This window comes from Misgurnus anguillicaudatus, chromosome 17, assembly GCF_027580225.2.
Source record: "Misgurnus anguillicaudatus chromosome 17, ASM2758022v2, whole genome shotgun sequence".
NCBI lineage: Eukaryota > Metazoa > Chordata > Actinopteri > Cypriniformes > Cobitidae > Misgurnus > Misgurnus anguillicaudatus.
This window is the reverse complement of record NC_073353.2, coordinates 25,705,634-25,811,341: the sequence shown is the minus strand read 5'-3', so window position 1 is coordinate 25,811,341 and position 105,708 is coordinate 25,705,634. Positions and strand designations below refer to the sequence as shown.

General features: G+C 38.4%; 2 protein-coding genes and 1 long non-coding RNA gene across 7 annotated transcripts; 1 reads left to right on the top strand and 2 right to left on the bottom strand.

Annotated features, from left to right (window-relative positions):
• Positions 1-40,134: 40,134 nt before the first annotated feature.
• Positions 40,135-96,122, bottom strand: LOC129451837 (uncharacterized). 5 transcript variants are annotated; one of them, XR_012358358.1, is made up of 5 exons: positions 95,921-96,122; positions 58,723-58,854; positions 46,066-49,088; positions 45,785-45,834; positions 40,135-45,706 (listed from the first exon to the last, which is right to left on the bottom strand). It is a non-coding gene; the product is annotated as an uncharacterized lncRNA (long non-coding RNA). The 5 variants fall into 5 exon arrangements; XR_012358359.1 differs by lacking the exon at positions 45,785-45,834; XR_008646900.2 differs by having other exon boundaries at positions 40,136-42,324; positions 42,416-49,088.
• zic5 (zic family member 5 (odd-paired homolog, Drosophila)) lies at positions 75,546-103,052 on the top strand. Its single transcript, XM_073855234.1, has 4 exons — positions 75,546-75,807; positions 86,931-87,040; positions 96,312-99,951; positions 101,582-103,052. The coding sequence occupies exons 3-4, from the start codon at positions 98,907-98,909 to the stop codon at positions 102,022-102,024; spliced, it is 1,488 nt and encodes a 495-aa protein (XP_073711335.1). The 5' UTR covers positions 75,546-75,807; positions 86,931-87,040; positions 96,312-98,906; the 3' UTR covers positions 102,025-103,052.
• On the bottom strand, positions 90,486-95,927 carry zic2a (zic family member 2 (odd-paired homolog, Drosophila), a). Its single transcript, XM_055215298.2, has 3 exons — positions 93,342-95,927; positions 91,779-91,942; positions 90,486-91,460 (listed from the first exon to the last, which is right to left on the bottom strand). Exons 1-3 carry the CDS (start codon positions 94,318-94,320, stop codon positions 91,266-91,268), a joined length of 1,338 nt encoding a protein of 445 aa, XP_055071273.1. The 5' UTR covers positions 94,321-95,927; the 3' UTR covers positions 90,486-91,265.
• Positions 103,053-105,708: the final 2,656 nt, after the last annotated feature.

The window sequence follows — 105,708 nt, the reverse complement described above, 5'->3', positions numbered from 1 at the left end:
AGCCATTTGTTTGCATCCATTTTACAAGCTTCTGGGAGGTTCCACTTGGTATCAGGTTCCGTCAAATTTATAATAACTTAATGTGACCTAAAGTAGGTCATGGGCAAATTTGGAGTTAACACAAAGATAGAAAGCAAACTAGAAAGAAACATGAAACAAAAGGAAATAAAAATATTCCATTCACTTCAGAACTGCAAGGACTTTGATCACTGATTCAATTTGCACAATTGACTGCAAGTTTTTTGAAGTCGACAGGAATTACTCATGACAAGACAAACTGTAAAAATGTCTAAACTACAACATTCATTCAAGCTTAATCAGTCAAGATAATGCAAATATGGTTTCATCAAACATACTGTTAGAAAAAATGGTTAAAGTATGTACCCTGGTTATCACTGGGGAGGTACAGAATCTTTTATAGAAGGGTCTTAATTTGTACCATTAGGTACAGATCCATTACCACCTTTAAGGTACCATTAAGTACCACTGAGGTACTAATATGAACTCTTAGGTCCAAAGCTGTACTTTTTAAAAGGGTACAACCCCAGTGACAGCTGGGGTACATATTTTGACTATTTTTTTCTGACAGTGGATGATGCATCTCTCATAACAATGCCTCCAAATAATGCTCAGTTAAGACGTCTTTTTTGTCCAAATTTCAAAAGAGAGCCTTACTGTGCAGGACAAATATGGGTAATTGTTCTAAATTTGCCATCACCCAAAAACCTGGTCACTAACTCTCCACCAACATTCTTGACCTCAAAACTCCTTATTCCATATTACTACTTTCATTGCATTTCATATTGAAAAACTTTGTTTTCTATACATCCAAGGGTTTTACCAAAATTTAGCTGCATACTGGCCTACAATAAAGACTGTGTGTTTTGCTTGATCCACCTCCTGTGCTCTGCCTAGAAGAAAAAGACACACAGTAGCATCCTCCCCTTCCTCGGACCGGCTTATCCCAGACACAATGTTGGCATCCTGACAACAGCCATTTGATCAAGACCAATCTGTCATCCAGCTGAGAAGTATGTTTGCACCATTAAGGAGCCTATGTTGTACCATTTAATATAAACCCTTTCCTACATAGCAAAAACACCAGATTTTTTTTCCTGAGAGTTAATAGACAGAATTTCACACAACTGCATTGCCAGACACAGATTCTCTGTCTAGAACACAATGCCTTGGCTTCACTCCTCTATTTATGTTGGTTTCATTTCTTTGTTTAGCTACTACAGGCTCTGAATGATTTTTGAGACCAATTGCTTACTGTAAATAGCCTAAATTTCTTCCCAGATTGGCTATGTTGGCACTTGCCCAGGCTATTGTGTGGGGCAGATTGTGACACCAGCCGCTAAGCGCCCCATCCACAGTCTGCTTACTGTGCAATCAGCTAGATGAGACTTTAAGACAGGCAGCCATAAGGGCAGCCCCTGAAACACACACCACTGCTCCATCTCCCCAATGTGGTCCATGCGGTGCCTTTGTAAAAATACTATCTTTGGCAGTCAGCCAGGGGATTCGGGCAAAGGCAACCTCTCCAGCGATCAGGGGTCATTCTCGTTTGAGGTGTGATGTTTAAACAGCGCTTTGCCACGGGTGTAGGTGATTCAGCTAACGCCCGTACGGGATGCTGGGAATTCAAAGGCTGGAACAGGCAAGTTATTTGAGTACTCAGTGCGAGTACTTTGATTGGCCTTATGTGTGTGGCATCCTGATTGACAACCCTAGGACACTCATTTGAAATAAAATATAACCATTAAAGGGACACTCCACTTTTTTGAAAATATGCTCATTTTCCAGCACCCTTGAGTTAAACGTTTGATTCTTATCGTTATGGAATCCATTCAGCTGATCTCCGGGTCTGGCGCTACCACTTTTAGCTAATCCATTGAATCTGATTAGCCCATTAGTATTGCGCTAAAAAAATAACCAAAGAGTTTCAATATTTTTCCTATTTAAAACTTGACTCTTCTGTAGTTACATTGTACTAAGACCGATGGAAAATTAAAAGTTGCGATATTCTAGGCAGATATGATTAGGAACTATACTCTCATTCCGGCGTAATAATCAAGGACTTTGCTGTCGTAACATGGCTGCAGCAGGCGCAACGACACCACGCAGTGCTCGAAAACAGTCCCCCGCTATTGGAAATAACCAAGGGGACTATTTTCGGCTGCTGCGTAATATCATTGCCATATCTGCCTAGAAAATCATCAATTAAAATTTTCTGTTTGTCTTAGTACAAGATGTAACTACAGAAGTTTTAAATAGGAAAAATATTGAAACTCTTTGGTTATTTTTTAGCGCGATGCTAATTGGCTAATCGCTAAGCTATGCTAAAAGTGGTAATGCCAGACCTGGAAATTGACTGAATGGATTCCAAAATGGTAGGAATCAAATGTTTAACTCTAGGTGAGCTGGAAAATTAGCATATTTTCAAAAAAAGTGGAGTGTCCCTTTAGAAGAGGTCCTTTGTAGGGGATAAAGGGGTTCTAGATTATAACAAAGAAAGAAAATCAACTTTTCGCTGACATGAAAAGTGGAACCAAAATGGTTCTTCTATGGGATCACTGAAAATATTTTTTTTAACTCCCTTTGCTATTATAGATATACCATTTTGAATAGAAAAACCCTAGATACATTTTTCTTAAATGTGTAAATGGCCAGTAAAAATTTTAAAGACTTTGAATGGGCTTTCTTTAATTTGCACATTCCTCTGACAAATCGCCTGCAGAAAATAAATAATGTCACCAATATTAGAAACATAATCCATAAAAACCTACATTTCTAACCAGCTAATCTGTCGTAGTCTGACCCGGTCACATTAAGTGCATAATTTTTTACATTTATGAGCCTTTAGAGGGAAAAACTAAAGGACACATATTGACTTAAAACATTGTTAATAGTCAAAGTGTCATTAAGAGATCCCTCTTTATAACTTTCACAGCAGGGAGTTCAGAAATGATCTAGAGTGATGCACTGCGCTTTGTGGTCACAGCAGTGATTTTCTGCATACAAATCCATAGCGAAGGACACAGAGAAGAGCATGAGAGAGGGAAGAAGAGACAGAAAAAAAGAGATGGGAGTAAAGAGAGAGAGAAAAAGATAAAAAACTTCAGAAAGTTGGACCATTCGTGTGAACGGAGTTCTGAGAATTTGCAGGCAGACTGGAAAGGATATTTTATGCAGGCACATAGCTATATTCAGTGGGGGTAGGCTGAACTGACTACATGGAGACTACAAAGCACGGTTCCCATGGCTCATGAATAAGTTGAGGAAACGATCAGAAAAAAGAGGAGAAAAAAATGAGAGATGTTTAGACAGATGGGCACTTAAAGCAACTAGGAATGAGCAAAAAACCTCTAATGCAACTTCAAATTCACCTAATAATTGATCTTTATTTTCCCTTTTTATCCATCAAGAAAGGTTAGATCAAATCTGATGTGTTATGAGATCTTGTCAAAAAACATCAAAGGATTAAGCTGTTTGGAGCGCCGCAGATTAAATTAAATTGCTATCAAGAGAATGGATGAGAGAGAGGGAGACATAAAATCAAATGAACGACCCAAAAAATACTGGCACGCAAAAAGAAATTAAAGAGCAAGGGGGATTTTTGCGTCTCTTTTGGACCAAAAAGGAAAAAATGTACTGTAGATATTTGAGTGAAGCGTGTTTCACTGCATTTTTAGAAATTTAATGAGAATCTGGCAACAACTTTTTCCCTTTAGGGTTTTAATGTTATATCAAATGTTGCCTTGCCAGGGACAAGATGATATTATGAATTTAGAGAACATGAAATATTAATACCAAGCTCTGTATCAAGAAGTGCATGAGTAATTATTAGCAAGAAACAGGATATTGAAAGGTTAAATCCAATAAGTGATTTTACTTTCCTTTAATAAGCATTTCATGTAACTGACTATTTTTAAATGTTGTGGTGAACATGAAAAAAGATCACTGGCTGCTCTACCAAACCTTATTTATCACATACACAGCATCACAGTTTCTCTATAGTGATCATAATCCATTTCCACAGCTAGCGTACCCTACGGCCAGTCTTCTCTCCACAGGACCAACAAAAAGAGGTTAGAGAAAACCTACCTTCTGCTTAACTATTTTTCACACTGCAAACCAATGATTTGGTTCACATCGTTTGCCATGTACCAGTCTTACGCTTATATTTTGCCTTAAAGGAAAACACTACCGTTTTTCAATATTTTACTATGTTCTTACCTCATCTTAGACAAATTAATACATACCTATCTTTATTCAATACATGCACTTAATCTTTGTACAGCGTGTCATGAATCTGTTAGCATTTAGCCTCCTTAGGATCCAAACAGGGATGAATGTAGAAGCCACCAAACCTTTCCATGTTTTCCTTATTTAAAGACGGTTACATGAGTGGCACTAGGGGTGTCCTCAACTAAGGATTTACATATTCAAATCAGAATTGTCGAATCTTTCTATAGTCAACCAATAGTCGAATCATCTATGTGTGTGTGGATGGGTTGGGAGGGGGCGAGACCAGGTACAAATCGGTAACTTTAATTTTCTTTCACAAGTAGCACACATCAACAACTTTCTGATAATGTGACCAAAACTGTCTTTCAAGTGATGAACGAATACAAAACTGACGATGCATTTATATCTTTTTTTTAAGGGAAAATGTAAGGCAACATAAACATTTGTTTAATCATTCCTCATAACATTTTAAAGCCACAATCTACAAAACATCACACAAAGATATAACAAAAAAACATTTTAATAACTAAAACTAAAAAAATAACAAATGTGATCCTGCCTTTGAAACCCCGGCTACAGTTCAGCGATTTTATTTAATTTGGAGATTTAGCATGTCAAAGCAGTCTTGACCAAAAAAACTGAAAAAAACAACAAATAACATATAATTTGTGATTGTTACTGTAAATGATAAAAACTAAGCTTTATATACAATTCATTAAACGTTAATTTATAACAAGAAAAACACTTGATTTTATAGACACTACGCGTTATTATTTAGCACAGAAATACCTGCTTGCTTACTTTGACTTTGATCATCTCTATTCACTATAGGTACAAAAACACCTTATAATTCTTATATTATTTATTTCAGTAATCTCTTGTCTATCATTTGAAAGTAAACACCGACCATAATATTAAATCACAAGAAAGACAGTCGTGTCAGGCATAAATATAGGTTCGGTGCAGATATTTTACGTGTCATCACCAAAATTTAAAGAAACTGCTTACCTGTTTTGTAGTTTAACTTTTGACAAGGTAACCACCCTGTTTTAAATACATCTTAAAACTTATACCCGTCGAAAAATATCATTTTTTTAATGTTTAGTTTAATGAACTCCTAAATATGAGATGCAGAGCACCTAGCCCGTTCAGCTAAATTGCATTCGCAAGCATGACCAGCACGCAACAGCGCAAAATTGATACAACGAAAAGCAATCCAAAATTTACAGACTTAAATCAGAATTTATGTTTATAATAACATTTTTTTTTTTTTATAAAATAAGGTCAGAAGTAACAAGGTGCAGAACAAATATGTCCAAAATTCCTGAAGTCCACAGAAACAAAACACAAGCCAAATATATAAATCAGATGACCCAGAGTGATTTATAAATAAAATAAAATAATTATTAAAAGAAAGAAAGTATAGCCAGAATCGCCAGCTTTGTCTTTTAAATGTAGAAACAAAGAGGCAATGGTTTATTAACATAGAAACCTCTTATGGACGTGTAGCCCGGTGGTTGTTGGATTTATTAACGCATTTTAAAAATATTTATTGAAAGCTGCTACTTCACATATTATTTGCATCATTATAATAATATGTTGTATATTAATATATTGAGAGAAAGCTGTTATATGTGAAATCAGATAGTGTGCACGCATATACGGCCAAAACTGAATGATCCTTATTTCATAACACATCTACGACGATTCGACTATGAGATTGGTAGTCGAATCAGGCTTCTCCTATCAATGCATCGAATCTTCGACTATTCGGGGTCACCCATAGGTGGCACAAAATAAAACGTGGCAATTTTTTAAGTGGATAAAAACTATATTGTATGGTGGAAGAGCACTTAGTTTGCAGCACTTCAACCTCGGCGTGCAGTAACATCATTACTCCTAAATACTCCCCCTCTCACTTCCGTCAATACTTCTGCGCCCGAGGTCGAAGTGCTGCAAACTGCTCTTCTGCCACACAATATAGTTCTATTTTGTGACACCATACTTTCTCATGTAAAAGGCTTTAAATAGGGAAAACATGGAAGTGTTTCGTGGCTTCTAAATTCATCCCTGTTTGGATCCTAAGGAATGAATGGGGCTAGGCTAAATGCTAACACATTCACGACACGCTGTACAAAGATGAAGTGCACGAAAAAGGATAGGTGTGTATTAATTCCTCTAAGTTGAGGTAAGAACATAGTAAAATATTGAAAAGCTGTGGTGTTTTCCTTTAAAGAACAAGGCAAAATCATTGACAAATAATATCCACCCAAAAGTGAAACTTAACTTTAAACAGTTTGATGGACATTTGCGCTTCTCCATCATTACCCCTTTCACATCCATTCAAAGCCCCTCGGCAGTCCAACTCTACAGCGCAGCGTCCTTGTCAGCCATTCTGTTCTGCAAGTTGAGAGAGAAATGGAGGCAAAGCTCTTGAGAAAATAGCTTTGTTGTGAATCAAATTACTCAGATCTTGTGTTCCTCACCGCAGAGAAATGAAAACAAAATTTGGTAGACAGACCTCAGGTTCTAATCAAATTCGTCAGCAGATGTAGCGGCCCACCACAGAAAAACCTGACGTGAGAGAGGGTGGAAATTCTGAAGCTTCACATAAAATAACCCTAAGATGACTAAAATACTTTAATAAACAAACAACAATTGTTATGCTGTATCACAGCAAGTACATTTTTTTAAGTGGTGTAATTTATTTGTGATTGATTTGACCATCACTTTCTGATGTACTGCATTTAGAGTAGTCATATGTAGCCCTTTCAATACTATTCTAAATCTATTATAATCATTTGTGTACATCTGTCATCTTGTCAACTGAAATTTACAGGATACAAAACACCAAATACAAAAACTCTACACGTGTCTAAAAACAAGTCGAAAAAGAGTTTGTGTTATGTCATTTCCTCAAAACCTTTTGTTGATGTGACCTCCAAACACCATTTTATATGGAATATAAGGAACTAGGGGGAACTGCCTTTAAATCAGACCACAACACAAAGAACCTCACTTTAAGGTAAACATGGCCTTGTCTGACCTTTAGGGATCATGCGATTGTGCAGGCGTTGCGATTAACGTAAACACCCGTGTGGGCAGACAGCATCAACAGCACTGGCTTTATGGATCAACATTGATTTCCACTTAAGCCCCATACAGCTACTGTGCACCTCTACCCCGGTACTAGCAATATTTATACAGAAGCCAATAGGGGACATCCTATTGTGGTGTAGACAGAGCGACAAAAGCAGCCACAATGGATAAAAATCACCCCACCTGTTGACACCAAGCTCCTTTCTTAGATTTATCATCCAGGCTCCTCAGGGGAGCTCTGTCAGGTTTTTTGTAATTTCTTGGCCTAGCCATCTCTTTTTCAAGATTTGTCTCTTAAGAACTTCAGTAGCCTATTTCTTCAATTCCCTGATAGATCGACAGACAAATGAAAAGACAGATGGAAACAGAGACGTATAGTCAGATGAACAGACAGATAGATGAATATACAGGACGATAGACAAAAAGACAGACAGACAGATAAATAGATAGACAAGACAGACAGATATACAGACATATAGAGGCAGATAGACAGACAGACAAAGTATCAGTGCCCAGGCGATGTTTCTCCAATGTGATGGATATATCTGGATCTAGAGGAGAACCGAATCTCTCCAGGTGGGCAATGGGAGCCTGGTGAACTTAGCAGAGGAATTTCTCGAGCAAAGGTCAACCGGCAGGAGCAAGGTAGCATGACATGTGTCTCTAGATTAATGCATGCCTTTTCTGTCCCAGAATGAATTTAGCAGGCCAGGCACCACAGGGTACTCCATACCACAGGAGGGCACTCTGAAATTTAATCAATAACAAAACAAAGATGCCAGAATTGCAGAAATTTGCAGTGAGAGTCCTAACAATTTTTTCACTCATCCTGAATCCTAAATAAGTAAATTTTACAGCCAACCATGTCGACCGCTGAGGCATCTCTGGGCCCAGCAAATGAAAGTTTGCTCATCTCGGTTGCATCACCATCTGATAAAATGGACACTTAAAGGGAGAGGCAACCTAATAGCTTAAAATCTTGAATCACCATGCAGTGCTGATCAATTTATTCAGCCAGAGGGCAAAAATTAAACAACTGTAGAAAACAGCTAAAACTAAAACCAGGCCTATGAGAAAAGAAAAAATATTTTTCTAGCTAAAGGCAGAAGGCAAGTATACTGTGCCAGCTAAAGAAAAGTAAAGCTTATTTATTTAGACACTTGAAATTGTGAAACATGAACAAACCCAACTGTCAAACATAAACAAACCCAAACATTGATTTAAATTTACCTACAAAATTAACCAGTGGTTTCCTATGTCAATATCTGACCCAACCATAAGTTGTAACTAGGCGTGCCACATGTCCTAAAAAGTGAAGCCAAAATAGGTGGCTGGGTGCACTATAGGTGATAAACCTTACCCTCTCCATGTAAACGAATGGGACATGAGCCAAACGTAAAAATCTAATAATTTTTCCCAAAGGTGGTTTCTGTTATTTTAGTTATTTCTTATCACGCTGATGTACTTGGTTTGAGTTAGTTATAAGATGCTATTAAAAATGGGTGAGACAACATGATTTGTGTCTGTGATTGAGTAAAAAATAAATATTGGTGGTACATTGGTTCCAAATGATGTCATCTGTGCAAGATGTAAGCAGACTTTTTTTATTTTGGACTATGGACATACATTGCCTAAAGTTTTTACAATCTATTATTGAAACAATCCAGCATTTTGTTTTAAAAGAGTGTAAAACCCCCTATATTCCAGTGTTTAGGCTTAAGATAAATAATATTAAGTTAAAATGACTTTAAAATTTTGGGCAGCAATTTTTTTACAGTGGGAAAAAGAAGAAAATATGTGAAATACAGCAGTGAACAGTAGGTGGATTACACTAAAGACTGGACTATAGTCATTTTTTTACGTTTATGCCATAGACTGTAAAAAAAGATGAACATTGTGTTCGTGACGTCACCCATAGGTTTCTGAAGATTTGAAGCCAATAGAAGGCGGTGCCTGCCGTCGCCATCTTGGACGCGCGTCACAGCGCATCACTCACGGATATCCGAAAATGGGTAAGGAGGCAAGACGTGGGTGAAGCTATGGTGGCTGGTTGCTAAAACCATGCCCGCCTATCTCGACTCCAGTGACAGCAGTGGCTCCCTTTATTAGGCATAACTTTAAGGCTAAATATAAATTAAACGGATGAGTTACAAACAATTCACCCCCCTCACAGTTGTCATGAAGGGCAAAATTAGACATACAGACCAAAAACTTTTTTTTGTACAAGGCTGTAAACATATTTTTTCTGCTCTAAAGACGGGCATTTTAACAAGGGGGTCTATGAGATTTGACCCCCTTTTGGAGTCAGCGTGCAGCGCCGTGCCATTCTAAAAAAATCTAACACATTGAACACATTGTTCGAACACATTGTGCCGCCCAGCTGTGACTCAGGAAGTTGCTCAAATCCCTATCGCGCCACACAGCGCCACTCACATAGTTTAACATTAAATAACATCACATTTGTCCCAAATCATTAAGGATTAACATTGGCTGCTTACGTATATTTTGCATTTTGAAGTAGACGCTATCTGACGAAGCTCACGCTATTTAATGTGCACTTCCGGTTTACAATACCTTCGAGTTGTCCTAGACGCGACTCAGTGCGACTCTGAGCTGCGGGGCCGGTGTGCGACCCCCTTAAGGGCCCGTCCCATTTCTACCCCCTTAAAACTTCCACTTAGTTTTGAGTGCCCTTGACAGTAAAGTCCCCTCAACGAGGGAAGTGGGGGTTAAAGTCTTTACCTATGAAATGGGACACCACTATATGGAAAGTAGCATGGCAAACGTGCTCACCTACGTCACGCACAGCGTCGACGCGTCTACCGGTAATAGCCTTCTACTATTTTCATTCAGTAAAATGCTGGGCTCGCAAGGTATCCTGGGTAATTTCATCTCCCACTTCGATTGAAGCCTACATCGGGGATTCTAAGGGGAAAATAGCACTCCGTCTTGCTCCCTAGAGAAATGGGATGCCCTACCCCTACACGTGCACGCGCAAAAGCGAGGATTAGGGCAAAAATGTAGAGGAAGGGGAGGTATTGGGATGGGCCGCTAATCACTTCCGTATTGGCATCGTCAGAGAGATCGGAAGGTTGCACCCTTGGTTTACGCAAACAGACGTTTATAATCAAACGCACAGCCTTGCAAAGTATAGTTCTATTGTGTAGACAGACGTTCAACACATGCACATTGCGACAAAATGCAATGCATCTCTTGGGCTACATACTACATTCTCCTGTACGCACATGCGCAACCTACACATACACTGGCGGTGCATGTAACAGTTTCCTGTACGCTTCTGTTGACAAAAATTACATGGACCCCCACGTACATGTAAAAAGTGGACTATAGTTTGGCCTTAATGTAGCCAAGAGACTTTATGTACAGTAAGGATCCCTTACTTGTTTAGACCATTCAAAAATATATTCTCCCTGTAACACCACCACTAATTAATATGGTAATATGTTGACAAAGAGATGAAACGAATATACTCAAAACAATTGAGAAAGGTAATGGGTTATTATTACTTGAACCTTTTGTCAGCAGGACTTGAGTTATATTAAGTCCTATATATAGATGTCTTAGGGTTTATCAGATTGTCCATATTTCTATAGTGGTATGTTGCAAGGATTTGGATGATTGCTTCGCTCAACCAATAACAGTCATGAATACAATGGCATCTGTGAGCTGTTACGACATAGCCATTCATAGACCTCCTGGTAGGCACTTCAAAGATGTGCCACTTAAATCTATTAACATACAGAACAAACAAAATCAGACACCACATAAAACCCCCACCACCCACCCTGACACATGCACACCCAAACACACGGTTGCTCCACACCACCCCCAACACAACTGCATCTGAGCCCATCAAAGACAACATGCCATGAAAAACATACAGAACATGCACTAAATAAAATACCACAGGATCAAATAGTCCCAGCTTTAAATCATGCACTGCGCAAACAATATTATTCCGTCCCACAGCACCTCCTGAACATCATTACAAATGTCAGACGAAAGGAAAGATGAATTTTGAAACAATAAAGGCAAGAAACATATTAGTGAACGGTATACCTGATCCCCTCTAGAGAAAGTGAATCAGAGAAAGATGGAGATGAGAAGAACACATGATCAAATTATCGCAAAGTTGTTATCATCTCATTGTTATCAAAAAAGTGGAATTAAGCCAGTCATATAGAGTCAAGGGGAATGCATTTGTCAGGAAAACCTGGAGAACGGGCGCATCAGTCGTAAGCTGATGACGGTGGAGGGCGGCATAATGAGTGAAATGAATAGACTTTTGCCAGTGGGGTGCGGCAGCTGGCGAAAAACCCGCAACCGAAGGATAACAATAATACTGATGAACTGTGCACACGAGCTTTCAAAGGTATTGTTGAGAAAACCCACGAACACTGGTTTAACAATGCATACTAATTCACAAGGCTCTCCAATAACCAAAAGAGCGCCTGCTTGATCCAATACGCCACACAAACATTCATCTTTATCAGCAAAAAGGGTGAAATGAAGACAGACGGAAATCTTTGTTCGTTTCCATTGTGACGCAAAACGTGGGCCCTTGAAGCAGTATCATGCTCGGTTTTGTCTCACATAGATAGTCTTTGACTAAACATCCCACAATGCAGCTTATTATGGCAGGCAAGACAAAGACTTTAAAGTGTGTGTTTTGTCTTTACATGTGGGTTTATCCTAAATTATACTATAATAATATATGACCCCGTCTGTGAAATCCAGGCTAATGTCTCATAATCGAATTATGAGATCAGGAGCACAAAAGTTTGATTTTACTCATTGATTTAAATGTAATTTCAATCTTTGACATGACCTTACTCAGTCAATATAAAAGATATCAAGGTTATATGGTAACAGAATGTTCTTTACATTATGTAGGATGGTTTATGTTAAAAAACGCAAATCATAGAAAAATTACATATATTAAGATTATAAAAATATATCAAAATAATTTAAAATGAAAAAAATGCATATGATTTTACAACACTGGAATTTCTGTGTAACAAAAGCGTAACGTCCAAAGCATTTAATCTCCTCATGAACATCCAGTTTACTTGCTAAGTGCCTTTAAAAAGAATTGAAGGCAATAACGGGCAAAATTATTTTATACCAAATGATAATTTCATCCTCAAGTGTTCATTGTTTTATCCCAGTATATTATCAACAATGTGAACCTGCACTCCCTGAAATTGCATAAATTTAGTCCAAACAAATTAGAGCCTACTAGATCAAGAAAGTGATTTTCAGTTTTATGTAAAATATGCATCAGACGATTGGTGAAATGGACTGGGGGCGGTCTGTGGGCAGGCCGTTTGAGGCTTGATTGGGTAGATCCGTTTGAAGATGATACCGGAATACAGAGCCTTAATGACACTTCCCTAAACATGACATCACAGGCAACCTCTTCTGTTTGATGCAACCAGCACACAAAGTATTAAGCGTGACTGTAGATGAAAAAAGAGGACAGGGAAAAAGAAGGGTACATGTCCCATCATCTATTTTTATGCTTCTTTTAATTTACATTTCCCTGCCTGGCTGATAAAAGCAGACAGGGAACACAAGGACGCTGACACTGGGATATCTGGCGGGCGGCAGAGGTCAGCTTTTAACCTGTCAAAAGCGCAGTACTTATTAGAATAAATCTCTAGACTCACCAAAGGGCAGCACTGGCCCCTGGTTCTGCCTGACCTGGGGCTGGTCAGAGAGGGGCAGAGGGCCTGCGCTCTGATGTGCAGTTATGAACTGAATGTCCATAATGAAAAGCCTGTTCTGTGAGATGAGAAGGGGAGGGGATGTTGAGGCAACAGTAACATGAAGTCAAGTTAACAGACTTTATATCATTTCATGTATTTCAGGAGCATTTCTATATCTTCAAATAAACTTTCAAATTCAAACATCTACTCAATTTACATTGTATTTAATTAAAACCAAACCCCTAAAGAAAGATTACAACTTGGTATTTAGGAAAATAGGATCAAGGTTAATCTCACATAGCCAGCACTTCAGATTGACGACAGGTTTGGACTCCAGAGCGTTCCAAGGACCGTCCAAAATATCATTTGATTGACATATAAACCAACCAATTAGAGGTAATTTTGTTATTTTTTGTAGAATTCCTTCAATCAGATGATTGTTCAAGCCCATGAGGCTGAGACTAGAGGAACACTGACATGTTTCAGGGCCAAATGCAAATAAAAGTGAAAAAATATCTTAGATATTCTTCATGTAGGTGCATAAATCCATTTTGATTATCCAAATATACTGAATTTAAAGGGACACTCTACTTTTTTTTGAAAATAGGCTCATTTTCCAGCTCCCCTAGAGTTAAACATTTGATTTTTACCGTTTTGGAATCCATTCAGCTGATCTCTGGGTCTGGCGCTACCACTTTTAGCATAGCTTAGCACAATCCATTGAATCTGTTGCAGCAGGCGTAATGATATTACGCAGCGTCCGAAAATAGTCCCCTGCTACTGAAAGTTACCAGGGGGACTATTTTCGGGCACTGCATAATATCATTGCGCCTCCTGCAGCCATTACAGCAGCAAAGTCCTTGATTATTACGCCATAATGACAGTGTAGTTCCTAGCCATATCAGCCTAGAAAATCGCAACTTTTAATAATTTTTCCATTTTAATACACAATGTAACTACAGAAGAGTCGAGTTTTATAGGAAAAATATCAAAACTCTTTGGTTATTTTTGAGCGTGATGCTAATGGTCTATTCAAAGTAAATGAATTATGCTAAGCTATGATAGAAGTGTTACCGCCAGACCCGGAGATCGGCTGAATGTATTTCAAAATTGTAAAAATCAAATGTTTAACTCTAGGGGAGCTGGAAAATAAGCCCATTTTCACAAAAGTGGTGTCCCTTTAAGATCTTTTTAAAATACATCCTCATAAAAAATTGGGGGGTATGTTTCATATTGTTGGAAAAACCCCAATGAACACTCATCTATAAGAGTTATTTGTGTGAAGAGCTAACACATCTACCATAATAGTAGAAACTGGTGTGGTGACTAAAAACAAGACTCTGATCTGGAGTGAGAAGAGGTGATGACCTCTGACCCCAACAAAGAGAATGAAAGCCAGAGATCAGCAAGAATGAAAGAGTGGAAAATCAACCAGCCTGCAAAGGCAAACACCACACAGGAAGAGCTGGAGGCAAATCGGCCGACGCTGTGTCAACACGACAGAGAAAGCGTGCCACCGCCACACCCGAGGATGCCACTCTGAAGTACTTGAAACGCAGAGGGAAACACCGCCTGTGCCAGCCTGCATGTCTGAGTCGACCCTAGAATAAACCCAGGGCTTTTATTGAGCTGGGTGTGTTGGGGGAATGAGGTCAGATCCAATGCATTTGAGCATAATAGTGGAAACTTAAACAAAATGGTAGCACAAGTTGAATACAGTCGTCATCGATCCCTCCTGGCCATTTCCTGCAGGAAGCAGACGTACACTGCTTCTCTACACACTGTTAGGGTTGTAGGATCTGGTCATTCAGGTGATCCCACATCAGACCCCTGCAATGACATCAGAGTGGCTGTGTGTATGTGCTGTAGCCTGTGATGCTGGCAGGCGTTGAGAGGAAACCTGGAGTGCAGCTCATCCTACTCAACAGCAAACCGTGGCGTATCAAAAAGTGAAAGAGAGCTTAGAATCATGATGCTTTGAAAACAACTACAAAACAGGAAATCGTGTCTCTGAAACCGGCATCTATAGATGCACTGATGCTGCAATTATAAAAATTAAGTTTAATTATAATTAAACTGTAGTAACCGTGTTTTTGGCGTATTGGTTACAATTTCATTCTGCTGGGTTGTTTTTAATCCAATGCTGAGTAAATATTGGACAGAACACATTTTGGGTTAATAAATAAACTTTTGTTTTGTTGTTTTAACACAAAGGTTAACAACAACCCAGCATAGGTTTATTTATAACCCAACACGTGTTCTGTCTAATATTTAGGGCGCGTGCACACCAAGACATTTAAACGCAGCTGAAAACACGAGGCGGATGGCGACTGTAGGCGCTTGCCAGCTTTTTTTCAGATTGGGCGCTTTGGTTGTTATGATACTTTTGGTTTGTTTTATCAGTCAGTGAACGATGTGCCGATTGGTTGTTGTGATGTTTGTCCCGCCCCTCCTCCACTGTGATTGAACAGCCGAGTGAGATTTGACATTGACGAGCTGAGCGTTTTACCCAAAGTTTAACATTTTTCAACTCTTGGCACTCAGCACCGAGCGCGTAAAAAGTAAAGAAAAATCCGCCAGCTGCTGGCTTTTTTGAAAAGTGCCGCACTTCCATTGAAAACAATTGAAAACATACACCGGCCGCCAGCGTAAATGCTTTGGTGTGCACGCTACCTTACCCAGCATTAGGTTAAAAACAACCCAGCAGAATTTAGAGTGTTGTATAACCAAGATTGAACAATGTTTACTTCAGGGAAACCATGGTTAAGTTGTGGTAACCATGGTTTAAAGCTCACATAACACACACTGTTTCTGCATTTCTGATGTTAATCTGGAGTACCTATATGGTAGTATTACATCCTTTATATCTCCGAAGAGACTTTAGTTTAATCAGATTTATAAAAGAAAGATTAGCTTTACCGATTCTTTCAGATAAGGTACGAAAAAATGAAGAAGGAGGAGTTACTACCGCGGGAGGAGCGAGTATGAGTCATGCAACACTATACAACACTGTTTAAGTTATGATTCACTACATGTTTGTGTCATTTATATAATATGCACGCGCCTATTTCCAACATAAGACAGAAGTCTTACTTACCGCATGCAACAATGAAATCCAGCGCATCAAACACATATGGAAAACTCTGCTGCTACCCCAGATAATAAACTATATCCATTGTTTTCATAATGCTGACTTTCTTCTCCTTACATCCAAAAACACACTCCTTCATTCGTGCCATTGTTGAGTTTTGAAATTAAACAAAGCTTGTCGCGTGAAGTGATGTTTGTAAGTTCTAGCGTTTCCCGCTGATTGACGGGTGGGTGGGGTTTTACGGCGGAAGTGACCATTTAAATAAGTGATACGTATAGAAACCCCTGAAACGTCAGCTGGACCCGTAAACGAAAAAAACTTTTCGAAACTTGTACGAACCCTGGCGAAGTGCATTCGGCACAGAAATACTCTGTAACATGCCCAGCTTTTTTGACACTTTGCCTACGTTTAGCATGAGGAAACATCTTTATAACTGTGTTAATAAGTCAGAATGCATGAAATACCATTGAACCACCCCTTCATTGAACCAATGAAAAGAGAAGTTTTACCAAATGTAATTACTTAAAGCAACACTAAAGAGTTTTTGCTCTTTGCTCCCCCTACAGGTTGGAAACGGAATTGTCCAATAACACTGTTGTAAATAATTAAGCCTACTGCAGCAAAGCTGGCTTTGATTGGATTGTAGGTCTGCCGTAAAGCAAGTTTTTGTAGTTTTCACTCAAACTACAGTACCGCGACCCGACGGTTGGAAACTTCTTTAGCGCGGTTTTGGCCGATAGAGGGCTTCAAAGCGAATGCGAAAGTGCCGTTCACCCTGTTTCAAGTGGATGAACGACTGAAACTGTTTTGGAAACGTTATTTTAAGGTAAAAAAAAACTTCTTTGGTGTTGCTTTAAATCTCAAAGCTGTATTACTAGAATAAGTAGTTGTTTACATAACACCGCTTTCGACTAAATATTGAATTTTTTATTAGTTTTGGCTGTTTATTCACACAACAATAAATAATTATATGTAAATGGGGATTGGTATAACAACATTGTCGTCTGTACTTTAAATCGCAAAGGATTTTTGTTGCTGATTTAACATGCTTATTAACACATGTAGCTTTGAAAGCTGACAGCACTGAAAAAGATCAGAAAAAGACAGCCTTCTTTGATCTCCTGACTTGTGCTTCCTCTTCAGAAGAAACAGAGTGACCCGGGCTCACCCCTGATCTGGACAGAGAGGAGATCTGGAATCTGGAGCTTTCAGTCAAGGCTGGTCATCATTAGTTCTTTAGTTAAATACAGACCTTAGCGACCAAAAGACTTTCTCTTCGTTGTAGCCTTTGCTTAGTTTCTGACACACCTATTCGTCTCAAGGCCACAGGTTCATACCAGCTAATTCAATTTCGTCCCCCTGCTCTGCCCACCAGGCTGTAGAGACGTGCATTTACAAGATACGGCCTTCCAGCCACCGCTGGATATCTGGGGAGGATTTCAGAAGCGCTCGGACGATCTGAGTGTAATAGACACGGTTAACAAGATTGAAGAGGGGCAGAGGAGGATAAGGCACAGGTACAGCATGCCATGTGCTTCCTACCCACCAGTGTGGTAAATGTACGAACACCGTTACTGAAACTCTGATTTGGCAAACTTTTATCGAGAGGCGGCCGAAGTGTGTGTGACTCTCTCTCAAGGAGATTTGGAAGAATTAGAGGGGAAAGAAGCAGGGGCAACATCTGTGTGGCGCACCATCGGCTTCGGTTCACTTATCCGAGTGCTCGTTCCCGGCACCAGATGTGACTTGGAGGTGGGCATGCGTCACGGAGAACGGTGGAGCAACAGCGGGCAGCCCCCTCTTCTCGGCTCAATACCTGACAGCTGCTGACCCGGAGGATCAGGGGAAAATTAAAGAAAAGGAAAGAAATGATGCTCTTTAAATGCATTGCAGTTGCTGGAGGACCACTGATAAGACAGGTCTCTTTGCGACTGATCTGAACATTACAGAGGGACTTGTGTTAATGGTTGCTTGCTCATTTACATGACACTGTAAGATCTGAAACCCCGGAGTCTTGCACGGTCATATTTACTTATTCCATAAGATGCATAAAATATATAAATAATGACAGTACATGTCTCCGATTAGCCAAAGACATAAGAATTTAATCCAACCAATCACAGATTAGTACAAAATAACTATTTTTAGCAGAATTCTGACTATTTTTACCCACCCTCCAGGACAACGTTCAAAAACTCTTTCCGGCAGTGACAAACAATCACACAATTAGACAAACAATCTGATGGGCTGATGAAGAGGCAAGATTGGAGAAGAATCAGAGAAGAAAGCATTGCTGTGCTGAAACACACCCCTTCTGATGCTGGTGTATAGACCCTCAGCAGGAAACACTGCTGACTCCTGGAGAGAAGTGTGGGTGAACAATGCCCAACACAGAGAGGGAGTGTGTCGCTGAAACCACAGGATTCAAAGAGACACTTATAGTTACCCCACGCGTCCACTATAACAAACACTTTCTGCCCTGTTTGTACTAACATGCTGTGAGCTTCCCATGTAAATGTAGCAGTCAGCATGAGTAAGGTACTGGACTTCACATACATGTCATCTGCACAATCCAAATGACTCAAAATACGCAATGATACATATACAACACAAGACTGAAATCTGGAAGTGGTGAAAGGTACATGGCAGCCCTTGAGTGACCTATTGCTTCAAATACAGCTTCAACACACACGCAAATGCACGCACAACTTTACTTTTGATTAGGGATGTAACGATTAAATCGCTTGTCCCATTAAAAATGCCTGTCTGCAATCGATTCTGAATCGTAAGGCTGCACTTGGTCAGTAGGAAGTACTTATCACTCGTTAAATAAAAAGCATTCAAAATATTCTTTATTATCATAAAAATACCTGAAACAATTTGAAGAACAGCGATATAAATATTCCTGTAGACATTTCCTGGAATAGCGTTTGTAATGCTACTTCTTCTGTGGCACAAAGGGAGTTTCTGCATTTGAGTGCCCCCTGGCGTTCGGATGTGCCGAGATTTCACCGTAATTCATTTAAATTCATTCATTGAGAAAACGCGCATTTGCACGATTAATCATTACAGCCCTACTTTTGAACGATGTGTTTTTATTACAAAATGACATTAAGTTACATGCAATGAAATTTAGATTGGCTAAGTGTCCAAAAACTTAATGAAGACACTTTATGATGGCATTTTTAACATTGTACACAGGTTTTATCATGGCTTTGTACGTGGCCCAGAATTCAATGATCTGATAATCTTGTTGGAAATATAATAGATACATCAAATACACATGTAGCTCTAGCAAGTGCACAATGCCTCCAGGTAAAATACAAAGTGATTCGCAGGAGCTCCTTATAAATATTTAAAGCCAAAAACCACAACTTAAGTGCATCAGATTTTCAGCTGAGCATCAGGGCAACATAACAAAACAATTTCAACAGATAAGATTAACTGACCCCAATCCTGTAAAACATACAATCCTGCTCAAGATCCGGCAGAGCCATCCATTATAAGAAAGAAATGGGATCACAATTGATCACTTTAAATCTAAACTTAAGACTTTTTTCTTTCACAAAGCATTCACATAATTTGTCTAGCAAATGTACTTATCTCGCAATAGTTAGCCTGTATGGAACAAAGCACTCACATAACTCGTCTGGATAATAATGTTAACGCCGCAATAGCTAGCCTCTCTAGAATCGAGCATATATTAAAACAACACTTTGTGACACTTGTATTACATGCGAACGGCCCCTACGTTAATAGGATGTTGTTGCTCTCTCCCTGTCTTGTCCTCGAACCCGAGGACATTGAGACAAACAGACCCAGTTCCGGAGGTCAACACACCACTGATCTACTGGCCATCCTTCAACGTGATGCCCAGCCAATGCCTGACCAACGACCACCGACGGAACCCGTTTATTCTTCTTACCCGTTTACATACCATTTACTACTATATATATATATATATATATATATATATATATATATATATATATATATATATATATATATATATCTCCCAAGGGTTTTTTCCCTCCTAGGACTTTTTTCTTCCTCCCAGGCTAAAATAAAGTCTCTCCTATTTCTCCTATGTGGGTTTTTCAAGCCGACATTGGTTTAACTTAGCACCCTCTTGTATACGATAGATTACTAATATGCTCACTTGTAAAGTTTATTAATAGCCGCGGTTTTCTGCTACTTATATTGTCTGTCGATTTTTCTGTGTTTTCCCCTGCTTCTATTAATGTAAAGCTGCTTTAAAACAATTACCAATTGTGAAAAGTGCTATATAAATAAAATTTAATTGAAATTGAATTGAATGGATGACAAAAGATTTCTTTTGGGTCAAAAATTATAACACTTATATTCTAATTGACGTATAACCTAAAAAAACTATAACTGTGCCACATACTTAATAAATACTGCACTGACAAAAAAAGTACACCTTTGCACCTAAAGTGTTCATATTGATACCACATATTGTTACCAAATAGTGCATATTAGTAGTCTACCTCAAAGCCACTTATTACTACCAAATACATACACATCTGTGCAAATATATAGAAATGGTACATATTAGGCCCTTTTTAAAGGGCACTGCCCTAGTGACAGCTTTGGACCATTTTTAACCATGTCTTCTCACAGTGTACAAGAATTTTGGTTAGATCAATTCTAACCATGACCAAAACATTCCCAGCTCCATTCACAGTGGTCTGAAGTCTTTCTCAGGTGCTTGTGACAGTCATTGCTTTATTACATCTATCAAAACTTCACCACACTAAGTTAACAAACCTCACGGGTCCTTGTTCACCTGCGACCACAAGCAAGTTACAACCGACACGTGTTGACAGCTATAAGAGATATTGCTGTGCGGTTAATGATCTATAGAACCTTCCATCTACTGTGTGTGAACATAAACACTGTTCTGAAGTCAGTTGAGGGACAGACATCATGAAAGCAGATAGGTTTGAGCCCGGAGCTCTGTCCTTACCTCCTTCTGTGAGCGGACGCCTGATGAAAGAATCTGGCGACTTCACTCAAGCAATTGATCACATAAACAGACCTCACATCAAATGAGGTATGAAGTTAGCCTAATGCACCCTGAACTAGATACTCGGTCATTACAAAGAAAAGATGGGACCACCCTGTAGAAAAAATACAAAAAGGAGGTCAGGTATATAGTGGGCACTGTATGCAACACTTGGAAGCCTGTTGGTGTAGAATGCGTCACGGATTACAAACAAATAAAATTTTTCATGGTTTACAGCTTCATAACTCAAAAGGTAAAGTAATGATTATGGTAACGCTATGTGTACCATTAACAAATAAAAAATTCATAGCACAGTTCAAACGTGCTATGAAGTCTGTTGCTTTGTATCCACACGCATACTGATTTATTATTGACAGGAAAATCTTATTCAACTACTATTGGCCAATGACAAGGTATTCTGCACTTTACACCGCACCATATAGCAAGGTTGAATATTTTTGTTTGACTTTGATGTTAAAGAACACTAATGAGCTTTAATTTCATACACAACAGCTATGACATAGAAGACATAGAGAGGACAACATTGCAATAGCAATACAGTGCCATTATTTCATGGCCCATGAAAAACAAAAGCACAGACGGTTCTCACTGATGTGCTGTAAGATTAGGACTCCTTGTTCCTATTTCATCTCTCATGTTAAGATGCTTTTGAAAGTGTAGCCTGTCCACAGACTGTCAGCGGCACCCTGCTATTACTCTAATATAGCATGTAAAAAAGCCATGAAAGGCAGATCAAACCTGTCTAGAATTTGCTGGACGCTTGCCAAAATGTCTACCATTGTACACCCCCTTTTTTAAAAAAAATAAATAAATAAAAAGCTTTGCTTAAGTAACAATGAAATTTGATGTACTAAAAAATGTCATCTTCAAAATGCTTCATAACTTGATAATTTTACATGTAGGAGGGCTAGAAATGTTTTTATTTTTTCTTGTCTTCCTTTCCAAAGGTTTTATCCCAACTAAAACAGAAATCAATAAAAAAATACATTTTAAAATGACCTCTGTCAAAGTTCAAAGGTCTCCATCTGTGTGTGAATAACAGTGACACAAAAGAGTGATGACCCTAGAACAGCTTCCCTGTGACTACCTGCTGCTTGAAAAACACTGGCCAGATATTAAACCAGAGTATACTGAAAGGATCAAAAGGGGCCAACAAATTCTCCTGATCTCAGAGAAAAATGGAAACGTGGGGAGATGATGTCCCCCCTTTCAGCACATTTCAGGCCAGATGCGGAATCGAAAAATAGAAATATGAGTATATCGTTTAATAGAGCAAATGGGCGAGAAGGGTTAACTGTAACAATGAAACAAATATCAGGGCATAACTGTCTAACATGTAGACTGGCAGTATAATAATATTTTATACTTGAAATGGAAAACTATTTTTTTTACAAATAAAGAAATTACGACAAATTCAAACAGATAATTAAGATTAATTTCAGCTCTATTTTAAGAAAAGAAAAAGCAGCCAGTGTATTTTTTATCATTATTAAAAATAAGTGACAAATAATTAATGCTAAATGATATTCAGTATAATGAGAATGGTTGAAAATAGATTACTTAAAGGGAATATTCACCCAAAAGTGAAAATTCCTTTCATTATTTACTCACCCTCATGTTGTTGTAAACCAGTAGTTTATTTTCTTAACCCGTTAACTGGCACTGTCCCGTGAGCGAAATACATGAGTTTACTTCAATATTTTTCATGTAAATTTTAATGTTAATCTAAATGTAAATGTTAATCTATCACGACACACTATATATTGATGGAAAGGTCTAAGAATGTAGTTTACATATTGCAAAACCTTTTAGCAGTAATAATAATACAGTGACTGTAATTTATTAATGTGTGACTAGAGTATGCAGCAAACCAACACAAACTTCATTTTTTAAATAATTTTATGTATAATATTTATTTATTACAATATATTTAAACTGCTATAAATATTTTTTCTTATTTAACATTTTCACCTCCAGACACTTCCGTAAAAAAATGTAAAGTGTCTTTTTAAAAGAAGATGAAAATTAAGCTTCTAGACCAAAGAAATGCCAGATATTAATGTGAAGGGGTAAATCACCTTTTCACCCCTTACTCAAAAAAAAAGGTGTGCCAAGTAAAGGGTTGAACACAGAAGAAGATATTTTGATCATAGATTTGAAGGGGCTGTGGCACAAGACTTTGATGTCAAATAAATCTTTGGTGTCCCCAGAGCACATGTGAAGTTTAAGCTCAAAATACCATATAAATAATTTATTATAGCATGTTAAAATTGCTACTTTGTAGGTGTGAACAAAAATGTGCCATTTTGGGTATGTCCTTTAAAATGCAAATGAGCTGATGAAATTTAAACACTGATCACAATGATGGTGGTTTGTTGCAATTAAAACTCAATTGTGCTTTTCTCTGCACTAAATGGCAGTGCTGTGATTGGATAGTGCAGATTAAGGGGTGGTATTATTATAATAAGAGCTTCTTATCATAAGGAGAGCCAAATTTCAACAACCTATTTTTTCATGTACTTGTAGAGAATGGTTTACAAAAACTAAGTTACTGGGTTGATCTTTTTTACATTTTCTAGGTTAATAGAAGCACTGGGGACCCAATCATAGCACTTAAACATGGAAAAAGTCAGATTTTCATGCCATGGCCCCTTTAAGCAAAGTTGACGGTACCCATTGACTTTCATAGTATTCGTTTTTCCTACTATGGAAGAACGGTGTGGTTACCTCATTTGTCAAAATATATTTTTTGTGTGTGTTCAAAAGAATAAAGAGACTCATAGAGGATTTAAACAGCATATCCCTTTCAGCATTACAGATGGTTCAGCAGCGGGCAAATAGCAAAATCATTGCCAATCTTATTCTATGAATGCATCCGGCCACATTTATACTTATACCGCTTTTGCTAACATGCTGAAGACACTCACAGCAAGAAGCCACTCTAGCAATCTTAAAAAGAGCTCAAAAATTGACTCTTGCTCATAGGCTTGCGTTGTGGATTTTTCTTTGTATAAAATACTACACAAAAAACACATGCACTGCTGCCACAAATGTATGCTAAACAAAGTCTAATAAACCTCTTTCCTTTTATTTATTAAAGGTCACGTTCCTACTTATCCCATTTTTAAACCCTAGTAAGTGTGTAATGTTGCAATAATAGCATAAATAATACCTGTAAAATGATAAAGCTCAAAGTTATCTGCCAGGCAATTTATATTCTTTAACAGAATTCCCCTCTTAAAGCCTACAGCGAACAGCCGGTTAGGACTACAGTCCTCTACTTCCTGCTTTAATGACGTCAGTAGAACAGTTTTTTGACTAAACTCCACCCACAGGAATATGTCAGTCGCCAGCTAAGCTAACGGCAAGCTAAGCTGCTGTCGAATCACAACCCACTAAACAAGCTACACAACCAGAACTCGTTACGTATTTCTGAATGGGAGACTTTATAGAACGAGGAATACATCAGCCCGTTTTTAGGACAGTGAAAACAGCGCTATAGAGATAAGTAAATTGTAATATACCACAAAAATACCACTTTTTTACACATGAAACATGAACACATGTTATATTGCACACTGTAAACACAATCGAAGCTTCAAAAATACAGAAAGAACGGGACCTTTAAATAAATATAATTGTGCTTCATGTGAAACAAACACTATTTTATGGCATATTAATAGTTCCTTACTGGAAACAAATGATGGTAAATGAAATTCTTCACCATCCAAACAACTTCATCAGCCAAGCATTCCTAATTTAGAAGCCTGTTACCCGTGTTCCTGTGAAAGTCTCATAGCTAGATGAGACACCTGGCTCGATGCTTTCTTCTCCCCCTGACACTGCAGCTATCTCACTGTAAGCATCATTAATGCAAGCTCGTGTCCCACCTGCTGGAGGTGTGAGATTGACCTCTCCCCTTGGCCGGCAATACTGCTGACACAGGCACCTGCCACGGCGCTCTGGCCCACACTCCATTTCCCAGCGCTGGGCCGAACTTACTCCAACCTGCCCTGGCCGGCACAGAGTCAGATCCCACAGTACTTCATTATCTTAGCAGTTAAAAAGGACGACGTCTCAGCTCATCAGTTCTGTTTGCTAAATGCTGTTAGAGAAGCGAGTCATTTCAGGTGACCTGAAACGGATGCTGATGATTAGGGTTGGACGCTGAACGCTGTCAGTGATTTTAAAAGCATGTGGGAAATGCGCCACAACATCATAATAATAATAATATTGGAAAAGAAGAGATGTGGAAAATGTCACCATTATCAAGAATTATAAAAGCACTTGTGAAACCCTATAATTTGAAAAGATGTGAATTTTCTTTGTAGCTTTTTTCAGATAAGCTAAGTGCTGCTAATTTCTACTGTCGTCTCATTTAAAAAAAGAAAAACATTTTATTTCTAAATTTCAATTTGTAGTTAATTGGTTAAATCATATTTAATTTGTTCATTTGAAACCTGTTCCAGCCGTTTTATCTTAATTTCACACAAAGAATTTGGACCACTAACCGACAGCGATATGATTATTTTGTGCCACGCATCTGAACATACTGTGCCAGGTATCTTTTCAATTTTACTCGAATCTCTGGCTGATGTGTGTCAGCCTCGAGTCAACAACTGTCTGAATCTGTAGCAGCATCGGTTGTGTCAATTATTCCTTTATTTTATTCTAAAAAGCATAATTTGATTAGAACAGGTTTCAATCATAAGACCATATGCTCAGAGCCCTCACCACATCTGACTGTCATTGCCTGTCTTTACTTATAAGAGCGCAATAAGTTACTTTAGCAGTGAAATTTTAAGCCTACCTTGACAGAGCAAATCTCTGGAGAATTTGTCATACACTTCATCCAAGCAGGGCATAAGTGGCTCATTCAGACATCTTGTTTATCATAAACATTGTATATTATATTAAGCCCAGTCCGTTGGCATCGGACAGATATTTTATGATCAGTAGATTGATGCCAACATGCAAGAACAGAGAATGTCCTTGAAAAAAATCCATAATGAACAATTGAATAATTATACTGTTTTATAAGAGACCCATGGAAGATACAATGGTGCCAAAGCTGTCTTTCTTTCTGTGTTATAGATTTGCTGTTTAGCATTATTACTGCAAGACACAAAAGTCATCTTGTGAAAAAAAATAATAGATCTGATTGACCAAAACGCATCTTACACTGATAATAAATGTGCAATGGATCCAGACCGGAGCTGCTGATTTTGGAGCAGACCCGGAACAGATCTGCCCCGGACCTTATTGCTATAAGGTGTAAACAGGGCCTGAGAGCCACCCAGGTGTAAGGGTTACACTGCAAATAACAATGACAAACAGTGAAAATCCACATTGTTTGATACTGCAGTCAAATGTGCCTAACCCATCAAAACAAATACAAAGCACCATATAGAAAAAAATATATAATATATTATAGCGCATGATAAACATTTCAAGCAGTTGTGTTTTCCGTAAGAGGATGGAGAAAGCAGAAAGGCACACAGCCATGCACAGAGGCAGGCTGCTGGAGAAAATGATGCCTTTGATTGTGTCTTTGATATTGTATTAAAGAAGCTAGACTTGGCACATCACAAACCACTAGTCTCACTAGCAGTACAGTGCATGGAGTCGCACCTCATACCCGCTGCCTCCTGTATGTTGCAACCAACGAGAAAGAAGTCAAGAAGGCACAGAGACAACAACAATTCAAATACTATACATTATTTGATATATATGCATTCAGAGGACACTTTTACCCAAAATTAGTGAATTCAAGTTTTGCTCTTAATTGATTTGTATCTATCTTGTCTGGAATTCAAACCCATAACCAGTGTTGGGGAAAGTTACTTTTAAAAGTAATGCATTACAATATTAAGTTACTCCCCAAAAAGTAACTAATTGCGTTACTTGGTTACTTTTCATGGAAAGTAATGCTTACGTTTAGCCTGGCTAACACCAGACCAGTCTCATAGAGAGTGAGATGTGATCTGGGAACCATATGCTCATTTTCTCGTATTTGAGGCGTGGTTTACGAATGCCCAGAGCCGTTTATTGGGCGCTACGAATGTCTATCAAATGCGTCTGTACGTAGCTCATAGCCAATCGTTATAAATTATACCAGATGACGTATGTAGAGCGACATCAATTCAAACTTAAAAAAAACTTTTATCGGTAACGCTACGTGTGCACACAGCTGCAAGCTATGCAACTGAACCGGTAGCTGTATATTGATATTGAAAAGCAACACAACTTAGTACCACTGTGACAACCACAGTACATGAATAATGACAATATGATATTTATAAATACCACTTACCATTTATAAGTTAATTGTACTTCGTCGACGATGATGCCTAGCAGGTTGGTCCTATAAAACTCTGTGGCTATCATGTCTTGCCATATCAAACATCCTTCTTGGATATGAATTTGTTTAGCTTTTTTTAAATAAACGTGCGTTCAAAACTACGTAGAACACTAGCTAAGGCTGCATTGAAAGTAACTTCGCGTCTGCTGTGTGGAATAAACAAAACTGCTTCGGTGTGTCGCATGGACGTCGTCATTATCTTGCTGCCCCCTCCCCGTTCTGTGATTGGTTCCCTATTTCAGGGGCAAAAAGTCCATAGTTTCCATGCTAGACTTGCAGAGTGAATAAATTTGCGCGCAAAACAGCGTGGAGAAACCCAGGCTAGCTTACGTTACTTTTAAGTTACTTTGCGTTACTTTTTCTTGCTTGGCTATGGCTTTATCTCTTTCAGGCCTTGCAGGTGTTTTTTTATGATCGCAAAAATGTCAAGCTCTAGCCTGCCATCTCCGTTTCTGACTCAAGCTGTTCCCGCTCAGGCGCACAGAGTGTGTAATTCTACATTAATATGTTCAGTTTAATTCAGTACATTATTTTATTTTTAAATTAAATTAATTGAACTGAAAAGTAACTTGCGTTACTTTTTTAAAAAAGTAACTTAAATATTAATGCGTACATTTATAAAGTAATGCATTACTTTACTCGTTACTTCAGAAAATTAATATTATTACTTAATGCGCGTTACCTGTAATGCGTTACCCCCAACACTGCCCATAACCTTTGCATTCATACCCCATGCTACAGAACTACATAACCTTATATGACAGGCTAGAAATGAAAAATCCCTCATAATATAACCTTTCTTAGACATTATTCGGTTGAGTAAAATCCCTGCAAATAATTTTAAGGAAATGCACAGTAGTGTTTGCTTAAAATCATGTTCAGAGACAAGGAAAACAGCGCACAAAGTCACAGTTGGGGACCGTCTTTTTTAAGGTTCCAGGAAGTGCATAAATAAGAAACTATAAATGAATCAAAATTTAAAAGCACTCTCACAACAATGTGTTTATGTTTTCCTCTTTCCTTAAATATGAATTAGCAAGCCATAAAAGGCTAAGAAAAAACACCACAGATACATTTCGCTTTCATCTTACACATTAAAGGACACGGGGGTGCAATAAAAACAAGCCTACTTCCTGTTGGGGGCACGAGGAGGGTTATGATAGTCTGTCCTCACAAAATCTCCAGCTTCATGATGTCTTGTACACCATGTCTAAATAAAGCCACAAAGCTTTCTGATCTACATATAAGCAGGATGAACACATGATCTTAGTTACTATCTGTACAGCTGTATACATGCATGTACGCACGCACGCACAAACACACACACATTGTTTTTTATGTTTTGTAAGGACATTTCATAGACGTAATGGTTTTTATACCGCACAAACTGTATATTTTATCCCCTTTCCCTAACCCCAACCTTTCCAGAAAAGTTTCTGCTATTTCAGATTTCACCTCCACACAAGAAATGATGTGACAGTTTACTAATATTTTTATTTATTTATTGAGGTACAAAAGTCATGTCACATAATGACATGGAAATAACACAGGCAAGTTATCATGTGTTGTTTTTAAATATAATTTGTATAAGGCAAATTAAAATTTGCTGTATGGATGAGAACTCGTTTACACTCCCTATAATTTATTTAATTACTTTATCATAATTACTTTTTTAATTAATTGCAGTCTTGCGTTAAAAACTACAATTATCATTATTATTTTGGTTAATTATTCTCTTAAAGTGATATTTAATGCAAGCAGTTGAGAAAATACTTTAAATGAAGTGTAGAAGACAGAAGATGTTTTTATAGAGGGACGGCTGGCTTTTCTCTCCTCTGTTTGGCTCCTTTAGAGCCATATGAAAGATGGCCAAACAGGCCTGTAGTGGAAGAGATGCAGGATGAAAGAGTATGAGTCTGCGCCTCCCGGCCTGGTCAGAAAAAGAGCCCTACTGCATGTAATTAAACATTCTTCGGCAGATTTCGTCACAGGGGCTGAGACGTACAAGAGACCCCCTTCTTAAGTCCCGCACATACACACAACACACGCTACAACCACCGTCCACCAGACAAGTGACAGCCCAATCTGATGAAATACCAGAGAGAGGGAAGAGCCAGCCTGGCCTCCATGACAAGCCAAAAGTGATCACCATAGAGATACATAATTACAGCTGTCAACGCGTCCACTGTCCTGCTGGCATCTCCCTGATTGCTCACAGCAATAATGATAGACAAAGCTTTGCATGCTCTCGTCTGCCTAGAAACACAATATAAGCTCTCCTATGCACACAGCTAACATGCAACGTTCACATGTGTGCACAACAGTGGCATTTTAATTAGTTTTTTTAACCCACCTACTTTCTCTCTCGCTCGCTTTTTATCTCTCGCACCCGTCTCTCTCACTTTCCGTCCGATACCAGACCCCCTCCCCTTCACGTGGACAGACCACAAGCGCAAGTGTTATTACACGAAGCTCCCGCTGTAGCATTAATTGAAGAAAGATATGGTGGGACAGAGGCGGTAGGGGGTAGAGCACGTCCATTATCACTTGCGCCTTCAACAGGTCTCACGTTTGAAAACTGCAAATTGCAAAAACTTGCAAGGGCAAAATGTTTGACATTACTTGATCCGCAACCATATGGTGAAAACCTCCAAGAAGAAGAGAAGGAACAAAATGAATAAATATGGGAGGGGGAGGAAAGGTGGGAGAAGATGAGGCAAACAAATCAAGGAAATAATTATTTAAATGATGTAATTAATGGGGGCTTTACTTTAGAGGGGGAACGTCAAGTGCTCTTACCTGCCTTTACTTTTGGCCTCTCCTTTGCGGATGTCCTTGCCTCCTATTCTATATGTGACAGTGACAATAAACATACTAAAGATGTTAAAACTACCTCCTGCGGGATGCTCAGGGGCTAGACAAGTTCACGCTGAGTATACACACTTCTTTTTTTCTTGCTGAAGGTTGATTTGAGTTTGTTTCTTTAATTAAGTTAGACTCACATACATATTGGGCGAATTAGTTCATCCATTTAATTATTTTCTAATGCAATTAAGAAAGGTCTGTCACCTTATGGTCGCTCTCTTTGGGAGTGAATGTGACCTCCGGTGACAAAATGCATCAAGACGCCTTTGCCCGTGCCCTTTAAAAACAAAACGGTCACATTTCTTCTTTTGTTTGTTTCTTAAAAGTTATGGTTTGGTTATCTTTAACATTAAAACTTATGACCATTGTTAAAGGTCACATTCTTACTGATCCCATTTTTCAAACTTTAGTTAGTGTGTAATGTTGCTGTTAGAGCATAAATAATACCTGCAAATGATAAAGCTCAAAGTTCAGTGGCAGGCGATATATTTTCAACCAGACGTTGCGTGCTTTTATAGCTGAAACAAGACATCCACAAATATGACATGAAAGAGGATTATTGAGAAAGTATATCAACTTTGGCAAAAGGGCAAGTGCTTTATAATGTCTCATGCAAGAATTACCACAACATTTATAAGTCACGTTTGATCCTGGTTTCTGTGATATTTCACGTCACTTTGAAATCGTTACTAAAGTAATCACGTGTGTGATCTCGTGCTCTGGTCAAATCATCCAGTGTGTGCGTTCTGAGGATTTTGTTGTTAAAAATCACTTCAAACTGTCCTTACTGTCGCCCATGCCTGTGCTCGCCCATGGATTTAAAATCGTTTAAGATGTAAAAATCGTCCAGTGTGTCCCAGGTATAAACTGATCTCTGAAACAAATACCTTTAAACCTAATGTTTAAGTTTGCATGCATCACAAGAAGTGTGGAGACAAGAATTCAAGGACCTGCAGCAAACATTGTATACATTAATTTTACACAGTAACCCTAGCTCATGGTCTGTTTACACAAGAATGCTCAAGGGTAAAAACGTACAAATATTTTATCGGACGTGCCTTTCGTTTACACGGCGACTGTGTTTTTGGGGCTTAAAAACGCAAAAACATGAAACCACCCTTCAGAGTGGAAACCTTAAAAATGATCTACCGTTGCGTTCCCGTCTAAATGGTAAAAACGCAAAAGTATGCTCATGGTGGCTCTTGTCGCGTACGCGTTTACGTCACAGGCATGCGCCAGTTCAGGACAATAACAACAAACATGTCGGATTATTTCCATACGTCGGACCTTCACGTTGCCATAGCAGCTCTGAAAAATATACAAGAGTCTTTCAAGCTGTTGTACGAAATATTCACAGCTAGTATTACTGATCGCAGAAAGCGCATTAATTACCTCCATCAAATTGTTGATGCACCAATTTGTCGGAGGCAAACCAGACGGCTTTGGACAAGACCTGGGAGAACAAGGAAGAAGGTTGTACGCAGGCGGGCAAACTTGGTGTTGTTGTGTGTCAGTGCTTCACATTGCCACATAGCCACCTGGAGTGCATACTACATTGAATATCACACACTTTTGCGTCACCATATGCACGCAGATTTCCCCCTCAAAACGCTCGTATAATTGTGGAATAAAAAGTGATAACGCAACGCCACTTTCGCGTTTTCTTTTCAGATCATTTGCGTGTAAACATAGCTTTAGTGTAACAGTTGATATGTGTTATGTGTATGATATAAGAACAAAGTTAATTTACTTGTCATTTATTTCCCTATCAGAAATAAACCACTGTAAAGGACTCCGAAAGTTGTGTTTAGTCCGTCGGTTTATGTTGTTGCTGCTGAAACAGTCTATAAATATCGACACATTTGTGAGCAAACCTATAACATTAACAAATCTTGTTAAAAAATAAGATGTTAAATAAAAAAGATATGTGTAAGGCCAAAGCGCTCAGATAAGGAAACACTTACAAGTGCCCACAGTCGGCATTCGCCTTGCATTTCCAGCTGCGTTTAGATGCTTGGTGGACACAGGGCCTAAGGGTGAAGGGACAGTGTATGGAAAATTTTTGAGCGGGATGTTGTTGCAGGTGCTGCTAAAACGTCTGGTATTAATTACATATTTACTTTAAACTGCTGGTCTTCCTTACTCAAGACAAGATTGTATAATAAGATATATAATAAGATGAAATAATAATAAGACACTGGCAACTTTAGTTAATATTATAACAAAACTGGACTTTGCCTTATGCATTTTTCTTTGTGTGAAAGAGTCTTTGCCTTTTCGTTTCGACAGTATATTATATCAGAGAAAGAAAATTGATAAATTAGAACAATGGATATCCTTAGGTGGTTAATCTTGACACTCAACTTTGTCAGGGTAAAATTAAATAGCATCCTCTGAACAGATTGAACTTTTGATATTTTATTTGACCTACCATTTTAATATTCTTCAGATGAGCTTGGGGCTCTATAGTCACACACAGGAAATACTGCACGTGCCATTGGATAATAACTATGTGTGTCTTTGCAACAAGGTGCTGATGCATTTAAAGAAGCCCGTGGGCCCTTTAAGCAGAACTCCTGACGCCCAGGGAACAAGGTCGGCACATTTGCACAGACCCGAGAGGAAGTAGAAAGCAGAGGAAGCATTAACTGTTAAATAAAACACAGGAACCAGGGTTACTGCCACTCCTTGTACCTAAAGCCATTGGCAGGGGCTATTTTTTGCCTAATTATCCTTGGTTAACAGGATTAATTACCACTACCTCTTTCCTCCCAGCCAGTGACTAATAAATCCACAACTAGCTCTCACAGACAGGGAAGGCCATCGTAATTAGCATAACAAGTCACAAAATCATTACAGCCCTAAATTGCTTACAGAGATGATCAACATCTAAGGCCTACAGGATGTAGTATAGATGTTGTTTTTGAGGGGTTAGGGAGGCAGGGAGGCTGTTGAATTCAATAAAATGTTGTGGTGGTCCTAAAACAGGGTAAACCACATAGGAGGGTGGGGCAAGGCAACTGATTGACACAGAGACTTCCGGAGTGTCCAGCCATTGGCTACACTCGTTTTTAGACAAGAGGCTCCATTAGCAACAGATGGAGAGTGTGTGTACGTGAGAGTTTGAATGCATGTGACCATTCATTTCTCTGCCAAAATTTGAAATCAACGGATGAGTGTGCTGTTTCAGAGAAAACATGACTGAACAAGACAGGAATGAGTATGATACAAAATGGTTTTTGTTCACAAACCCCTGTTTATCTTTATTTCGAACAAAAATCAATAAGTAACATTGACGTATAAATTCTTAAAAATTTAAATATACTGTTTGCATAAAATTATTCTATCATGATGAGTCTGAGCTTTGAGTATTTTGCTTTACTCTACCAGCTTCTGTTCAGGTGTGATTTTGATTCATGCATTCAGATTCAGCCTCAGACGTCATGCCCATGGACCACTTGATGAATATGGCACACAAAACTGGAAACATATCAGGGGTCAGTATAATTGATTGAATTCAGCTGGATTTCTGGATCATCTTAGTAATCTTAGGGGCTTTTTACACCTGGTCACTTCATGCGTTTTCGCTGATCGGATAGCTATCCGATTGTAAATGCCAGGTGTAAATGCTCAAACCACTTCAGGAGGTGGTCTGGGACACATTTCAGATGAAACTGGAAGTGTAAATACATCTGGTTGATGAAACCACATCTTTCAGCGCATAACTCCTCCCAAACGTAAGCACGTCAACCAGAAGTTAGCCGTCAAAGAGGCAAACAAACAAAGACACCACGCTCGTTGCTTTATGGAGCGACGGCAGCGGGTAAAAAAGCTTCCTAGAATCAATAAAAGATGTTAAATAATGAAAAATGATATTAAACAAAGAAATAAAACGTTAAGAGGGAGTTTTGTGAATGTTTTTCCCATCATGGACCTGCATTAAATCACCACGCTCTCCTGCTGCGCTGTACTGCGAGCTTCAGCTCATGCCGAGCAAGGAGACGCACGTCCCCTGCCCAACATACAGTAAAGCATACAGTAAGTGCTGCCTATTGTTGCATAAACGTCATCTTAAGTTTTTAAGGCGGAGTAATAAATAGTGTATTTGCATTTTGGGTGGGGGTAAAAGATCAGATTCATATCCGTTTTGCCAAGACGCATTTATGTGGCCAAATGTAAATAGAGCAGTTTTAACAAATCAGATAGCTATCCGATCAGAGAAACGCATGAAGTGACCAGGTGTAAAAAGCCCCTTAGTCTTAGATCTGTCATTCAGAAACATGGCTTTTCCTACCACTGCTATGCGAATGACACACAACTCCACTTGTCGTTCCACCCTGAAGATCCCACGGTTTCTTCCCGCACCTTAGCATGCCTGAGGGACATTTCCCTCTGGATGAAGGATCGCCATCTCCAGCTGAACCTCGCAAAGATGGAACTGCTTGTCATATCATCTGACCCTAAGATTCATCACAACCTTTCCATTCAGTTAGATTATTCGACCATTACGCCTTCCAGGAAAGCCAGAAACCTGGGAGTGGTCATTGATGACCAGCTTAGTTCTCGGGGCATGTTGCCAGCACCACCCACTCTTGTAGATTCATCCTCTACAATATTTGGAAAATTAGACTTTTCCTAAATGAGCATGCTACGCAAGTCCTTGTCTAGGCTCTTGTCCTGTCCCAGACTGGACTATTGCAATGGGTTACTGACCGGTCTTCCAGCCTGCACAACCAAACCTCTACAAATGATTCAGAATGCAGCGGCAAAAGTGGTCTTTAATGAGCCAAGGAGGGCGCACGTCACTCCTCTCTTTGTCAAGTTACACTGGCTTCCTATAGCAGCTCGCATCAAATTCAAAGCTCTGCTCCTAGCCTTTAAAACCACCACTGGGACAGCACCCCTTATACCTTCACTCGCTTTACAGACCTACATACTCTCTCGTTCCCTGCGCTCTCTCACCAAGCGACGGCTTGTGGTGCCGTCTCAAAAAGGGAAAAAATCACTATCGCGTACCTTCTCTGGATCTGTTCCACATTTGGAATGATCTGCCAGTCACGACACGATCAAGTGTCAAACTTCAAAGTGATCATTGGTCTCTTTGGGACTTTCATAAGTTGTCTTATTTTTACAATGTGTTTCTGTTTGTCCGACTTCCACTTAAAGCAACAATGCTCACTGGGGAAAAAAAGTGTTTGTTTGTCTTTCATAAATTTGTTTTGCATTGACTCTATCCAATCGAAATGTTAGTTATTAATTTCATACTGTCCTTCAAATTAACATATTAAAAAAGAGACAAAAAATATTTTGTATTTATTGTTTCATTTGACAGTCAGCAACAGTGTTGGGCTAGTTACTCAAAAAATACTCATTACTAGTTATTCCTTTCAAAAGTAATATTATTATTACTCCGAGCCAACAGTAATTGGTTACACTACTAGTTACATTACTTTTCCAAAAAAAAAAAAAAAAAAATATATATATATATATATATATATATATATATATATATATATATATATATATATATATATATATAATAACTACAAAACCTGCTAAATAAAATGCTAAAACAATTTTTGACGGCATTTGTTATTACAAAATTTTTAATCATTACAATCATATGTGTGTATATTGTACACAAAAAAAATGTTGGGTTAGGCAGCTGTTGGGTTAAATTTAGAAATTATTTATATTTGACCCAATAATGAATTAAAACAACCCAGTGTATGTTAAATTACAATTCAAGGAGTTTATCCCTTTTTGACCCAACGCTGGGTTTCAAATAACCCAGCATTATTTAGTAAATGCATCTAAGATAAAAAAGTGTCCTATATTAGTCCTATTTACTACATGCATGTGTGGTCTTCATGAAAGTACAAATTAAAGAATTACATCTCAAACGGATCACAAAAAAACATGGCAGCCAAACCAGCGCTGGTATTCCTTTGGTAACATTCTGGCGTGTCTGTGGCTGAGCTGAACGCAAGCAGCCCGTGCCAAATCCAACACTCTTGAGTCTGGGAGAGGAGACCTCGCAGCCAACAGCTGCCAACCAGTTTAGCACCAGCCTCCTCCATTTGCCTGCTTTCACTAACCTGTCCTGACAAGTAACCAGATTAGCGTAGTCTTCCATCAGTGAAGGAAAGCAGGAAGAACAGATGGATCTTCCTGTATCGTTCCCCCCTCGGCTCCAAGCTCAACACCACAGTGCTTAGCTCGCACAATGGCTGGGGCCCGGCCCCGCCGCAATCACCGTGCTACGAGTTAATTGTTGCTAACAGCTTTGCATAATGCTGTTCGGGGAATACTGATCTCCGTCTTCATATTCCCCTACCCTCCTCTCTTCTCCCCACAAAACCGCAAGCGCCTCGCAAACTGGGCAAATTGGCAAACGCATTTAGCCAAACGCCCACTTCCTTAAAGGAGATCGGAGAACGAAATGATTAGGAAAAGCTTGACAGTTTCAGAGCATTAAATTAAAGCTGTTTGTGTGTGTGTGTGTGTACGTATGACTCCTCATTACAGAAGTGTAACAACGATACACACATGGCAAATAAGGCACGGCAATGCTAAAGAAATAATTGAATGAATAATGTCAGGGGTGGAAGGAGAAAAGAAAAGAGAGCAGACGGAAAACAAACTGCAATTTATAACACGTGTCATCTGCCGGGAAAAACTGAGCTTGTCTTTTTACAGTTTCTCTGGTATGTATCACTAAGTTTGCTCAAGTGAGCAGATGGGCGCACTAATTAGCTCAGTTCATGCCGCAAGTTTGTTTATAAAGAGAGAATGGGAAGCAGACATTTTGACACATTTTATTAACATATCATACCTTAAAGCTTTGCCTCCTGATACCCAGAAGGCTTTTTAAGCGTTTCCGCTTTATGCATACATACACACATGTGCATGCAATATGCGCATGCTTATATGAATATGTGTCTTATAACTTTTAGGCCTAAAACATACTCAGCACTGGGGTACTTACAACCCAACCTGCTGGGTTGAACTTTAACCTATTCAGAATTTTTCCAACACAAATTGCTGGGTTGTCTTAACCAATTTTTGGCCAATTGTTAATTTTTAATCCTAGTGGTAGGGTTTGTCCCTTTTTTAACCAACCCTGGGTTCAAAATAACCCAGCATTTTTTAGAGTGTACGCTTACATGAAGGCAGACATTCCTCCTGTTATGCAAGCTCAATGGTTTCCACAATGCATTCCGAAATGTGTCAGATCTTTTATAGTCGCTTTCATTTCAAAGTCAACCTCTGTTATGGCTATCTTTGTGCCAATAAATCAATGGGCCCTATTTTACAAGCATTGGAATGTTGTGACTGGCCAATCAGAATCAAGAATTTTAGAGTGCCATGTAACAAACGTCAATGGGGCGGTTTCAGGGATAGTAGTTTCTCACTACTAAAATTAACACTACAGGTGTGCATCTTAAGACAAAACAACGTCACTGATTTATGTTAAAATCAGTCAAGGTGTTTTTCAATTATATCAGCTCAAACATGCACTGGGACTAGGATAAGCCCTGTCTGGAAAACCGCCCCTATAAAACAGATTGGTTATTTTTCCTCACTGCATGAATGCCAGATGAGGCTGAGAGTATAAAGCCTCCTCTCATTAGTAAACTGACCAATCAGGTTGAATATTCAAATGACGCAACGGATTTGCTTCCATCTGAAAAATGCACAAGGGAGGCGAAATAAAAATTTGCCTCCTCCTGCATAAATACCCAATCATTATCAAAGGTGACCTTTCAAGCCAATTAGCTTTAAGCATCACTTTATAGTTTGTCATTAAGCCTGCCTGTGGAGAGAGATATAGCTGCAGCTAAATGCAAGAAAGGAAAAAATAATCTAATACGTAGCCATAATATGAATGAAATCTCAAAACAAATGTAAGACAACAATATCAGGTGCATAAAATGATTCATTAAAGAATAACATAAGTTGATGGCAGATAAATGGCTTCCATTCATGTACACTGAAAAAAAAGTAAAAATTTACTTCATTTTTGTATAGCAAGATTTTGCACTTAGGTATTTCAAGTTAGTTTCACACTTGTAAAATTAGGTAAAATTTACTTAGAAAAGCTGATTAAAATTAACAAAAAAACAATAAGTAGAATTTACTTAAGTTTACTAAGTAAAGTTAAATTACACTGTAAAAACTATGTGATGTTTACTTAAAAATTTTATGTATAATATTGTTACCAAAACATTAAGGGCTCTATCTTACACCCGGCGCAATGCAGCGCAATGCAGTGCAATGCGCGATGCAAGTGTCATTTGCTAGTTTCCACCCTGCGCAATTATAATTTTCACGTTTAGCGCCGCGTTGTTTAAGTAGCAAATACATTTGCGCCCCCTTTTGCGCCCATGGGCGTTCTGGTCTGAAAACGATGTGTGTTCAGGCGCATTGTTGGCGCGTTGCTATTTTGAGGCAACTAAAATAGACTACGCCATTGACCAACTAAAACCTGGTCTAAAGTCTAAAGTCAATGGCTCAATATATTTTTTGGTTATTTAAATAGCGCATTAGTAATATGCGCCTAAACGGGACGACAACGGGGGTTTGCTTAACACATACATGAATGCGCAGCAGCACAAAAACACTTTTAAATATGAAAGATTAAAGGATTGAATGTAAAAGATTATTATTGAGTCTCTTGGACATAAATGAGGACTAATGATGAGACGTTAGAAGGCACAAAGAGCTGCTTCACCTGCAGCCTGGTAAGTAAATACATGCTTTGCTTTAAACAAATGCATCTGTTTTTAAATGTTTTTTTAAATGCTACCTCACGGATTTATTGTATATGATGACTCTGTACCCGTGGATATGGTGAGATGAGAAACATTTTTAAGTAATGCTTAAAAAATCTTGTGACGCTGTCCAAGTGCTGAAAGGAGAGCCGTTATTTTATAAAATTTTATAAAAAATATTTTATATTTTTAGAGTACAAACCTTTTCTTACTTGTAAATTATTTTTGATGATATTGGATAGCCATACATTTAAAGCAACTAAAAGCCTGCTTTTTTACTTACATGACTAAAAGAAAACGGGTTTTAAAGGTGTTAATCCAAAAAATAACAATTTCAATACAAGTGAAAACAACACAATTATTTAACATTAATCTTAAACTGGGGATCTTCTTCCTCCGCTTAGTTTTTCAGTTTACAAAGTCCGTCATCTAAATAGGGATTAGACATAGCGCCAGCGCAACGGGCTTTTAAAGGGGATGAGAGCTCAGACTCTCATTGGTTTATTGCACGTTACGCCCGAAATACTTCCATTTCTCATTAAGAAAATTGTACCAACCCTTTTCGACCATGCGCTCGGCGCACAAACCATTTTTCCCATCGTTAAATTAGTCCACTGCCTAGTTAGTTATATTTACTTAAATAATTAAACACCAAATTATTAAGTTAATTTCCTTCTTACAAATTTAAGTGGATTTTACATGATAAAATTAAGTTAAATTTACTCAATAATGTATTAATTTAGAATTACTTAAATTTTTTGTGTTATTTTTACTTTTTACAAAATATTTTATTTTTTTAATAGAATTTATTTCATAATTATTTTTTTTAAAAAGGCACATAATCATTTTTTACAGTGTAATTGCTTGCTTTGGTCATATTATATATATTTCAATTTATGTTTTAGCCTGAAATGCTAAGTAATGAAGGATCAATGACTGAAAGTATTTTTATATTTTGATATGTAATGAGCAGAGATAGATGCATAGTGTGTCTTTGCAAGGCTGGGGATTCCTACATTCTGTCTTATCCGTGTCACCCAGAATTCCTGCTGTGTCTCACTCACACACTCTTGCTCTCACCATCCTTCTCTGACTGAAAAGACCACATGGGTTGGTAGCATCTCAGTAGAGGTTTGCATGTTAATTATAGTTGAGCATGCACATACTGCATTTTTATATTCAGTACGATAATAACCAGGGGTGTGTCAATAGATATTTGTTTTTAAATATTTCATTTTAACTTAAATTTATTAACCTACAGTGGTACAAATTTAGGTTTGTGTTAATATAGTATTTGATTGAACAACGAATGGTACACGAGGACACAGATCATTTGCTAAATACTGTGTCTTTCTCACAGCCCATGAGAGACTTACTGTTGCTGACCAATCAAAGAGCAGTGTCATGTTAAATGCTCAGAAAGGTGAAGCCAGGGTCATAAATATATCAACCCATTTCATCATCTTATGTTTGGAATCATGGTCATCTTGTTTTTAAAAAGCAGCATTACAACGTTTGAAAGGTAGACTGGACTGAGGAAGTACATGTAACTTTAATAACTAAATATGTTAGCAAAAGCGAAAAAGGCAGAGAAAGAGAAGCAGAGGGCTGGGGAGAGGCCAGCCATAGCAACCCTGCCAGGATGGCGTTTTTCCAAATCTTACACTGCTTATGCATGAACCCTAGGGAGACGGCTAGGGTTGTGGAATCTGATGATTTCAGCCTTCCCTTTTTATGCCAACAAATATGATTACATATTCCCTTCTTCAACCACCATGGTTTACATTATATATAAAATGGTCACTTGAAACATATTGACACATACATGTTCAAGGCTCTTCAGCGCCCTCCTGCTGTGCCTCTCCCCTTCAAAGATACAGAGGATTCACATGAACCAAAAATGCTGATCCTTCTCAAAAGCAGAGGGCCGAAGAAAAGGTCATCCACAACAGGCCGGTTAAATGCATGCCATCCTGGCTTTGCCTCTAATACCTTAAAACCTCCCCACATTCCGGCGTAACCCATCTTTTCTCAGATTCTTCTGTGCGAGATTGCCGGCTCTCTGGACATCGGCCAATGGGAGCACAGGATGCGTGTTATCAGTGGCCTTCAGGCGATGCTACTTTAAGGAGCGCGTGACCAAGCGCTTGAGACTACGGGCTAAGCCGTTAACCACACCTTTGACCACTGCTGCTTATAGCGAGTCAACGGTTCAGGTGAGATGGCTGATAATATTTTCACAGGGAAAATCTAAACATAATAGACAACAAAAGACATGTAAGGAGAGTATTCAAACATGTCACAGCTCTTGGCCTATCACTGCCCTCACAGGTATCTGATGCAAGCAGCACACACATGCACACAAAATATTTTATTGCGTTAAGCCATGTTTAGGATTTTCAACCATTTTAAAGTTCTTAAAGCTAAAACAGTTTAAATATTATTTATTATTTAGCAAAATGTATTATGGAAAAAGTATACACTCAGAATAAAAGGTACAAAAGCTGTCACTGGGGCGGTACCCTTCAAAAATCAAATGTTGACAATTACATTGCTTCAAATATTTTTCTTTGAACATGGTTATTATATTTATCGGTTCCCTTCCCTCCTACAAATAGCTGGAAGAAATATAAAATGCAAGCCAAACCAACATCGTTACAATATGATTTTATTTATTTTAAAACAGTAAATTAATTACAAAAAAAAAATACTTTTAGTGAGTTTTCACAGGTAAGAGTAAAATACTTTACACAGAAAATTTGACATTCCAGTTCACCTTGTCCAGTTTATTCTGCCTAGCAGCTCAGATCCAACACAGAAAAAAGATTTTACAAATATGTGTTAATAATCTTTGCAGAAACAACATTTCACATCATGTGTGAAAGCCACATTGTCCCAGGCTGGGGCTTTGGAAAAATAAATCATTAAAAAAACTCAAGTAAAGGAGAAGAGTAGGGAAAGTGAGAAAGGGAAAGGTGTAGAAGAGTGGGAGAGAAAATGGACGGACCGCTGTTCGACAAATATTTGGAGATGTGGTTTTGTTTTCATTGCTGACATCAACATAAATTTGTACAAAGGGGCCCGAGATGCTCAGCAGGTGCCGTTTTCTGTAAAACAAGTTGGAAGAGAAGACATTGGAGGAAGACATGAAAGAAGATTTGAGGTGGGAAGAGAATAGAAGAGGTGGAAAGTAGCGACCTTTGGCCCTTTGAACTGTTCTTTCTCTCTCCCTCGGAGAAGTGTGGGTCATCTGCTCTCAACCCTCGGCCTCACACCACAGTGCCGGCCTTCGTCTCAGCTGCCGAACTCCACTTTAAACCACCATCCTACCCACGGCACATGAACACATACGTGAAGAAAGAAAAAGGAAAAACACACAACTCCACAGGAGCTTGAGGTTGTCTTTCTAAACGCTTCTAGCTACACATTCATACAATTTTTATTCAGGTGAACAGACATGGCACATAGATGTATAACAATAATTTAAATAGCCAATAGGCTAATAAAAAAATATAATAATACAGATTATGTTTAATTATGTATTATCAAATGAAGTCCTTAGCAACACTCATTACTAATGATAAATTAATATTTATATATTTACAATAGAAATTTTACAGCATCTTCATCTTTACTTAATATGCTAATGATTATTGGCATTAAAAAATAGATAATTTTGATATACAATACAATGTTGGCTATTGCTACAAATATACCAGTGCGATTTATGACTGCTTTGTGGTCCAGGGTCACACATAAATATTTACAATATAAATATTTACAACTATATTTATGGCCTACAGTTGTTATAAATATTAAATATAAATCGTCCTGTCAGTTAAGATCAGATAAAATAATATATATTTTTTACAGGAAGATTAGTAAATTAAGACCCAAATATTATAAAGTAAATATTAGACTTTTGTGAAAATTGCTTACCAATTTTTTTTGTCATGACCTTCTGATAATTTTTCATGCTAGTCATTTTTCACATGCAAGGTCCTTCCTGTATAGCTCAACTGTAGCTCAAGAGTATTTCACTGGCAACAGCATGATCATATGTTCAAATCCCACAAAATACATATATGCAAAATGTATACCTTGAATTCAAGTTACTTTGTATAAGCGTTTGCCAAATATATGAATACGAAAATCCACATAATGCATGTTGGTAACTTTTTTCTGAAGGGTCCGAATTCAAAATATATGTTCGGAGTGTCATATGTGTGGCTCGTCATGTTAAAATATGGGTTTGATGCGTCATGTGAACCTATGTGCATCATGCGTCATGTCAAAGTACCTGCCTGCTGCACATGCATCGAAGGGTTTATAATAAAAAAAGGTAACACTTTACTTGAAGGGGTGTGCATACTAACATGACAGCTTCATAACCATGACATGACACGTGTCATGAACATGAAGGAGATTTTATGCACGTTTATGAGAACTGTCATTAAGTGTCATTTGTTCGGTTATGCCAACAATGTCAAATAGTTTTATAACAGCATCATGAATATTTTTCTTGACCTCAACTACAGTGTTACAAATTGAACTTAACAAAATGCAACAGACAGGTCAAAAGATTAAACTTTATTATTATTATTATTATTATTATTATTATTATTATTGTTATTATTATTGGATGATTGATTTTATTTCTTTAACACTTGGAGAAAACTTCAAAAAAAAAAACATTATGAACTGGAGAATATTCCTGATGCTGTTATAAAACTATTTGACAGAGTATTACAACTTAATGACATTTTAATGACAAAATTTGTATCACTTTCACAAAAGTGGTAATTACGTTGTCTTAGGCCACATCCCATTTCAACCCCCTTAAAACTTCCACTTGGTGTTGGGTGCTCTCGACAGTAAAGTCCCCTTAACGAGGGAAGTGGGGGTTCAAATCTTTCCCTATGAAATGGGACAACACTATATGGAAAGTAGCGTAGCGAACGTGCTCACCTACGTCACGCGCACCGTGATTATTATTAATATGATTGAACTCTCGATAAGCCAAATCAGATGTACATATGATGGGCAGACTCTCTCGAAGCAGCCGGGAGACTTCGTCAGATAGCTTCGTGTAATATTTTTTTAACATTAGTGTTCAAAACTTCACAAACACAAAACTCGTGTTCAAAGTAACATATTCCAACAATTTCCAGAATTTTAATATTATGCTTATTTGCGAAAATGTAGTTCTTTTCCTGCGGTGTCCCCCATCTTGTTTGAAAAGTTCTCCCACTTCGTTTTAAGCCTGGATTGGTCCTGACTACATTTTCAGGGTTGATTCTAAGGGGAAAATAGCACTCTGTCTTGCTCCCTAAAATAATGGGATGCCCTACACGTGCACGTGCAAAAGTGAGGGTTAGGGCAAAAATGTAGGGGAAGGGGAGGTATTGGGACAGGCCCTTAATAATGTCAAGTTGTCATAATAAAGACATCTCAAACAATGTCATCTTTGCAATAAAAATAACATAATTGAACAAATGACACTTACTGACAGTTGTCATAAACATGCATAAAATCTTCTTTATGTTCATGACACGTGTCATGTCATGATTACGGAGGTGACATGTCAGTCTTATGAACACCCCTTCAAGTAAAGTGTTACCTAAGAGTTTCGCAAAGTACTTGCAAGACACTAACTTAAGATTAAACATGAGATTAAGCGAGTGTCTGGCAAACGTGAAAATCTCTTTAATCATATCACAGGTTCAGTGTGAATGCTCTAACCTGTTAACATCAGTGCCATCAAAATACATGCTGCAAACACGCAACTCACGTATGCATTGTTAAACCAGCAGCTACGTGTCTAGAACTGTCAAATGCGACATCTATACATATATATTTATGGTCTCAGCAGGTGCAATTCAGTAGAGGCGGGGACTAATTTGCATATTCATAGATCCGCGTATACTAAATGAGGCAAGAGTATAGAGTTACATTCAAGCAATTTTAAGACATAAATTGATTTCACAGAAAAAAAACTTAAATGTGCTCAAAGAAGAGTTTTAAGTGGTAAAATTATCGACTACAGGGTTGTTTTTACAAACCGAGCGATGAATCAGAATGATTGCCTGTGGTGACTGACAGCCTCAGATCCTACCCAGAATATGGAGCTTTACTAGTCTGGTTATGTTTGCAAAAACCCCAGTGTTACCTGGTATTCCAAGATATATTTAATAGTAAAACAGCATACTTCCAACCCAACATCTCCCACAAGAGTGGAGAATTAACCTGTTGCTTAAGTGTTTCTAACACTGCTTTCATGCTAATTATTTATTCAGCCATCTTGTCCAAGTCCCTGGACACTTCTTGGGTCAGGCCTTCCTGGGCAGCAGTGCTGAGTCAGCGACCAATCAGGCAGCCCCACTGGGGCTTGCCATGTCCAGAGTCATGCTTCCTGTTTTTGTCAGTGCTTGTCAGGAGCCACCTGGCCAGTGCCGACTAGAAAGGGTCAGTTTGCATGGAGGTCCGTCCCTAAAGGGAGTTCAGGGGGTCAGGAAGAGGGGAAAAATGACACACAGTGTGCCTATAATTTCACATATGAAGCGTAACCTGATTAGTTGCAAGCTTAATCCAGTTAGTGCCAACAATCCCAGGGTCACCTATACAAAAACAATTGACATTCAAAGCGGTTGGCTGGGTGCCTTTACTTGTAAACAAACTGAATTGTAATGCAAGTAAAATCTCAAAAGCAGGTCACATCTCCAATCGACAAGGCTGAAACAATCAGGCCTCTACTCACAGTTGCATCAGTCAATCACCCACAATGCCTTGATTTTACCACATAAAAGATATTTGTGCATAAACGCAGAGAGCAATGGTGCAGCAAATACCCCATTAATTAGCACAGGTTGTGGCAGTGGTTAATAACCATCCAGGCTCTGGGTCACGCCTGCTCCTCTGTGCAAGAACAGAATGGAGGTTTAGGTTCCTGCTGCCCACAGCGGTCTGGACCTTTCCACTTCACCTCCTCCTAATAGACGCTCCACAATGGCCTCCGGCTCTAATGAGTTGGCTTCTTGCGCGGACACCAGTACGGCGAACAGGTGCGTCTGGGACCGGAGGCATGGGGAGAATGGGAAGAGGTCTCTCTGTTTGTTCCTCCACTGTCTGCAAGATAAACAGATCGACCAGCAGTGGCAACCTTAAATTCTTTCAGAGAGAAGGTAAAAGACTCTGCAGCTGGACGGCTTGAATGGGCCCTGCCACACTTCACCAAACTCTCTAATGAGCAGAACCTTGGCACAGACTATTCGACGGACAAAACAAAAACCCACTGTTGGGCTAAAATAAGGAAAGAATGGTCATTATAGGAAGGTTCTGAAGGATGAAGTGAAGACATTAGGATGGGTAGATCAGGATGTATAGATGCCAATACTGCTGGTTGTAATTAAAAAGCTTTTCGGTAAGATTTTTTGGGGAAGAACATACTGTTCCTGCTCACTCAAGCACTGGGAAGCATCTCACTGAGTCTGAGCTGAAGTCAAGAGACAATGGACGTCAATGAATAGATGGGGTGCCTGTTTTCTAATGCACTTTAGATGAGTAGCAGACATGACAGGGTGGTCATTGTGTCTCTAGCAGAAGTGGGTGGCGGAAGCTTTAAAATAATGCAATTAAACACTGACAAGGACCTGTTGGATGCGGTTGCACAGCTATCTGTAGGCCTTGTCAATCAAAGGTTAAAATTTGTACATATATGTATATGTATGTGTGTGTTTCATCAATTATTGCATATTGGGGTAACATTTGTATAACACTTCCTCTGTTTGAGTATTTACAGGGCAAAACAATGCAACATTGATTTTCGTGATTTAGATTTTGTTAGTGTTTCACTCCAAGAGACTAATTACTTACTAATATTTACTGGAAGTAATAAAATAAATCAAATCGAATTTGTTGAATAAGCAAATAGCTTCACTCTCATATAAATGAAGGTACAAAAGTTGTTACTGGGTGGTACCTTTTCAAAAAGGTACCTAAAAGTACATATTGGTACTTGAACCTCATACTGGAACTGGATCTTTTTAAAAGGTACCATCCCAGTGATAAAAAGGTACAACTTTCTTCAGCCGTGACTTATTCACGATACACCACTAGCCTTGAGTACCTTATTTTTTATGAAATAGTTACCACACAATATAATGTGTAAATTCTAGAGGGAGTTGTGCAATTGTGTCTCATATTGTGTCCGATTAAAATACACTTGGCAAATAGAACAAAGAAAAATAAAATTTTCTCTTAATCTGGAGTAACTGTTTATGGGACGTCCCCTTCCCGAAGTGCACTTCAAAGGCAAAAAACACAGTTTGAAATAAGCACCGATTGTTTAACATACGTTTACGTTGCTAAAGATGCTGTGCTGTAATACACAGAAACGTATATCATTATTGTATATCAAACATAAGATCCAAGTCAAGGACTGGAACCGTTTTATAAATCTCATCAACAACAACCATGACATATCATGGCCGCGTACCCGACCCCATGGAATTACACATTCCATTAACAAAAAAAAACTCATAGTGCTAAAATGTAGGCTACTCATTTTACTCAACTTTTTACATCCCCACAATAAATGTATAGTAAATGTTCTTTTCTCTGTTGAAATTTGTATATTTTTTTGGTATTTTTATATTTTATTAATTTATTGTATTGAAGGCTACTTGTAAGCCTGTAGTACTTGGCAATAAAGGTGATACTTATTCTAAATTGAAAAGAAGACAATATCATAAAATTAATATAAAAATACAGTGAAATATAGCTCAACATGGTAGAAACATTTTATTTTATTGTACTGCAACATCATACCAGTATCCAAAAAGATTTCTTCATGTTCAGCCAAGTTAGGAAATTGTAGTTTTTAAAATAAGTTTTAATTTATTTAAATGTATGTTTTACTACAAATAATAAACGGTTACTATATTTAAACCATGATTAATTTTCAAAAGGGAATGCATAAAATAACTTTTTGTTGTTTTCTTCCAGTTCACCAGAAACAATGTATATTTTCATATACCATGGTACACTTTGTTTTAAGAATAAGCTAATTTTTCCACACACAAATAACGCAAAGTTGTGTTATAGTCACGAAAAATTTTATTAATTTATTTGTGTCCATGGCACGAAATTCAGTGCCTTGAGCACGAATGTCTTTTTTGAGTCACGAATTTCTATAACTTTTCGTGTCCATGGCAGGACTTTCTATTTCATGTCATTTTATTATTTCTCATTATATATCTATTTTTAAATCATTGTCGCATGGGGTTGGGGTTAGAGTTGGGGTTTGGGTTAGGATGTCTAACAGAAAGTTATTCTAACCCCAACCCTAAGTGACAATGGTAAGAAAATAGGAAAAAACAATGAGAAAACAATACATAAAATGACACGAAAAAGAAAGTCGTGCAACGGACACGAAAAACCATTTATAAAAAATTGTGCAAATGACAAGAAAAAGACATTCGTGCTCAAGGCACGAAAAAAAAACTGAATTTCGTGCCATGGACACGAACAAATTATGACTATAACACGACTTTCCGTGAGATCAGTCTGATTATGAGATGTCTGCAAGTTCAGACTGGAAATTCAGATTCACTCTTCATTTTGTTGTGGATGCTTTACTTCATCTAAAAGTGAAAGCAGGTGGAGGGGAGGGAAGCTTTCTCCTTACCTTACAAAGACCTCCAGAGTGGCTCAGAAGACCAAACAAATATCGCATTAGCATTATGCTAACATAGCCAAGGACTTAAGAAACATGAAAGGCCACAAAGCACCGTTGAGGTGGTCTTCAGCAGTTGACAGCTGGGGGAATTGTTGGGAGGCAACCAGGGCAAGTCTTCTGATTTACTATCCAGTCCTTAACAAAAAGATAGATCACTACACAGATAAATGAATCCTCTTTCTTCTTGCATCACTATGGTACAGTACTAAGACATTTGGGAAACAGACTGAAGTGCATAAAAGAATTCAAAGTCATTGAAAATACATCTAATGTAGCAACATGTGATGCATATTATTTGAATTGTAAATGAAAGTTTTATATGTTTTTATATAAAATGCAAATATTTGTTTTGGTTTCTATTCTTAGAAGCCTATGTGTAACGTTCAAAAAATGTTTTTATGACACTAGTCTGTTTATGAAAACTTTTAATAGCATGTAATTTGAAAAGTTATTTCTCTCTTGGCAAAAAAGTGTCACGTACATACATAAAACCTTCTAGCATGTCCACTGATATCTCAATCTGATCTCCATCATCCATTTTGTGTTTGTTCAGAGACTTTTCCATGCTGTGATTAAAGCTTTCTCCTGAATTCATGTTCTGTTGTAATGGTCAATGATGTAACACACAAACCTATTTAACAGTCCAATCATCATAACTATATATCATCAAAATTACAGCCAATCTTTTATTTGCCCTACACTCTTAAAAAAAGGTGCTTAAAAGGTTCTTCAAAGCGATGCCATAAAAAACCTTTTTTGGTTCCACAAAGAATTATTTAGTCAAAGGTTCTTAAAAGAGCCATTTCTTTTATATATTTATATAATCTGATTAACATTTTTTCACCTTAAAGGACCTTACGTGAAATAGAAAGATTCAAATAACTATTTAGACAGAAAAGGATCTTCAATGGCATCGCAAAGCATCTTTTTTTTTGTGTAATGCTGACATGCTCAGTTCTGACTGTGTCTGTTAACATGATTGATTTATTTTGTTTGGACGGGCTCTGCTGCAGGAAGTTGCATAGATGTTTAGTGCTGTAGGCGTGTCAGTGGGTGTTCTGCATTCATAAGCCATGCGTTTGTCTCAATAGCTGGACCATGCAGCTTTAGACTTGAGTGCTGTCAGAAAACCTAAGTGAACTGTTATTTACACTTACATTCATGCATTTGGCAGATGCTTTGATCCAAAGCAACTTACAGCACAAAACAAGCTATAATTATCTCTGTGTGTTCACTGGGATCAAACCCATAACTTTTTGCACTACTAATGCAATGCTCCATCAGTGAGCTACAGGGACATGCATATTTGCCAACATGATCTCACGAAAAGTCGTGTTATAGTCACAAAAAATGAGATTAATTTATTCGTGTCACAATTTCTATAAATAGTTCTTCATGTCTGTAGCACAAATTTCTTTTTTGTGTGATTTTATGTATTGTTTTTTCTTTTTTCCCCCTACTTTTTAAATCATTGTCGCTTGGGGTTAGATTTGGGTTTTGGGTTAGGATGTACTTTTATGCATTGGTTTCTACGTGTTTTCTTCCGCTTTTAAAACTATTCTCGCCTGGATTTGGGGTTAGAGTTGGGGTTTGGGTTAAGATGTCTAAAAATGTAACAGAAAGTGATTCTAACCCCAACCCCAAGTGACATTATTAAGAAAATAGGAAAAAACAATGAGAAAACAAGATATCATATAACACGAAAAAGAAAGTCGTGCCACGGACGCAAAAAACTATTTATAGAAATTCGTGCTCCAGGCACGAAAAATAGTTGAATTTCGTGGCATGGACACAAATAAAATAATAAAAATTGTTGTGACTATAACACAACTTTCCGTGAGACCAGTTCAGAGGCGTCATGCCCATACAAACTGAGGGGGCACGTGCCCCCTCGGTTTTTTGAGCCAAATGGATTTTGCGTGCAACCTCAAAATCAAAGAAGCATCCATTAATCTGTTACTAGTCTTTTAATCTGTTTAATATGCAAAATATTATTAATTCTGTGCTGCATCCTTGTCACTTTTCAGAGATTTTTGCCATTTTTAATAGTGTTTTGATCGTGGAATATTGCTTTATTCTGGCGGCAGGCGCTGCAGTCAGCGCAGTTGCAGACGTCATCAGCGTCTGAGCGCGCTCACGAGCTCTTAGCAAAATGCAGCAGCAACAGCAATCTGAGGAATTAAAACGTGTAAGAAACACTCACAAAGTCAACATTTCCAAAAACCGAGTACGGTAATATCCAGTTAACCTCCTCTGTGTAGAAAATGTATGGTTTAAAATGTGACCGTCTCGACATTATATTAGTAGAATTTCTAGATTCATCTTCTTGGTACGCCAAAGGTCGCCAGAGTTCACGGGGTGCGGAAACATATGCTTACATATGAGGTAAAATTATATGAAAAAATCCTTTTCTCTAATAATTTTATCTAAACATATTTTTTATTCATTATGAACATTAAACTCAATCACGTGGCTATAGCTTATGTCCTTTTCGTTGTTTATATACTTAATGGATTTAAAATTACATTCATTTTATAGAATAATGCAGTTGTTGTGCAAAATGCATTAATGACACAATTAAACAAGTCATTTATTAAAACTTTAATAAATAAAACATGCCGTTTCAGATGTAAATATGATGATAATATGTAATTATTCTGATTGAATACTATTTGATATAAAAGTTAGTCAACACTTTTATTTTGGAGGTTTTTGCATGAAGGTTGGGGTGCTCAAATTGTTAGAAAATGTAAGTGCCATGGAAAAGACTGAATGCTCTATAATTGTTGATGTCTGTGAGAAATTTCTGTGAGCTGTGCACACTGTGCCCCCTTAAAAGAATTGGTGCATGATGCCCCTGGATCAGTTTGATATTTGCAGTTCAGAGTTGGTTCACAGATAACAAGACACAAGGCAACTGATGTGTTTCATTACAAAGCCTTCAATGAGCATGCAAGAAATCTTGTGGGGTTTTTTTTTGGGGGGGGGGGGGTTCACTTAGGGGGTACAGTCTTTCTTTTAAAATCAGAGTTACTTCAGTTCAATGTAGTATGAAAGTGTAAAGGTATGCTTTAACAGAAAGATACACAATAAATATTAAGTAAATTTAATAAATAATAATTACATTTATGAAAAGTCATAATAAAGTCATAATAAATAATCCTTCCAAAGTAACTTTTTGTAGGTAAATTTTTGTTACCTTTAAAATGCAATCAAAATAGCTATCCAAGTCAGTTCGAATTTCTATTTTATTTCTTGGCTAGTTGCTGTAGTTGCTTATGCAAAAAATTAAGTTGCTTAGCTAAATTTTGATGAGTTAAAATAATGTTTAAAACATATGCTGTCACGACTTATTGATCACATCATTTTTTATAGTTTATTTGGAAATTACCATGAGTATTAGGGACAGACATGTATGATATTTTCATTTAATCTATTTGCAACCATGACAAGTTTAGGTTTAGGTTTAGGTTATGATCAGACTAAAGATAAAGAAAAAACAAATAAGTAAAAAGGTTATTAAGATGCTGAGATGATGAGCAGCCCTTTCCTTACAGGCATTCAGTTTCACTTGGTTCCACACAGATAAGACGGGAATTTTAACACACTCATCCGTGGTCTAATTAAAACCCCACACTCTGTGATGCCAGAACACAAATCAATATGCTTATTTAAAGGGATAGATCACACAAAAATGAAAATTATTTTCATTCACCCTCAAATTGTTTTAAATTTCTTTAGCCTGTTTAATACAAAAGAAGATATTTTAGTAAATGAAGGTAAGCACAGTTGATGGTACCCATGGACTTCCATAGTAGGCTATTTGTTTTTCCTACTATGGAAGTAACTGGATGTCAACTGTGTGCTTACCGTCATTTTTATCTAAATATTGTTTTTGTTTTACACAAAATAAAAAAACTCATACAGGTTTAAAACAATTGTGAATAAATCATTTTTTGGTGAACTACCCCTTTAATTAATCTATACATTACACAAGCACACACAAGAACAGCCCCAAACCAGCTTTAGAAGAAAAAACACAAATATATTTAGTCTTCCCATTTGTGCTTGACGATAAATGTTCAATGTTCAGAATAAATGTTTGAACGTTTGTTAATAATTCCTCCAGGGCTTACAAGACAATTACATACAGAAACGCACTGTATACTGTGCGCACTACTCACAAACATAGGCCCTTTTCTCTAATTGAATGGAGTTCAATGGCATTAACAAAAGAATCTCATTATCTAGACTTCTCCAAATGCTTTGCCCTCTGGAACTCTTTCACACTTCAGGCTGCTCAGAAAACTGGGCTCTGTAAAGCTGGTCCCAGGCCTATGAAAAGTGCTAATTTGTAAACGTGTCTGTGAAAGGCAACAGAAGGTTATTAATAATTCCCTTGACCTTGTATAAGTCAGATATCACAATGAAGGGTAATATTCAATTATTGATTTACTTTGACTCACTTGTTTCTTTAAAAATGTGTTAAAGAGGGCCTTAAATTGATTATTTTAAACACGATGACACTTCTGATTCGTTTATAAGTCTTTATTATATGATGCCAGAAAAGACTAGATTAAAAATCAAATGTGGGCATTACTTTTCTTCAGGGTTGGATTTTGGTTTTTAAAGCTGCGTTAATTGCATTAAAAACCTCTGCAGGGGACATGAGGGGGTGTTCTACATTTGTATCTTTATTAAAATGCAAAATGTTTCAAAATATAAAACCTTCGAAGCTGATGTATAAATAAACTTTACAAATTTAGACAAATTTGCTGAAATAATCCATGCTGTAAAAAAGAAGTTTTTTAAGTAAATAATGCTAATACATACTAAAACATATTTATTAAAAAATATATATGAAAAAATCAAGAACACTTTCGGAAGAAGTCGGGTAGGATTAATGGAGAGGACACTGAAGAAAACTATTTTAGAATTTAGTAACATATTCCCTCCCAGCGTGATTTGGGGACTGAATAATTATCAGTTTCTTTGTTTGCTTTTCTTTACACTATAGTTGTTCATTTGTCACTTTTAACAACTGATGCCAAAATGTATTTGTTTCATTGCTTAAAAATTGTGTTGGTTTGTAATGTTTTGGGTGAGATTTACGTGATGAGCTATAAAAAAACCTGTAATGCACACCATATTCGTGAGCCTGGCCCATAATGGTCATAAGGGTAAAATTTTCGTTGATAATTTTTGGCCAAGATACAACTGTTTGAAAATCTGGGATCTGAAGATGCAAAAAAATCAAAATATTGAAAAAAATCGCCTTTAAAGTATAGTCCAAAAGTAGTCCTTAGCAACTGCATCCACTCACAAAAATAAAAGTTTTGATATATTACCAAATTTACAAAATATCTTCATTGAACATGACCTTAAGATAATATCCTAATGATTTTTGAAATAAAAGAAATCAATTTTGACCCATAAAATGTATTGTTGGCTTTTGCCATAAAAAACAAACAAACAAAAAACAAACATGTATAACTTAAGACTGGTTTTGTGGTCCAGGGTCACATTTTACATGAAATTAAAACTATATTAATACAAGCAAGTAATTCTGAACATAAAGGGGCGGTTTCCCGGACAGGGATTAGACTAGTCCTAGACTAAAAAATTATTAAGAGCTGTCCAAACTGAAAACAACTTGCACTGACAAATCTTAAAATACATCAGGGCCCTTTGTTTTGCCTCAAAATGCACACAGGTAATGTTTTTAGTAATGCATGTTTGTTAAAACTAGTTATATTTCCTAATTAAACTAAGGCCTAGTTCTGGATTAAGCTAATCCCTGTCCGGGAAACCGCCCCAATGTTTTTATTATTACTTAAGCTAAATGGGTAACTGTAACAAAAACACAATGATTCACTCCTTGTACTTATTAATGAAAATAAAATCAACAACACTGACAAAGTGCTACGAACACCTCATGTTATACAGCGCAAAGTATTTCTATTTGTCCGCCTCTGTTTTCCCGTAGGCTCCTCCGTTTGTTTTTTTATCATCATGGAAAACAAGGATCTTGACCGTGACCGTGGCCTTTCTCTCTCCTGCTCAGCTGTGACTACACTTCAGTCCGCACTCACTCAGATCGCATCAATCTTTCCCTCTGTTATCTAACCCATGTTTCTTTTATTTCTCCTTTTGTTTTTGGCCACGAAATCCAATTAGGCTTCTTCTGAAATTCCAGCAGTGTGAAAACTTTATCCATTCATGAGCAGAGATAACTAAACTAATTAAGACTAGGTTGCTCTCTGAAGCTCGTTTGAATGTGCAAATTAAAAATGCAGACGCAGCTTAGATTGGATTAGATAGCCCATGTAAATAGGGGGAGGACTTTATCTTTAAATGCCACTAAATTGTTTTCTGCTCCCTCTCTCTCGGCACCCGATTTTTACACCTCCCGCTCGCAGACACTTTTAATGACGCCACGGACGAGAGAGGGAGGGAGCGAGGGCAGAAACAGTGTGAGATCTGGAAAGTGGGGCCATCTGGGCACACTGGCTGGGTGTTAGTGGTGCCAAACAGGAGTGAATGAAGGTTGGGGTGATTTTCAGCAACATGTGAAGAAACGCTGGCTGTTTGCTCTAATGGCCTCCTCTCCAGCAGAGTAAACACAAACACTAAGCCTGCTGAGTCCTGTTTACTCCAGTTAGCTGCCCTCTTTGGCCCACAGGACCACCCTGGGCTTTCCAGCTCACCCAAACGCTGCACCCAGGCCCAAATAAGCTGCTCGGCTTGGAGGTTACGGGAGCGGACTTTGTGCCCCTAAATGAATGACTGATCAATGAACAGGGTCTGGACAACACGTCCAAGCCATCGGACCATCATGTGCCAGTAACCTCCCCCCCACTCTTGTCCTAGAGTAAACACAGGGGGCAGTATGTTTACAAACACAAACAGATAAAATAGGGTGTGAAATTTCATCAATAGCAGCACTAAAAATGTTAATGTGAAGCTGTTATTTTATGCACAACAACAAACAAAACATTTTTCCTTGTAGCTCAAGCATTGGCAATGCAAGATCATTGGTTCAAGGGAACACAAATACTGATAAAAAAGTATAGAATAAATAAACTGTAAGTTGCTTCATACTGTATAAAAGTGTCTCACAAATACATGGATGCATATGCAAACCAATTTGGACTAGGGTTGCCATTCGTGCCAGTTCCGCCGGACACGTCCCGAACATGTTTTTGGGTTCGTTCTCCAGAAGTCGCGTTGGTCGACCGCATACGTCATCAAGGTTTAATATTTCGGGTTTAATTTCAGAAAAGCAACCGTTACATTTCAAGGTAAGAATGAAACTACAATGATTGTGTGTCTTAAAAGAAATAAATCTTAATTTGCTAATGTATTTTAACTGAAATGTGAAAACCTTGATGACGTATGCGGTCGAGCAAAGCGACTTCAGGAGAACGCACCAGAAAACATGTTCGGGACTTGTCCGGCGGAGCTGGCACGAATGGCCACCCAAATTTGGACCCAAACCAGTAGAGATCAATTTAAGTTGATTAAGTGAAATTGAAAGCATGCCAACTGACCACTTTTAATATAAGGTGGGATAAATGCTACCGTAAAAATCATTTAAGGCCCTCAGTCATGATCAGATGAACAAAAAGTAACATGAAGACTCTGTAGGCTGTCAAACTAATGAATCAAGCATTTCAGGATCGGATGATTGAGTTCAAGGATACTTGAATGATGACAAAGTGATTATAGCCATTATGTTGGCATGCTGAAACATTTCTAACAGGAGATTAAATTAGGCAAGCATCAGTATGAGCTAATTTAACCCACAAAAAAGAGATACAGAGCTTGAACACAACTGCAGTTTAATATCCATACAGAAACTTTATCAAGCAATAGCCTAAAATCCTAGATTGTTTATCTGTCTTGTCCTTAAGTTTCTTTATAAACCTCTGGCCTGTGTCATTTCAGCAACGGTTAAATAAAACCCTTCTCACTGCATACAGAGGGAAACATGAAGAGAATTAGTAGAAATTGAGGTTAGACGAACCAGAATCTTCAACAGATGTTGTTGTTTTTATCAACGGGGAGGCGGCCATGAAGGAATGTAACAGAGTTGGAGTGGGCGAGGTCACAGCTGTGGTTGAGGGCTACAGACACACACATACTACGTACAGAAGCGGACGGTGCTGTTTGATGTCTGACTGGGTAAGGGAAGAGGGGAAGTGGAAGTTGTAGCGTAAGACAAACAGTAGGGGGAGCAGCACTTCTATTGATAGGAGTCAGCGATACAGGAGGCTACAGCCCTGCTGTGGGGCGGCTGGGTGAGACCGGCCAACATACCCAGATATGGCTTCACTTCAACTGGCTCTGGAGGGGTCATCTTCCACACATCCTCCTGTTCTACCACTGCTGTTATGTGGAAATTATTGGCTTTGTTGTTTTTCAGAAACGGATGACAGAAGTGTTGTAAATAAACTTCACCTTATCTAACTGGCGTTTGATAATACAAAGCGAATAGGTTATCATTTTAGTCAAGAACATATACCAGGAATGAGAACAGCAGGTCAGGTCTAATTATCCAATATTTGGACAATTCAAAGGCTGTAATGACTAACGTGGATGCAAACGAAGGGGAAATTTACAATAAAAGCAGTGCATTGTGCTCTGACTGCATAACAGTCGGTGTGTCAGAGATTCCCGGAAAGCATATTCACAAAGACATTAACTGCCACCTGATATCAGTTAATTCTTACTCATACATTTCCGGAAATAATGTAAGACAAATGTATTCATTTATTTTGTAATAAAATCTAAATAATAGCCAAAATGAAATATGAACCTGACTGGAACGGGGAAACTGGCAGAAAAGGTAATTTCCTTTCATTAACTCATCTGCTCTGGTAAGCGCTTGTTAAATTTAGGGTTCACCAGATCACACTGAGGTGCATGTGTGTGTTGTAGCCAAAAACATCTGCTAATGAGAGATTCCTGATGGAAAATTGGCTTGCGGACAGAACTAGGCACAGCTAAAATCTCAAGATTTCTTAGTGGGAGAAGTTACATCTCTCGGGATGTTTGATTCGGCCGCTATGGATTTTGAATATGTTTGCGCGTGTGCGCCTGTGTCTTTTGAGGGGGTGTTTTTGTGTCTTGGCCTTTCTTTTGTTCCTATTCAAATTTAGTTATGCGAGGACATTCAAGTGAGGCCACTCAAGTCAGGAAGTGTTAAACTTGCCAAATGCAGACAATTAAGTACTCTGGGGACAAAATGGAGAAGTGAGAACTCATTGAAAGGGGTTTAACGCTCACGGCTTTCCTAAACACACACGCATACGACAGGGTTGTTCACCTCCTCGTCTATGTATTAGCCCCTAACCCCAATATTTTAACAACAGGAACGCGGGACTTAAATTAGGTGAAAACATTTTTCCACAGCCTCAAACCATCTTAAACCAAGGCCTCCGGAAGAGGCTTTGCTTTTGCAGCAGTATCATTAGGGCTTTAAATGTTTTCAAAACATCCCTCATTAGCAACAGCCCCTCCACCACACGCACAAATCGTGAGTACCTCAATTTTGTTTTATGGGAGGTAAGAATCTGTAAGAGGTTTAGTGTATCAAAAAAGCCTAATGTGTTATTCCCAAACCTAACAGCTGACTCACAACACCTCGTCTTTATAAACACACACATCGCTCCCGATGGTCCTGTGACAGTATGACTGACGTAAATCATTTTGGGTGGCTGAAGGAATATGTGTGTGTGTGTGTGTGTGTGTGTGAAACTCTGCTCACCTTGACCGGTCCATGTGTGCGGGGGCACGCCGCCGGCCTTGGCATCTTGACGATTAATTTGCCCCTGATCTTGTCTCCTATGGTTTGAGTAGCATGTGTGTCAGGTCCGATGAAGGTGACACCTTCTGCAGCCTGCAGAGATAATAAAGGCTTTACCTTTACAGCTCAAGCATATCAGGTAGAAGACAAGCATGTTCACTCTATTGTATATAAGACGGTCTGTGTGTGAGTAACGGTAGATGGCCACAAAAGAAAAAATGATATATAGTAAATTTCTAGGCAAAAAATCTGATATGGAGATATTTGTGGATATAATGGAGACCATGATATGAACTCAGGTAAGACCAAGGCAGCAAAGGATATGGTAAACTAAAGCCTGGCACCTACAGAAGACCTGGGACTGATAGTAAAGGCAGGACAGAACATGACGAAGGACGACAGAAATGCCATCTGTGCGATGAAGAAAACAACCGCGGGGAACGATGCTAACACAATGTCTGCTAATTTCTGTGTGGTTGATCCTGCACTCATTTCCGAAATCCGTGCCATACAAACTAGCTGTCCTGAGGAAAAAAATAATTCAAATTTCAAATGCCGGGACATTATTTGAATTTTTCGATTTTGTTAACCAGAAATTGTTTACCCAGGCTAATGATGCTTCAATTCTGGGTTGCACTTTCTTTGTGGAGCACAAAAATATGTAATCACTGAAAGGTAATGTTGACCAGTGCTGAAAGTCTAACATTTTGCCTTAAATATTCCATAGAGGAATGGGATTTAAACACCATGGTAAGTAAATAACAACAAAATGTTTATTTTTGGGGAAACAATCCTTTTAAGAGATTTTTAAAGGCTCCCAGATACAATTACTTTGAGTGAATTCAGGTAAATTGTGTCAAGTTTTGGCCAAATTCACCTGAATTCACCATGAAATTAAAGGGACTCTCCATTTTTTTTTAAAAAAAGGGCTCATTTTCCAGCTCCCCTGAAAACATTGGATTTTTACCTTTTTGGAATCCATTCAGCCAATCTACGGGTCTGGCAGTACCACTTTTAGCATAGCTTAGCATAATCCATTGAATTTGATTAGATCAATAGCATCGCGCTCAAAAATGTCCAAAGAGTTTCGAGATTTTTCCTATTCAAAACTTGACTCTTCTGTAGTTACATCGTGTACAAAGGCTGACGGAAAATTTAAAGTTGCAATTTTCTAGACCAGTATGGCTAGGAACTATACTCTACTTCCGGCATAATTATCAAGGATTTTGCTGCTGTAACATGGCTGCAGCAGGTGCAATAATATTATGCAGTACCTGAAAATAGTCCCCTTGGTAACTTTCAATAGCAGGGGACTATTTTCGGGCACTGTGTAATAACTACAGAAGAGTCAAGTTTTAAATAGAAAAAATATCGAAACCTTTTGGTCATTTTTGAGTGCGATGCTAATGGTCTAATCGGATTCAATGGATTATGCTAAGCTATGCTAAAATTGGTAGCGCCAGACCCGAAGATCGACTGAATGGATTCCAAAATTGTAAAAATCTAATGTTTGACTCAAGGGGAGCTGAACAATTTAATAATAACACTGACAATGTGTTAAAAATTGAAAGAGTCAACTAATAAAATAACCCTGTTTTGTAGAGAAGGGAGAAATCTTCTTCTTTCACGGCACATTTTTTTCCAACAGTGAGCTCTGTTGTGACATTTTACAAATTAAGCACAATTAAAAGTTCAAGCTCTCCCAAACGTCACTCACTTTCCTTTACAGGTCTCTATTTACCAAAAACAAACCACAGAGAGACCGTGGAGGGCTGACAGCGGCTTTTCTAACACTGAAAACAGGTGTTTCGCAGCCAATGGCCGTGAACGACTTGACTACAGCATGTGTGTGTATAAACTGTGTCTGATATCACTTTGCTATCGTGTCACTGAGGCACTGCGGGTGCCCCCTCCCAAACACACAACCTTTACTTTACCTCACTTTTCCCTCCATCACCATTTACTACAGTCTCTTAACATAATAAAGACAAGCAGGAGAACTAATCCTCAGAAATCTGCTTTCCTCTCTTGCCTGTTCCTTCAGGCAATACAGCACGAGAAAACACTTCATTTGAATTCCTAAACTGTACAAACTGTGAATGAGTTCCTTTTAGCTGCAAATGTCATTACATCTCCATTTCCAGGGGAGAGCAGTAGGGGAAAAGACCCTCTCTCACATTCATGACAAACCCTTTTAAATAGGGCACAATAGGGCAGGGGGGCTGATGACCCCCCTAAAGGCAAGGAACATAATAATAACTGCATACCTGACACTCGTGGTGCAAATGGAGGTGTGTGCTTTGTTTTATATATCAAACGCACTCGAACTTGCGGCCTCTCTATTGTGCTTCGTATACTAAAATATTGTGCGTGTTTGAATTTAAGCCTTAACAATCGTAGTCTCCCCTGCTGAAAAATCCAGCAAAGACCAGCATAAGCTGGTAGCTGGTTTTAGCTGGTTTAAGGTGGCAGTAGCTGGTCTAAGATGGTCCTCCCAGTCCGGCAAAGCTGGTCAAGCTGGTGGGTCAGCTGGTCTTCCAGCATGACCAGCTAAGTCCAGCTAGACCAGCTTAAAAATTGACCAAAACACAGCTAGACCAGCTTGCTACACCAGCAATACCAGCTAAAACCAAGCTGGGAGACCAGCTAAAACCAGCTCACCAGCGTATGCTGGTCTTAGCTGGATTTTTCAGTAGGGTCTGAAAGATGTCATGTGATTTCTTGTTTGGTTTACTGCTAAAAAGTCAGTTTTCTTACGAAACAGTTGGAAACTCCATTTATGCCTGGTGGATCCATACAAAACTTGTCAATATGACACGTGAGGTTTTCTTACACATTCACATTCACCATTGTGAAACATTAAACAAGAGATGAGAGAAATTCTGCAAAAATCTTAAAAGCCGCAAAATACAAGCACAACATCTTGCGGGAAACCAGCCAAGCCAAACATGGCATATGGCAGCCATTAAAGTGATCCGGCATCAGAGTCGAGTTCAGCCATTAAAAAGCCACACACAGTATTTCTGCTTGATCATGTCACTTTAGCAGATCTAATTGGCTGCGTTCTGTCCATGTTTCACAGCAACAGTAAACCGCACTACCCGGTCGGTCTCTTTCATCTCAGCAGAATTACATTAGCGCAGCTGTGTTCGACAGAGGCCGCAACACATCACGACAGCTAACAACACCCGGAATGATTAGAATAGCAATAAATCCCAGCTTTCACAAACTGCGCATTAGCACATATTTATGTTTAAAATCTGACCCCTCATTCCCCATCAGTGGTCAGACTATTTGAATCAAAGATTGGGATTTCCATGGGGGAATTGGTGGTTTCGATTTTGGATCGGAATCCTTGCCTGTGAGCTACGTTGGGAATTACAATTTGCGGTAGAGATGACCAGCGCTGCATTGATATTCCCTAAGAGTATGTCCATTCACGGATTCACTTTCCTCGCCGTGGTAGCATGAAGATCAAGGGAACTTTGCTCGAAGCCTATGTGATCAAACCCATACTTCACCGACTCATGCACACATTTGTATTCCCTCAGTGTGTGTGCATGTAACAGTTTTGCTCAAAGATTATATTAGTACTGTACTACGCTAACGGTAATAAAAATGGTCCTTGTCGGATTGCATTGTTCCACAAAGAACCTTCAACATCCACAGAACCCTTCTGTTGCACATAGTGGAGTAAGTGTCTTCAGACTATAAAAAAAGACCAGAATTTGTTATTTTAGGCACCTTTGAACAAAAAACACTTTTTATTATGACATAGCTGTGAAGAACCCATTTAGATCCTTTTATTTATGAGTGCATGCAGGAAAAATGCACCATAAGACACCATAATGTTACACTGACAAGCGAATTTTGATTGTATAGCTGATTTAAAATGTATTCAAATTCCAAGTAAATTACAACTATTACTCTACGTTTATGTTCTCACCCCCTGCATCATTCATATAGCTTTTCGTCCATCTACACCAACTTGTGTGGAAATGCTGGGGTGGGGGGCAAGTCCTCTGAATAGCACAAACACACATACGCACACACATGTTTCACTACCACTGAGCCTGGCACAAAAAAGGAGGAAAAAAATGGCAAAGATTAACTTATTGAGGTCTCCATTGCCATAGCAACGCAGAATAGTTTTGATGCGTCTCCCTTCACAGTCAATGAGGTTTGAACGTATCACGGAGCAGATAGCTTTTCCGTGGATTGTTACCATGGGGGCTATTTAATGCAGATACTGCTGTGCGTCTGAGCACAGATGGCTGAATACTCGAGCATGGCTACTTTGAAGAGAGCTCCCGTCCACGTTTTCAGGGGGCCGCTTTGCAACATTGATCTGAAAGGGGGAAACGGTTGTTAATAATGAATAAATCAACAATGGGGAGAATAGCCCCGGCAGAAGCAGTTAAAATAGAATAGCGTATGACTCTGGAGTGATGCAGCGGATTAAAACATGATGGTTGACAGCACGCGGGGTGAAATCGGGCCATGGTGATATGACACACCAGAATCGAGCGAATATGGTTTTGGGAGACATTCTAATCAAGTAGACATCATCTTTATTGAGATGTCAGTCGAACTGAATACTGTTGTTTGGTGTTTTGTCTTATTCTGTCTTGGCATGTTCAGTACTTCTTGTAGATGTGTACGTATATGGGACAGCTTACTTTAGTGACTCTGACATGGACAAACATGGGTCGTGGGTTGGGTTTATCCAAACACGTTGCCATGCATTAATATTTTATTCTCTATTTTTGGTTGTTTATTTTTTATTATTGTATGAGCAGCGTGAAGACAAAATATCCCTTCCATTTTTAGGTAAACAACACACTCATTAAGATGCTAATTTCCCAGCGGGACTAAGAAAAGTTGTACGAAATGCATTTCATTTCCTAAAACATTTCCGTTCAGACAAAAGAATTTAATTACGGCGTAGGACACGAACCATTCACTGCCAACCAGCGACACAGAGAGAAAACAGACAAACACCAAGCCTATATACAAAACATGCCCATACTGAAAATTTCCACACCAGTGAGTGTTTGTGCGTGAAAATCCATGTTTGACACGCTTGCCGCAGTTGTTCATACACGCTCCTGAAGATATTGTTGACCCTGTGGCAGTGCCGCCACCCCTTTCCCGTCGCTCGGGCCTATCCCCCCGATGTTGAAGGACATGGCAGACAGGTGAGTGTAAACAATTCATCACTACCGTGACACCTTCACATCTGCCAGGCACAACAGGGCCAGTAAGGCTGTCAGTCACCTCCACCAGCCTAACTCCCCACCAGCCTAACTCTGGGGATCGAACCCATGACCTGCAAAACGCAATGCTTTACCAATTGCCAAATCCACCCGAAATGCATATTATTATTTATAGTTTTTTTACTTAAGATTATTACAATTTTTATTAGTTGCATATAGGGGATGTTTACTTTTATTTTAGAATTATATGAACATACAAATCCGTTAAATGGTTAAAAAGAGCAGAAATTCAGGAAACACAAGTGAGCAAAATATGTACTTAACTGGGCTGTACCTATGTAATGGCATTCTAAAAATAATATAGATAATAACAAATGAAGTCCACATAATGTTTGTCTTTAACTTTAGCAGGTCAATGGGAGGCGTAGAATGCATTCATCTCTGAAAGACATCTATCTCGACCTGCTATGAAACAGAATGAAAAGCTCTCAATTACAAGTGTCACTTTGTGATAGCTGCCATTGTCTAAATAAACATACATGCCTGGAGAAAAAAGCACCTACAGTGCTGGAACTACAGCAGGGTGGAATTTTCATACGAATGAGGCTGACTAACAGGTGATGAGTGTCAGACCCACAAGTGGCCCATTGTTACCCAGAACAAGGACAATATGAAGCCCGGTTGTTCCATGCCCTCTCCAGCAGGAGCTGAGATCATGTGCGACCACAGCCATCCATCACACAAGCTTTAACAATAAGACAAGGCCACGTCTCCCTATGTAAAACATATACACACAACTATGCACACCACAAACCACTAACACTCTACATATGTGGGCAAACTAATATGTCTACAATCCATGTAGCAGATACATCTGCCAACATTATTTAATGTTCCCACAGTGGCAGCCTTTAAACATTAATGTAAATCAGAAATAAATCAACCAACTACAGACATGGAATTCGACAAGATTACTTAATGAAGCAATATAACTCAGATTAACAAATCCATCAAACATCAAGGTCCTACAGGTCATAAAACAGACTCAAGAGCAAATACTCCCAGGGGACCCAATAACAATACCAGGGTCCTGGTGGGCCACAAAGCCCATCGGGGTCTTTTGTTCCTCAAGAAGAACTTGCATGACAATCGCAGACTGACAGGCAGCGCAGGGGGTCAGAGGAACCTGGGACAAGGCTATATTGTTCCTCTCCATATGCACAAGGTGCACCTCCTTCATACCGACAGGAAACAGAGATCCGACTAAGAATAATCTGGGCAGGCCAGAGGGTTTTCAACTAAAAAAGGCCTTCGTTTAATAGTAGAGCTTACCTGTTGTGGTTCAGGGTGGAGAAAAGAGAAAATGAGGCATGGAATAAGAGAGAATAAGACAAAAAGATCAAGCCACTGTGTGAATTAACCCGCCATTTTTCTACTCTTTTCAAGGTAATAATTATGCAAGCAGCTGGAAACTTTTAGGACTGGAATTAAAAGCTAAAAGCACATTTCCCATTTGATTTCTGTTTGTTCTGCCATGAATGGCAATTGGCTGGGCCGCGGATGGGTTTGTTGCAGGGGGACAGCTCTTCTATTAGGGATTTTTTATTCTTTCAGTTTTTTTCTTATCTAACACATACAAATTGAAGCAAAAGGAAAGGGATGTAAATGTTGTGACACAGAGAAGACTGCGAGTAAACAGAGGAAGGTGAAAATTGGGCAGGGTGGGGTAAAATCCCCTTAGGTAACAGGGGCAAAAATACCCCAAACTCCCCCTTTTTTATATATTTTTATTTTTGAGGAATACAACAATTACGCATACAAAAAGACAGCCCACGCTAGATGGCGAGAGTCCGATTATTAACATAAAAACAAGGTAACAAGGTAACAGCCATGGCCAAAAAACACAATGGAGCCTCTATTACCTGGATGTTTACAGTTATTTACGCCTACAGAGAGTCTTTTCCTCCTGCTTTTCTCTGGACAATGGGTGAAAATGGCCTTTTTAACATGTCAAGAGCAGAAGTGAGGATTTCCAGTACTAAACCGCTGAGGGCTTGACCTGAGTCCAGGTTTCTTTTCAGACAGCTGGAAGGCTGGATGGCACACTTGATAAAGGTGTGGGAGTCCAGACCAAATTAACCTAGAAGTCAGGCCGTCGGCCAAAGACTGCAGCTGCAGACTTACATGTATTTTCACACATGGTGGGTGGTGTGTCTGTAGAATTGATTTAAATTATGCAGGATAGAATTAAACATGGTTACTGTGTTAAGCAAGAGTACTACACTCTCAACTGTATATCTAAGCATACAGATTCTGAAATAATATTTAATTAATCAACAACCAATGAACAGAATTTATAAAATCTTGGGAATTATGGACTTCTGTCGAGTGTGCTACCAGATTTAGGTTTGCAGGAATTCCAAACCAGGTTTGCTTATATTTAGCTCAGTGTTCATGTATAGCTCAGTGGTACAGAATTGTGTTAGCAGCACAAAAGGGCATGGGTTCGAACCCAGGGAACACAAATACTGATAAAAAGTGAGTCGCTTTGGATAAAAGCATCTGCCAAATGCATAAATATAATGTTTGTTAATGTTGCATTGGACTGGGTTCGATTCCCCAGTGTAAGTCACTTTGGATAAAGTTAAATTTATGATTTACAGCCTGCCAAAGACATAAATCAGAATCTGAAAACTAGACACACAGTTTTACAGACAGTATTTTTAAAAAGTATAAACACATACATAGCTCAATGCAAAAGACTCAATAATTGTGTGTAGGCATCTGGTGGCAGTCTTATAACTGATGCTAGACATTTGTGATAAATTTTTCATTAAATGAGCTATTGGTTTAAGCCAGTGACCTTCCATGCATAATATTTTCTTCCACATTCACATTTTCTCATATCTGTGTTTTAAGATGTGCCTCGTTTTGCATAGTGTTTGCCAGTAAGCTAATCTCAGACTAAAGAACAACCAAGTAAAATAAATAATAATGGGCTTAGAGGTTAGAGCATGATTATTGTAACATTTATGACATTTTACAATACAAAAATTATGATCCAAAGAAACTGCTGTTACTTTGATACTGCATTTTGATATAGAAAATGCCTTAAATAAATACAGTACTGTGCAAAAGTCTTAGGCCACCATGCCACAATTATATTTGACATATATAATTGTTTCTCAGTCTCTTTAATAGAATACATTCAGAAGTTACAGAAAATGTGTATATGGTATTAAAAACTGTATAAAAATGTAAACTGATGTGTCAAGTTTTTAGGGTAAACTTCCCTTATACTTGAGCTATAGCAGGAAACTGCAGGATCATTTAAACCTAAATAAAAGTAAATCCTAATGTCTACTTTTAAAGAAATTAGTCTTTTTACTTCATTCTGCTCAAAAACGCTGAAGATGTGTTTAGTGCCAACAGAGGTAACACTAAACACTGACAATTTAGTCATGAAAATTATTTATTTATTTATTTTTTGCACATATTTCCTGTATTTTCTGTTTGTACCTAATAGATTGATAAAATAAATATGAATCAATGGACATTAAAACTTCTAAAACAACAAGTGTGGTGATGGTGGCCTAAGACTTTTGCACAGAACTGTATCTCCAAAAGGGAACTACTGATTTAATACATTTTATTATTCAAACCAAATGATCTGTCTCACATATCCAAAATGTTCTGTTTTGTGAATATGTATAGGTTTTATTTTTATATTAAAGCCACATATAACAAATAACTGGCAATTTTTAAAACTTATGAGTAGGACTAAATGTAATGTAAGTGTATGCTGTGTGGGACGCACCAGGATCCACACAGGGTCATGTTTCTGAACGTAGTTTGAGTAACAAACCAATAACAAACCTTTTGACGACACAAATTGGTGTTCCTACAAGGTGTACATGTGATCTAAGCAATATTATCTGCTCATCTAAGGTCTTTGGCTTAAGGCTTTGTTGCTCCCAACCTGTTAACCACCGCTGATAAAATCACCAAACAATTGAACGCAAGCACCATTAACCTCCACTACAGCTCCTGTGGCAAACTCAAGTGACCTATTTGACTAGGGCCATTGCCATTGCAAATTTCACCTTCTTATGATAGTGGTCACTGCCAATTGACCTCATTTGCACAAGAATTGAGGAGTACTTTTCTTTCACTTGCGTGAGTTAAACTGTGCTGGGGGGATTACATGTAGTCAGTCTTAAAAGTTTTTCATCAGCAGTAATTAAAAAAATTATGTAACAACCCATATTTGAAAGTATTATACACTGTCAGAAGAAAACCTAAGAATACCACTTAGGCACAGATATGTACATTTGACATACCAATATGTAGCTTTGAGGTACCTTTAGGTACAAAGGTGCACTTGTTGAATGGATTCCTCACTAATGACAGATTGTGTACCAATCTTACTGAGAGTGTAAGATGTGGATAATTTGTGTGATTTTAAGTAAATCATACAAAAATGCACAATTCTAATAACATATAGCATATGACCCATCCCTAAACCCAACGTCACTGGGAAGAAAGCAGATCATATTGAAACATACAAATGGTATCAAACGAATAGCACCTTGTAAAATGTTTTAGACAAAGCTGCTGTTAAAAACAACACAAAAATAATATACATGGAAATTTGGTTCCAGCTCTATTCGTACTCCGCAGAGTGATGCCGGATCTGCAGGTCACCAGAAGAAAGAAGTACCGGTGAGCTCTGAGATAAAAGATAAAGATGACAGAGCTCTTTAGTGCCCTGTTAAAAAAGAAAATAGAAAGAGATGCCACTCATCCTCACCAGGCTAGCTTCATTTGCTTAATGGCACACAGCTTGAGTAGGGCCAGCTCCCCTAATAATGATCTAACAGTGCAACAAGGCAAGAACTGAGATATGGAAATATTGAAATTCATATAGGCAGGCTGAAAGCATCTCAGCATTGATCTAGCCACAGCATGGGTAAAAAGCAGCGCTCCTTTAATCAGGGCAGGCCAGGAGCCTTTGGCTACACAGAGGTCCCTCTCAAGATAAGCCTGTCCTACAGCACAGCTGGCTGAGATGTGGGGAAAGAGAGAGAAGCCTGGGGGCCTGAGCTGAGAGGAGAACCAGGGCTGAATCTCAAATCAACTCATTATTCCCTACCTGCTGCACCTTTAGAGCGCTTCTGAATTCCAGCACCATTGCATGACCAAGGTTACGTCTTTGTTTTTCTTTTTTTAGTATTTTTCTGCCGCGTTGTGGCGTTTCATTTGTTTATTTTGCCGGTCAGTTTGGACATGGCTAATTGTTCTTTCTTTGCTGTTTATGACCCTTCCTGTGGCTTTTCTCCCCCTGCACGTTTGCAAATGAAGTTTTCACCCTGGCAATCGCACCTTTAATTAAATTAAAACAAAAGGTGCTAAGGCTGTTGATTGTTGAGGCTGAGGAGAAAGGAGGGGAGAAGAAGCCAATGAATATCAATGTGTGATGAGTGAATGGGCTCCCCCAGCTGTCATCAAAATGAACGTGAATATTCAACTCTTTCCCCTCCATTTAGCTTACATTTAGCTCTGATGATATTTCATTAGCTTATCCCACGGTGCCGTGAAACGGTAAGTGATCCGCCGAAAGCAGTTTGGCGTTCATGTTTATTTTAGAACGACGCTCGCTACGCTTCACTGTGAATTTTTGAAGCACATCCTTGCAACCAGCACGGATTAATGTATTTGCGTCGTTCTGGCGAGTGTGCTTGAGTATCTGTCCCATTGATAAGCAGCATTGGCCTGCTACTTACCCAGCAAGCAATAGCGATCTAGTCCGACTATGAGTAAACCACTAATAGCCAAACTAAACGTAAATGTTGTTTTTGCCAAAATAACTTGTGAGATGTATATTTCATCATGTAAGCAAAGTCAACAGTGAATACAAAGTATTTGGTTTCATTTGTTTATTTATTTTATTTCAATTCTTTTTGGGCTACTGTTAGAAGTCTTCATATTTTGCATTGTTTTAGCCTGGATGTCTGATTGGACAGCTATTAGATGTCTTTTAAACGTACCCCTTGCTGGGTAGGAATAGGTTTTGGGATCCTTCACTGTTTTGGCATCCAATATCAGAGTTTTACTACACAAAAGAGGACTTTTAGCCAAGGTTTTTATTAAACCTGACTAGAATCCCAGAAGCCTTTGTAGTGTTAGGACACAAATATTGTTGCACCGATATACACATCCGTTGTGTGCCAATAAAGACATCTATCTTTTGGAGATGCAAACTATGCTTGAAAAAGTAGCATTCTCTCTCTCTCTCTCCACCTGCTCTTACTCTCATCCGCTTCACCACACAATGTCAACACATTTTCTTCATGTCAAGACAGATTGGTGCACTTGGCCAATGCAAAGCCCTGCATTTCAATCATTGCTTTTTTTCCCTGCGCCATGTATTGATTTTGATAAAAACAACTTGCTAATCCAAATAAACAACATGTCAGCGAGCCATCCAAGCTAACAGAAATATTAGCACAGCATGATCCCCTGGCTCTGCAAACCCAGGGTCTACTAGAACTCCTGACCTGGCAGGGGGCGGGGGATTGGTGTATGCATGAGGGGGGTGTTTTTGGGTGGTGGTGATTTTACATTAAAGTTTTGTGAACATGATTCCATCAAACAGAAGCGATAGATTCCACTTCAGTTACACACTGAGTATTAATAATGAATGTCAAATTTGTAAATACATTTCTTGACAGACGTTTTCAAGTTATGAATTGAATTTACAGGAAGTGGTTGTACAACAAAAAAAGCCCTGTAGCCTGGTTTCCAAAAACCAGACTGGTCCTCTTAAGGCATTAATTTAACTGTGATACAGTGACTCTACTATCAAACTTAATGTTAGATTTCCTTCAGGGGGCTTCAAGTGGTGTTAATTTTAAGTTAGGGCACAGGGCCCCATCCCGTTCCCTCCCATAGGACCTATCTGCCCCAGTGACCCCTGGGCCGGTTCCACTCGCTGCGGCAGGGAAGCATGTCAGCTTGGGGGCCATCTCGATCGCCCCAGCATGCCATGGGGCAGGCAAGGCTCTGCACAGCATGGGCAGGAGAGCGTCCGTGCCGGTTTTAAGGTCATGCTAATTGCCACAGTCCTTAGCCGTGCCGTCACTTAGCGGCAGAGGCTGCATTCAGAGCATGGTGCAGGTGTTGGGTGCCCTTTAAACCTTTAATTAAATATCACTGTTAAAGGTTAATGCAGAGAGCCAGGTATTACAGTATTACAGCTGCAATGAGAGCGCAACCATAAAACTTGATTTGAGTATGTACGCATTTTGAATGCAGTAGGTAAGAGTCAACGTGAGGTTTGCCGAGTGACAAATCAGAAGATCACCACAATAATGCGACAGTTTTGAAACACCACTAGCTTATAACACAGTGGCTTTGACAAAAAAGATAGCAAAGATGACGCAGTAAAACAGCATGTTTAAAAGAAAGTAAAGAGGCGTAGACCTGCTTAAACTCTATGGGGCAGTTTCCCGGACAGGGATTAGCTTAATCCAGGACTTGGCCTTAGTTTAATTAGGAAATATAACTAGTTTTAACAAACATGCCTTACTTAAAACATTACCTGTGTGCATTTTGAGGCAAAACAAAGGGCACTGATGTATTTTAAGATATGTAAGTGCAAGTTGTTTTTAGTTTGGACAGCTCTTAAAAATGTTTTAGACTAGGAATAGTCTAATCCCTGTCCGGGAAACCACCCCAATGTGGCGGTTTCCCGGACAGGGATTAGACTAGTCTTAGACTAAAATAAATGTAAGAGCTGTCCAAACTGAAAACAACGCGCTCTGACATATCTTAAAATACATCAGGGCCCTTTGTTTTGTCTCAAAATGCACACAAGTAATGTTTTTAGTAAGGCATGTTTGTTAAAACTAGTTATATTTCCTAATTAAACTAAGGCCTAGTCCTGGCTTAAGATAATCTCTGTTCGGGAAACCACCCCTAATCACACACCTGTCACACATGCATCTCCAGGCATCCGAGTTTGTAAGAAACTATTCTTTAACTGCTTTGAAATAATAGGTATTGTAAAATAATTGATATAAATTGAGGAATTATCTTCTATTTTCAGATATGAATTTTTGGCCCGTAATTTACGAAACTGGCAGCACATTTAGATGGAGCATCTGTATGATGCAGACAAAATATTATGGCAGTATTTATAGAGCAATTGTCACCTTTTGAATAACCTAATCAAGATGTTTGTGTGACCTTTGATAATGAGAACTATCTCCCATTGCATTATGATGATGCAAGCAAGACAAAAAAAGTATATGAATGCCTTTTACTTTAGACTAACGATTTTCTAGACAATTACATTGTAATGAAAAATAACATGAAAAATGCATAAGTACATCTAAAAAATTTGTGAACAACAATTCGTCCATTAAATTTTTACATTTTATTCCATTCTGGCAAGATACTTTAAACGTTGCACACTATAAAAGTATTACATGGCAACTGTTTATGTAAATGTTATACAAATATTTTTAAGAAAAAATGTACAGTGTCTGTTATTCAGCCTTTTAAGGAGAACACAGCTGTGAGGACAGAGTATGTATGATTGGTATGACATTAGGTTCCAACACACAATTAACATAAATGACCCTAATTATCAACTGTTTTCTGAGAAATGGAAATGCAGCCAAGATCGGCTTTACCTGAACCTAATGCCAAATCATCAATACACTGATTTCATAGGTATGCTACTTTTCCTATGAATATTCTGTATTATTTTTTCTACAATGACTGCTATATTTGAATAAATAAAAAATGGATGCATGGAAACTTTTTCTGTCTATTATAAATAGATATAATTTATTGTGGTGTATTCAGCAAGCATTAAGCATGTGAAAGCGTCAGCCATTTTCATACCATATTTTAGTAAGACAGAATAATCTCACTTAACATAAGAACCGTCCCTCTCTCTGGTGCACTGCATTGCCCCCTGCTGTGTTTTTGTTGTTTCTAGTTTTGTTAAATAATTAATTCTTCCGCACAAATTTTCTCATAATCTATAGCTCACCATACACAACACTAACAGTGGCTGAGCCTTATCCACCCTGCCATGACAATGAAAATATAGACGGTGTATTAACAAATTAAGTGTATAAACAAATGGATGAAATTACTTTAATTCAAAGAAAATATGAATTTCTATTGCATGAACTGGACAACGCATAGCAAAATACTACATTTGTCTCATTTTAAATCTTTAATTTAAGTTATCCTAATCTTTTACCCTTCTGGTTTTAGAGGTTCAATTGTGGCCCACCAGATCAGGGTATGAGGAGGCCAATAATTTAATTCTCTTACCATCTACCTCACCAGCCCAGCCTCCGGACCACCGCTCCTCTCAATCTCTTGTTTTCTTTTAAAGCCTGTATTTGCCTTCTCTTTCCCTTACTCTCTTTCTTTTCTCTATCTCACTCTGGGCTGAGGCTGGGCTGAGCTGCCTCCCCGTGGTGAGGGTTGAATCTAGGGGCCACCTGCAGCAGCCGCCGCAAGCGCAGCCAGACGCCGCCGGCCCCCTTTGATATCTGTGCGGCAGCCGCCCCAGCCACATTTACGCCCGCGTACCAGCCGTAAAACCCACCGGCTAATGTGGGATATCAAACAACAGTCGCCTTCTCTTCTTGCCCGCTTTTTTGTCTCTTTCTCCCTCTCTTCAGCCTTCATTCTCTCTTTTCCGGGGGTTTGAATTTGGAGTATGTTTAAGCCGCCGCGGCAGCCGGGCTCGGGCCCTTTCAGAAGCACAGCTTGGGCTCCCCGTCTGGACTATGGCCTCTGTGACCGCTTCTATATTACACTGGCTTTTGTTACGGCGGCCCAGCCAAACAGGAACAGCCACAGGCCGCCATTTTTACCGGCACCTGAACGGAGATGAGAAACAGGAGAAACGCACACTCGCATCCAATGAAATGCGACGCATTTTTTTTTCAAGTGAGCTCCTCTCGCCGAAGCGAACATGAAAAGAGAGTAGGCCTAAGGAGAGATACAAAATTTAATAAAACAGACCAAAAATACATGAAGAAGTCTAATAGATGTCCACTTGATCAACCGGCGGCATCGGTATACAAAATTATAAAGAAAAACAGCCCCGTGTATATTTTAAGCACAATGAATTGATTGATGTAGAAGACAGAAAATGCAGTTTGGTCAAGTCTGACAATGCTTATACATTCATGGATGGATTCTAGCGGACCCCCTAGAAAGACTGGGACAATTCAATGAATTGACTAGAAGGATGCAATGAATATCCCAGCACAGCATCAGGTTAGAGCCCTCAACAGTCCAAAATTTGGAGTTGCATATTAATTCATCTGAATTGGTAAAGCAGCAGAATTTCTTCTCTTCAGCACATTACCAGTAAAGCATAGCAACTGTTTCTCTGGTGATTTTTTATTTGAAATGTACATATGCACACTTATCCAAAGAGCAGCAGCAAAGTATCACGCAAATGTGATTCATCTTACAAACAGAAAAACCCTATCAGGGTTCTGACAATGAATGTGAAGGTATGTCCCTTGGCCATTTACACATAAACAAAAACATCCACATGTCAAAAAATAAACAATGAACAAGTGCTGTGTGTACAAACACCTACTTACAAAGACGCTAGCACGCAAGAGCAAATGCACAACACACGCATACACACCTGAGGAGCATGTGGTGCTAAACTTAAGCTAATTAAGTGACAGACAATTGCACTCAGGGGAGACATTCCTGGGAATCACTATCAACAACTGGATCAACATGGCAGGGCAAGGGGAGGTGTTTATTAGCCAGTTGTTCGTATTTTCCTTTGCACTAAAGTGTTAAAACAACTCATTACGTCTGCAATAAGTCCCTCCATTCAAAATCGCATACTGTGAAAGCACGCACCGAATGAAATTGAATGCCTATTCCTTGACTGTTAAAATAGCATGTTTTATATAGTATGCATGGGTGCAGCATATATACTTCATTGGATGTACTGCATCTGGCATGTTTTATTGTCATGTGACCCATGTTCATTCACCTATGATGTACTAAAAACAAACTGACTCATGTGTTGTTGAACAAGTACAATTTAACCTCAGGAAAAAAATCTGTGTTTCTATATCACTTACACTTGAAAAGATCTGGTCAGCTCAGTTTCTGGTGTTTTTAATGAATTTTAATTTTTTTTAATTATATTTAATTTTTTATGTATTAAGGTAGTAAACAGTTTATCATCTAGGTATTTCTAACACACCATTTTATATATATGAAGGTGAAAAAATAAAAATAAATAAATGACGGTGGCATCTTAAACGGGCAAAAGGAAGTTTCATAATAAAAGTCAACAATAAGGTTCTACACCAGCCAGAAATATCTATATGCAAAAACAATGTAATACTATACTGTTTCTTATATATATTTACAAAATGTGTCTTCATGCACGAATTAATTATTTGACAACGCATTTAAATAATAAAGCATAATTTAAGCTGCGCATATTTTGCCTATTGCTCCGATTTTGCTCCGCGTGATAAAACACCTGCGTATATTACGTGCACGCGCAGTTTGTCAATGTTTCGACATAAACAAAGGAGAAAAACGTAAAACGTTTCTATTGCCTAAGTTTTATTAAGCTGATCTATCAGCCTTAGTTGTGAAGGTAAAGCCACTCAATGTTAACAGTATTTCTGTATTTTACTTGGCCGAAGCAGAGCTAAAAATAAAGTTGTCAGGTGCGTGAACCTGACGACTCCACGACCAACAACCACAAACTTCGACAACATCAACAGTGGATTAAGGGAAGATGTTTGTGGTAAGTAATAAACTTAACTATATAACCGGTGTTTACTTACCTGCATTTCAGGCAAATCAGTCGGTCAGGACACTGACCGGACGCTACGTCATAGGCTACATTAAATATTCTTTATTCAGTGTAGATAAAATAGTATTTTATGTATTAAAATTGTACTATGTCTTTACTGAATTCATCTGATATTGCTGGCAAGGGATATTAGAAGACACAATTCAAAAGGAATGCAGAATGTAATTCTGTCATAGAGGTTAAAAGTCAATATATTTTAAATGCTATCACTACAGATCTGTGAAGTGCCTGTTAAACCTTTTAGGATTTAGAAAACTGTATTGAAAGCGAAAACCAATAAATGTTAATTTTGCTGCTATCTCAGTTCTCAAATGCAGATCTATTGTACTACACAAGAGGAGTTTGTAATGCACTGTGGTTATGGCTTTAATGGCTGGTTGTTAGTAATGCTCAATGCTTGTCATTAGGAAAACCCTTGGCAGAGCATGGGCTTTGAAAAACATGAAAATACACACTGGCTGGGTAAAATACAGAATAAGCAATGACTTGATCACAAAAGAACTTACTGCTTTATAGGCGTAATGATCAAATCTTTTATGGATATCTATGAAAGGCATTTTACATTTTCTGTAGACTTCTTTTCGCACAATGTGTTGTTTGAGAGTGAACACTAAAGAGTCGTGAGTGCTGTCATTTCACATTGAGCAAGCATATGGATTTGCTTTCTATTGTTTCAGGCTATGTTTAAAAGCTGTAGAAACCCTAAACTGTCCCACTAAAAGCCATTACTAAGACAGGACCATAGCAAAATGGGATTTAGTTGATAAGCTAATGTGTAAAGGGTTCTGGATTAGGCCTGGAAAACCTTATACGCGAGACATAACAATTACTCGAAAAGGCGATAATTTGCTTAATGTCTTTTTTTTTAAAGCATGACAATTTTTAAATAGAATTTCAATTTGATGTAGAAAAGTTTTGCTATGTTAAATAATAATGAAGTCCCATTACCATTCTTTCATTTATTCCCAAAACCGAAATGCATCTGCCTGACTTTACCTTTCATTGCTTAACAGTGTTATAGTGGAGCTAAACAAAGTAGTGCACAACTTAAAATAAGAGAGCATAGAGCAGTTTATAGCATGTCAGTTTTTCTTGGGATCAGCAAAGGTTAAAGTCAAGTGGCTGGTAACAACTCTATTATATGGCGCGTCTCTCATTGGCAAACAGAAGCGTTGCATGTAAAACTCTAGTGTAGGCCGGTCCCCAGAGACCCCTGTGCACAGCAGGTTAACCTGTCAGTGCTTTTTTAAGGCCTGATTGCTAAGCCCCCTGTAGCTTGAGGTAAACTGACAATTTTCCATCAGCAGGGAGGTTGGCTTTATTAGTGATAGGGTGAAAAAAGTAAAATTTGAGCGCAAAGGGTATTGTTCCCTCCAATGGAGGATTAACATATGAGAGGTCCAATCAATTAGCCTGACGCTAAGAAACACATGAGGCTGTCTAATGAAGGGACATACAGATAACTGAATGAGTACACTCTGAAAAACAAAACATGTTAAACATTTAAAACCAATATGTTTGGGTTTATAACACTAAAATGTCATTTACAGATTATGCCATAAGTTATGTGAAAATTGTATCGGTGCACAGCTAACATTGCTAACCTTTATTGTAAGACTGCATGTATTAAATGACAGGTCTCAAAGAACAAGATTTAACCACAGAACAAATTAATATGTCTTAATGTTTCATTTAAAGATATAAAACGCACTCGGATAGTTCATAAAAAGCATTATCTATTGAGGGTTTATAAGGGGGTCATTAGGCACATCTTAAGTCCAATTTATACTTCTGCATTGAGTGTATTAGTGTACCATACGCCTTAGCCTATGGGCAAAGCCTCATCCACACCTCTCCAAAAATTTAACAACACGTTAATTCAATGTGGACCGTAAGCGCTGTGATTGGTCTGCTAAAACCCCTGCCTGTTTTACGTTATGCATTTCCACTTGCCATGGTAAAAACAAAGATAGACCAGGGAAACAACTCAAGCTGCAACAAAAGTTGCTGTCTAGCTACCTTTATTACTGCCGATATCTCTCAACGTACACAACAAGCTACTGCTTTTTTGACTTTTGCCTTGATACTGTAACATGCCCGTGGACATGTACCTACTAGTGATCTGCATGTGTTACTGCATGTCAACTCGAACAACGACGAAGAAATTTAAATGAAAACTGACGGTAGCCTAAAGGGGGTCGCACACCGGACACGCAGCTCAGCTTCGCACCGTTCTAAAAAAATCTAGCACATTGTTTTCTATGAGTGTACGCACACCGGCGCCTGTCCGTGGTGCCTTGCTACGACTCAGGAAGTTGCACTAATCCCTGTCGCGCCACAGAGCGCCACTCACATAGTTTAACATTAAATAACATCATATTTGTCCCAAATCATTAACAATTAACATTGGCTGCTAACGTATATTTTGCATTTTGAAGTAGACGCTATCTGGCTAAGCTCACGCTATTTAATGTGCACTTCCGGTATACGATACCTCCGAGTTGTCCTAGACGTGACTTAAGGCGTAGATGCTATGGGGTAGGTCCGATGCAAAAGTATAAATCACCCTTTATTCTAGGTTTTGGAATGGTTTGCCGATCTTAAGAGTCTTTAAAGGGAAAAAATTTCTTTGTTCTGATGAACACGGATGAAGATATTTTGAGGAATGTTTATAAACAAACCATTCATGAGCCCCATTCACTTCCACAGTATTATTTTCATGTAAGTGAATTAGCTTGGGAAAACCCAGACAACTTCCGGCAAATTTAGATTTGCTCTGCAAGTAGTCTGGTAAAGAGGCCATTCAAGCCCATTTCTAATGGCGAGAAATTGCGTAATCAATCAAAAATGTTGCGGCGGCCTTTACAAGATGATGACAGCACAGCGACGGTAAAGCAGATTTTGTACAATTTGATTTAAACTTTTCGTTAAAACCAGAGCAAAAAACAACACTAAGCCTTCATATCTAAAAAAGATGTTATCGCTGTCTTAACGACTGGATCCGGCAAAAGTCTGATATAGCTCTGCATACGTTATCTTCTTCATCGCTGTGATTGATTTTAGGTCTATCCAATTGTACACAGAGGCATTTGAGAGTCGTCCGTTGGTGACACCCTTTGGAAATGATTTGTCTATGAAGCTTTGGCAGACCATAACTCTACTACTGACTACTGAGAAAACAGATGAACCTTAGATTCGATTAGATTCAACTTTATTCTTCTTGTACAAGTACAGGGCCAATGAAATTGCATGAAACTGGAAATAGCAAAAGTATACGAATATATACAGTAAGTACCTGTATTTGTGTATATACAATAGAGACTGTTATGGGGTACAAGGTTAATAAGCTCAATGTCAATGTTTTATACAAGTACATGTTGGATTGTTGCTAATGATTATAAGTAGCCCAGATGATATAAGTGTGTTGTTAGAAGAGGCACCGTGCAATGAATAATTCAAGCCCTGAAACCACATATATACATACATATCATTAAGGTAGATGCTGACCAAAATAAGACATTGACACAAGAGACTGGGGGTAGCTTCCAGACAGCATGGGGTCCATTTATTCTAGCCCTTGATTAACTCATCGTCTGTCCACTTGTCCTACAGACATGTGCTAACATGTCATAATCGTCATAATTCTCATCAGCCGCCACTTGCTCCCCAGCTTCCTGATTAGGGCCCTTTTCCCAGAAGGCCCCTGGTTAAAGCTTAATAATTCCCCTTAGCCTCACCCCAGTGTACCATGGGCCGCTCAATTAAATACAGAATATCTAACCAACGCATACTGACTCAGGATGGACCTTACCTCCAACTATACTCCATGCTGACAAGCTGTACTGTTCTTTGGTTCGTGGCAATTAGTCCCCTCTTATCAAACCCCTGGCACAGAGTGTGCTTTCAAAACGTGCTTGGTTGTTTTATTTCGTGAAGTGCCACCTCCGTGTTTGGTGTATGGGGAGGAGGGATTTGTGCGGAGTAAAATTCTGCATTAGAAACGCAGCTTGTTCCTCACTGCACCTTCAAATAGCTTTCCTCCCCTTTGTTTTGTGTGTTTTCTGGGCAATATCTGTCAGGAGTGCCACTCTTCTAATGCAATTCGCTGTCTTCTGCATCATTGTAAACAGCTGTCAACAGTGGTTCCCATTTATTTGTCAAGTGCTAGAAGGATGGGGGGCTTGCAAAAATTCCGCAGTTTGCCAGCAAGCCCACCGGGGACCGTCTTCGCTCAGACTTCCCACGCGAGCTATGCGCGAGGTGGGAAGTAAATGCACTCGTTTCCCTTCCTGCTAGGCGCTGTTTATTTTTCAACACCTCCTTTGAGGGCCGCATACCAGAGACCAGACAGCCAAGAGACAGGAGGGATGTCACTACACAACACCAATTTGTGGCATAGCATCTTCGCGCGCTCCATGTTTACGAAGGCGTCTGCGGCCTTGCAACTGCTCGTGTGATGATGAGATGTGCAGCCTCAAATAGAGTGCCCCTGTCAGGATGAGCAAGTGTCCGACCGTGTCCTTCTCACCACAGATATGACTGTGGAGTTTGGGGATAAATAGTGTTTGTCATTGTTTTGTCAGGAATTTGTGATTTGTCAAGAAATCAATATACTCATTATCACTGTAAGAAAGCGTATGGCAGGTGCAGAAACTAGAGAGGGAGATGTGTGTGGTTGACACATAGAAGAGTGGGAATATTAAAATGACGCCTGTGTGTAAGATCAGGGATGACAATAGTGTTGAATGTGAATGTATTCAGTCAAACAGCCCTCTTCTGATTTTAACTTGTGACAGTAATGCATTATCAGTATGACCTTGGAGGAACCTGCACACTACTTCTTGTTTTAAAAATTGAAAACCTTTAACAAGGTAAATGGAAAAACAAGAGTTGCTAGTAGGGATGGGCGATATATTATCGTTTGCGATATACCACCAAAAATTATCCTTGCGGTGAAAATCTGTCGCCTCACGATAACTATGATAAATCTAGTTGATGAGGTAGTTTGTGCGCGCCTTATTCACTGTTCACGTGCGGAGTGAAAACAAACATGGCGGAAGGCGTACGTGAGGCTGAGGAGGTGCTTGTTGTTATTACCATGGGTGTACCAGAATGAATTTACCAGTAAATACAAAAATGTGCTGTTCACACATTCAGTGACGTTCCTTCTTTTTACCAGTAAGGCATCATTCACACATATTAAAATACCAGTAAACTCTGAGAAAAAGCGGAAGTTACCTGAGCTCAGTGATGTATTTGTAACAATGGCGGGTTATGACTTAATGTCCACGGTCCATATTTTGTCTGTGGCAAATGATGACGGTCGCAAAGTTGCTCGTGACCAAACAACATTGTGTTAGGCGGCGTCAAACGGAACCTGCGTGTGCACATAAGGGCTTCACAGAGGAGCGAGGTAAAGTTAGTTTTAGGTTTGATATTCGCTGCATATCCGCCTAGGCTGCTTTAAGGGCCTTCTGCAAATCACAGAGGGTGTGCTAAGGACGTCGGCAATTTGGCAAATAGATGGTAAGCTGTTTGAAACAACTTTGGTGAAGAAATGTGAATGTTAACTTCAGGTGTGCTCGACTTTCAAGCAGCACATGTGTGGAAAGGTCTATAAACAGTGCGGGGGTTAATGCGTCATCTATAAAAAAAACGTTCTGATTGGGCCGAAGCTGTCAGTGCTGTCTGACTTCGTCTGTTCTAAATGCCGGTAATCCTATATTTTTCGTTCACAAATAGCACTTACTGGTAAATTACTGGTTATCTTACAACCTGTCTTACTGGTAAATTGGGAGCTCTGATTTACTTGAAAGGTTCTGTTCACACATGACCTGTTAACTGCAATTTACCAGTAAATTATCAGTAAAGACTGTATGTGGGACTATTGACTGTTTCACACTAAACTTCTTTACTTTATCAGGTTACTTTAACATGTTTGTTACTTTATCAGGATTTATTTGCAGTTGTACTCTGTTGTAATTTTGAAACACATCTGAAGACATTGTTACTTTTCCGGTTTGCACTATTTTTGCACCATGAGAGTATAAATAAATACAGAATCTGTGTTTACATTTTAAACTTGTAATTGATTTGAATTATTATTGTGTAATTGTTGTTGTGTGATGTTATTCAGCACAGTCACTGGAACACAACTTAAAACATAACCTAATCTGATATTTTACAGAAAAGAATAATTTATCGTCATTTTCATCATCACCGCAACAAACAACTGAAATTACCGTAATAATTTTTAAGGCCATATCGCCCATCCCTAGTTGCTAGTGAAACATTATACAATGTTTTTATATTACAGTTACTTTAGAAGTAGTAGCATTAAATCAGATATGTCCGAAGTTTTAGGAACACTGAAGTGTGGTCATTCATTTAAGTAATATGCTAACTGTTTTATTTCTTAAAGTGGATTTTGGTGTCTTAAGTGGACAATTAGAACAACCTAGAATTAAACAAATTAAATTGTCAATTTAAGGACAGCATACAATTCACAGGGCTTTTGTTTTACACCCAAGAAGCTAAATTTAAAACCTTTTAACATTGTGTCTTCAACATAATTATGTTCTTCTTAAAGTGTAAATGATAAAAGGATTTCATTTCAGCTGTTGGTTGTGTATGGTGGCAATTTTGAATCCGTTATGAGCATGTTGTTATTTAGCAAAAGTATCATGGTGTAGACAGTAACACCATCATATTTTTTAAACAAAATGTATATCTGTTGTGTTGAGCTAAGGCTGTGAGGAAGTCATTAGGTTCAAATCTGTCATTAAAATACTTATTTGCACACATAAATTTAAGCCTGATCAATTCATTCAAATCATCATCACTTTGGGCATTAGCTTAAGTTACTGTGTACTGTTGTTATGGACATTGACATGTGTCAGGTGCTACCTGACTAGCCAATGATGAGCTCACTGACCATGATCACCAAAACTGTCTGGGGACCCCGGACCTCCTGCGTGGAAACTTGATGTTCAAAGTCAATCAAATTATTTCCTTCCAGTCCACTAACCTGAGGATTGAACGACCTGCCCAATCTCTCAATAGCATGAATCTGTTGACATCGATGGAGCAATCTCTAATGCACTTTATGGGGAAAGACATACATTGATAAATGTAGTGGACATGAGCAATGCCATTGAACTTTCCAAAGAACAACACTCAGAGTACCTTAATGGCGAGAAGTCTTTCTCTCTAAATGCCTTAAGCATTATTTTGAAGAGAAGGTATCAAATTGGACTAATATTTGCATAATACAGAGATATTTTTGTAGCATTCAGAGAGCTCCATGGGTGCACGGCCTCCCCATGCGACGACCAGACAGTGAAAAGTATCAGTTCTACAACTTACGACACAGGAATCCATTCTGCACAGACGGCTACTGTTTTGATGTTCATCTTCAACCAATCCTGGTGTTTTAATAACCTGTGGAGGGCCACTTGTAAACTCTTGATGTTGGTAAAGTCAAAAACTTGTAAGATATTAGATATGCATAGGAATATCAAACCAGATCCTCTGTGCATGGGGTTTTTGCGTTTCACATTTGCTTTTAAGATTTAGTCAAAGGTGCTCAATGAGAAAAGTAAGAGAGACAGCTGGGAAGAAGCTTATCTATGCAACGTACGGGGGAAACCTGCGTGCACCTTGATATTTGGAAAAGAGCCATCAACACTCATTCCCGTCAGCTCATGTAAATACTACTGAATTGTGTTTCTCTCCTCTGCGCATTGCAAACGAAAGAATAACAGCAGGAGATAAGTTACAGCTTATTGAAAGTGAAAGTTGTCAGAACGCTTTGAGGGATTGTCTCCATAAAGTGATTGAAATGAGTGCTAAGACAAATTAATATTGACATAAAATGCATACTATTCCCCATTGAAACTCACCTAAAGGATTATTAGGAACACATGTTCAATTTTTCATTAATGCAATTATCTAATCAACTAATCACATGGCAGTTGCTTCAATGCATTTAGGGGTGTGATCCTGGTCAAGAAAATCTCCTTAACTCCAAACTGAATGTCAGAATGGGAAAGCGTGGCATGGTTGTTGGTGCCAGACAGGCCGGTCTGAGTATTTTACAATCTGCTCAGTTACTGGGATTTTCACGCACAACCATTTCTAGAGTTTACAAAGAATGGTGTGAAAAGGGAAAAACATCCAGTATGTGGCAGTCCTGTGGGCGAAAATGCCTTGTTGATGCTAGAGGTAAGAGGAGAATGGACCGACTGATTCAAGCTGACAGAAGAGCAACTTTGACTGAAATAACCACTCTTTACAACCGAGGTATGCAGCAAAGCATTTGTGAAGCGACAACATGCACAACCTTGAGGGGCAGGAGCAGGAGACCCCACCAGGTACCACTCATCTCCACTACAAATAGGAAAAAGAGGCTACAATTTGCACGAGCTCACCAAAATTGGACAGTTGAAGACTGGAAAAATGTCGCCTGGTCTGATGAGTCTCGATATCTGTTGAGCCATTCAGATGGTAGAGTCAAAATTTGGCGTAAACAGAATGAGAACATAGATCCATCATGCCTTGTTACCACTGTGCAGGCTGCTGGTGGTATAATGGTGTGGGGGATGTTTTCTTGGCATTTAAATGCCACGACCTACCTGAGCATTGTTTCTGACCATGTCCATCCCTTTATGACCACCATGTAACCATCCTCTGATGGCTACTTCCAGCAGGATAATGCACCATGTCACAAAGCTTGAATCATTTCAAATTTGTTTCTTGAACATGACAATGAGTTCACTGTACTAAAATGGCCCCCATAGTCACCAGATCTCAACCCAATAGAGCATCTTTGGGATGTGGTGGAATGGGAGCTTCGTGCCCTGGATGTGCATCCCACAAATCCTCATCAACTGCAAGATGCTATCCCATCAATATGAGCTAACATTTCTGTATACATTTCTTTGTTCTGATGAACACAAAGAAAGATATTTTAGGAATGTTGGTAACCAAACCGATCAGAGGTCCCATTGACTTCCATAGTAGGATAAAAGAATACCATGGAAGTGAATGGGGCTCATTATCGGTATGGTTTCAAACATTCCTTAAAATATGTTTCTTTGTGGTCATTGGAACAAATAATTATATAGGTTTCTAACAATATCAGAGTGAGTAAATAATGAGAATTTTTATTTTTTTGGTGAACTATCCCTTTAAGGGTTTTATTTGGTGAAAGCAGCCAGTTGAAATCACCATTATGTTTTTAAATTGTGTAGAAAAATGCTGAAATAAACAGGTTACTCCAAACCTTGTGCTGGTTTCCATGACAAATACAGCATAATGGTGGAGAACACAAGGGGTTCTGTTCCATTAAGTCATTAAGTCATTATAAAACCAAACTCTGAGAGCATCTTTAGCCCTGCTGCTGCCCTCGGGCAGGGAACTGCTGTGTTTGAAGATCAAAGTCATAGAGGTGTGACTCTAGGTTTATATGTGCAGGGAAATTGAAAATTTCCCTAAACTGGAGGGGTCTGCGTAAAGAAAGTAGGCCACATCCCTGTAATGGGCTTGAAAAATGGACACTGTACCCTTTCCAGGGTTTTTAGAGCTTGAATAACACAAAGTGCAGCTTCTGAACCAGGTTTTAGTTAGTAATTGGGTTACGTCATTAGTCCACAGTTGTGACTCATCACATCCATCTGTATGTTTGTGTGAACCATGTCCACCTGATTCCACCTAAAGAAGCTTCATAAGCAAAACTAAAAACCCAGAGGGTGCACATTTACGTTAATGAATTTCATAAAAACACTGAAATTATTTTATTACATACTGAACTCTTAATACCTTTAAAAGAGTGTCTACACTTCTGGGAGATAATTCACTTACGCAAGGTATTTCTCAGAAGACTTTATACATTATGTATAAACCATTTGTTGTTTACAATTCTTATGTACTATGACTGTACTTTATAATTCATACTCAACAATGCTTCTGTAATTCTCACCAACAAAATGAATCTCGTAAGTAAAAAACACTAATTCAAATAAGTCATCTAAGGGAAGGTGTTTAGCAGGGGACGCTTTCAATGGCTTGGTTATGTTTGTGCTGAAAAGGCGGGGCCAGCTTGGGTTTCCTCCAGGAATTAGGCTTTTTGTTTGTGTCTATAGGCCAGAAGTGACAGCTATTCCTGCTTGCTCAAAGTAGGCTTATACATTTGTCGTGAGAAAGGCGGTATCTGCATCCACCCCTCTTGACATGAAAGTCTCAATTCTGTAACAGGAAACTTAACTGTACATAGACTTCCATATAAACACACTATAAGAGAAGGGTGGTCCAAAATGCCAGAGAAACAGAGAAAGGGTGAGAGAGAATTACAGCCATATCCAATGCAACGAGTTATGTTTCAGTCACAATATTTTTTAAGTGATTGCTTAATTTATTTAAATTGGTATTTACTAACATGTTAGAAAAATCATAAAAAATCCTAATCCAAGAAATAATAAAAAATTGTGGAATTTTCATTAGAGGTAGGCTAATTGCTTACAGATTATCTTACAGAAAAAAAGACCTAACATTATATCTTTTGAAACCTCGAGAAATCTCGACAACGCACAAAATGCGTTTTTTTAAGCAAGTTTTCACAGTGTAAGAACAATGCAACCAGTATCTGCACATTTGGTAAAATATTCTTTATATAAGTAGTAAGTTTCGTATAATGATAGGAGCCTTAGACAAATAGTCAATTCACCTTACGTCTCAGGTAAAAAAAGGAACGCCAGTTTATACAATATTACTGCTTTTTCGTTATTTCAAAGCCAAAATGCATTACACTGAATAACCTGGTTATTAAATAACAAATAAGACTTTAAAGCTGCATGCTATTTGTCAGTGTCATCAAATTTGACAGTAGTTTAAAAAAACTTGTGTTGCTAGAGAAAGTTCAGGTATATACTAATTCTATTAATTTAATATGTGAAAGTAGTTGTCCATATATATATATATATATATAAAAAAATCGCGTCTACTGGGGTGAGCGCCTGTTACTTTATTTTTGTTCTCATCATCCTCTTATTTCTCAGGTTGACAGGTTCAAATCTAAGAGTCTGCATCACATACTGCATGATCTTTGAAAACTAATCCGATACAGAACTTGATCACTACTCCATTCAAACATTGAGACACAACTGTGGTAAGTAACTGCAGATCCTGTGTTAACACATTATATTAATTTCTTTTAGACCACATTTATTCATCTGGTTGGCACAATATGCAGTATTTTTCGTGTAGTGGGAGACAATATCGGAGATACTGTATGTCAGCACTTTAAGACGAGCAGCGCCTGTTTAATCTTTGGCGTAAGTTAAGATAATGTTAAAATCTCATGATTTTACATCGTCTTTCTGTATTACCTGCAACCTGCAAGTTGTTTCTTTTCTACCCTAAACCAGGTCGCCAAGTCTCCCTAATTTAGTTTCTTAAAAAACTCATTAAAATATTTTACGAAAAACCTCATGCATAACTACACGATGTTGATAGTTATTTGTTTATGTATTATATATTTAGATTAAATTTTTTTAGGTTTATTCGCTTTTCATTGAAATTATCAGTTAAGATTTACTTGCTTGTTTACGGCTGGCATACGTGAATGTGAACCTTAGAAATGACTTTCGTTTATTTCTTTGTAAGAAAGAAATTCGTTAAGTTTAATTAGATAAGTTGTTTTCAGATGATTCAAATTATATAAAGGTGAAATTATTAGCTTTTTTCATTGTAAGGATCTGGGGCAACTTTAAAAAAAAACATAATGAGAGAGTGAGAATTATTGCAGGTCACACTTTAGGGGGGCTTATTTTGTGAATAGGTGTAAAATATAGGAAGTGTGTGTGTGTGTGTGTGTGTGTGTGTGTGTGTGTGTGTGTGTGTGTGTGTGTGTGTGTGTGTGTTTGTGTTCTCCAGCACTCATACAGCAGTCTATATTTACGCAGAACATCCCCATTATTCGTATTTCTGGACTAATTCCAGTTTACTGTTTTAATGGGATACGCAGTCCAAACTGTTTACTTTTTTAGACATAGTACTCTACTTGAAACGTTAATTATAATAGTATATTAAGGTAGGTTTGTTAAATTTTGGCAGATCCGTTTCAAGACTTAAACCAAAATTGTTAAATTTTAATTTAAATTGATAGGTTAAATTCCCAGCTACAAAGAATAATGTTAAAAAATACATCTAAATAAAGATGTTGTCATTTCCGACATGTTTTTCTATATCCAAAAAAAGTGCTTGTGCGTGCGTGCGTGCGTGCGTGCGTGCGTGCGTGTGTGCGTGCGTGTGTGTGTGTGTGTGTGTGTGTGTGTGTGTGTGTGTGTGTGTGTGAGAGAGAGAGAGAGAGAGAGAGAGAGAGAGACTGGGCATAGCCTATACGTCTGCGCATATTTCTGCAGGTGGATGAAATCGGCTGGAAAATGACTACAGCCATTCAAATTGAGGTCTCACCACTTCAAACAATAACTGCTATTGGTTAACATTTCCGTGCTAATTAGTATTTTTATATTTGTTATCAACCCATTATTAATATATGTTTTATTATATAGCCTATATTATTATATCATTATATTAGATATGTAAATGGTAATGTTTTAGATGAAAAATATTGTTGCTTTAAAGTTTTCTGTTTGTAAGTGCCCCAATTGTTATTTTCATCCAGTCTGTTAAATGGTTAAAAGCCTGTTTCACATTCTCAGTGACAGGGAGGTGGCAACACTCGCTAATTTTAAAAATGTAACCAAAGACCAAAGTAAACAAAGACATAAGGTGAATGCATTGTGCAATCTCAAAATGAAAACCTGCAACAAATGCGTATGCTAAATAGCTTGTGTTGACTAATTCTATTGCCGCTTCTTTTTCTTTCATTTTTGTCTGTATACGGTGTCACTTACGTGCATGCATTAGTGCTACAGTTTAATATTTGTATATTTAAAACAATTATTAGAAATCACTGACTAAATGCCTACAGTCTCCGGCGCTAGTTTGCTTTTAAATTGGAAAGTACAGTCAACAACAGTTTTTCTAGGACAGGTCTTTGTACATGGATCAATATCAGAGCAGCATGCATTGCGAAGGAAACGTCATCCAAGCTCTGCAGGGCGCTGACCTTTCACTATCCCTACAGGTCACACCATCTTTCCCTAAACAGGTAAACACATTATACACATAACTTCAAAATATGTCTTTTTAGATCTTGGTAAACATAGAGCGTATTTCCAACAGGCAAAACGTGGGCGATTATTAACAGCCAAAAAAAAAAAGATTTTACTTGCCATACCGTAAGCAACTACACATTAATAATCAGAGTCATAACCTGATGATTTCTGAACGGACCAACAGGCTTATCCGGGGAGGAACTTTAATTATACTCGCCCAGCTATATTTCATGTGAATGAAATATGTTTATTTGGGTATACATTATGTAGATACCCGTGTGCCCATCTCAGAACACGCTGTGGCACCGGGTGGTGATTGTAGTGATTTTACAGTCAACAGCAAGAATAGCGACCAACAGTCTATCCCTTCCCCCAGGCTTTGCGCACATGAATATTAATCTAATCCACACACTATATAGTTACACCACATTGCTCTGGAGCTCTAACATAGATAGTGACATGGATGCACATTGCTCTCAAGTACCTATAGTCTATTAATTATCTACGCTGAAAGATTGTTTTCATAACACTTTTCAGGCTGTCAGTGATATTATCATACACGAAAAAGGGCATAACCAGCCAATATATGCCTGGCTGCATCATTGTCAGATTCCCATTTTGAATTTTATTTTATTTTGCTCCTTAACTCGCATATTTGGCCAAATGTAGACTATTTACAGCCTACATCTGCTCCTCTGGCTAAGAGGAATATTTTTTATAAAGAAATAAACAGAGAAAATCACAAGGAACGTAATAGAAAATCCTCCATCGTTAAGGCGGATAAGTAGCAGAAACCACCAGTCACCCTATAATGCAGTTAAAAGGGATTATGACAAGAGTGCCAGAGTCAAAGTCAAGTTCACGTCTACTTGATTTTAAAATTATTATTTTTGTTAAATTTTCCAAAGCGCAAGTATGGATAGAAAAGGGGCGACGGCCATAGCCTATAGCATTGCTTGGTCAAATTAAACGTGCGTTATAAGAAGCGATGCCACACTTCTACACTGGAGCAAAAGTTTACATAAATGACATTGTTGCCTAATAATATGCAGAAAGGTCAGATGAGGATTTTCCTTATTATCCATGAACGTCATACTGCACTCAATACTTGGTGCGGTAGCACTGTTAAAACTTTTCTGTTTCTTTTTTTAAATGTAAAATCTTGAATAGTTTTATTAAGATTAATTGAAACCGTTACAATTTATAAAAAATAAGATAATTTATCACTATTAGGTCAGGGTCACAATTTTGGTTTACAGTGAACATATCTTAAACGTTCTGGTTACTTCCGAAGAATAGAATTTACAAAACACACACACGCTGATTTCAACAAAGAAACCTAATATTGATTGTAAACTCTAAAATGTATTAAAGTAAGGCCTACAAGTTTTCTTTTTTGTAGTAATGTGGAGGAAAGAAACAAAAGCGCTGTAAAGATTATACACTTGCACCACATTTTATTATATCTGTATGCAGTAAAATTTTTATCACAATAATGAAGAAAACACTTTTCAAACTTTGAACAAAAACACATAGCAAAACAACTGCCCCTGTTCAGCCCATAATTGTACATATTTATAGTAAAGAAACATTCTTTATAAATATTGTTTCATCTGTAGCAAGTAAATACCATAATTTAATTACAAGTGGATAAATATGGCAGTCGATATTTACAAAAGAAGGGTGTAGATACAGATATTTAACGGCACGACATTTATTCGCCCCACAATCTTCCAAATATATTTCACAATTCAAACTTGCAAAGCACAAAACGTCACAAGTTAAGCCCAGCAAACTAAATATACATTCACAAGCAAATATTGTGTCTGTCTTCGTTAAATGTTGACTTTGGCACTCTTTCCAGTTAATAGATGTTTAGTTACAATCAGTTTGCCTTTATGGAATCACAATAATCAGTATGATAATACAACTTTATGGTAATATGTGCACTAAAAAGTCCAGTTAGAGAAATAGCTACCATTGAAGGAACATCTATACACCAAAAAACTGACAAAATCTATTACAACCATTAGGGAAAGAGACCGTGTATGTACAAAAACGGAGTGTTTGGTGCACTTGCGCACGTTTCTTCTGTTGAAGTGGGTATATTAAATCCTGTTGGACAAGCGCATAATGTAGGAGCGTTCATTTTGTACAAGCTGCATGGTTTTCCTGGTTTTCTGAAATGGTTCCTCTTGGGACGACACAGTCTTAAACATACCATTCACTGAAATTGGACGATAAACTGCTGTGGTTGTTGGAACTGTGCACCGCTGAAGAAGGCGACAGATTGTTGTTGCTTTGGGTCTCAGTGGTGGGGGACACCAAACCAGGGGGTGTTGAAGATTCATAACCAGAACTTGCCGCTGGCGACGAGTCAGATGCAGATGGAGACGATTCATGAACCTAAAAAATAGAGAATTCAATAATTAATGACCTGCAGAATGACTTGTGATCAGCGAGTGATAAACTTCACCAAACAACTTGTTCAAGAAAAAGCATCATTAAAAATCAGTATTTGTGTCAATTATAATAAATGGCAATGTTTGAATTAGAGTCGCATCTCATTTATCGACCGTTTAAATTTCTGCTAAACATTACATAAATCATGTATGTTACTGTCTTTATTTGCAATTAATATATATTGTTACTGTTAATGATATATAAATACAGAAAGTAGACTTTTATGCTCTAAAAAATTATTTATTATTCAATATAAATTACCTTCATATGCTTTCGAAGAGAGCTGGGGTGAGTGTAGGACTTGTCACACATTTTGCACAGATACGGTTTATCTGACGTGTGAACGTGCATGTGCTTCTTTCTGTCACTGCTGTTCGCAAAGCGCCGATCACATCCCTCAAACTCACACTGAAATGGTTTCTCTCCTGCAAGGAAAAACGCATAGAAAATCACAGATTTAGTTAAGTTTTAAACAGTATGACAAGTGTCTAAATAACATCAAAGAATCCACCATCTCACTATAGCTTCAGGAAATTATTAATAAGTAACTATTTCTAACTTAAATATTCTATAAAAACAACCAGACTGCGAGTATTTTTTTTATTCATTTTAAAATGCCCAAGATGTTAAGATGCACATCGTACGTCGTGCTTACGAATACAGAGCTTTACGCCTTACAACACAGGGGGTCATTTACACAACCTTATCTACAAAACATCAACGGTGTAGTGTCAACAAAACAACAATAAATTAAAAGCAATGTAAATTGCAGGAATTTACTGTGTTTGGCCATTTGTTTAAACTAAAACCACGATTAAAATAAAGGGGGAATACGTAACTTAAAATTTTTCCAGCAACCACCACACGCAATTTCGTCATTTGTTTAGAAATCATCAGAATGTAATTAACAACTTGGTAAATAGAAGATTCGATGCCTGCGTGTATTCTAAAGAGGAAATTGCAACCCTGGTAATGGCCTGTCTAACACATAGACTGTCAGTGCAATGGAAAGAATAACAATAGGCCCACAGATCGCCCATTCCTAAAGTAGGAAACATTTTCATTTCTATGCCGCTCTCTTTGTGTTGGTAATGCTGTGTATTTACTTGTAAATTAGTACATATGTATGAATGTACATATTTATACGTGTGTGTGTGTGCATTTTTATGTCCCATGTAAAGTACTTTGTTTGCATAGAACATTTTAAAAACAATTACAGAGTTGATCACTAGTATTGCTACTATTATGCAAAAATAGACATTTTTATTGTACGACTATTTAAATGCTAAGTTGTGTGACCAAAAACAGTAGCACAATAAACTAGATTACATTTCAAAACCTTGACGTACTGCCAAAGTGTTGGTCCACGCAAACATTAAACCGGTATAAGAGATTTACGGCTCCTTTGCTCACGCGATGAGCCCTCGAATAGCCTTTGACCCGTTTAAAGTTTATGAACCACAAACCCTCGACAGCCTCTTACATAATTCAGTACATTGTTACAAAACGTCGCATTTACTCCGTACGAGACCGGGCATAATCGTTTCCAGCCGTGTTAAAAGGCTGCTCAACGGATAAATTGAATATTTACTCACCCTGGAACCGTTTTCTTTTTAAAAATCCAAATCTACTTTAAGCGTCAATGTACGTACGCGATTTCAATGTCTAATAATACACCAACGTTGTATAATCAGCTTATTTTTTATAATCAAAACTATTTTGGATACCAAATATGATTTACAGTCAAATGAAACAACATTGCTCTAAAAACACTCCCAGAACATATTAACATGAATAAATAACAAAAATAAATATTATAATTACCTGTATGTGTTCTCTTGTGAATCTTTAAATTTTCTGATCTTGCAAAGACTTTGCCACATCCAGGGAATGGGCAGGGAAAAGGTTTTTCTCCCGTATGCACTCGGATGTGATTGACCAGTTTATATTTGGCTTTAAATGGTTTGCTTTCCCGGGGACACTCTTCCCAAAAACAGATGTGATTGCTCTGTTCGGGTCCTCCAACATGCTCGACCGAAACATGGGTGACCAGCTCGTGCATGGTGCTGAAAGTTTTATTGCAACTCTTCTTGGGATTGCTGAGCTGCTCCGGATCGATCCACTTACAGATAAGCTCTTGCTTAATGCACTGTTGTCTCATGTAGCGAAAGAAGGCACCGGGGTGATGGTGATGCGCTGCCATATTCATCCCCATGTTCATATTCATGGAGCCGTACTGGTTATGGAGCTGGGCGGCTGAGTAGGGGTCGGTCCTCGGGCTGGAGACCTGGTGATACTGATCTGATCGCCCGAAAACCTCCCCAGGTAGTCCGAGACGCATCTGACCGTTAAGGACGTTTGGAGAGCCGTGAGATCCATGCTGGTCGTGGATGCCAGGGAACAAAATGTGGCCTTGGCTGTCTGTATGAGAGTGATGGAGGGAGCCGGCAGTGGGGCCGAAGAGCGCATGCTGGCCGCCCGCCGGTGAGGACTCACCAAATCCACGGCTGCGAAAGAGAAAGTCCCGCGTGGAGTTAAACGGCGAGCTTGCGTATGATGTGACATGAGCCGCGTGCGCACCAAGAGCCGCCGCGGGGTAACCGGGCGCTTGGCTCGTGAATGCAGAACTCTGTCCGGGAGAAAGATCGTGGTTCAGTTTGAAGGCGCCCATGTGCGCCGAGTCGACAAAGCTGTTTTGCGCTAAACTCAAGTCTCTGTCCTGCATATCAGTGGAGGAGTGATGATGCCTGGCAAATGTGCCCACTCCCAAACCGGGGAACTGATGCCCAGCGTCCAGCAACATGCTTTTGTTAACCAAAAACAATTCTCTTTAAAGCAGTCTATGCGCGGCGCTTCAGTAAAACATACAATAAAATACAATGCACTACGTAAATATTAACTTCCAGATTTGATAACACGACATGAGGCGATGAAGTTCGATCCGTTCATGGAAAAAAGCTTTTCGCATTGAGTTAGTCTATGCTTTTCTTGTGGATAACTTGTTACTCAAAATCCCCAATGCATAGAAATGAGAAGATTCCTTTGCGCTTGTCCTTTCAAACAGAGTCGATGTCGTTGTTCTAAGATTACACGAATATACGAATAATTATCTTACTGGGTCTTCTCTGTTCCTGCAGCATCTCGATTTGAAATGTTTATTTCTTTCGCTTGTCTATGTTTATCTCGGAGGGTCCCTCTTTCTCAGTGGACTGGCACTACCTCCTCTTACGCCCCCTTTAACTGGAGCCCGGTCATTCATTTGACGCGTTCTCATTGGTCGCCGCTCCTCATCAATCCCAGTTGCACCTCCAATCGAACGCTCTCGTTTTGCAACTAATCGCTGATCGCCATCTTCCACCTACAATTACCGCCTACTTTTCGGAGAGGCTTTTCGGGGAAGGGAAAGCAAAATTTTTGCGTCAGACCGCTTAAAAAGTGTAAATCAATGTCCATACGATCTTAAAAGTATACGTAATGCATACTTGTTTGGAGGTACTGTAAAAACAATGCTTATGTAAAAAAATCAGCTTATATGGAAATTTGATTTAATTACCTTCACAAACAATTCAACAAACAGACGACGCTAGCATTAATGAAGTACTTTAGGTCAACACAGTTAAACTGGTAAACATTGTTCAAGGTGCGTTGGTCCATTCCGCACGTAAGTATCAAAATGATAAAATATTTTGGACTAAAAAAATGCCAGTTTGCTCCGAGCTTGTAGTCGTCAGTCAACGTCTGAATAAATGTCGAGGATAAGATATATACGGGCGGACTGACATGTTAAAATAGGATTAAGTATATAAATAATGCTTATACATTTAGCTATACATCGTCTATCAAAATTTGCTGTACCAATGACTACATGAAAAATATAGTGTTGAGGAAAAGAAGGCAAGTGTATGCAATCAGAACAAGTCAATATCATATTTGTTGCTTCTATCATTATCGTTACATAGCCTACAAAACTGTTATTGGATTTGAAAATGCACTGTTTGTTAGATCTTAGCAAACTCAGATACAGTACTACGTTTTTGATACTCTTCTGCACCACGTTTTATTATTTCAACAACAAAATACAACATGTATAGATAGCACGCTTAACATATATTTCATAAGCTGCTATTACAATGTAGCTTACTGTGTCTGGACCTGACATATTGTGTGAGTAAATGCATTTAATACATTTCAACAGCTAATATCTTCGTTTTTATTTATTTTTTATTTTTTTAATAGTATCCTGGCTGTGATTACATTCTGATTTCAATCGAGCACAATTTAAAACAATTTTAAGGAAAATTGTGACGTCACCAAGAGCGTGCCAATTCAAGTAATACGGATATCTGAATGGTTTATAAATTACATTCGTATATTTTGTGTCATATGTACACTTGTTAACCTACCTTGCAGGTTATCTCGTACATTCCCTAAAAATAATGAAACGTCCGAGTGAAGTTATCATCCATGACCGTGCGGAAGGGGTTACGTTTTGAAGCCCAGGTCAATGTACCAAAGCTAAGGGACTATTTCGGATCTAACAAAGTCCCACATCGTCCGAGAGTTTATTTAAATGCTAACATACAGTTACAGGAAATGTACTTACAATTCATTTGAAGTCCTATAAAGTTCCTTTCCAACACACTTTCTGTATTCGTGGCATCTGAACACTTTAAGCTGTAAATAATAGGGCGAAGGATGTATAAAAGTTTAGAAATTCTGTGTGCCTCAGCTCAAAGCCATGCTGTCTGAACGTTATGTACCATTCTTCCAAGACTATTTCTACCCTCTCCACAGGAAACGCAGGATCTGATCCAAGTTCAAAGTCACGTTTACCGACCTCTCTAAGAAGTTCTTTATTTCTCCAGAAAACCACAAAACCTTTCTCCTTTTCAATGGGCAGTGAGAAGAAGCGAAATGAGACAGAGAGTGCAGTCGGCCTGGAATACATAGCTGCTGTTTTTATTCTTTTCTCATGTTTCAGGAAAGGGAAGTTATGATAGACTCAAACAAAATACACACGAAAACTGTCATTTAAATTAAACGAGTTTTGTTTATATGTAACTGGAATATACATGTTCAATCAAAATTATTTTTTCTCATGTGAAAACTGAAATCCAAACTAACCTTTAAATCACCATATGTGAACAGTAATAAGCATACCGCTATTTTACATGAAATATGGCTTTCTAATAATGTTGAATGCTCTTAGACAAAGCAACAAGGCATTTCTTTCAAGTTGGACATTATCAATATGGCGACGCATTGTTGGTTACTTTTAGTGACCTTTTTTCAAGGGTGTTTGACCTCCGACCCGTGGAGACCACATATGTTATCCTTTGAACTTATTATGTTAAGAAATCCTTTCTGTTCAAAGGTTGTAAGGGGACAAGTGCTAGCCATATCCCTCCGTTATGTCGTTTTCATAAACAACAGCCACCAAAAACATAAGGACCAATCAAATTTTGTTTTAACCACATTTATTCATTTATTGTAAATGGATTAAAATAATACAATAATAAAGTAAATATTATAAACTATAAATGGAACAGCATCACATTTTACTTATAATAAACATACACTACTCCAATACAACTCAAATGTAAAAAATTGGGATGTCATAAATATTAATTGTAATGCATTGATTGTATTGCTGCTGGCGCATTATTACCATTTACCTTAATTAAAATCCTTAATAAATCTGACATGTTAATATTTTGTGCAGAAAATTAACATTTGCAGCTTGTTTTAGTGGAAGCAATTATAGATAAACAAAAATCAATTCAAATAGATCAATTTTTATATTTTGTAAATGATTGTCATTTGTCGTCAAGTCTCCTGTTTTACTCTGAGCAACAAATAAATAAATAATATTTTGAAATAATTGTATTGTTTGAATGAAACGTGACATCATACTTATAGCACCATATTTATATTATTTCTTAATTTTTATTTTTAAAATTCAAAACTTAACCTGTTGTACTAGGTTAACATTTACTGCACTTAAGTAATTCGTTTTTGCAGTCATTCTTTGGAATATGGTAAAAATTGCCCTGAAGGCTTTTCAAAACTGTGTTTGAATTAAGACATATTAAATCCATGGCATACACTTCCTGCTGAGTTCAACATGGACTCTGAAAGGGTGTGGACGTGCACCGTGACATAAGTACAGCATACACAACAAACAAAATATGTAAAAAGAAAAAAAAAACTTTTTTAAACAGCTTTAAAAAATCACGTTTGGAAGACCTTACGGATTGCGTATATCAAAGCTTGCAAGAGTTTATTAAAGAACTTTTTCAAATATATGAATGGGTCGAATATAGTGTATTTCGCACAGGAAGATATTGTTAATATCTGACAGAGACCAGTGCATGTTTTCCACCGAAGATCCAATTTTTTTTCAAGTTTCTAAACACATAATTAATATATTAAAGGCATATATTGTATTTGATTTTGGAAATTGACGTGTTGAAATTACATGTTAATGTTCCTGAATGAAAATAAACTTTATTGGACAAAGCAATTGAGAAACAGCTTCATGAATGTGCTCATCGCCATTTGTGTGTATTTCGTGTGTTTAAGAAATTCTATAGTTTTTTTTGTGGTTGCAAAGCTCTGACTGTTAGATGACTTGTATTGTCTTGTATTAAATTATTGGTTTTACCATAGTATTTTATTCTTCGCATTGCATATAACGTAACCTTTTTAGAAAAGAAAGCATGCTTTAAGTGTATTGATGTGAATCACAATATGTTTTTGATATTTCCATTATCATTAACTTTCAATAGTATCCATATTCAAGATACTAAAACCATTCGAAAGAAGATAAATATATATAGTACAGAATTATACTTTTGCTGAATTCATACTGATAAAACGTTATTAAAAATACGTTTTATTTTATGTCTATTCAATCGATGCGGGGGATGGCTTGTGCAATATGTTTCATGTATGCTGTATCACTCTGTTGTGCAAAGAAATAAACCTCCTTCCACATGTGTGTGAACGTGTGTGTCTTGGTAAACAGATTTGCCTGTAACTTTGTGAGCACAACTTTCTGGAGTGAACAGTGATGAAGAGAGTGAGGGGGCGGAACCCCGCTGAGCCTCTGCGCTGAAAGACAGCCAATCGCTTCGTTCTCTTAACTGCCAGTCACCGAAATCTGTCCAATACCCGCAGTGCCATTTCTAAACTCTATTCCCCACTGTGTCCTCCAACTGTTGTATGTTCTGCCAATCGCTTGAGGACAGAGTGGGAAAAGGAGCAAGCAGAGTTAGAGGCAGGACAAAAGAAGTTCTATAGACGGTCATATACATATATTTTAATGGTTTCGGTAGGCCTGTAGTTTAGGAAAACAATAGCAGTGAGGGTGGACATGACAGCGTAGTGATGGAGCCCCCTTTAAGCAAGAGGAATTCGGCGATAAGATTAGCGGATTTGGCATCGACTCAAGCCCTTCCTCATCAGAATATGACAGGCTTCCCGGGGATAGGGGGGCATCACCCGCACTCCCACCATGCCCACCTCCACCCTGGGGAGATGGGCAACGACCCCGGAGTGGCTCTCACTCCATTTGGACCCGAGCACATGGCACAGACCAATGCTCTCAAACTTAGTCCATCTCAGCCTGTTCAAAGCCATCCCGAAGCCCAGACCGCGGCATCCTTCACGTCTTCTCAGACCACTGTCGGTTTCCCCGTGGCTCACCCCCACACAGGCTACACCACCAGCAGGGACTTCATCCTCAGGAGAGAGCTCTCAGCCTCTGCTATGCATGCACTTGGCGACCAGCATAGTTCCGCCTCCTCCCCTCATCACCATGGCATGTTCATTTCCCCAACAGGTGCTTATGGGCACGCGGAAGGTGGTGCCCATCCACTTTTCTCTGGACTGCACGAGCAAGCGGCCCCAGGTGCCCATCACCACCATGCCCTTAACGGGCAGATGCGTCTGGGTCTACCGGGGGACATCTACGGCAGGCCAGAGCACTTCGGCCACAGGCCCGAGCACTATGGATCTTCCTCTCTGCACAGCTACAACTCCATGAACTTAAATGTGAACCTCGCCACGGCTCCTCACGGAGCCACGGGAGCGTTTTTGCGATACATGAGGCAGCCCATCAAGCAAGAGTTAATCTGCAAATGGATTGATCAAGAGCAGACCTCTAAGAAGCCCTGCTCCAAAACTTACAGCACCATGCACGAGCTAGTGAACCATGTTACGGTAGAGCACGTCGGGGGACCCGAGCAGAGCAGTCACGTCTGTTTTTGGGAAGAGTGTCCGCGCGAGGGAAAGGCGTTTAAAGCCAAGTACAAACTTATCAATCACATCCGCGTGCACACGGGAGAGAAACCGTTCCCGTGCCCATTTCCCGGTTGTGGCAAAGTATTCGCGCGCTCGGAAAATCTCAAGATCCACAAGAGGACTCACACAGGTTAGTTAAAACGCACAGATGACTTGCCATAAACTTTATTCGCTGTTTATTTATATATGCGGATGAAATGTTTCGTGGTACTTTGCAGGTAATCTCTTCATATGTAGTAGCGTAATGTGGGAAAAGAAATACTTTCTTGTCCTCCCACCCCATGCACATTCCCCCCTCTACAAACAGAACCGAGGGAGAGGATTTGTTTGTTTACAGTGCTCATTCTTATGCGTCGTGTCTTTGCCAAGCAAATTGATCTTCTGAATAGAACCATTTGATGTTTATACTCTCATGTTATTATGCGAATGCAATGAGAGATCTACGTGCATACGACTTGAATTGTAGCTACTTGTACATATGGCAGTAAAGTACTCTACGGATTCAACACTGATATGACGGTTTTTATTGATGCATGCATTTTAAAACATGGAAACGTGCAAAACTCATGTGAAAAGATATTGATACAATGGTTAAGATGCTTTACGTGTGTAAATAATCCTCGAATGGGAAGTTTTAATACTTCTCAATATTTTTTCTTCTCGAAGTTATGTATTAGTTTTCGGCACGTGTTTATCTCTTAATTCCACAGAGAAATGCGAACAGTGAGTTTAATACTTCCACACTAATGTAAATATAGAAAATGCAGTAGTGCCTTATTGTGAGCTACCAAAAAAAAAAAAACAGTGTTGGTATTACTTTACAAAACAAGTAAGGCCTTTGCCTTCGATGTTAAGCTACACTACTGTACTGTATTCTAATATTGTATAATGAATATAGTGGCCATGGTAGCTGTGCATCATATTACACCAGACCATGTTTTATTAGATATAAACAACACAGACTTGACTATGAAACCAATCAGTATAAATATGCAGTCACGTGAACCCAAAACTATTATAAAGTGCGAGTCAGAAAAGTGTGGGAGTGCACGGCAATGTGTTATTGGAAGTTGTTAAGACGTTGAAAGTTTTTCCATAACTATATTAAGCGTGCATTTACGTTCTACTCATAACACGTGCTGTCATGATGGATATATAGGCTACCGTGTCAAACCCAGCCCAGATTCGATTTAGACACTGTGCACATGATATCTCAAATCAACAATAAATATGCGTAAAAATATCACACTTTGACACCGTGAACCAATGTCCAACGTTTAATGTATGACATGAGATACATTGAATAGCTCGTAAAGCAGGGTCAGTAGTTATACAAGCAATCTGATACATATGGCCGACATGTTAGACTCACTGGCGTGTCCTCTAATAATAATAATAATACAGGAAAACGACGAGAATGCTTGAAAAGCATGCTTTAGCAGAAGATGCAAGTATTTACAGTGTTGGTGCACAAAGCCATGTGGTATGCCTGAAGATGCCAAATGTAACAGGGAAAAGTAATACTGTGGAATTATAATGTGACTAAAGTCCCTTAAAGCTCACTATCAATGCTATACTTCAATGACAAGCATACATAAAACACTTTAGCCACGCATCTATTTCTGCTGATAACCGAGAATGAAAGCATAAGAGAGTTTCTTTTCTCTATAAAGAAATGTAAACTTCCCAGGACCTGATGATTTAAATAATTTCTTTATCATGGCCATATCCATATCATCTCTGTTTTTCTTTCCTCCCAGGCGAAAAGCCCTTCAAATGCGAGTTTGATGGCTGTGACAGGAAATTTGCCAACAGCAGTGACAGGAAGAAGCACTCTCACGTCCATACGAGTGATAAGCCTTACTTTTGTAAAGTAAGAGGTTGTGACAAGTCATACACTCACCCGAGCTCACTGCGCAAACACATGAAGGTTCACTGCAAGTCTCCTCCGCCCCCTTCCGCCAACACGGGCTCCACTTACCATCCCTCTACGACGATCGGTGTTGCCCTTTCCCCCAACCTGGAGCCCCACAGAAACCGTTCGTCGAACCTTTCGCCTCAGGTGACCAACCTAAACGAGTGGTACGTGTGCCAAGGAAGTGCCGGACCAAATAATCTACACACTCCTTCCAGCGATGTGCCAACGTCAGAATCCGACGACGAGGACTCTTTTAGACACACAGATCCAAGAGCAATGCTCTGATTTGAACAGCAAGGAATATATTCATGATGAATGGTCCATATTTAAAACACACACACACACACAAATTTTAAGTGTTTCAATTTAAAGGACATGAAACAGCCTGTGGATGACAGTGGGTGAAAGAGATATTGCCCCCAGTTTGCCATTAAAACATGTTTAGAGCACTGATGCAATTTATGTCACTACGTTGTTAATCACATTTATAAGCTGTCACATGCAACATAAAAGTGAAATGTGGAATTTAAATATGACACATGAAATAATCAAATTTTGTTGTTACGATTTAAGGTGATGTGTTATCAAATAACTAAGCTCGAAAAGGTTGGCTCGAAAGATGCAGCAGTTATGTTTGGTTGTTTTTCTTTCAGCATTACTTCTCTTTCGATGCACAGAAATTTTTATATAAGCATTTTACACGTCTGATCGGCATTGTTTAAAAAAAATGCAGTGACAATACTGTTTTTTATTTTTACTTATATTGTCAGTGTCAAAGACAAAAAAGAATTTAAAATGGGTTACGTCTTTGTTAAAGTTTATACAATAACTGTGGTCAGGGCTGTTTTGTGATTATTTAAAATATTTAAACCTATATTTTATGCAAAATCAGTGTAACTTTGATTAAAGAGTACGAATATGTCCACTGAGACCCTAAATAATTGTATCATTGACAGGCCTATCCTGATTTGTAAATACTACATGGTATTGATGCTTGTGAATGTTGTTGTAGCGTCTCAACAAGTTTTGTACATTGTAATTTATTTGCTGGTATTAATGTTGGTATGGACGTACAGATACACCAAAGAATAATATAATTTTGGTGAAATGAAGTGTTGCTTTTTATCGTGTTTTGTAAAAAAGGTCTTACTTGAATAGGCTGTATAATGTGAAGATTTATTCGCATGACCTGTGTAGTAACTTCTTTCTTTTGAGTTGCATGATGCTGTTGATGGAATAAGGTCGTGAAGAAATGTGATGTTTGTGTATAGTTATATGGAAAACTTGAATAAAAGCAGGAAGTGTAAATATGGTCTTTTCAGTAAAAAAGGCCTTCGTTCATTTATCAATGTGCGTATGTCATTAAATAACATTTAGGTGTACAGTTTTTTTTAAACGCAAACTTACTACAAAATGACCTTTTTTAGCATCATATCATAAACCAATGTATGTGAAAATCGAACAAAAAACAAACAAAACAGCAACGGTCTGAAATATACTATTTTTAGACATTGCGCTACGAAGGTTTTTTACTACATTTTCCTTTAATACACATATTTTCTAGCTATCCAGTGCCCTTTCAAATTGGAACGCCTATATAAAGTAAAATAGTACAAAGCTACCAATACATGAATCATTCATGGGAATATAAAACATAAAAGATACCTGCCAATAAAAAGAATCTAGTATGGAGAATATGAAACAAGTCCCCCGTCTTTTTTCCTTCATTAAAAGGCACAATCACACTTTCAAAGTACCCCCTGTCCCAGACTATAGAATCAGAATTGACCAGCGCAAGTTCTGCACAACTTCAAAGAGATCCACATCAGAACGGAAGACTGCACGGTGCGTTAGGACTCTATGGGTAACATTTGAATATTTATGGTAGAAAAACTACTAACTGCCACTAAATGGTCAATCATCAAAGCAGAAACGTCTCACGTTTATTTAAAGTCACTACACAACATTTATTACAAGTTAAATCTTGTTCCAAAGAAAATGTATCAAAAAGTTATATTATGCTTCATATTACACAATTTAAAACTGCAACCACATTAAAACGGACGTCATCTTGGTTTATATACCCGGTCCATAAAATAAAGCATGAACATTGGTGCTTCATTGGAGATTGTAATTTCTCGTGTCAGTGAAACGCCCCATTAATAGTGTGAAGTTCAAGGGCACTTCATAAAGTGTGTGTTTACCGGCCACTGGAAACCGGCCACTTGAATCGCAGACACTCTATTAAGATACAGTCGCACTGACCTTTAGTTTCATGCTACGTTAGAGCAGTCAATTCGCACTCCATCAGAATCGCTCATATTTTTGTTTCCAAATCTTTGAAATCCCCGTGCGCATTAAGGTTTAATTTGGAAACAAGCGCGCGCTCTGCCCAGCCTTTGTCCGGAAACTATTATTTGCCCGAGGAAAGAATGATCTTCTATTTATTTAAAACAAGTGCTCTTTGAATAGTGCAAAATAAACACGGTGAAAAATAACCAAAGGGATGGTCCCCTCGGAATGAAAAGGGGGACTTTATAAAAGCTGCAGCAGTCACAGCTGAATGGGAGACGCTTTGAAGTAGAACTTATTATCTGAGGAATACTTTTCGGTCGTCCTAACGACGCTATTGAATCGAAAGCTACCCCCTTTGTCAGCGATTTGTTCTCCTTTAGTGCAATGCCCGTGGAAATCACTTACATGGTCTACCTTAACATACAGCCTGCAAATCAGTAACTCTAAGAGTCAGACTCTCAGACGCCACTTTTCAAAAGACAAAGCAGAAGTCAGTGTGAAAACGCAGCGAGTTCTCTCCCGTTTTCCCTTTATTGGACAGAATGATCACATCAGAGGAGCCTGTTTACTACAGTCTAGTCAAATTTCACACCGTCAGCTTCTCATTATGTGTTTGACGAGGGCTCAAAGTACCCAAGTAGTCATTGTGCACTCTTTTTTGCGATGCAACGAGGACATGCTAAGCACATGTAATAAAGAGAAAACATGCAACTGAAGTTTAAACTTTCTCCATTAGCAAAAACACTTCACGCTTTATACGTCTGATAAGCAATTGCTTGTTTAATTTACACTACCAGATTTCTTCTGAGAGCTTGCAAAGTCTCAGAGGTAAATTACGGCACTAATGAAATATTTGCCGCGGTGTTTGGGGGTCTGTGGGGAGAGAGGCGTTATTAGACACGTGAAACAAATATTTAATTATACAAATATTTGTTTTATTAAATCTTATTAAACGAATTGTGCATGCTGGTTTTAATTTATATTCTGGCATAGTGCACTTCTAATTTGGTTATTATTAAACTGTACACTTGTCAACAATATCTAATAATGAATCGGGTTTGTTCACTAATAAAACAATTAGCAGTTTACGTCCACACCTGTTTATACAGCACAAAATAATGTTTTCTAAAAACCAACAGTGTTGTTATTTTTATCATAAGCGAAAGCTAAATTTGAGATTAGTTTAATTTAATTTATACTTTAATTGAAAACTTGAAATCGTGTTAACACACAATTGTGTAAGTGAACTTAAAACATTAAGATATTACTTTAATTTTATTACGTTTTGAAAAGTTTAAAAGACCTAAAATAAATGTTTTATCAGCCGGACAGTCTGAAAGACAAACACGAAATAAAAATCATGCCTTAAACACCATATGAAGAACACAACTCAGTTCTTTTCTTCTATACTATAATCCAAATAATTACTTTAAGTATGCAAGGTATTATAAACATCCGTTGAATGTTTTACCACAGCACACTTTGAAGACCAAGAAAACTGGGCACATATTCATTCTCCAGGCAATCTGCCAAACTCTTCCAAGCACCCTACCTGCCTACTATCTTAAGTTTCCCGAATAAGTGAGAAAACACAATCCAGTTGCAGCTGCAGGACTGCATGTTTCCTCCCTGCACTCCGAGATTTAACTCTAAACCACGGACATGAAAACTTTT

Bases quoted from the DNA above. Each gene is read 5' to 3' on its own strand.
- zic2a (XM_055215298.2), bottom strand. From the start codon at position 94,320: ATGTTGCTGGACGCTGGGCATCAGTTCCCCGGTTTGGGAGTGGGCACA. The intron at 91,943-93,341 runs GTAATTATAATA...TTTTCCTTGCAG, and splicing joins TCACAAGAGAACACATACAG to GAGAGAAACCATTTCAGTGT. The intron at 91,461-91,778 runs GTAATTTATATT...TCTATTTTTTAG, and splicing joins CTCTTCGAAAGCATATGAAG to GTTCATGAATCGTCTCCATC.
- zic5 (XM_073855234.1), top strand. From the start codon at position 98,907: ATGGAGCCCCCTTTAAGCAAGAGGAATTCGGCGATAAGATTAGCGGAT. The intron at 99,952-101,581 runs GTTAGTTAAAAC...CTTTCCTCCCAG, and splicing joins CCACAAGAGGACTCACACAG to GCGAAAAGCCCTTCAAATGC.